The following is a 144,179-nucleotide window of genomic DNA, read 5'->3' as shown; positions in this document are numbered from 1 at the left end:
TTTGGGTAGCTTTATTCCCAGGTATCTTATGGTTTGGGGTGCAATTATAAATGGGATGGAGTCCTTAATTTCTCTTTCTTCCATCTTGTTGTTGGTGTATAGAAATGCAGCTGATTTCTGTGCATTGATTTTATATCCTGACACTTTACCGAATTCCTGTATGAGTTCTAGCAGTTTTGGAGTGGAGTCTTTTGGGTTTTCTGTAGAAAGTATCATATCTGCAAAGAGTGATTGTTTGATTTCTTCTTTGCTGATTTGTATACATTTTATTTCTTTTTGCTGTCTGATTGATGAGGCTAATACTTCTAGTACTATGTTGAATAACAGTGGTGATAGTGGACATCCCTGCCGTGTTCTGACCTTAGGGGAAAAGTTCTCAGTTTTTCTCTTTTGAGAATGATATTCGGTGTGGGTTTTTCATAGATGACTTTGATGATATTGAGGTATGTTCCCTCTATCCCTACACTTTGAAGAGTTTTGATCAAGAAAGTATGCTGTACTTTGTCAGATACTTTTCCAGCATCTATTGAGAGTGTCATATGGTTCTTGTTCTTTCTTTCATTAATGTATTGTATCACATTGATTGATTTGCAGATGGTGAACCTACCTTGGCTCTCAGGAATAAATCCCACTTGGTCGTGGTGAATAATCCTTTTAATGTACGGTTGGATCCTATTGGCTAGTATTTTGGTGAGAATTTTTGCATCTGTGTTCCTCAAGGATATTGGTCTGTAATTCTCTTTTTTGATGGGGTCTTTGTCTGGTTTGGGGATCAGGGTAATGCTGGCCTCATAAAATGAGTTTGGAAGCTTTCCTTCCATTTCTATTTTTTGGAACAGTTTCAGGAGAATAGGAATTAATTCTTCTTTAAACGTTTGGTGGAATTCCCCTGGGACGCTGTCTGGTCCTGGGCTCTTGTTTGTTTGGAGAATTTAATGACTGTTTCAATCTCCTTACTGGTTATGGGTCTGTTCAGGTTTTCTATTTCTTCTTGGTTCAGTTGTGGCAGTTTATATGTCTCTAGGAATGCCTCCTTTTCTTCCAGATTGTCAAATTTGCTTGTGTACAGTTGCTCATAAAATGTTCTTATAATTGTTTGTATTTCTTTGGTGTTGGTTGTGACCTCTCCTCCTTCATTCATGATTTTTTTTATTTGGGTCCTTTCTCTTTTCTTTTTGATAAGTCTGGCCAGGCGTTTATCAATCTTATTAATTCTTTCAAAGAACCAGCTCCTAGTTTCATTGATTTGTTCTGTTGTTTTTTTGGTTTCTGTTTCATTGATTTCTACTCTGGTCTTTGTTACTTCTCTTCTCCTGCTGGGGTTAGGCTTTCTTTGTTGATCTTTCTCTAACTCCTTTAGGTGTAGGATTAGGTTGTATATTTGAGACCTTTCTTGTTTCTTGAGAAAGGCCTGTATCACTATATACTTTCCTCTCAGGACTGCCTTTGCTGTGTCCCACAGATTTTGAACTGTTGTGTTTTCATTATCATTTGTTTCCATGAATTTTTCCAATTCTTCTTTAATTTCCTGGTTGACCCATTCATTGTTTAGAAGGATGCTGTTTAGTCTCCATGTATTTGGGTTCTTTCCATCGTTCCTCTTATGATTGAGTTCTAGCTTCAGAGCATTGTGGTCTGAAAATATGCAGGGAATGATCCCAATCTTTTGGTACTGGTTGAGACCTGATTTGTGACCCAGGATGTGATCTATTCTGGAGAATGTTCCATGTGCACTAGAGAACAATGTGTATTCTGTTGCTTTGGGATGGAATATTCTGAATATATCTGTGATGTCCATCTGGTCCAGTGTGTCATTTAAGGCCTTTATTTCCTTGTTGATCTTTTGCTTGGATGAGCTGTCCATTTCAGTGGGGTGTTAGCGTCCCCTTCTATTATTGTATTATTGTCGATGTGTTTCTTTGATTTTGTTATTAAGTGGTCTATATAGTTGGCTGCTCCAGTTTTAGGGGCATAGATATTTAAAATTGCCAGATCCTCTTGTTGGACAGAACCTTTGAGTATGATATAGTGTCCTTTCTCATCTCTTATTATAGTCTTTGGTTTAAAATCTAATTAATCTGATAAAAGGATTGCCATCCCAGTTTTCTTTTGATGTCCATTGGCATGGTAAATTGTTTTCCAACCCCTCACTTTCAATCTGGAGGTGTCTTTGGGTCTAAAATGAATTTCTTGTAGACAGCATATTGATGGGTTTTGTTTTTTTATCCATTCTGATACTGTGTGTCTTTTGATTGGGGCATTTATCCCTTTTACATTCAGAGTAACTATTGAGAGATAGGAATTCAGTGCCATTGTATTGCCTGCAAGGTGACTATCACTGTATATTGTCTCTGTTCCTTTATGGTCTACTACTTTTAGGCTCTTCTTTGCTTAGAGGACCCACTTTCAATATTTCCTGTAGAGGTGGTTTGGTGTTTACAAATTCTTTCAGGTTTTGTTTGTCCTGGAAGCTTTTTATCTCTCCTTCTATTTTCTTTTCATTTTTTTTTTAAATTAATTTTTTATTTTTTATAAACATATATTTTTATCCCCAGGGGTACAGGTCTGTGAATCACCAGGTTTACACACTTCACAGCACTCACCAAAGCACATACCCTCCCCAATGTCCATAATCCCACCCCCTTCTCCCAGACCCTCTCCCCCCAGCAACCCTCAGTTTGTTTTGTGAGATTAAGAGTCACTTATGGTTTGTCTCCCTCCCAATCCCATCTTGTTTCATTTATTCTTCTCCTACCCACTTAAGCCCCCATGTTGCATCACCACTTCCTCATATCAGGGAGATCATATGATAGTTGTCTTTCTCTGCTTGACTTATTTCGCTAAGCATGATACACTCTAGTTCCATCCATGTTGTCGCAAATGGCAAGATTTCATTTCTTTTGATGGCTGCATAGTATTCCATTGTGTATATATACCACATCTTCTTGATCCATTCATCTGTTGATGGACATCTAGGTTCTTTCCATAGTTTGGCTATTGTGGACATTACTGCTATAAACATTCGAGTACATATGCCCCTTTGGATCACTACGTTTGTATCTTTAGGGTAAATACCCAATAGTGCAATTGCTGGGTCATAGGGCAGTTCTATTTTCAACATTTTGAGGAACCTCCATGCTGTTTTCCAGAGAGGTTGCACCAGCTTGCATTCCCACCAACAGTGTAGGAGGGTTCCCCTTTCTCCGCATCCTCGCCAGCATCTGTCATTTCCTGACTTGTTGATTTTAGCCATTCTGACTGGTGTGAGGTGATATCGCATTGTGGTTTTGATTTGTATTTCCTTGATGCGGAGTGATATGGAGCACTTTTTCATGTGTCTGTTGGCCATCTGGATGTCTTCTTTGCAGAAATGTCTGTTCATGTCCTCTGCCCATTTCTTGATTGGATTATTTGTTCTTTGGGTGTTGAGTTTGCTAAGTTCTTTATAGATTCTGGACACTAGTCCTTTATCTGATATGTCGTTTGCAAATATCTTCTCCCATTCTGTCAGTTGTCTTTTGATTTTGTTAACTGTTTCCTTTGCTGTGCAAAAGCTTTTGATCTTGATGAAACCCCAATAGTTCATTTTTGCCCATGCTTCCCTTGCCTTTGGCATTGTTCCTAGGAAGATGTTGCTGCGGCTGAGGTCGAAGAGGTTGCTGCCTGTGTTCTCCTCAAGGATTTTGATGGATTCCTTTTGCACATTGAGGTCCTTCATCCATTTTGAGTCTATTTTTGTGTGTGGTGTAAGGAAATGGTCCAATTTCATTTTTCTGCATGTGGCTGTCCAATTTTCCCAGCACCATTTATTGAAGAGGCTGTCTTTTTTCCATTGGACATTCTTTCCTGCTTTGTCGAAGATTAGTTGGCCATAGAGTTGAGGGTCTATTTCTGGGCTCTCTATTCTGTTCCATTGATCTATATGTCCGTTTTTGTGCCAGTACTATGCTGTCTTGATGATGACAGCTTTGTAATAGAGCTTGAAGTCCGGAATTGTGATGCCACCAAAGTTGGCTTTCTTTTTCAATATCCCTTTGGCTATTCGAGGTCTTTTCTGGTTCCATATAAATTTTAGCATTATTTGTTCCATTTCTTTGAAAAAGATGGATGGTACTTTGATAGGAATTGCATTAAATGTGTAGATTGCTTTAGGTAGCATAGACATTTTCACAATATTTATTCTTCCAATCCAGGAGCATGGAACATTTTTCCATTTCTTTGTGTCTTCCTCAATTTCTTTCATGAGTACTTTATAGTTTTCTGAGTATAGATTCTGTGTCTCTTTGGTTAGGTTTATTCCTACGTATCTTATGGTTTTGGGTGCAATTGTAAATGGGATTGACTCCTTAATTTCTCTTTCTTCTGTCTTGCTGTTGGTGTAGAGAAATGCAACTGATTTCTGTGCATTGATTTTTATATCCTGACACTTTACTGAATTCCTGTATAAGTTCTAGCAGTTTTGGAGTGGAGTCTTTTGGGTTTTCCACATATAGTATCATATCATGTGCGAAGAGTGATAATTTGACTTCTTCTTTGCCGATTTGGATGCCTTTAATTTCCTTTTGTTGTCTGATTGCTGAGGCTAGGACCTCTAGTACTATGTTGAATAGCAGTGGTGATAATGGACATCCCTGCCGTGTTCCTGACCTTAGCGGAAAAGCTTTCAGTTTTTCTCCATTGAGAATGATATTTGCGGTGGGTTTTTCATAGATGGCTTTGATGATATTGAGGTATGTGCCCTCTATCCCTACACTTTGAAGAGTTTTGATCAGGAAGGGATGCTGTACTCTGTCAAATGCTTTTTCAGCATCTATTGAGAGTATCATATGGTTCTTGTTTTTTCTTTTATTGATGTGTTGTATCACATTGACTGATTTGAGGATGTTGAACCAACCTTGCAGCCCTGGAATAAATCCCACTTGGTCGTGGTGAATAATCTTTTTAATGTACTGTTGAATCCTATTGGCTAGTATTTTGTTGAGTATTTTCGCATCTGTGTTCATCAAGGATATTGGTCTATAGCTCTCTTTCTTGGTGGGATCCTTGTCTGGTTTTGGGATCAAGGTGATGCTGGCCTCATAAAATGAGTTTGGAAGTTTTCCTTCCATTTCTATTTTTTGGAACAGTTTCAGGAGAATAGGAATTAGTTCTTCTTTAAATGTTTGGTAGAATTCCCCCGGGAAGCCGTCGGGCCCTGGGCTTTTGTTTGTTTGGAGATTTTTAATGACTGTTTCAATCTCCTTACTGGTTATGGGTCTGTTCAGGCTTTCTATTTCTTCCAGGTTCAGTTGTGGTAGTTTATATGTTTCTAGGAATGCATCCATTTCTTCCAGATTGTCAAATTTATTGGCGTAGATTTGCTCATAGTATGTTCTTATAATAGTTTGTATTTCTTTGGTGTTAGTTGTGACCTCTCCTCTTTCATTCATGATTTTATTTATTTGGGTCCTTTCTCTTTTCCTTTTGATAAGTCGGGCCTGGGGTTTATCAATTTTATTAATTCTTTCAAAGAACCAGCTCCTAGTTTTGTTGATTTGTTCTATTGTTTTTTTGGTTTCTATTTCATTGATTTCTGCTCTGATCTTTATGACTTCTCTTCTCCTGCTGGGTTTAGGGTTTCTTTCTTGTTCTTTCTCCAGCTCCTTTAGGTGTAGGGTTAGGTTGTATACCTGAGACCTTTCTTGTTTCTTGAGAAAGGCCTGTACCGCTATATATTTTCCTCTCAGGACTGCCTTTGTTGTGTCCCACAGATTTTGAACCGTTGTATTTTCATTATCATTTGTTTCCATGATTTTTTTCAATTCTTCTTTAATTTTCCGGTTGACCCATTCATTCTTTAGAAGGATGCTGTTTAGTCTCCATGTATTTGGGTTCTTTCCATCGTTCCTCTTATGATTGAGTTCTAGCTTCAGAGCATTGTGGTCTGAAAATATGCAGGGAATGATCCCAATCTTTTGGTACTGGTTGAGACCTGATTTGTGACCCAGGATGTGATCTATTCTGGAGAATGTTCCATGTGCACTAGAGAACAATGTGTATTCTGTTGCTTTGGGATGGAATATTCTGAATATATCTGTGATGTCCATCTGGTCCAGTGTGTCGTTTAAGGCCTTTATTTCCTTGCTGATCTTTTGCTTGGATGATCTGTCCATTTCAGTGAGGGGAGTGTTAAAGTCCCCTACTATTATTGTATTATTGTTGATGTGTTTCTTTGATTTTGTTACTAATTGGTTTATATAGTTGGCTGCTCCCACGTTGGGGGCATAGATATTTAAAATTGTTAAATCTTCTTGTTGGACAGACCCTTTGAGTATGATATAGGGTCCTTCCTCATCTCTTATTATAGTCTTTGGCTTAAAATCTAATTGATCTGATATAAGGATTGCCACTCCTGCTTTCTTCTGATGTCCATTAGCATGGTAAATTCTTTTCCACCCCTTCACTTTAAATCTGGAGGTGTCTTCGGGCTTAAAATGAGTTTCTTGGAGGCAACATATAGATGGGTTTTGTTTATCCATTCTGATACCCTGTGTCTTTTGACAGGGGCATTTAGCCCATTAACATTCAGGGTAACTATTGAGAGATATGAATTTAGTGCCATTGTATTGTCTGTAAGGTGACTGTTACTGTATATGGTCTCTGTTCCTTTCTGATTTACCACTTGTAGGCTCTCTCTTTGCTTAGAGGACCCCTTTCAATATTTCCTGTAGAGCTGGTTTGGTATTTGCAATTTATTTCAGTTTTTGTTTGTCCTGGAAGCTTTTAATCTCTCCTTCTATTTTCAATGATAGCCTAGCTGGATATAGTATTCTTGGCTGCATGTTTTTCTCGTTTAGTGCTCTGAAAATATCATGCCAGCTCTTTCTGGCCTGCCAGGTCTCTGTGGATAAGTCAGCTGCCAATCTATATTTTTATCATTGTATGTTACAGACTTCTTTTCCCGGGCTGCTTTCAGGATTTTCTCTTTGTCACTGAGACTTGTGAATTTTACTATTAGGTGACGGGGTGTGGGCCTATTCTTCTTGATTTTGAGGGGCGTTCTCTGAACCTCCTGAATTTTGATGCTTGTTCCCTTTGCCATATTAGGGAAATTCTCCCCAATAATTCTCTCCAGTATACCTTCTGCTCCCCTCTCTCTTTCTTCTTCTTCTGGAATCCCAATTATTCTAATGTTGTTTCGTCTTATGGTGTCACTTATCTCTCGAATTCTCCCCTCGTGGTCCAGTAGTTGTTTGTCCCTCTTTTGCTCAGCTTCTTTATTCTCTGTCATTTGGTCTTCTATATCACTAATTCTTTCTTCTGCCTCATTTATCCTAGCAGTGAGAGCCTCCATTTTTGATTGCACCTCATTAATAGCTTTTTTTATTTCAACTTGGTTCGATTTTAGTTCTTTTATTTCTCCAGAAAGGGCTTTTATATCTCTCAAGAGGGTTTCTCTAATATCTTCCATGCCTTTTTCGAGCCCAGCTAGAACCTTTAGAATTGTCATTCTGAACTCTAGATCTGACATATTACCAATGTCTGTATTGATTAGGTCCCTAGCCTTCGGTATTGCCTCTTGTTCTTTTTTTTGTGTTGAATTTTTCCGTCCTGTCATTTTGTCCAGATAAGAGTATATGAAGGGGCAAGTAAAGTACTAAAAGGGTGGCAACAACCCCAGGAAAATGTGCTTTAACCAAATTAGAAGAGATCCAAAATCGTGAGTGGGGAGAAAGGGGATAAAAAGAGGTTCAAAAAGGAAGAAAGAAAGAAAAAAAAAAGAAAAAAGAAAAAAAAAGAAAAGAAAAGAATTAAAAAAAAGAAAACACCTAAGAAAAATGTAAAAAAGAAAAAATATATATATTAGATAAACTAGTAAAAAATCATTAAAAAAGAAAAAGGTAACAGTTAAAAAAATTTTTTTTACCCAAAGGCGAGAAAAAAAAAACAAAAAATGAAAAAGAAAAAAATTAAATTAACTGCAAGACTAAAAAAAATCACAGGGAAAAAGCCATGAGTTCCGTGCTTGGCTTTCTCCTCCTCTGGAATTCTGCTGCTCTCCTTGGTATTGAAACCGCACTCCTTGGTAGGTGAACTTGGTCTTGGCTGGATTTCTTGTTGATCTTCTGGGGGAGGGGCCTGTTGTAGTGATTGTCAAATGTCTTTGCCCCAGGCGGAATTACACCGCCATTACCCGGGGCCGGGGTGAGTAATCCGCTCGGGTTTGCTTTCAGGAGCTTTTGTTCCCTGAGCGCTTTCCGTAGATTTCCGGAGGACGGGAATACAAATGGTGGCCTCCTGGTCTCCGGCCCGGAGGAGCCGAGAGCCCAGGGCCGCACTCCTCAGTGTGCCCTCAGAGAACAGCGCCCAGTTACTCCCGTCTGCCTGACCTCCGGCCGCGCTCCGAGCTCACCGAGCCTGTGACCAGTTCAAGGTAACCCCGAGCTGCGAGCTTACTGTCGGCTCTGTCTCTGTAGCCAGCTTTCCCGTTCCAATACCTGCAAGCTCTGTGACACTCAGACACCCCCGATCCTTCTGTGACCCTGCGGGACCTGAGGCCACGCTGACCCCACGTGGGCTTCGCCCCTGTTTAGCCTCTGGAGCGATGTCCCTCAGCGGAACAGACTTTTAAAAGTCCTGATTTTGTGCGCGGTTGCTCCTCCGCTTGCCGGGAGCCGGCCCCACCCCCCGGGGTCTAGCTTCCCGTCGCTTTGGATTCACTTCTCCGCCGGTCCTACCTTTCAGAAAGTGGTTGTTTTTCTGTTTCCAGAATTGCTGTTCTTCTTCTCTTCGATCTGCCGATGGATTTTCAGGTGTTTGCAATCTTTAGATAAGCTATCTAGCTAATCTCCAGCTAGCTGAAGTAGTCTCAGCCTGCTACTTCTCCGCCATCTTGACTCCTCTCTCTCCTTCTATTTTCAATGATAGCCTAGCTGGATGTAGTATTCTTGGCTGCATGTTTTTCTCATTTAGTGCTCTGAATATATCATGCCAGTTCTTTCTGGCCTGCCAGGTATCTGTGGATAAATCTGCTGCCAATCTAATATTTCTACCATTGTATGTTACACACTTCTTGTCCCAAGCTTCTTTCAGGATTTTTCTCTTTGTCACTAAGACTTATAAATTTTACTACTAGATGACGGGGTGTGGACCTATTCTTATTGATTTTGAGGGGGGTTCTCTACACCTCCTGGATTTTGATGCTTGTTCTATTTGCCATATTAGGGAAATTCTCTACAATAACTCGCTCCAATATACTTTCTTCTCCCTTCTCTCTCTCTTCTTCTCGAATCCCAATGACTCTAATGTTGTTTTATCTTGTGGTATCACTTCTCTCTCGAATTCTTCCCTCATGGTCCAGTAGTTGTTTGTCTCTCTTTGCTCAGCTTCTTTATTCTCCATCATTTGGTGTCCAGTATCACTAATTCTCTCTTCTGCCTCATTTATCCAACAGTCAAAACCTCCATTTTTGATTCCACCTCGTTAATAGCTTTTTGATTTCAACTTGGCTAGATTTTAGTTCTTTTATTTCTTCAGAAAAGGCTTTTATTTCTTAATACAGGGTTTCTCTAATATCTTCCATGCCTTTTTCAAGCCCAGCTAGCACCTTGAGAATCATCAGTCTGAACTCTAGGTCTGACATATTTCCCATGTCCATATTGATTAGGTCCCTAGCCTTCGGTACTGCCTCTTATTCTTTTTTTTTTTTTTTTTTTTTTTTTTGTGATGAGTTTTTCTGCCTTGTCATTTTATCCAGATAAGAATATATGAAAGAGAGAATAAAATACTAAAAGTGTGGCAAGGACCCCAGAAAAATGTGCGTGAACCAAATCAGAAAGAGACCCCAAAATCATGGGAAGAAAAGGGGTAAAAAGAAGTGCAGAAAAAAAATTTTAAAAAGATAAAGAAAAAAATGTTAAAAAAATATATAAAATATATATATTAGACTGGTGAATAGAACAGAGCCACTCACTTAATTTTGGGAGTATTTTGGTCTCTTAGAAGAAACTACCAACCAAAATTTTAAAAAAAGAAAGAAAGAAAGAAAAAAATATATATATATACATACACACACACAGACACACACACACAAAATAAGGATAAACACGATGAAGGGATGGAATATGATTATAAAGATGAAAATTTAAAAAAAATTCTAAAAAAGGAGTTGATAAGGTGGTTGGGAAAAGAAAGAAAAAGAAAGTGGAGAGAATTTGCTCAGTCTGGAGACTAGAAGAAAGCCCTGTGCTAGATTTAGGGTATATTTTGATCTATTAAAAGAAGTTTTATCCCAAATTTTTTAGAAGAAGTAACTCTATGTGTATATAATAAATAAAGTTAGATACAATGAAGGACAAAATATGACTATAATAATTAATGTTCGGGGCACCTGGTGGCTCAGTGCGTTAAAGCTTCTGCCTTTGGCTCAGGTCATCATCTCAGGGTCTTGGGATCAAGCCCCACATCTGGCTCTCTGCTCAGCAGGGAGCCTGCTTCCTCCTCTCTCCCTGACTGCCTCTCTGACTACTTGTAATCTCTATCTATCATATAAATAAATAAAATCTTTAAAAAAATAATGAAGGTTCAAAAAGATTTTTTTAATGAAAGGTATTGTTAAGATAAACTAGTTAAAAAATGTTAAAAGAGGAAAGAAAAGGGGAAAAAAGTTAGAATAAGAAAAAATATATAATTAACTTTGCAAGAGTAAAGAATCAATGGGAGAAACCATGAATTTCATGCTTTGCTTTCTTCTTCTCTGGAATTTGCTGTTCTCCTTAATAAGTGAACTTGGTCTTGGCTGGATTTTTTGCTGATCGTCTCGGGGAGTGGCCTGGTGTAGTGATTCTCAAGTGTCTTTGCCCGAGGCAGAATTGCACTGCCCTTGCCAGGTGCCAGGCTAAGTAATCTGCTCGGGGTTCGCTTTCTGGAGCTTTTGTTCCCTGAATGCTTTCTGTAGAATTCTGGTGGATGGGAATGAAAATGACGGCCTCCCAGTCTCCAGCCCAGAGGAGCGGAGAACTTGGGGCCCCACTCCCTTGGAGAAAAACTCTCAAACACTCCCATCTCCCTGGCCTTCGGCTGCGCTCCAAACTCACCCAGCCTGTGACCAAGAGTCTCTGTCTCTGGCACACAGCCCTGCCTGGAGTCTCCAAATCCAGCAGATCCCTGCTGCTCTTCCATGGAGGTGTCCTCGGATCTGCCACTTATAGAGTCCTTGCTCAAAGAGCAGTGGTCTGACTGTGCCTCAGATCACAGTTTGAGATAACCCTGAATTGAGAACTCACTCCTTGGCTTCATCTCTGTAGCCGGCTTCCCCGCTCTAAAGCCTCTGTGACACTCAGACACCCCTGCTCCTTTTGTGACCCCGCGGGACCTGAGACCACACTGTCCCTGCATGAGCTCCCCCTGGCTTAGCCTCTGGAGCAATGTCCCTCAGTGGAGCAGACTTTTAATTAAAAAGTTCTGATTTTGTGCTACATTGCTCTGCCGCTTGCTGGGAGCCAGCCCCTCCCACCGCGGTCTATCTTGCCATCACTTTGGATTCACTTCTCCGCAGGTCCTATCTTTCAGAAAGTGGTTGATTTTCTGTTTCTAGAATTGCTGCTCTTCTCTTCGATCCCCTTTTGGATTTGTAGGTGTTCAGAATGGTTTGATAAACTATCTAGCTGATCTCCTACTACCTGATGTCATCTCAGCCTGCTACTCTTCTGCCATCTGGACCCCTCTCTCCTTGAATAACTCTATTTTTAACTTTTTGAGGAGCCACCACACTGTTTCCCAAAGTGGCTCTACCAACTTGCTATCCATCAACAGTGTACCAGAGTTACCCTATCCCCACAACCTCTCCCACATTTGTTGTTTCTTGTCTTGTCAATTTTTGCCATTCTAACTGATGTAAGGCAGTATCACAGTGTGGTTTTTGTAACTTTTTTGTTGAAAACTGGACATGGTGTATTGGTTAAAAGGAACTGAGGTAAATAGGCTTTTAGGGTCAGGTTTTACGTTTATCTCATTAGAAGCTAGGTTGTGTTTAATGTTTACTGTAGATGTAGGTATTAGGCTTCAATTTTGTTTCCTGTCCTTGTTTCTGTCTTCTCTGTTGCCTTTGAGTATCCCTAGAAATTCCATTTTAAATAGAGTTGGTGTCTTGCTGCTCTCAGTTATAATCTATCGTCGTTATACTGGAGCCTTGTTGATAGGATGATAAGTATTGGGGAGGGGAGGCAATCTATAACATGATTAAATTTCAGAGTGTTTTGTTTTGTTTGCTTGATTCCCCTCAGAATTGTTTCTTAGCCTTGTTTTCCCTTCCCCTGATGTAAAGCAGAAAGGGTAGAGGGGGCTCAAGTTGTCTGGTAAAGGAATTTCTCTTGAGGGCAGGCCTTTGTTATGAAGAACAGATGTTTTGGTTGTATTTCATAATGGTTATTTTCCCTTCTCCCTGCTGAAGATTTCTTGTGCTATTAGTATCAAAAAGAGTAGGGGAAGACTACAGGGAAGATGCTGAATAGGAGGATTTTAAGCCCACTCCTTTCCATGGATTTACCTAGGTATCAGCCATATCAGTGCACCCAGCCCAGAAAATGACCCAAGGACTGGCAGAACAGATTTTCTACATTTAATTATAGAGAAGAGGCCACATCAAAAAGGGATGGGAGGGAGAGAGATGCGGTCAGTCAGAAACCAAGCTCCCAGGAGACTAACCACAAATAGGAAGAACACCATAAGCACCAAGAAGGGAGAGGAGCAGACCCCACACCAGACACCCCACACACAGGGACCTGTGGTGGAAAGACAGGTCCTCATAACTTTGGCTTTGAAAAACAGTGGGGCTTAACTTTGTGATTTTTTACAATCAGTGGGGCTTAACTCTGGGTACTTTAAAAATCAGCAGGCTTAGCTTTGGAAGAACTGGAGGGTGGTAGAAAACTGAGTCCCTGCACTGAAAAAACTAGTGTAACAAACAATCCTGCTGAGATATAGCATAGAAGCAGCAATTTGAAAAGCCCTGGGGCATACATGAAGGAGATTTATTTACTAATCTCAGAATGTGTGGTGAGGAGCAGAGATCTTCAGGAGATTTCTCTGAGAACAGAAAGGTCAGTGGGCACCATTTTTCTCCACACTCACCCACCCCAGTCTAGAGAGAAGGACAATTGTGGGAACCAGCAAACTTCTTCCACCTACCTTGCTAACATCATACTTCCCACATCCATGCTCTCCTGCAGATCTGTCCCATCCAACCTGCCCTGTTAAGCAGGTATCCCTTCAGAGCAGTTCCTCCCACATATCATTCTATAAGTAACACTAGTAGAGGCTGGTGCTTCTCCAAAGTGATTCCAGCCCTGTTTGAGAGGGGAACATAACCACATGCACATTCATCTATAGCCCTAACTCCTGAACCCTATAACTGGCCATACAGAGAGAGGACCTGTCAATTAGTGCATCTACAGCCCCTGCAAACAGACTGAGGTCAGGCATCTGGTTTGACAGCTGACACCACCCAGCTACAAGCCCATACCAGCTCCAGACTGACCCTTTAACAGCATAGGGACCAAACCCTGCCCACAACAGGCAAAATGGGCCATTGCAGCCAACTGGACTGAAGACAAATGTGGCTCAGACACAATAGTAAGGTGCATGCAACCCACATAAGAGACACTTCTGAAGTATCTAGTTTTGATGAATAGGGGACATTGTGCTACAGAGCACCACAGGACTTCTGTTTTATAAGACCACTACTTTCAGGATCAGGAGATGTAGCTAATGTTCCTAATATATGGAAATAAACATAGACCAACTGAGGAGTTAGAGGAATATGTCCTAAATCAAAGAACAGGACAAAACCACAGCAAGAGCGCTAAATGAAATGTAGATAAGCAGTATGTCTGATAGAAAATTGAAAGTAAGGGGGCGCCTGGGTGGCTCAGTAGGTTAAAGCCTCTGCCTTCAGCTCAGGTCCTGATCCCAGGGTCCTGGGATCGAGCCCCACATTGGGAACTCTGCTCAGCAGGAGCCTGCTTCCCCCCTACCCACACTGTCTGCCTTTCTGCCTACTTATGATCTCTGTCTGTCAAATAAAATCTAAAAATATTTTAAAAAAAAAGAAAAAAAAGAAAATTGAAAGTAAGGGTCTTAAAGATATTTACTAGACTTGAGAAAGAGTAGAGGATCTCAGACTTTCAACAAAGAGATAGAAAATATAAAAAACGAACCAACTAGCGATGAAGAACTTAGTAATGGAAATTAAAAACACACTAGAGGGAATCAATAGCAGATCAAAGGAGGCAGAAGAATGGATCAGTTACCTGGAAGACAGAGTACAGAAAACAATCAAGCTGAACAGCAAAAAGAAAGAAGAACAACAAAAAATGAGAATAGGTTAAGGGAACTCAATGACATTGTAAGCATAGTAACATTTGCCTTAAAAGGATCCCAGAAGGAGGAGAGAGAGAAAGGGGAGCAGAAAACTTAATTGAAGAAGTAATAGCTGAAAAATTCTCAAATCTGGGGAAGGAGATACAGGAGGCACAGAGAGCCCCTGACAATCAATCCAAGGAGGTCCATATGAAGTCATATAATAATTAAAGTGGAAAAAATTAGTGACAGAGAATTTTAGAAGCAGCAAGAGAAAAGAAAACAATGATATACAAGGGAAATTCCATAAGACTGTCAACTGATTTTTCAGCAGAAACTTTATAGGCCAGAAAGGAGTGGCATGATATATTCAAAGGGCTTAAAGGAAAAGAACCTTCAACCAAGAATACTCTATCCAGCAAGGATATATCATTCAGAATAGAAGGAGAGATAGTTTCCCCCCCAAAAGTTAAAGGAGTTCACCACCAAACCAGGTTTATGAGAAATGAAAAGGAAGGTAAGACTATAAACAAGAGGAAGAAAATTAGGAAGCACAAAAGCAGTAAAACTAAGTGTATCTATAAAAATTAGTCAGGGATTCACAAAATGAAAAGGTATAAATTATGACACCATATATTTAATATGTGGGGGCAGGGAGAGGAGTAAAAATTTAGTGCTATTAGAATTGGTCCAAACTTAAATGACCATCAACTTAACATAGACTGCTATATGCATAAGATGTTATATATGAACCTAATGAGTTATCATTAGTCAAAAATTTCTAACATGCACACACAAAAAAATAAATAGAAAGGAATGTTAAGCACGTCACTAAAGAAAGCCATCAAACCACAAGGGAAGAGAGCAAGAAAAGAGAAGAACTACAAAAGCAACTATAAAACAAGTAACAAAAAGGCAACAAATACATACCTACCAATAATTACTTTGTGTGTAAATGGACTAAATGTTCCAGTCAAAAGACATAGAATAACTGGATAGATTAAAAACTCAAGAGCTATCTATATGCTGCCTACAAGAGACTCACTTCAGACTAAAGATATTTGAGGACTAAAAGTGAAGGTATGCAAAAAACATACACCATGCAAATGAAAGCAAAAAGAAAGCTTGGTACCAATACTTAATATCAGAGAAAATGGATTTTAATAGAGCACAAGATACAAAGATGGACACTACATAATGGCAAAGGGAATAATCCAACAAGAGGTTATAACAATTGTAAATACTTATGTACCCAGCATGGGAGCACCTAAATAAATAAAACAACTAGTAACATGCATAGGAAGATGTTGTCAATAACACAATAATAGTAGGGGACTTAACCATCCCATTACATCAATGGGTAGATTATCTAGACAGAAAATCAATAAGGAAAGTGGCTTTGAGTGACATATTGGACCACATGGACCTAACAAACGTACTCAGAACATTCCATCCCCAAACAGTGGAATATACATTCTTTTCAAGAGCACATAGAGCATTCTCCAGAATAGATCACATAGTAGACCACAAAACAAAGCTCAATAAATTCAAACCAATCAAATCACATTATGCATCTTTTCTGACCACAATGATATAAGACTAAAAATCAGTCACAAGAAAAAATCTGAAAAGAACATAAATACATGGAGGCTAAATAACACGCTACTAAACAATGAATGATCAGCCATTAAAAAAAAAAAAAGAATCTTGCCATTTGCAACAATTTGGATGGAACTATAGAGCATTATGCTATGTGAAATAAGTCAGAGAAGGACAAATACCATATGATTTCACTTCTATATGGAATTTAAGAAACAAAACAAACAAAGGCAAAATAAAGAGATAAACCCAAAACCAGACTCTTAACTCTGGAGAACAAACAGATGGTTACCAAAGGGGAAGTGGGGGAGGGAGAGAAATGGAAGAAATAGGTGACAGGGATTAAGAGTACACTTATCTTTTTTTTTTTTTTTTTTCAGATTTATTTGTTTGAGAGAGAGAGAGAGAGAGTAGGGGGACTGGTCAGAGAGAGAAAGGGAAAGAGAAACTCAAGCAGACTCCCTACAGAGTGTGGAGCCCCGTGCCAGGGTTGATCTTGCAACCCTGAGATCGGACCTGAGCTGAAACCGAGAGTTTAACTGACTATGCCACCCATGTGCCCCAAGAGTATACTTACCTTGATGAGTGCTGAATAATATATAGAATTGTTGAATTACTATATTGTATACCTCAAACTAATATAAAACAATATTGTTAACTATAGTGGATTTAAGATAAAAAAAAAATCATTTGTGGGCATGTGAGTTAAGATGACAAAGGAGTAGGGTGATCCTAAGCTTACCTTTTCCCTGGAACACAGCTAGATAAATATAAAATCATTCTGAACACCCAAGAAATGAGTCTGAGGACTGAGAGAACAAACTGCATAACTAAAGGTAGAAAAATGCCCACATTGTGAAAGGTGGGAGCTGCAGAGAGTTGATTTGGGGGCGAAAAGAATTGCAGGTGCTGTGGAGGGAGGGAGCCCTGATAACTGAGAGAGGAGAGAGTGAAGCAGTATTCAGCAGACTGCATAAGAAAAACTCTTCCCCAAAACCATTGATTGAGAGAAGGGGAGGGGCTGAATACCACACATATTTATAAGCAGTGGAGCTCAAAGTCTGAAGTTTTAAAAGTCCACTCTAATTTCCAGGGTCATGTCTGGTGGGCGTAACAGTGCTCCTGTAAGAAATGGGGGCAGAGGCCCGGGAGTGGGCATTGTGGTCTGAGGATCCCCTGGGTCACACTGGAAGTAACATTTGCCCTTCTTGGAGTGCGTTTGGGACAGGCAGCATGGCCTCTCCGTGGATAAAAGGCCCAGAAGACCCGATTGAGTTGCCCCCTTCACTAGCATAGGAATAGAGACTTTTCCTGAGGGCAGCAAACCATGGTACCAGCTTTTTGCTGCTTCACCATAAACTCTGAACCACTATGACGTCATATAGCTGCTTTCCTGGGACAGACTGGCACTGATCACAGCATGGGGAGACCCTGCCCCAGAGGATCAGCACAAGTCTGCACCATGTGGATCTCTAAAATTTGGAGTTTTGAAACCCAGCTTCAAAACACAGGATAAAACACAGGAGTGCTGTGCTGCCTGGAAGAAAGATAGCTTGGACATGGACAGGTAAAGTAGGGATCTGACAGAAGCTGGGGACGCAGGAAGGGAGATTGTTCTTCTATGAGGGCTTCTTGAAGAGAAGAACAGCAGGTGCAAACTTCTTGTTCTGGGGATAAGAGAGTGGAATACCGCCATTTCTTCCCTATCCATCAGTGAGGTCAGACTTCAGTGAGCAATATAGCATCTTCCAATGGAGGCTGGAGCTGCTTACACCAAGCTCCACCCCCTGTGCCCTGCAGGAACATCTCCACTAGGACAAGTTTACCTGAGAATCAGTGGAGCAGGCTCCTCCCCCAGAAGACCATCACAAACCCCTTGCACACACAACATCTGCTGATCATAGAGTGCTGCAAAGATTGAGCTCCAGGGGAAACAGGATCTAGCTTCTTTTAACAACCAGACCAAACATACCTACTTAAAACTTGCCACACAGTGGTCAAGGTCCAAATACCCCCACTCAAGGCAAGAAGAAACTCTGCAGAGGACTGAAATGAAGGAAGGAACAGCCAAAACACCACAGCAGAGTGCATACTCTGTAACACCTCCTAAAGTACCAGACCCAATACAATATAGGACCTCTTCTTAATATGGCTATTTCTCTCAGAAGCAGGACTATAACCAGCTTTACCAACAATCACACAAAAAAACAGTGACCTAGACAAAATGCCAAAATGGAGGAATTTGCTGTAAAAGATAGAACAGGAAGAAGTAATAGCCAGGGGGTTAATCAAAACACATGTAAGTAAAATGTCTGGACCAGAATTTAAAACAAGTCATAAAAAAACAACCATAGAAGACTAGAGAATCCTTTACTGCAGAGATAAAAGAACTAAAAATAGGTCAAAATTTAAAATTGAGATGCAAAAGTGGATGCAATGACAATGAGGATGGATGAGGCAGAGAAATGAATCAGTGATGTAGAAGACAAAATATGGAAAATAATGATGCTAAAAAGAAGAGGGAAAGGTATTGGATCACAGTTGTAGACTTAGGGAACTCAGCAACTCCTTGAAGTATATTAACATTCATATCATAGGAGTCCGAGAAGAAGAGAGAGAAAAAGGGATAGAAGGTTTGAGAAATTATAGCTGAAAACTTCCCTAGTCTGGGGAAGGAAACAGACATCAGAATTGAAGCACAGAGAAGTCCCATTAAATTTAACAAAAAGCCAGCCATCACCAAGACATATCATAGTCAAATTCACAAAATACACAGACAAAGAATTCTGAAAGCAGCAAGGGAAAAAAAAAGTCCTTAACCTATAATGGAAGAAAAATCAGCTTCACAGTAGGTCTATCTATAGAAACTTGGTAAACTGGAAGAGATTGGCATGATATATTAACCATGATGAATGGGAAACATATGAAGCCAATAATACTTTATCCAGCAAGGCTGTCATTCAGAATAGAAGGAGAGATACAGGCTTCCCAGACAAAGAAAAACTAAAGGAGTTCATAACCAATAAACCAGCCCTGCAAGAAATATTAAAAGGGGACTCTGAGTGGGGGAATAAAAGACCAAAAGCAACAAAGACTAGAAAGGAACAGTGAACATCACCAGAAACATCAACTTTATAGGTAACACAGTGGTGCTAAATTTATATCTATCAATAATCACTCTGAAAGTAAATGGACTAAATGCTCTGGCCAAAAGATGTAGGCTATCAGAATGGATAAAGAAAACAAGACTCATCTATATGCTACTGATAAGAGACTCATTTTAGACCTAAAGACACCTGCAGATTGAAAGTGAGGGCATAGAGAACCATCTATCATGCTAAGATATCAAAAGAAAGCAAGAGTAGCCTTCCTTATATCACACAAACTTGCTTTTAAACCAAAAACTGTAACAAGATGAAGAAGAGCTCTATATCATAATTAAGGGGTTTATCCATCAAGAAGATCTAATAATTATAAATATTTATGCTCCCAACTTGGGAGCACCAAAATATATAAATCAATTAATAACAAACATAAACTCATTGATAACAGTAAAATAATAGAGGACTTTAACATCCCACTTAGAACAATAGACAGATCATCTAAGCAGAAAATTAACAAGGAGACAATGGCTTTGAATACCACACTGGACCAGATGGTTGTAACAGATTATTTCAGAACTTTGAGGACATTTCATTCTAAAGCAGCAGAATACACATTCTTTTCGAGGGCACATGGAACATCCTCCAGAAGAGATCACATATTGAGTCACAAATCAGTCCTCAGCAAGTACAAAAAGTATTAGACATGTTGCCAAAGACAAGGGGAAGCAAAAATGAACTTTGGGACTTGGTAAAGATGATAGCTTCTGCACAGTGAAGGAAACAATAAAGCTAAAAGGCAGCCTAGAGAATAGAAGATATTTGCAAATGACATGTCTGTTAAAGAGTTAGTATCCAAAATCTATAAAGAACTTATCAAACTTAGCACCCAAAACCAAATAATCCAGTTAAGAAATGGGCAGAAGACATGAACAAACATTTTTCCAAAGAAGACATCCAGATGGCTAATAGACACATGAAAAGATGCTCAGCGTTACTCATTAGGGAAATACAAATTAAAGCAATGATGAGATTCCACCTGATACCGGTCAGACTGGCTAAAATTAACACAGGAAACAACAGGTGTTGTCAAGGATGTGGAGAAAAGGGAGCCCTCTTACACTGTTGGTGGGAATGAAGACTGGTGCAGTCACTGGAAAACAGTTTGGAGATTCTTCAAAAAGTTAAAAATAAGGGAGCCTGGGTGGCTCAGTGGGTTAAAGCCTCTGTCTTCGGCTCAGTTAATGATCTCAGGGTCCTGGGATCGAGCCCCGCATTGGACTCTCTGCTCAGCAGGGAGCCTGCTTCCCCCCTCTCTCTGCCTGCCTCTCTGCCTACTTGTGATCTCTGTCTGTCAAGTAAATAAATAAAATCTTAAAAAAAAAAAGTTAAAAATAGAACTACCTTACAACCCCACAATTGCAGTACTAGTGTTTACCCAAAGGATCTAAAAATACAGATTCAAAGGGGTACATGCACCTCTTGTTTTTAGGAGCATTCTCAACAATAGCCAAACTGTGGAAAGGGCTGAAATATCCATTGAAAGATGAATGGATAAGGATCAGGTGGTGTATATATATAATGGAATATTATTTAGCCACCAGAATGAATGAAATCTTGGCATTTGCAATGACGTAGATGGAGCTAGAGTGTCAGAGAAAGACAAATACCATATGATCTCACTCATATGTGGAATTTAAGAAAGAAAACAGATGAACATATGGGAAAGGGGAAAAGAGAAAAAAGGGAAGGAAGCAAACTATAGGAGACTCTTAATGGCAAGAGAGCAAGTTGAGGGTTGATGGAGGGCCATGGGTGAGAGATGGGCTAAATGGGTGCTGGGTATTATTAGAAAGGGCACTTGTTACGATGAGCACTGGATATTATATGTAAGTGATGAATCACTAAATTCTACTCTGAAGCTAGTATTAAACAATATCTTAACTAGACTGAAATAAAAATGTGAAAATAAATTCATTTGTGGACAAGTCATATGTTTTTCTTTAAAAACAGGAAGAATCACATAAAATGGGAAAAGTAAAAATTTGCTTACATACTGTAATTATGAGAAGTATATATAGTACACACTAAAATGCAATATTTAATAAAATAAGTAAGCTATAAATGGGTCAATCAGTAAATAAAAGAAGAAATTAAAAATATACATGAAGACCAATGAAAATGAAAACCTAATGATCCACCATCTTTTCAATGGAACTAAACCTGTTCTAAGAGGGAACACTATAACAATACAGGCCTACCTCAAGAAGCAAGAAAAATCTCAAACAATCTAACCTCACACATAAAAGGGCTAGAAAAAGAACAGCAAAGCCCCAAGCCACTAAAAGGAAGGAAATAATAAAGATTAGAGCAGAAATAAATGAAATAGAGACTAAAAAAATAATAGAACAGATCAAAGAAACCAGGAGCTGGTTTTTAAAAAAGATTAATAAAATCAATAAATCTTTAGCCAGATAATTTTAAAAAGAAGCAAGAGGACTCAGATTAAAAAAAAAAAACCAAAAAAATAAGAAATGAGAATATATATAAATTTAAAAAATTATGAAAAATGTTATACCAACAAATTGGGCAGCCTAGAAGAAATGTATACATTCCTAGAAATATATACTCTTCCAAAACTGAAACAGGAAGGAATAGAAGATTTGAAGAGACTGATTACTAGCAATGAAATTGAATCAATAATCAAAAAACTCCTAACAGGGGGACCTGGGTGGCTCAGTAGGTTAAGTGTCTGACTCTTGATTTCAGCTCAGATCATGAACTCAGCCCTGCATTGGGCTCCATGGTTAGAGGGGGGAATCTGCTTGAGATTCTCTCTCCCTCTGCGCCTTTCTCCTACATGCGCTTTTTCTCTCTCTCAAATAAATAAATAATAAATATAAATTTATACACAGAACTCTGTATGAAAGAAATTGAAGATTAAACAAATAAATGGAAGAATATCCCATTCTCAGGGATAAGAAGAACCAATAGTGTTAAACTGTCCATCATCCAAAGCAATCTATAGATTCAATACAATCTGTATCAAAATGCCAGTAGAATTTTCCATAAAACCAGAATAATCCTAATATCTGCATGGAACCACAAAAGACCCTGAATACTCAGAGCAATCTTAAAAAAGAACAAAGCTGGACGTATCATAATCCCAGATTTCAAGATATACTACCAAAGCAGTAGTAATCAAAACTGTATGGTACTGGCACAAAAATTGGCACATACATAATGAAACAGAACAGAGTGTCCAGAAATAAACCCATGCTTTTATGGTAAATTAATCTGTGATAAAGGAGGCAAGAATATACAATGGGAAGAAGACAGTATCTTCAACAAATAGTTTTGGGAAAACTGGATAGCTACATGCAAAAGAATGAAATTGGACCTCTTTCTTATACCCCCCACACAAAAAAACTTCAAAATGGATTAAAGACCTGAATGTGAGACCTGAAACTATAAAGTTCCTAGTAGAAAACATAAGCAATAATTTCTTTGACATTAGCTGTAAAAACATTTTTCCAGATATGTCTCCTCTGGCAAGGGAAACAAAAGCAAACTTAAATTATTAGGACTATATCCAAATAAAAAGCTTTTGGACCATCAACCAAAGGCAACCTACTGAACGGGAGAAGATATTTGCAAATGATATATCAGATAAAGTGTTAATATTCAAAATATATAAAGAACTTGTGCAACTAAACACCAGAATACCCACAAATAATCCAATTAGAAAATGGACAAAGGACCTAAATAGACATTTTGCCAGAGATGACATACAGATGGCCAACAGACATGAAAAGATGCTCAACATCACTAATCATAAGAGAGTACAAATTCACATCACAATTAGCTATCGCTTCAGTGTTGGAATGGCTAAAATAAAACAATAAATATCAAGTCTTTGTGAGGATGTGGGCAAAAGGGAACACTTGTACATTCTTTGTTGGAATGCAAATTGGTGCAGCCACTGTGGAAAATAGTATGGAGGTTCTTCAAAAAATTAAAAATAGAATTACCATGTGATCCAGTGAATTCCATTACTGGATACTTATTCAAAGAAAATGAAAACACTGCTTTGAAAAGATATATGCATCCCTATGCCTATTGCAGCATTATTTACAATAGCCAGAATATGGAAGCAACCCAAGTGTCCATCAGTAGATGAATGGATGAAGAAGACATATATGGAATAAAATATTACTCAGCTTTAAAAGGAATGAAATGTTTCCATTTACAACAACATGGATGGACCTAAATGGTATAATGCTAAGTGAAGTAAGTCAGTCAGAGATAGACAGATACCATATGATTTAACTCATATGAGGAATTTAAGAAACAAAACAAACTAACAAAGAAGGAAAAAAACTCTTAAATACAGAGAATAAACTGGTGGTTGCCAGAGAGGAAGTGGGGGTGATGGGTGAAATATATAAAGGGGATTAAGAATACACTTACCTCAGTGAGCACTGAGGAATGTATGGAATTGTTTAATTATTGTACACCTGATACTAATATAACACTGTATATTAATCAAACTTGAATTTAAAGATAAATAAATTTAAAAAACAGAGGAATTGTTTCTACAAAGAGCAATGAGGGGATCCCTGGGTGGCTCAGTTGCTTAAGCATCTGCCTTCGGCTCTGGTCATGATCCTAGGGTCCTGGGATTGAGCCTTGCATCAGGCTCCCTGCTCAGTGAGCAGCCTGCTTTTCCCTCTGCCTCTGCCTCATCCCTCTGCTTGTGCTCTCTCTCTCAAATAAATAAATAAAAATCTTAAAAAAAAAATCAATAAGTCTGCTTGAGTGTACACATACCTTCTTGTAAAAATCATATATCCTATAAATTGTAGTATGACTAGCTCATCATGATCTCCCTCAAAAAATTCTTTTGCATTTTATAGCACTCTAACATTTTCAAAGAACTTTCACCCACTTCATAATATTTTATGCTGACAGCAACCTTATAGACATTTGGGTGGAATTATGCCTGCTTTATAGATGAATGAGGGTCAGGAAATCTGTATTGCCTAAGATACAGGGCACTTCTACAGTGCTACAAAGTAGTTAATCGGTACATCTAGGCCTAGAATTTTAGCTGGAAGTCATAGCCCCTAGCACAGTGCTCCTTAGTATTACTTATGTCATGTTGCCAAATTTGGGAAAATTTATAAGATAACTTCAATAGTAAAAGATATAGCAACTTCAAATACAGGTTTTCCCAATGTTTGGTAGAAAACTTGGTCCTGGGTGAATAGGAAGTAGGGCATTTAATGTCATAGTTCACTTTTGGTCCTGTGCCCTTACATTCCATGTACTCTAGGCCCTCTTCATATCCCCCATACCTCTTTTAAAACATTCTCTTAGAGCCCAAACAGTGACAGTTGGCAGTGGGACCATTTAATAACCACTGCATCCATAAACCAGAGCCTGAGGCTTTGGAATTTGCAAAAGCTTAATAAAATGTTGGAATTCTGCAAGAAATTACTGAATAAAAAATCTAGAACTATAAAATTGATATTAATAAATGTTTAAGATTTTACAAAATGAAACATTTTAACCATCAACTGCAATGCATTTCAATTCATACAATTTTATGCAAATCTTAAATGTGGAATGCTGGGTATTTGATAGAATGTGAGAGAGGCAGGACTTCCAAGAAAGCAAGAGTACATGGAGCCAAAAAGAGGCCTTAGAGCAGCCCTTGCTACTAGCTAGAACTTTTCTCTTTAGTTTTAGAAGCAGTTCTGAAATGATGCTACACAGCCTCTTCTGCTTGCAAATGATGGTGATCCTGGTGGTTTCATATATCTCTTCTAGATCAGCTTGTGCTGTGACGAGGACTGAGGGTGAAAGGTGTTCTTCAGTCCCAAGGTGAAAACTATCCAACAAAAGAGCAATTTCAAGGAAGGAAGTCAATACTCCTTAGAGGCAATGGCTGGTCTGAGAGAAGAGGAAAATATATGCTTAATCTTTTGATCTGTCAAATAAAAGGCATGTTCTCAAGTGAATATATGCAATACACAGGGGCTTAATTACTGAGCTTGGGGAGGGAAAATAAAACACACAAATAATATGTTTATTCTGTGTGGGAGTATATAATATATGCAAGACATAATCATGGAAATTTGAAGTAGATAATGCGTAAGGTTATCCTGGCCATTCCCTGGAGCCACACTGGGGTCAGTACCACTTTGTATTCCAGACTTCTCTGTCTCATCTAATTGGCAGCATGGGTAAGGGCTTTTTTTGCCCTGCTTCTTTAAAATCAAAGATTCTCTATAGAGGGGTAGGGTGTCATTTAAAGCTTTTTGGTGTGTATGCATTATCTTCTGACTTTTCTGTAAGTAAGGAGTCCCTCCAGCCCCTGCAGGTCCGTGTAGTTCAGGGATGAAGTGAAGAAAAAGACGGAACTTCCTCTCTTTTTCTGGAAAAACCCACTTGTCCAAATTCTTAAGAGTAGCTGAGCTGATGGCAGGAGTGGTGGGAGAATGATTACTCTAACTCCAACCACCTCTGGCTGTGACAACAATCTCCTACAGTGGTACAGGGCTTCCAAAAGTTACCAAATGCTTTATTTATTAACCACGTTTGCCTGTGCAGTTCATGAAAGCTCCAAGAGAATGTGAAATGAGGTATAAGCCCCTTCTACAGATAAGAAAACAGAGTCTGAGATAGTGTGTGACTGGTCTGAGATTATGTTAGTAAGTGGTAAGGGCAGAACCCAAATCCCAGCCATCCCAAATCCCAGCAATTCTTTCCACATTATTAGGAGTAGGGTTTTTTGGTCCCATTTCTCTTCCTTTGGAATGGTGAGTAGCTAGATCCAAAACAGTCCAAAACTCAAGAATTCTTGAGTGGTGTGTATGCCTTCTACAGTGGTATAAGAGAAAGCCCAGATGACTCCCTCAGGATAGGCCTACTAGGAGAATGGGCTACCACTGGGGAGAGTCACTAAGTAACAGGGTTCCATCTTTAATTTTTTCCATTTAAAACCTTCTTACCTTTTAGAGATAGTAGTAAGAAGGTCTGGATATGAAATGAGGTGAGCTGAGTTCAAGCCTGCTCTGTGCTACTTGGGCAGTTCTAAGGAAGCTATTTAATGTAGAGCCCTTACATTTTTGTTTTCAGGAGGATTCAGTAACTTTCAAGAATAATTATTATGGTACAAGATGAAACACTTAATATAAGTTAAAAAGTTAGTGTGTAAACCTGGTGATTCACAGACCTGTACCCCTGGGGATAAAATATATGTTTATAAAAAATAAAAAAATTAATTAAAAAAAAAGTTAGTAAAAGAAAATAGGTAGGACATTTTGAAGCACCCCTAAGCCTGAATCATGTGAAAGAGGAAAGGCTGAAGGATGCACTGGGGTAAGAGACAAGCTGATGATGTCTGCTACAAGTATTATTTGGTAGAAAAGGAACTGAGTGTAGTGGACTGTGTTTTAGAGACATCAGTGGTGGTTTCTTAAGCATCAAAAAAGTTACATCAAATATTTCCTTTGGGAGCAAAATGGAGCTCAGAATGAGATTCCTAAAATACATTGCATAAAATTCTATTCATTTGCTGGGAAAGGGCCACAGATTGGGCTCTTACATTTTTAGGCTGCCAAAGCAGGAGAAAACCGCAATCTGATTCAGGGACCAGCAAATTTTTTCTTTAATGGGTCAGATAATAATTATTTTTAGCTTTGCAGGCCATATACATCTCTGGTACACTTTCTTGTTTGTTTGTTTTGGTTTTCATACCCCTTTAAAATTCTTAGCTTGCAGACCATATCAAAAGAAGCTGTGGGCCAGATTTTTTTTAAAAAAGATTTTATTTATTTGAGAGAGTGAGAGAGAAAGCATGAGTGGGGGTGGTGGGGTAGAGGAGAGGGAGAAGCAGACTCCCTGCTGAGCAGGGATTCTGACTCTGGGCTGGATCATGACCTGAGCAGAAGGCAGATGTTTAACTGACTGAGCCACCCAGGTGCCCCTGTGGGCCAGATTTGACAAGGGTTTGCTTACCTCTGTGAAGGAAATGCTTTCTGTCAATGGTGTAAAAAGCTGCTATGAGGAGACAGTAGTTACAAATGCTAAAATCATAGAGAAATATGTTTAGAAACTCTTTATTGAGTGGACACTGCATGGCAACCGTTGATAAGAGTAGGCAGTTAGCTAGATATGAGCTGGAGGCAAGAGTGGTGGTAGACAGTGGTTTCGTGGCTTTCTACTTCCCAAGGCTATCAGATTGAGAATAGCAGGTGCAGAGCATGCACTGTTCTTTACAGTCTGTGTCCTACAGTAATCTATAGCTTCATTATAAGTATTTACTTGTGGTTTTGACAACAAACCACACCCACTGGGGGAGGACAGCTATGACAGTTCCATCAAGAACCTTGTAGAACCACAAACTACCCCTACTGAGCAGTAGTAGGAAGAGCCCTTTAGATGATAGGAAACAAACTCAGTTGGAGACCACCCTAGCGATGACTCATAACTTAGGTGAACATAAAAAGAAAAGACACTCCCAACACCAGGGCAGTTGCTGCCTCTGGGCCTGCCTGCTCTCCCATCTAGAGCTACTGTCCTTAATAAACTGCTTTGTGCTTGCTATTTTCCTTCTGGCTATCTTTATTCGAGCATAGACCCTCATGTAAATCTTTCATGGGGAATCTAAGAACTGAGACCTCCAATCTTTACACAACCCAGAATCTCCCACTGGGAACACAGTCATATTTTTAAAGGTCACCTAGGGGAAGGATTAATATCCTCTACTGAAAACTGAGCCAGACAAGAGTGCTTCTAATTCCAAAACTGTATCAGCACCACTCAAGGTGAAAGGCAAGTTATTCTCCTTGTCCAAGCCTGTGTTTTCACCTCTTCTCTAAGATGAGGATAACAGTAAGAGTCCTGGTCGCTTTCTAAGGTAATTGTAAGATCAAATGAGTTTCTGTATGTGAAAGTGCCTTGTAAACAATCATTAGAGTGTTACTATTTATCAGCTCAGGCATGGTCACCTGCTGGTAGTTGGTTTGTGCCCCCCATACCCACAAGAAAGTCCAGTCTAGTGATGGAAAAGAGGAAGAAGAGGGAATTACCTCAACCCACATGCAAAGACATATGCACAGATGAGCGCTGGTCTTCAGGGAGCTCATGGTGGGCGAGACCAAAATAACACCAAGGTAACAAAGTTAATATAACATCATTTATGTTGAAGTGACCCACGTACAGGCAACCAGCAACTTAATTGTAGAGACACATTTACTACTGCAGTGTACTAACACCAACCTCTAACTGAGCACATATTATTTCTATTTATTTATTTTTTTGTCAGGTGTTGTTCTAGGTCCTTCATATATTATCTCATTGAATTTCACAGTCCTACGAAGTAGGTCATAGTATCTCCATTTATTTTTTTTTCAGATAGGGAAATAGAAAGTTTCAGTCATCAGGCAAATATCTCAAGGCTAGTCAGAGGAGGACGTGGGTATGCTTCCTGGATGCTACAAATCTCAAACATAGTTTTAGAGAAACAGAAGGGTAGGAGCAATTGTGTGAAGGTTTGTTGTAGGATCTAGCAAGTGAAATGAGTTCAGCTTCCTCTTATTATTCATACTGCCCAGTTCTTCAGATCTTTCCTGCCACCTGACTTGGCTCTTTCTGATTTCTTCAGAAGGATGAGCTAGGCAGGGAGTCAGCTTTCAAGGGCCAAATATGTTGCTGTCCTTTTGCATTGGACTTAATTTCATAGAAACTGCTAGAGCCTTGGTCCAGGAGTCCTTGGTTCCACTCACCTCTGTACCCAAGTTATTTTGGAACCTTGGGTTGTCCCTCTCTGGGCTTATCCTCTGCAAATTGAGAATGTTTATCTCATAGGGTCCTTTCAAGTGTGAAATATCCTGGATTGCAGTATTTTCAAAGGCAGGAGCTAGCATCTAATGGTGAGGGAGTAATGCTTTCTCAAGAATGTCAGAACACGAAACATTAGATCCTGGGTCTACAGGAAAATCATTTACAAATGTCTTGTAAATGAATTTTCCAAATAGCTGAGGCTGGCATTTTTAAACACATAAACTTTGTTGTACATACATAACTGCAGACAGAAGTCTTTTCTAAGTTTTTTTTGTGTGTGTGTGTGCTTTTTATTTCTTATCAAACAGAGCGCATCAAATATCAGTGATCTTTTCATTTATAATGTAGCCCATTTTTTTTTAAAGATTTTATTTATTTATTTGACAGAGAGAAATCACAAGTAGGCAGAGAGGCAGGCAGAGAGAGAGAGAGAGAGAGGAGGAAGCAGGCTCCCTGCCGAGCAGAGAGCCCGATGCGGGACTCGATCCCAGGACCCTGAGATCATGAGCTGAGCCAAAGGCAGCGGCTTAACCACTGAGCCACCCAGGCGCCCAATGTAGCCCATTTTTATACTATAAAGTTCATAAGATATATATATTGAGTTATGTTAAGTTGCCTTCCCTTGCACTAGAAAGCTCCTGGATATCATTTTCAAGAAATCTTATATCTGATTTCTGGGTTTTTTCAGCCTCTATCATATCATATATTACCTCTTGCTGTTGTGTTTGTGGTGTTGTTATTAACTTTTTGCCTGTCTGAGTTTCTGGCTTCAAATATGCTCTGAGGTAGGAAATCAGATTACCTTCTTTGTTTGGATATAAGAATAAGTAGTATTAGAAGGTGAGCACAGTGGTTATCCTGTAAAGTGAGCTTCGGAGAGGAACTTTTGGATGTCCACTTCAGTTCTTTTTAGCTTGTTTTGCGATTCTCAGCTGTGTTACAGGTAATCAAGAAACTGACTTGACTAAAAAGCAAACTTGAGATTAGGGACATTTTTTCAGTTTGTCATATAAATGCCAAATAGTCCTGTAGTTTATTCCTTTTCCCATGGGGCAATGTCCCTGTCAGCTAAGGAAGTGTAATTCTTTTAATCTTTTTTCACATTCTCTATTCTTTTTGTCAGACCTCTTGTGATTTTAAAGTTGTTCCCCGAATTTCCACTCTCAACATCTCTCAGCTTCTAGGTTACATTAAAAATAAACATGCTACACTGTGGACAAATGTCCATGAAGAAAAGAAGAGTGTCCTGCTTTGTAACAGTGCCTGAAACTGCAAGTGCTGAATTCTGTGGGTTCATCGTCTTCTTGCCTTGTTAATTGCTAACTGATTTCATTGTCCTCAGCTTCTATAACCTTTGGGTCATCTTCAAGCCCAAGAACACAGCATACATGTCATTTCCAAACTCAGTTCTTCCCTGAATGACATGGGGAGACTCTGTAAACAGTTTGAGTTGTGAGTATCATTTATATTCATTAGCACTAATTATTATGTACATGCAGCCAGAGGCTGAAATACATCTTTTATAAATGGAAAGAACACATAAATAAATGGCTCCTTCTGCATATTATACTGACTATGGTTTCTCTTCCCTTTATTTCCAGTCTGCTGTGCTACCATGTACAACCTTCCCCAATAAGAGAACTTGTTCAGTATTTCTCGTGTCTGACTTCTTTTTGATAGGAGGGTGAGGAAGAATAGGACGTAATCACTGATCCTCTTATATGTGGTCAGTTAGCCTTTCCCCATTTTCTTTTGGTCTCATTATCATGCCATCAGACTTATGTTGAAAGGGACCTAATGAAATCTACTTCCTTGATAACAGTTCTTAATGTTGATGAGGGTGAATCTGGCCCATCACTGCCTGAGTGGCACTCAAGTCAGATTTTTTTCAACATGCACATGGTGGCTGGGCCACCTGTAGCCACAAGGGTCAGCAGCCCTTTCCTCCCGATTGGCAGATGCCAGTTCAGTCTTTTCTACTTTGCAAAGATGTGGTCAGCAAAGAAACAGCGTGCCAGAAAGAAAGAGGTCAGCTTTTCGGTCCACTCCTTTAAAAGGCTGCCAGCCTATAATCTAATTGAGTGGTTTATTTGCTGCTCCTGTCACCTTTCCAAAGTGCTGTGAACTCAAAGGGTTTATGTCTGCATCTCAGAGGGCTTCTCTTTACCTTGGGAGTTGGTCTCTTATTTCCACTTTCATTTCTGCTCAAATTGAATATTTGAGAACAAAAGTCTGATGTCCTACTTTCATTATGCAGAGATCACTATGGCTAAATATGAAATGTGGTGAAAAAAAGTGTTAAAATATATGAATCCCCTCCCCATTCCTTGAAAAGTCATTGACTGGTAATAGCATCAAATTCTTATATGCTAGCTTGCTTTCAGTTTCTTGGTCCAATTGTAATTTCAAAATTAAAAGTTCCATTTCTCCCCACAGTGAATCAGTTATTAGAACTGTGTATCTTAAACTGTGGAACCACTAAATTTTTATGATAATCTATATTAGAGGCAGTTCTATCATGCAAACTGAGGCCCAAACAGAAAATGGGAGATTCTCAGCTTAGTCCTCAGAGTAAATTGAAAGATGCATCTGTATTTATTTATTTATTAAAAGATTTTATTTATTTATTTGACAGACAGAGATCACAAGTAGGCAGAGAGGCAGGCAGGGAGAGAGAGGAAAAAGCAGGCTCCCTGCAGAGCAGAGAGCCCGATGTGGGGCTTGATCCCAGGACCCTGGGATCATGACCTGAGCTGAAGGCAGGGGCTTTAACCCACTGAGCCACCCAGCCGCCCCAATGCATCTGTATTTAAAATGGCAAAATCAGCTGAACAAAAATACATATAAAGGTCATCTAAAGCAGTGGTGAGTTTTTAAGAAGCTATTTAAAAGTACTTAATTGTGTCTTTTTAGGTTTATCTGTATTTATAAAGAGTGATTTTTCAATTAACATACATTGGTGTAATTCATTGAAACTGTCAGTGGAGGTTAGGGATGATTTATCCTCCTACTTTCTTTCAATGCGTATCTTTGCACATGCAAGCATTAGTTCAAGAAGTTTATGATTTGGAGAAGATAGATAAGTCAATCGGGGTGGAGTGCCAAGCACAGGTTATATGGATTATGCTGGGAGCCAAGATTGAGGGAGAGCCTAGATAAAAGATTATACCAGAGCAAGGATGACCCAAACTTGGGCTGGCAGTTCAGGAATTTAGAACAGGTTATGACATGCAAGAACCTAAAAATCCATACTTGGTTCTAGCTTTGTTGTTGACAATCTATGGGTTCTTGAATTTGGACATCAGGTCCATTCTAGGCCTAAGTTTTTCACTTGGTAACATGGGAATAACATAATCTGCCTTATGTTGATTGTGAAAAGGCAACGAGACCCAGAAATAGAATTGTTTTTAGAACCAACAGTGCCTACTGGTCAGGTAGTATAGCATATTGGCTTGGACTTCTTGGCAAACCAATTTCCTAGTCATTTTTTAGATATTATAATGTGAAATATAAAAGTACAAAACTATGGGTAACACTGTGTTATATCACCATTCAAATTTAAGTCTCATAATGGTAAGTGCAAATTACAGCATGGATAGGGTTAGGGGTGGAAGGGTTGGATAGGGATAAAAGTCATTGTCCAGTATCTACTCTGTCATGGAAACAAAAGCAAACTAACAAATTTCCAAAATCCTGCATTTTTACTGTTTGCCATTTTCTTCAATACTCCCGAACACTATGTCATAGAGATCAGTAGCTTGAGCTAACTACAGGTCAAATATATATTTGTTCAAATACAACAGGCTGCGTCTTGATTTTTTAGAGAATGAAAGAGTTTTGCAGAGCACACTGAGGAGGTAACAATGTTACATTCTACTGTCTTCTCTGGTGGTTTGCAAGTTCTTGTTGGTGTTGCTTAAGAGTCTCTAAATTTTGAGACCTTTGTGCTTCCTTTTCCCAGAAACCATTTTTATTTCCCTCTTCAACCAAATTCCATTGAAAATCTAGCAAATTTTCCTAGCAACCTCTTTGCTGGGAGTATAGCTATTTATGTGGCTGTATTAAAGTGACCGTTTCAAGTTGGCTAACATGAGCACTGAATAAACACATATTGATATTATAGAACAAAATAATATATTAGTGCATTGCTCATTTGTGCTCCAATAGTCACCCTGATACTATTTGTCATGTGGGGAGTGACAAACACAATTACACCCGAGTGCTAATAGAGTGGAAGGGCAAAACTGCCTGACCTCGGCATCCTGGGTCGATTTAAATGTTTGATGTCTCATTGAATTAGTATCACAGTGTGAAAGACAAAGCTCAAACTAATGGAAATGAGCCTGGACATGCAATACTGCTGATTGGGCTGACATAATTAGAATAATATTCCACGCAGAGCTAATAACAAGCCGAAGAAATAAATAACCAAGAGATAACCTAATTGCTGCATGCTAAAACGTTCTTTCGAATATGCTAAGGTTAGCATTTTCTATTTACTTATAAAGCACACTGATGAGCTTAAAAGAAAAACGTAGTGAGCATGGTGGAAGGGATGGACACTAAAATACACTGCCCTCTGGAGGGCCCAGCCCCTCCCTTACACCTGGTGACTAGCCACCAGTAAAACTTTTTGCAGGCCTATTCTGTGTCAAAGCACGTGTCTGGGGAAGGGAGATGGTGACAGTGTGAACCAAACACATACCTTGTCGCCAGGAGCTTATGGCCCCAGGGAAGTGATGAGACATGTATAGAAACAGAGTGGGAGGAGGTCAGTGTGAGAAGACAGATCAAGGAGGGTTAAGGAAATCCCACTGAGGGAGACTTCACTTTCAACAAATTTACACATTCTCTAGCCTGAAGACTTGAAGAAAAAGTATGGTAATTTACTGGGCTTGCACTCTGGTTTCTTAATCTAATACCTGAGGAAGATTCTAATTCATCATAGATTCCAGTATCCCAAAGAGGAAAGGCAATATTGGGATTGGTTTGTTAAATCTTTGCTTATGCTAGAGGAGTACTAATAAAAATTCCTTCCATTTGTGTTGATTTTTATAGTTTTCAGTAGTTTCATCTACACTATTGTGCTCAGCTCCTACAAGTTCTAAGGCAAAGAGGCATGCTCTGTTTACCTTATTGTAAGTGTCCAAAGGGGAATGACAAGGTGCAGGAAAACTCTCAAAAGTAGACTTCTCTGGCCTCATGGAAATGAGAGCTCCCATTTATTTGGTTCATTGTTGTATCCCCAGTGATGAGAATGCTGTCTGGTACATAGGAGGTACTGAATAAATCTTTGCTGAATGAGTTCTTATGTACTTTACCTTGGTTGTCTCATTTAAACCTCCCAGAAATTTGGAGGTGGAGTTATCAATAGCTCCATTTGACACAGGAGGAAATCAAGGCTCAGATAGGTCAAGTGACTTGCCCCAAGTCACACAGCTAAGAATTGGTGTGGCCACTTCTGTCCCAGAGCATGTGGTAGCTTTGAGTGTAGATTCTTCTGAGGAACTTGGTTATGAAAGGAAAGAGGGAAAACATTGTAAGTTGAGCTGGAGACTGAGACTTGAGATAGGGACACCATGAATAGATTTCTAAGTAGGGGGAAAGCAACTGTGGCCAAGAAACTATTGAGTCTCATAGTGAGAAGTAGACTGGTGAATATTGTCTTTAACAAGCAGGAAACCTGAGACAAAAAAATCAAGTGACCACACAACTAGCACATGGCAAAATAGTAGTTGACTTTAGGATTTCTGAGGCTTGTTTACCATTTCAGCATTATTTGCATATCCCTGGCTTATCCTTACCATCAAGTTTCAATTTATATTTTCACACAAAGTGAGTGAGCAGCATGGAATAATGAGTAAAAGACAGGTCCAAGAATAAAGAATTATGTGCATCCTGGTGTCAGCTTTGCCACTGATTGGCTGTGTGACCTTGGGTAAATCTCTTCAGCTTTCAGGGTCAATCTCTTCCAAAATCCTAATGGCCTATGGAATATTTTTGAGTTATTGACTGTTTTAAATGATCCCAGTCCAACTCCTTGTGATTATAAAGTTTATCAGGAGTGGTTCCCTTGAAACCTCCCAAGTTCCTAAGCAGTATTTCTCATACTCTTTTGGTCTGTGGTTCATCATAACTGAATCACCTAAACCACTGTGTTTATAGTTAAGATATTTCTTAAGACACCTTGCCAAAGAAAAGAGGTCAAATGGCATAGACTTTTGTGAGAGCATGATAGGATAATATGTAGGTTTGTGAAATATTAGATGAAAAATTTTCATGCCCAATTATAGGTGTCAGCCACTCATTGATTTTTTTTTTCACTAAACCTTTGAGTATCTAGTATGAGCCACACGTGGTGTCACTTATCTGCACAGATGTTGTAAGAGGTGAGCCAGCCTGTGACTTCCTGGTAGGTTCTGGACATTATTTTAAGAACTATGGCCCAAGGTGAGACATGATAGAGATGTTCTTAGCCAACTTTTGTGTCTACTTGGATGGGACTGGAGAAGATTATGCCAAGTGAAATAAGTCAAACGGAAAAAGTTAATTATCATATGGTTTCACTTATTCGTGGAACATAAGGAATAGCATGAAGGACAGTAGGAGAAGGGAAAAATAGAGGGGGAGACATCAGAAGGGGAGATGAACCTGAGAGACTATGGACTCCAGAAAACAGAGTTTTAGAAGGGATGGAGTTGAGTATTTAGAAGGAATAGAGAAGGGGGAGGATGGTGAGCCTGGAGATAGGTATTAAGGAGGTCAGGGATTGCATGGTGCACTGGGTGTTATATGCAAACAATGTGTCGTGGAACACTGCTTCAGAACTAATGATGTACTGTACGGTGACTAACATAACACAATAAAAATAAATAAATACTAGTGGTAAAAGTTGCTTCATGTAAAAGAGGATGATGTGGAAAAGGAGGAGAAGGATGATAAAGACTTTTTTTTTATAAGATTGACATGGGGAGGTGAATGATGAGAGACTATGGACTCTGAAAAACAATCTGAGGGTTTTGAAGGGGCGGGGGGTGGGAGGTTGGGGGAACCAGGTGGTGGGTCTTAGGGAGGGCACGGATTGCATGGAACACTGGGTGTGGTGCAAAAACAATGAATACTATTACGCTGAAAAGAAATAAAAAATTAGAAAAAAAAGATTGACGTGGGCTGTTAATATTTCAGTTAATTAAATCTTTTATTAAATAATGGAAACAGCTAAGCAGTTGAGTTCTAGTTGAGTTTTAGTGTAATGGAAACAGTTGAGTTCTAGTATAATGGAACTTGAAATAGTGAGCTCATTTATGTGTGATTTCAAAATATAACAGTATACTTATGAGGTCCATGTAGACTTAACTATAGTCTAGTCCTCGAAGGGAAAAGAACTTTGGAGATTCCATGTCTACACAGGCGTTTTAAAAAAATTATTATTAAAGCAATATCAAACTGTTCAAGACTGGATGTTTTCTCCTGTGTTTGTAGTTATTGACATTGTGTTAGTTCAAACTTCATCATTTCTCACCAGGATTATGCAGATAATGTCTCGATTAGTTTCTCTGTCTTGTCTATGTGATTGCCAAGGGATATTCCTGAAAAGGAAGCCCATGTGTGTGACAGTCCCTTGGCTTCATATCCTTTAGAGGCTACCATTGTTCTTAGGATCTGTCTAACTTTAGACGAGCACCGGTGCTGGTGTGGAGGTGGACTAAGTTCAGCACCCTTCACTATTATCTCTTAATTCTTCCCCACTGCATCCTTTGCTCTAACTTTATAGAATTTCCAAGAGCGTTTCCAAAACTCTTCTCTCCTCCTCATCCCAGGTTTGTGTCTGCACCGTTCCCCCTGTCAAGAAAGCTCTTCCTTTTCTTTCCTCCCTGACTTACTTCTCCTGGTCATTCAAGACTCGCCCAAGAGTCACTTTCTCCAAGAAGATGCATCAGGTCTCAGAAGGTCTTTCAGAGTTCCTCTCTAAAGGAACCAGGACTTTTGATTTGTCGTTATAGGTCTGTCTTTCTTGTGAGATTCGAGGGCATGTGCAGACAGCAGGCTCTAGAGCTAGGTAGCCTATGTTAGAAAGTCAGCTCTTCCATTTGCTAGATGTATCCTCAGGTAAGTTCCTTAACCACTTTGTGCTGCAGTTTCCTCATCTCTGAAACAAGGACAATAATAGTACCTATTTCTTAGGGATATTGTGAGGATTACATATATACAATTCTTCTTTTTTAAAGATTTTATTTATTTATTTGACAGAGGGAGAGCACAAGCAGGGGGAGTGGGAGAGGGAGAAGCAGGTTCCCCGCTGAGTAGCGAGCCCGATGAGTGGCTCGATCCCAGGACGTTTAACTGACTGTACCACCCAGGTGCCCTGACACATATACAATTCTTGAGGCAGTGCCTGACAAATAATACATGTTATCTAAGTATTAGCTATTACAATTAGTGGTAGTAGTGATAGTAATGGATGTAAACTTATTTAGAACAGTGCCTGGCATGTAGTAACTATTTAGTTAATTGTTAGTGATGATGATGATTAGCTTCACAAGGCAAGTTGGAACTTTGTAGTGAGAGGTAAGGACTTAGAATGTAGGGGTTTGAGGTGTCATTGAGATATGTCACTAGGAGGTTGAATACTGACACCTACATTGAAAGAAGCAATTGTTCCCTGCATTCCTGGCTTAGATGCCTAGAATCTCAGCTCAGGATAGTTACTGCAGCTTTGCTATTGCCCTGGAGATGCTTCTTGGCAAGCAGCATAATTTGAGATCTGCATAAAATGGCAGCAACAGATGTGGTTCACGGCTGACTGGTTGACCTTGGAAGTGACTGAAAAAGTCACTATTTAAAACAGTTCCCCCCCCCCCCCCTCTGGTAAGAAGTGATACTGGTGTTGGCAGGTGAGGGAGGGGGAGGCAAGATACGCTAGATGAAACCTGCTCCTTCTGATATGGAAGGTCTTCTCAATGTAAAATCCCTCAATGAATTAAACCTCAGGACTGCCTATTTCCCATGTTGTTCTGGGGTTCACTGAACAGTTCTGGAAGCTGGGATATCTAAATACATGGCCTTCAAAATAAGAAAGGCTTGTCTGGAGTTCCTCTGTCTCTTTACAGATGAAGTTGTTTTTGTTTTTGTTTTCTTGCCGTCGTTTTCATGATCTCTCATTAAAAGGATGATGATAAATGTCACTTTTGTGTGTGTGATTATGTGTACATTCCTTGGAAGGAGAGGTGGGCCTATACAGGAAAGTATATTATTTTATTTCATTAACGGTTAAAGGCTTTAGTTTAGTTTTTTTTACCAGTTGATCCTGAGATAGAGCAATGCTGAGCCAACAATGGCCACATGTGTTTTGTTAGCAAAGGTATTTCTTTGCATTTGGGTTGCTGATCAGTTACTTAAAAGGGGGTATTGAAAAGAAGGAGCAGAGCGCCAGTTGTGGGAAATGCAAAAGCCAGTTGCCACTCACAGTAGAATCCAACCAGTAACAAAAAGCAGTACTACTTACTGTATTAGTCCTTCATCCAAGTTGGTCATGTACTTATTGTACTTGTGGGATCAGCCATTTGGGGCAGCCAAGGCTACCATTTGCAAGTTAAGCCTCTGAGTGGCCTGAAGAGTTCTTCCCAGAGTTATTACAAAGAAATTTTCAGAACTCATAGCATGCCCACACATGAAGTAAACCAAATACTAAAACAGTTCTCTAATTGCTTCTGGCTAAGGTCATCAGACTAAATAAGACAGTGAGTTTATTAGACTCTTCGTATGACATGTGTGTTTAGAAACTTTATTGTGGAGGCTGGAAGTATATCTGGGAAGGGATCATTTGACCTTTGAGTCACTGAGGTATTGAAAAGATGTTAAGCCAATAGAAGGGAATGGGGGGCAGAAAAAGATGAAAAAATAACTAATTCTAATATTCTGACTTAACATTCATCCATACAGGACTTCCAACAGCCACAAAGGAAGCCCTGCCTCTTTTTTATTCAGTATGACAATTATAATTTTAGTGCTTTCTGTTTTTTCTGTACAACCCATTATTTTTATTGTTCAACTGCTTTTATGGACGCTTCTTGTGTGCAGAGCTCTATCCACTGTGTGTAAGAGAAGACAGTGTGCCCAAACATATATGCAGTGTATAAGGTGACTCTTTATTGTGTAGCCCAACATTTCTTTTTTTCATATTGTTTCATAATTGAAACAGACTTGGGAGGGGTAATAGAATCCTTAGTTATTACATTTTACTATAGTTGTGAAATTATAGAAGAAATGTTAAAAGGTTAATGTGGAAGGATGAGAAATTTAAAATCACTTGGTAAACTAATTTCCATTGACTATTCTTAAGAAGGAATGGGTAGGCAACCAACTCTTAGTTTGAAGCTCAGAGATATATTTTGGGAATGGGCCATCTGAAATAGCATCATCACCACAAATTAAACAAAGCTATTTTATATATTCAAGCTTGGTTTCCCATCTTCCTCAGAATTTTCTGGCTGACAGAAATCAGAGCCAGTGAATAACTAAGTCATGTTAAACTAATATCAACTGATGCTGAAAATATGAGCCATCCATAATTGTCTCCTTCATATGATGGAGATTTCTGGAATGATCAGGAGATGGGATCCTTATTATTTTGCTACCAAAATATATTACTGAGTCACAAAGATTAGTGAGATTGCAGTGAAGGACACTAGGAAATTATGTTCAGGATCAGGTACATCAGAATTTTCTAGGGCTTGAGTCTATCATTACAGACAATGATTCTGGTAAATTTGGAAATTTTGTAGGCTAGAGATTTCTACCGTTAAAATGCAGAATACACCACCTTTTACTATTATGGGATCGAAATTCTATTGACCAAATTGTATAGAGGGCATGAATAAAATAATGAGTAACCACCCCAGTGTTTTTACCATTTATGTTTTGCATGAAACTAAAGCACATCCCATTGTGTGCTGGCCCCTCTGCCTTGAGTTGTCACTCATCTCTTAGTAACAGCTCTTTACATTATTGGACACTTCTTATGTGTCAGTCATTGTTACGAATTTCACAACCTCGTTGAATCTTCTTAATAGACTTAAATGGCAGGTACCATTATCATCCCCATTTTACTGAGGAGAACCCTAAGACCCACAAGGTCAGTCAGATAGTAAGTGGCAGAGCTGATTTTAAACCTAGTTCCATCTGAGTTTCAAGCGACTGCTTTTAGTTTGAACAGAGAACACATATGTCAGGAACCTATGCAAGTCCAGAGACGTACTACCATTCCCATGGAATTCCATGGTTAATCTGAGTATACATATTGTTGGCGAGTGGCCCTTCTTGCATATCAGCTGTTTACTCTTAAAGCCTACAAAATGTATATGTTGGGATCTGCTTTGCCTTGACCCTGTATGTCTTCTCTCCCCATGCTTGGAGTCCTTTGTCATTCCCTGCTCCTTCTTCTGGGGATAGTCCTGAACAGAGGAGGTGAGCATGGACTCCTGCTTCCACCCAGCATCAGCCAGCACTAGGTTAATCTATCCCACCCTGGTGCTTGGACCACTCTTATTGCCAAGGCCTTACATTGTCCTATGGTTTGGGTAAATGGGTGCCTGCTCTGTAATGGGGCCCTTGTACTTACTCAGGGACCTTTTGTAGGCCATCACTGGTACACAGTGGTGTGCTCTGCCCGCCTTTCAGGGCATACTCCTTCTTCCTTTCTATTCCTAAGGCTTACCTGTACTCCCCTCTCTTTCCTAGGATTATCCTTTCATTCTAGTTTCTGCCTTTCTGATGGTGCCATTCCCATGGTGTGTCTTTTACTCCTTACTACATGCCCATGGACACAGCAGGCTTTCAGCTTCAGGTCTTTTAGTGTCCACTTTCTGTTGGTAGGTTACCATTTGGTGTCCAGCCACCCTACTAAACAGTAAGAGTTATGGATACCACATAAATGATAGTAATGATTAACCACCATGCTATTTCTATCCCCAACCACAGAGTTTAGCATTTGGTGGGCATTGTTATTGAATAGTTACTGAACGTCTGAAATAAATAGTGCCATGCATTGTCTGCTTGAAATTTGCTAATTTTACATATTTTATCTCTTTAAATTGATGTGTAGTTTATATATATTAAAATGCATAAATCTAAAGTATGCAATTTGATAAATTTTGACATCTGTGTAACCAGCACTTGAATTAAGATACACAGAACTTTAATCACCCCCAAATTCTCTTGTGTCCTTCCCAGTGAATCCCTGAGCTCTTCCCCAAAGCAAACACAGTTCTGATTTCTTTAGGTGTGGTTTAGTTTTTCCTGTTATTGAATATCATGTGACTAAATGTGTGTATGTATGTTCCTGGTTGATGAGGAATGGAATGCGACTATTAGTCAATGAAGTCTTCCTAGAGGGAGGAAACAGGAACTATAATTATCTACGAAGATTTAGAGTATAGTCTGGAGAGAGGCACCTTAGGTTAAAATCTCGGTCACTAACTAGCTGTTTAATTTAGAGAAGTTACATGATCACTCTAAGCCTCAATCTAAAAAAGAGATTCTGGGAGTGACCTCATAGGATTGTTTGGACGGTTAGTCCAGAGAATGTATGTGAATGTTTTAGCTCATGCCTGGCAGGTAAAACAGTAAATGTTATAAAAGTTTTTTCTCTTTCTGGTTAAATGAGATGGTTTGTATGTCAGACATAGTGCTAGGAGCTCTCTATGATCACATTTAAAACTTACACTAGCACTGAGCATTTAGTGATGTCATACCTATTTTACATTTGATAAAGCCAAGGACTAGAGAGGTCAATGGTTTGTCCAACATCACAAGATGATAAATGGCAAACCAAAATCCAGGTGACATCTGTGGAATCCTAAGCCCATTCTTTCCCTGCTTTGACAATTGACCTCAGAAGAGGCCTCTGAAGCGGTGCTTCCGAGGAATTATAAGGCATAATATGACAGAAAGGAATAACGGTAACAAAAGAAATTGCTAGTAAGGCCCATTGGATGGTAGGTACTGTGCCAGACCCTTTCCATGTAGATTCATTGATCCTGACCAGAAGCCTCCAAGGTGAGCACATCATAACCTCCCTTTTGTAGAATAGGAAACTGGGACACAAGTTGGGTAAGAGAATTCTCCCAGTGTTATCGAGCTGATAGGGGGGCAGATCCAGGAACCTTGAAATAGGTATTGATCTTATGATATGATAGATTTAGATGGATACTAGAGATGAAAAACTTGACTAAGGGCAGATTCCAGTATTCAGAGAAGTGATTGGTATGTATAATTGTGAGGATGCATACAATGAAATGATACAACAGGCCACCAATTGCAAAGGAAACCCCCTCCTTTTTTTTTTTTTTTTTTTTTTACAGATTTGCTATGATAGTCAGCAGTCATGAATTCCATTCTGCCACTAATTCGTTGTATAGCCTTGTACAAATTACATTATTTCTCAGAGTTCCATCACTGGTTAGAACATGGACAAAATATGTCTAGTCCTCAGAATTGTTAGGTAATTAAATTAACCACTATATGTAACCATTTATGTCATGCTGCAGAACAGCTGGCAGGCCCTCTTGGGGATGGCTGTGATTATGACATCACCCTCATCTTAGCAGAGAGGAGAAAAAGAGTTAGGATAAATTACAACTTATCAACAGAGAGCTATGCCCACCTCTGGAAATAGGGGAATGTTGGAGAGGAGGAATGTTTTATGGGGGTTCAGATTGGGTAAGGGTGGGAAGAAGATCATGTGTTCATTTTGGTTACAGAAGAGTGTTAGAACTAATGGTTGGAAGTAGAGATTAGAGAAATTTATTTGCGTACATGTAGCAATCAAATCCCTGTGAATAGATAGGTCATTTGCAGGAATAAGTTTAAAAAAAGTGAGAAAGAATGCACAGAGCTGAGTAGCATCTGGTCAGTAGTAAGGAGTGGATTACGTGTTGCAGTGTGTGTGCATGTGTGTGTGTGCGCATAAGGGCAAAGTAGGGAGTTGTGTGTTTCTTATAATAACTACTGTGGAACAAGCACTGGCACTTCAGATCAAGGACATTTCCCCCTTTCTAATAGTTTTAAATAATTGCTACCGAACAGGAGAACAAAGTAAGATAAATTTTGCATTTAGCATATGTGGAAATATTATGAATAGTTGCAGACTCAATTCACTTTGATACCCTTTGACAATCTGATAATTTTTGCAAAGACGTACTTAAAATGCTGTTTCATGAAAAGTTCAGATATTTTTCCCTTGTTTAAAAAATACACGACATCATTAATTTGCAGGCCTGTATATTAATTTTGCTGAGAGCACCGTTTATTTCTCTTTCCTTCCACTTTGTTTAAAGTCAGTTGTTGACAACTCTCAAGCGTGTCAAACTCTCATCGCCAATAATTGCTTAAGGACCCCTAACTTCTACAAATGTTGGTTCCAGCTCCAAACCCCATGCTAGCCCTGGAAGAAAAAAAAGAGGGGGAAGAAAGAACTTCTTCTGATGAATTTTTGATTTTCCTTCTTAACAAAGAAATGTCTGAGATTCAAAGCAATAGCTTAAAGTGATATTATAAAATAGAATATGGAGTGCACTGTTCTGAATGACTCTTTGCTTTTAATGTGGGGCTGAAAAATTGTCAGTGCCTTTTTTGATTAGATGGGATTTTTTTTTGTTCTTGATCTAAGAATTGAGGAGAAAAACATGCTACTTGCATTTGAATATGGCATGAGCAGAGCTGTAATGTATTGGAGATAAAGTAATAGCAGCAATGCCTTAAGGCAGCACCTGTATCTCCGGGTCAGTGCCATCTCTCTTTAGATCGCCGCTGCGCCACTCTTTCTGCAGCTGCTTTATTAGGCCTAATTAGGCGGGCTGTCACTTTTATTGGTGATGGGAAAGGAAGATAAGTAGATCACTTGTGTCGTCTATCTCTATCTGGACGTGTCTAAAAAGTCTAAAGTGATTGCTGTAGGCCACAAATATATACCACAAGAGGGAGAGGGAGCAGGAAAAAAAAAAAAAAAAAACACCCAGAACTGTAATAAAGAAAAAAAATCTCTAGAAATGTCTTACCTTTGGCACTGCTGTGTATAATTTCCAACCCACAGAGAAGAGCTTGTGAAACATCTTGGAAGCCCTTTTGTTCTGAGGGAGAAGGTTGTCCAACAGATTTTCTGATAGCAGAGTGGGTGGGGTAGGGAAAACTGTGTCCTGCTTAGGAATATAGAAATGGCTTCTCAAGAAAAAGTGGGTTGTAACAAGAATCCCACATACGGTATAGCTGAACCATAGAGTCACAGTAAAGAAGAATTCTGGAGCTGTGATCTGAGTGTGTCATGTGTGTGTTATGTGTGTGTTATGGTTGTGATAGTGGAAGGGAAGGGTTTTCTGAAAGTTTTAGTAATTGGATTCTATATGGGAACAAATAATTCCTCTCGTTTGCCTGTAAAAATAGGGACAATGATAAATAACCCAGAGGACATTGGTTAATGTTCTCTTCAGCTATGGTCAACTGCCTGAGGCTTTCAGGATATGGCTTCATTTCTTCTCAAAAGGACTCCTTACTTAACTGGGCATTTCTGATAAGGACTGGAAAACCCAGTTTTTTCCAAATATTAGCTCTATGCTGTCTCACCCATCTGGTTGTGGGGTAAGCTCTGGTTACTGGACCTTGATTATGGTCTGGTGATTATGGTTTTGAATGGAATCCGTTTGTCCAATCACATCTCCTTAGTGAGGTGATAAATTATACATTGGAGCCATATTTTACACTTTTCTTATATCCCCTCCATGCCTAGAACTGTGCTAGGTATGTACCAAGAGCTTGAAAAATAGTGGTTTCATTGGTTTCTTAATTCCTGTGACTGACAGGATTTTACAGTGTCAAGGAGAACTTTAATTTGTTCTTTTATATGGAAAATGATGACCCTCATAAAATAATTTTTAAAATATTATAAAGTAACTCTCAGTGATACTTATACAATACCAAGATGTTTGGGCCAAATCAGTCTGAATTTTTTTTTTTTTTAAAGATTTTATTTATCAGAGAGAGAGAGAGCAAGAGCGAGCACAGGCAGACAGAATGGCAGGCAGAGGCAGAGGGAGAAGCAGACTCCCTGCTGAGCAAAGAACCTGATGTGGGACTCGATCCCAGGACGCTGGGATCATGACCTGAGCCGAAGGCAGCTGCTTAACCAACTGAGCCACCCAGGCGTCCCTACTCAGTCTGAATTTTTGTTCATCCCTTTGATGTTTATTATGTACATTATCAAGAATATAGATTGATGGGTAGAATTTATTCTTGAAAAGTCTATAGTTTACACTTGTAATTCTGGGAAGACAAAGTATTATATGGGAAACTGCATGGGAAAGGCAAGGTCATGTCGACTGATGCTAGTCAGTGTGTTGGTAGACTTCATCATTTTTTTATATTGTTTTAATCCATCTACATAAAATAACTACAATTTGTAGTATCTACTACACATCACTTTGCCAAAAGTGCTTTACATACATTGCTTCATTCTAGTTTGATCAAACCCTCTAAAGTAGTCATTACCTATTTAATGGATGAGAAAACTGAGGCTGTGAGCAATGGAGTAACTTTCCCAAGTCCATATAGCGAGTGAATAAAAAAACTGGAATTCAAACTCATATCTGTTTGATTGCACAGTCTGCTCTCTTAACTCCTTTTAGGCTCAGTCTCTTGCTTCTGCATGTTGCTCATGAGAATGTTTTACCTTCTTGAGAAAAAAAAATTACCTACTCATGGAATTTTAGGTTGGAAGGAGCTTTTATCACTGATTTTGTTGAGCTGCTTGAGTAGCCTTTGAGTATAACAGTTGGATTTAGGAAAATTTTTATTTCGATCTTTGACTTTGAACATTAAGCACCACTTATAAATAATTTGGATTCATTTTGTCTCAAATAAATGGAGCAGCCATTAGATTATGGAAACATTTTTCACCTGAGACTGAAAGACTATCCCTAGGCAGAGATAGGACTTTAAGGGCACCCAAAGCTTGTTTGACCAAAGTACTCCTTCCCTGCATCCCATCAGTTTATTGTATAATTAAGAATTTTAAAGCTTTTATAGAATGATTGCTATATGCCATGCAGGTCTATATAGTCTTAATCCTTTCAATACCTCTGATATTGGGGTATTAATACTCTCTCTTTTTTAAACAGAATACAGAACTTCTCAAATCCAATCTCTGTTCTTTATACTCTTCTTTATTGCTTCTTAGGAAAAGGTCTTCTGATGGGCATAAAGAAGATGTTGCATTGCCTGAAACTTCAGGGAAGATTTGGCAATAGAAATGTTGGAACAGGATTGTGGTTGTCTGGAAAAAGGGAGCCTCCCATTTGAGTGTGATGAGATGAGGATGGGAGTGGAAGGACTTAGGCATGTTTGGGACACCTTACAATCTTGCTGGTATCAGTTTTTGTCAGTTGGTACAATGTATGATCTGTACCCAGTAAGGTCTTATTTTAGCAACTCTTTGCTAGATCCCAGCCGATCTGTCTTCTTGTTCTGTCCATTTCTAATGAGTCAGCAAATTCTGATGCAGGGCTGGTAAACACCTGACATACCACCCTTTCCTGGTGTCATGACATGTGTTGCCAATTTGTCACAATATCTAGCTTTCCAAGGCCAGTCTCAATATCAGAATCTAAACGTAGTGCTTCACATAGTTATTACCAATTGACATACAATTTGAGGCTTATTTGTCAGCCCTGAATTAATGGGGCTAATGCTAATTCTTCTATCTTCTACCTGTCTGCAGGAATTAAGGCAAGCATTTGTCTTTCTGAGGCTCAGCCACCATCCATAAAGAAGAGATGTATTATCTTATCCATGAACTCCAAATTCATGGAAGTATCAAATGAGATTTATAATAAAAATAAGAAATCTTGTTTTCAATATAAGGAGATACTATTTTTACTGAAATTGACTATTTTGAGAAAACTATAGTCCATTAATCCAATCACCCAAAGGAGTATCTGTTTATTGTGCTTCTTGCTTCACTCTCCTACAACCAACCAGTCTCCAAATCGTGTTGATGTTGTCTTTTAAATAGCTCTTGAATCTTCCCCTTCCTAGCCAGGCACACTGGTATAGAGTCTGTGCTCCCATTATGAACCTTTTAACTAAGTGGCCTTGCCGCCACTAGTCACCTAACTTCTACTCTGTTCTCTACTGCTCGATGGCCAGAGTGACTTCTTCAGACAAGTCGTGTTCCTCTCTTAATAATATGTCCCATGGGTCTTCCACACTCACCATAATAAAACCTAAACTCCTTCATCTGGCACATGTGGCCCTTCACTTCAATACTCGTTCCATCTCCTTTGTATGCCTTGCTCTGCTCATCATTCTCTCTATCCCCAGACTTGTTATGACACTGTGTCTTTCCCCAGGTTTTGCCATCTACAGGTGTCATTCACTGTCCTTCTCTACTTGGCAAACTCAGACTTCACCTGTTATGGCTCAATTCAGTGTGGCTTGGCTGGGCCTCTGGAAGAATTGTAGTGAAGAGAAACATTTCTGCAGATGCCTTGGGATGGGCAACCCATCAGTGTCTACCTACCTAGGTCCAGTAGTAGAATTCTCTGCAACTAGGAATTGAGCCATGGGACAAAAGGGGTCCCAAGATGGAGGCAGGTTGCAGTATCTAGTTCCAAATACTCACAATCCAGTAGTGTGGTTTCCCCAAGTAAAGATGGTCAGATCTCAGAAGAGTACTTAGGGCCTGAAGTAAGTAGAAAGGGAAGGAACTAACTAGTTGTGTAGATTTAAAATTCTGGCAAAATCTTTGCCTGCCCTAATCAATTAAAAACATCATCTTTTGTGCACACCTCAGACTTTGGGAGCATGACAGGACTTCTGCTCTTTGTGGCTACCCAGATACCACAGCAAGTGCTTGAGCTTTACTCCCTCCCCTTCTTCCTCATTTTCCTCCACTTCTGTATCTTCCTCATTCCCTATAATTAGCAATAATTATAGTGACATTTTAAAATTTATAAAACACTTTCACATACATCAAATCATCTACATAACAGTGTTGTGAAGTACATTGTTATTATATATCAATTTTAGGGATGAATAAATTGAGGTCCAGAGAAGTTCAATTGTTTGTTTAAAATCACATAGTTTGTAGATTATAGAATTGGGATTTACACCAAGTCTTCAATTCTAAATCTCAGAGTTGTTTGTTTTCATGAAGTATTGTGACATTGATATTTAATTTGGAGCTGTGTTTCAATTTGTAGCATCATTCTTGGTATTAAAAATTGCTATTTTACAAACTCTCTTCAAGCATCTTGCTGTGGTTGCTTTAAATAAAAAGCCATTTTATGTGCCTGCATGATATCCTGTATCATAACTTACCATTGTACTTCTTCCTTATCCTACAGATCTCTCTTTGTGTTGGTCTCCCAAGGAATGTGAGAAACTGCAGAGCAGGGTTTATCACATATCATACATGTTTATTACATATCATCAGGCCCAAGCACACAGGCCTGGTTGGTGCAGAATAACCATGTGAGAAAAGTTTATTAAATGGATGATTAATGACAAAAACTAAGACTTATTGAATGCTTAGTATTGCTAGCCACTTTGCTTTCTCTTTCTTTACATTAACTCCTTCAATTTCAGTTAATTATCATAAAAATCTTATGAGGCAGGTACTATTATGGTTCCCATTTTATAGCTTGGAAAACAGAGTCTTAGGGAGGTTAAGTAACTTGCGAAGGGTCATCCAGCAGCTAGTCAATGGTAGAGCCAAGATGTGAGCCCAGGGTATATCCTACACACTGTTCTGGGGCTCTACTACCCATCTAGTGAATGAGTAACATCTGCATCAAGGGGTGTGCTGAGAGGAAGTTGCTCTCACATCATATCTGAGTCCCAACTCTGCCTTTAAGCAGCTGAGAAGCTTTGAGTACGGCACTTAATAACTTCTGTGTGTCTCCATTTCCTCATCAGTAAACCAGGTGAACAAGTTGGTTGTGAGGATCCAATACTATGATGGCTGGGATGTTTTATAATTCTAAACAACTCTCTAGATATTTTGTCAGTGATATTATTGCTGTAGTTGTCATAAGGCTGACAACAGTCCCTGCTGCTGAGCCACAGGTCTCCTGTGTGTTTTGCTCAAGGCTGGCCCTCCAGGAGGCTCCCCAGCACTGCATTGAGTCCAGCAGGGAGCTAGCGCCCCTGGACTCATCAATTAGCTGTGGAGGGGTGTTTCTAATTATTCTTTAGCCCCAGGGTGATCCAACACATTTCATCTTTATCTTCTCAAAAGAAAAAAAAAATTCTCTTTTGACCTTTGGGTGAAGTAATCAGAATTCTTTACATTTTTTGCCTTTTGCAAGAAAAGTAGCTTAGCCATACCCCTTCCTCCAATTCCTCAACTCCATTCTTTATTTATGTCTTTTTCTTTTCTTTTGTTGCTCACTGACAACATAGAACAGAGATGAGAAGCTCATATAGCAGCTTGAGAATAGTTCTTTTGTAAACTACCTTTTTAGTATCCTTCTGGACAGTAGGATTTTTCTGGCTTCTTGCCTAGTATAAAGGTTAAGCTTGTGAGCTGTGGGGTCAGATTTGCCTGGGTTCAAATCCCAGCTCTACACCTTCGCTATTGTATAGAGCTCAATAAGCTACTTAGCTTCACTAAGCCTCAGTTTTCACATCCATAAAAAGGGGGTAGTAGCAACAATAGCCAATGTCATGGGTTTCTAAATGAGCTAATGCTTGTAAAACATTCACAGCCATGTCTGGTGAATCATAAATACTCAAAAACTTCTTTAAGAAGTATTTCATTGTTTTAAATTCTACCACATAGATAAACTTAACCTGCTGATCACAGTATTGAATATTTTGAAATAATTTCAAAGGAGGGACAATAAAATTTCATTAGGTGACTTTTTGGATGAGGCCTACATAAAATCCTAAGCATTTGGGTATTTCAAAACAGTTGTGTAAGCTAATAAAAACATTCACTTTATTTTAGCATTATCTAGCGTGTAGAATTAGCTCTGGTGCTTTGGTTGGGTAAGGGTACCACTTCAGTCATCCAGGTTCTTAAGCTCAGGGTTACAATGCTCTGATGTACTGTGGTCTGATGCTCAGGGTTACAATGCTCTGATGTATAGTTGTGAGGTATGACCTAAGGAATTGGTCATTATTGATAAGGTACTTAAAGATGTGAATATTTTTAAAAAAATTTATTAGTTTTACAAATTATAGAGTAGAGTCAAGGCTATCTTAGTAACAATATTGTATTTCGAACTCTCTTGTGTTTTGGGAGGTGTCTTGAGTGGGTGAGGCAGGCTAAGTTACAGCTCGCTCCCTGAGACCTGTTAAGTACTATTAGCATATGTGAAGCCTGGGAATTCTTGGGGTGCATTACTTCCCCATGACATTTTTTGGGATATTTGAATCTGCATATATATTCAAGTTCTACATGTTAATTATCACTTGCCATGTGTTTCCCGGTATAGAAAGCTTGGGTCAGTATGATCTCCCACATAATTTTGGAGTATTTTTTATAGCAGTTGTTTTTAAACTGCATTCCTTAGAGTCCTGTGGTGTTGCCTGCAGAGCCTTGGGGGGTAAAAACAAGGTGAGTAAATGGAGTTCTAGGTTCTCCATCTTTTACTTCAATCAGAGCAGTGCTGTTTTCATTTGCGTTACATTTTGAGATTTCATGTGAGGTTTTGAGAAAAAATACACTACATTTTTTCTTGACAATGCTGTTAAAGCATCCATGAAAGAGTCTTTCAGCCTCTATTTGAGTGCCTCTACCTTATAAGTTACCCTGTTCATTTCATCACTGTATGCCTCTGCTGGGATGTTCTCACAAAGGCCCTGAATTTGCCTCGCTGTAGTATTTACCCGGGTCCTGGTTTTGTCTCCTGACAAAACAGAATAGTTTTGCTCCTTTTACTGCTCAGCAGCACGTAACTGTAAATACTTTTAGAATTAGTGCTTCTGAAAAGTAGCCCAAAGGGCCATTTTTAGTTTTCCTGGGGATGTGGATTAGGGTACTGTTGGAGGATGGTTATAAGAGCCAGTTATCTGCTAGGAAGCCACCTATCATCCACATCTTTATCTTCTACCTCTTTCCCATTTCCCCCCATTATTATGCATGCAACAATTTTCCTGAATGATGAAGAAAAAAAAAAATCTCATATCCTCATGGAAAGTGGTCCTAAAAACACAGTAACTCCTATTGCTGTTGATGAAGAAGAAAAAGCAATCATGTCTTAGGAAGTGATGGTTAAGAGTTGTAGTAGGCCTACTCAAGAATTTTAAGACTCTGTAGCTTAATGTGATTGTGGGAGTATTTGTGTTAACCTGAAATTATAGTTACAGTCAAACATTTTCTCTTAATGGTCAGTAAGAGAGCAAGGAGAACTCATTATATTTGCTTTAACGTTATTCACAAAATGATCTAATTGTATTAATGATTTTCTGAATTTCCATATAATCATAAAGACACTAGTTTTACTCCCTGAATTAAAAAAGCCACTTTGAAAAAGTTTGAATACTATTGTTCTAAATTAATGGCTTCTTTGTCTAATTAGTGAGCATTATTGTTACAATATAGTTATACTCACATAGCACACCAGAGGCAGCACAAACCACTTCTGTGTACAAGCAAGCATGAAAAAAATCCCAAAAAACAGAGTTCCAGAACAGTTCCATTCTTTTATGATTAAAAAAAAACAACAAAAAAAACCATGGCTAATTTCCTAATTTCTATTTGCTTGGTGGTTCTCTTCCTAAAACACTGCAAAAAGTAGGGCTGTTGATGGGCTCCTACCCCCTTTTAAAAGCCCTGCCACAAATAGGATTGTTTTGTAGCCCCTGTTTGAATATTGAGCAGGCTAACTTTGCTTTGGCTCCTGCCAGATCTCTTCAGGCAGGGAGAATAGGCCACCTCCCGGCAGAGGACAGCTCTCACTGCCCACCGCAGGTGATATAACCTATTTGTGAAGCACATTTTAGAGAGAGATTCTGTATTTTAATGGTCAGTTAGTAGCTGGCTACCAACTGTCTGTGCTCTCGCCTGGGGACAGGAATGCCAGGCTTATTAAATATTGAGAAGTTGTTCATTACTATGGGGATCTGTGACAACAGCCTATCTGCATATGGAGAAAACAGCAAATTTACATTCTTCAGAATAGCAGCTCCAGTTCTGGGGAAGGACTAATGTTTGTCTGGCTAAAGATGCATAAAAATGCAAACTCTATCTTGGAGATCTGCTTTGTTGCTTTTTTTTTCCTTAAAAGAGAAAATTTCAAAAACCAAACTTGCTTATGGAGAGAGAATTAAAAACAAACAAACCAACATTTTGAAAAATCTAGTTATCTAATATTGGCTTTTTTTTTTTTTTTTTTTTGGAGAAAGTGCCAGATGTTTGAAATACTAACTTACATGTTAGGACATTATAAGAAAATGCATTTAATTAAATTTGGATTCTAAGGAACTGAGAAATTTGGTAGGGTATAGGTAAGTTGTAGGAGACAAAGTAATGAGATATTAAGTCTTTCCTTGAAGTCTTAATAATTGGAAAATTGTAATCACCGGGGCTCAGTCAGTGCCAGCTGCAAATTAGTAACCTAGGAACATATAACCCATTTTGTCTTCAATGAGAGACTGTGCACATGAATGTAGTTGCTGTTTACCAATTAAATGCCAAAATCTCATGAAGACTATTACATAGGTTTAGGCTGGAGGTCCGGCCAGCCCATTATTCAATTTCAGACCATAATCTGAATATAATTGCCCAAAAAGGAAGTCCCTGAAAATGTCTGGGGTGAAACACAGGTGAGTATGACTTTCTTTTGTGATCAACTATGGCTCTATCACTAATAACTTTCCATAAACCCTTTCCAACTCTATTTACAGTTTAAAACAGTGATTCAGTGGTTCAGTATGAGAGAGGACTAGTGCCATCTTCTGTTGACTCTCATCAGTCTGCACTGTGACCAGACACATCTATTGCACTGTTCAGCACAGTGTGTGTGTACATATGTTTATAAATGAGAACAGTGAGGTTTTTGATTACTGGGATAATCCCTGGTGCATCGTGTACCATGTCCTTGTGTTTACTCCTTCCTCCCCACTCTTTCTGATTCTTCTCTTCCTTTGGCTGCTGCTTATTTGAGAGTTTCTCTTTTGGATATATTGAATCAGAGACATAGCATCCACAACTTCATTCTTAGATATTAGAAATGTCCTCTAATCATCCCTAACCTCTGCTTGTTAGAGCAGTCATTGAGGACAGAACTCTTTCTGGAATTTGCATTTCATGTTTTTCAGTGGATACATGGTATGTTTCACACGCTTTTCCATCTGTGACATTTGTCTTATTCCCTAGCTAATAACTCTCAGTTTGTTATCGCATTTTGCTGCTTTTGAAGTGTATATTGATTAAGAGCTTGGTTTGACGATCTCAATGTGAATCTTTTCTCCACAACTTATTAATTCTGGAAACCTAGACAAGCAAATCACTTTTTTGTGTCTCAGGTTTTCAGGTGTGCGTTGAAGACAATATCAGTCATACAGGGTTGTTATGAGGATTAAAAAGCAAATGCTTAGTGTCAATGCCTAACACATAATAAATGCTTCATATAGATTAGACATTATTACTGTCATTGCAAATTCAATAACACCATCTAATGCTAATTGAACATCTTTTCTGGATAGTCAGTGAGGATAAAGAGATAGTAAAACATAGGCATTCTCTTGGAATAAGAGAATCTTAGTGGCAGAAATAGACAAGGAAGCAATTGCAATGCAATGTGATAAAGTACTTATGTAATGGTATATTTATCGATTATTATTTGGCTCTTGAAGCAATTCTGTGAGATATTAAACCCATTTTCAGATGAGGAATCTAGAGCCCAGGGAAGTAAAAGGAAGAGCCTATAGTTATAGGCTAGAGACAGGTTTCTCTCTTAAGCCTCTTATTTCCCACCTCACATCTTGCTTTGTGCACCAGGCCAACCTGCCTCAGGGCCCTGCATTCTTTTATTGTTGCTGGTAATTTTGCATGAACACTCCTGCCTCTGTTTGACATTGTAACTTTCCATGCATTAATTATAGTATGTTGTTTCCATTTGGGACCATGGTACTGGGGAAAGAGCACTGGGCAAATGGGTCAAGGTTTTGTTAGGCAAATTTTAGGTCTCTCATATTGCATAAGGCTTTAACTGGTGGCCTCACCTCTCTGGACCCCAGTTCCTCCAGCTGTTTGATGAAGGATTTGATAAACACACTGGTTTTTAGAAGGCAGGTTCTGGGGTGGTGCCTCAGTTGCCAGCTTGGGGAATGAGATCAACCCCTCTGTTAAAGGGTTCTGCTTTTACCTGTGTCGGTACATTTGTGTTTCGTGAAAGATTATGTTTGAAAAAAGGATTCTGTTGCTACAAATAGTTTGAAACCCTGTGGACAAAATTGCTTCTAAGGTCTTAGCCTGAAATTTCTGGATTTTAGTTGTTGAAACATGGTGAGAAATGCTAAAGGGAAGAAAAGTTGTTTAATACATCCTCACTGGCCAGTCCCTTCCAAGAAAACTAAACTACAAATGATTTTTAATAGTTAACTGGGTAGTAATTTAATTCTTAAAATGATATCTCTCATGTAAACAAAATTAATGACTGTTCAAAACCAGTGTGGTATGTAGTAGAATGATTTGGGGGTTGAAGCACATGGGTTTAAGTTCTGGCTCAGCATGTACTCTGCATGACCTACCCCAAGTCACTTTACTGCCCTCAGCTTTGATTTCCCTTGCTCAGCCTTGTTTGTCCAATAACACAGGAATAAGACAGACATAACTAGAGTGAACATGGTTATAAACCAGAGCAGCTATGAAAATGTTAATTTTATTTTTATGATTGTTTTTAACATACTGGTAAAGTTACAGTTAATATTTGTGAGGTTTTCAAATCTTCACCTTCTCAGAGTTTCAGACATTTCTCTCCAACATGCTCCCAAGGCAGGGAGGAATTCGTTCTGACAGTCGGGTTTAGTTAACAAAGAGAAAAGGGGTGTGTGTGTGTGTGTGTGTGTGTGTGTGTGTGTGTGTGTTGTTATTGTCATTGCTGTCCAGGCTGACAAATGGGTTTAGGTCCAGACTCCCCCTTGCATTATTAATGAAAAATTGCATATCACCTGAGGCTAACCTAGCTCCTTTCACAAGTCTTTGGCGACTAACAATCTTGCTGCCATCTGAAGAGAAGTCTGCCAAGCAAAGAACTCCTCCCTGCTCTTTCCCTTAAGAAACACTTTAGCATGTCTAGCACACAACTACTTCAAATTACGTTTGAATAAAACACTGTGATAAATAAGTGTCTCCTCTACACAGATTGCCACTTGTTTAGAAATAAAGTATCGATTTTTGAATGTTGCTGAGATTTAGACATGGGTTAATTAAACATTTACATATATGTGCTGAACAATATATTGCATGGTACAATAATGTGCACTTTAATCAGAAACCGTGGGTGTTTGTGTTTGCTTTTTCCATGTTAATTGGCACCATGCTGGCTCAAGCTTAGGTATTTGGCTAGATGGAAGAAAATAGACATGGTGTTTTAAATATTTTAATTAGGACCAGCAGTTCTCAGCTCCCTCATTTCTCATTGGATTGTTTTTCATGCATGAATAAATTAGCTAGCATGGAAGTACTCTGTAGAAAGTGGTTGCCCTCTGGCCATAAAAAGAGTCCTGTTCATTAATACTTTAATGAAATTAGCTGTGAGCAAAATATTATTCCTTTTAACTGTGTTCTAATTTCTTAATTTTAATTAGGCACATAATTGTAGGGTGCTGAAATTATCTTCGTGTTCAGCAACTAAAGTTCCATCATCAGGAGCCTGTGGCTGAAACACCACACACTCCCAACACGTTCCAGCAGGAAATTTTCTGTCCAACTTTTTCCCCATTTGCTTCACCAAAGATTCCCCTCGCCCCTCCATTTGTGGCCACGGTGTGATATTTCAGAGTTCCTGCTCCTGACTCAAGCCATTGATAATGAAGCTATTAGACTATGGGTCATTTTAGAAGTGAGACAGTGTGGAAGGCTACAAAGAAGCTGGTCTGGTGGGATTTTTTCCATCAGTTTTTGTCTCCTCAGGCTCCCACCTACATGTCTGTCCCCCTGGTCTTACGTTAGAGTTCTCTCTGTTTCTCTTTATTATTTATTACTTTATTGGCTTGTTCACTTTGGATCTGTAAGCTCTGTGAGGGCAGGAAGTTTTTTCTCTTTCAAACCCCAACTTATGGTATATAATTCCTACATTACACAAATATAGTTGTTGAATGTTTAACATTGTGGATTCCAATGTTGAAATTTTCTGATACAAGTTATGGCATTTTACAATGCTTTAGGTAAATAAGATAGTCCACACATAAATACCAAAATGAAACTTCTGAATTTGATAAAACAGTACTCTCAGTTTGCTGAATTTTCACTTTAGAAGGAATAGTGTGAAATCTGGATTAAAATTTAAGGGAGAAACTAAAAGCCTATATACATTACTTTGTATTATGCCCTAAAGTTCAACCTGAAATATATCATGGCATGTATTCAATATATATGATGCAATAACTACTGAAAAATGAAAATTTATTCAGTAATTGTTTGTATCATTCTTGCCCACCACCTCTACCACACTTAACATAACCTCATACACCTACACTGATGATTTTTGTGTGAAGCACATGACTCACTTATTTAAATATTTTAAAGGTATTAGTAAATGCAGGTAAATGTTTCATAGGTCCATCAAGAAGTTTCATGTTTGATCTGATATGTAAAATAGTTATAATAATAATACCTCCCTCATAGGCTTCTTGGGATTATTAAGTGAGATAATTACATATCAGACACATAGTGTCAGATAATATAATTGACATTTTTTTTATTATTGTTTTATTTTTTATAAACATATATTTTTATCCTCAGGGGTACAGGTCTGTGAATCACCAGGTTTACACACCTCACAGCACTCACCAGAGCACATACCCTCTCCAATGTCCATAACCCCACCCCCCTTCTCCCAACCCCATCCCCCCAGCAACCCTCAGTTTGTTTTGTGAGATTAAGAGTCACTTATGGTTTGTCTCCCTCCCAATCCCATCTTCTTTCATTGATTCTTCTCCTACCCATTTAAGCCCCCATGTTGCATCAAACTTCCTCATATCAGGGAGATCATATGATAGTTGTCTTTCTCTGCTTGACTTATTTCGCTAAGCATGATACGCTCTAGTTCCATCCATGTTGTCGCAAATGGCAAGATTTCATTTCTTTTGATGGCTACATAGTATTCCATTGTGTATATATACCACATCTTCTTGATCCATTCATCTGTTGATGGACATCTAGGTTCTTTCTATAGTTTGGCTATTGTAGTCATTGCTGCTATAAACATTCGGGTGCACGTGCCCCTTCGGATCACTACGTTTGTATCTTTAGGGTAAATACCCAGTAGTGCAATTGCTGGGTCATAGGGCAGTTCTATTTTCAACATTTTGAGGAACCTCCATGCTGTTTTCCAGAGTGGTTGCACCAGCTTGCATTCCCACCAACAGTTTAGGAGGGTTCCCCTTTCTCCGCATCCTCGCCAGCATCTGTCATTTCCTGACTTGTTAATTTTAGCCATTCTGACTGGTATGAGGTGGTATCTCATTGTGGTTTTGATTTGTATTTCCCTGATACCGAGTGATATGGAGCACTTTTTCATGTGTCTGTTGGCCATTTGGATGTCTTCTTTGCAGAAATGTCTGATCGTGTCCTCTGCCCATTTCTTGATTGGATTATTTGTTCTTTGGGTGTTGAGTTTGCTAAGTTCTTTAAAGATTTTGGACACTAGTCCTTTATCTGATATGTCGTTTGCAAATATCTTCTCCCATTCTGTCAGTTGTATTTTGGTTTTGTTAACTCTTTCCTTTGCTGTGCAAAAGCTTTTGATCTTGATGAAATCCCAATAGTTCATTTTTGCCCTTGCTTCCCTTGCCTTTGGCGATGTTCCTAGGAAGATGTTGCTGCGGCTGAGGTCGAAGAGATTGCTGCCTGTGTTCTCCTCAAGGATTTTGATGGATTCCTTTCTCACATTGAGGTCCTTCATCCATTTTGAGTCTATTTTCGTGTGGTGTAAGGAAATGGTCCAATTTCATTTTTCTGCATGTGGCTGTCCAATTTTCCCAGCACCATTTATTGAAGAGGCTGTCTTTTTTCCATTGGACATTCTTTCCTGCTTTGTCGAAGATTAGTTGACCATAGAGTTGAGGGTCTATTTCTGGGCTCTCTATTCTGTTCCATTGATCTATGTGTCTGTTTTTGTGCCAGTACCATGCTGTCTTGATGATGACAGCTTTTTAATAGAGCTTGAAGTCCAGAATTGTGATGCCACCAACTTTGGCTTTCTTTTTCAATATTCCTTTGACTATTCGAGGTCTTTTCTGATTCCATATAAATTTTAGGATTATTTGTTCCATTTCTTTGAAAAAAATGGATGGTATTTTGATAGGAATTGCAGTAAATGTGTAGATTGCTTTAGGTAACATAGACATTTTCACAATATTGATTCTTCCAATCCAGGAGCATGGAACATTTTTCCATTTCTTTGTGTCTTCCTCAATTTATTTCATGAGTACTTTATAGTCTTCTGATTATAGATTCTTAGCCTCTTTGGTTAGGTTTATTCCTAGGTATCTTACGGTTTTGGGTGCAATGGTAAATGGGATTGACTCCTTAATTTCTCTTTCTTCTGTCTTGTTGTTGGTGTAGAGAAAAGCAACTGATTTCTGTGCATTGATTTTATATCCTGACACTTTACTGAATTCCTGTACAAGTTCTAGCAGTTTTGGAGTGGAGTCTTTTGGGTTTTCCACATATAGTATCATCTCATCTGTGAAGAGTGATAGTTTGACTTCTTCTTTGCTGATTTGGATGCCTTTAATTTCCTTTTGTTGTCTGATTGCTGAGGCTAGGACTTCCACTACTATGTTGAATAGCAGTGGTGATAATGGACATCCCTGCCGTGTTCCTGACCTTAGCGGAAAAGCTTTCAGTTTTTCTCCATTGAGAATGATATTTGTGGTGGGTTTTTCATAGATGGCTTTGATGATATTGAGGTATGTGCCCTCTATCCCTACACTTTGAAGAGTTTTGATCAGGAAGGGATGCTGTACTCTGTCAAATGCTTTTTCAGCATCTATTGAGAGTATCATGTGGTTCTTGTTCTTTCTTTTATTGATGTGTTGTATCACATTAATTGATTTGCGGATGTTGAACCAACCTTGCAGCCCTGGAATAAATCCCTCTTGGTCGTGGTGAATAATCCTTTTAATGTACTGTTGAATCCTATTGGCTAGTATTTTGGTGAGAATTTTTGCATCTGTGTTCATCAAGGATATTGGTCTATAGCTCTCTTTTTTGATGGGATCCTTGTCTGGTTTTGGGATCAAGGTGATGCTGGCCTCATAAAATGAGTTTGGAAGTTTTCCTTCCATTTCTATTTTTTGGAACAGTTTCAGAAGAATAGGAATTAGTTCTTCTTTAAATGTTTGGTAGAATTCCCCCGGCAAGCCGTCTGGCCCTGGGCTTTTGTTTGTTTGGAGATTTTTAATGACTGTTTCAATCTCCTTACTGGTTATGGGTCTGTTCAGGCTTTCGATTTCTTCTTGGTTTAGTTGTGGTAGTTTATATGTTTCTAGGAATGCATCCGTTTCTTCCAGATTGTCAAATTTGTTGGCGTAGAGTTGTTCATAGTATGTTCTTATAATAGTTTGTATTTCTTCAGTGTTAGTTGTGATTTTCCTCTTTCATTCATAATTTTATTTATCTGGGTCCTTTCTCTTTTCTTTTTGATAAGTCTGGCCAGGGGTTTATCAATTTTATTAATTCTTTCAAAGAACCAGCTCCTAGTTTTGTTGATTTGTTCTATTGTTTTTTTGGTTTCTATTTCATTGATTTCTGCTCTGATCTTTATGACTTCTCTTCTCCTGCTGGGCTTAGGGTTTCTTTCTTGTTCTTTCTCTAGCTCCTTTAGGTGTAGGGTTAGGTTGTATACCTGAGACCTTTCTTGTTTCTTGAGAAAGGCTTGTACCGCTATATATTTTCCTCTCTGGACTGCCTTTGTTGTGTCTCACAGATTTTGAACCGTTGTATTTTCATTATCATTTGTTTCCATGATTTTTTTCAATTCTTCTTTAATTTCCCGGTTGACCAATTCATTCTTTAGAAGGATGCTGCTTAGTCTCCATATATTTGGGTTCTTTCCAAACTTCCTCTTGTGGTTGAGTTCTAGCTTCAGAGCATTGTGGTCTGAAAATATGCAGGGAATGATCCCAATCTTTTGATACCGGTTGAGTCCTGATTTAGGACTGAGGATGTGATCTATTCTGGAGAATGTTCCATGTGCACTAGAGAAGAATGCGTCTTTTGCTTTGGGATGGAATATTCTGAATATATCTGTGATGTCCATCTGGTCCAGTGTGTCATTTAAGGCCTTTATTTCCTTGTTGATCTTTTGCTTGGATGATATGTCCATTTCAATGAGGGGAGTGTTAAAGTCCCCTACTATTATTGTATTATTGTTGATGTGTTTCTTTGATTTTGTTATTAATTGGTTTATATAGTTGGCTGCTCCTACATTGGGGGCATAGATATTTAAAATCGTTAGATCTTCTTGTTGGACAGACCCTTTGAGTATGATATAGTGTCCTTCTTCATCTCTTATTATAGTCTTTGGCTTAAAATCTAATTGATCTGATATAAGGATTGCCACTCCTGCTTTCTTCTGATGTCCATTAGCATGGTAAATTTTTTCCACCCCCTCACTTTAAATCTGGAGGTGTCTTCGGGCTTAAAATGAGTTTCTTGGAGGCAACATATAGATGGGTTTTGTTTTTTTATCCACTCTGATACCCTGTGTCTTTTGATTGGGCATTTAGCCCATTAACATTCAGGGTAACTATTGAGAGATATGAATTTAGTGCCATTGTATTGCCTGTAAGGTGACTGTTACTGTATATTGTCTCTGTTCCTTTCTGATCTACCACTTGTAGGCTCTCTCTTTGCTTAGAGGACCCCTTTCAGTATTTCTTGTAGAGCTGGTTTGGTGTTTGCAAATTCTTTCAGTTTTTGTTTGTCCTGGAAGCTTTTAATCTCTCCTTCTATTTTCAGTGATAGCCTAGCCGGATATAGTATTCTTGGCTGCATGTTTTTTTCGTTTAGTGCTCTGAATATATCATGCCAGCTCTTTGTGGCCTGCCAGGTCTCTGTGAATAAGTCTGCTGCTAGTATAATATTTTTACCATTGTATGTTACAGACTTCTTTTCCTGGGCTGCTTTCAGGATTTTCTCTTTGTCACTAAGACTTGTAAATTTTACTATTAGGTGACGGATGTGTGGGCGTATTCTTTTTGATTTTGAGGGGCGTTCTCTGAACCTCCTGAATTTTTTTTTAAATATTTATTTGTTTGACAGAGACAGAGATAACAAGTAGCAGACAGGCAGGCAGAGAGAGAGGAGGAAACAGGCTCCTCGCTGAGCAGAGAGCTAGATGTGGGGCTTGATTCCAGGACCCCGGGATCATGACGCGAGCTGAAAGCAGAGGCTTTAAACCACTGAGCCACCCAGGCACCCCTGAACCTCCTGAATTTTGATGCTTGTTCCCTTTGCCATATTGGGGAAATTCTCCCCAATAATTCTCTCCAGTATACTCTCTGCTCCCCTCTCTCTTTCTTCTTCTTCTGGAATCCCAATTATTCTAATGTTGTTTCGTCTTATGGTGTCACTTATCTCTCGAATTCTCCCCTTGTGGTCCAGTAGCTGTTTGTCCCTCTTTTGCTCAGCTTCTTTATTCTCTGACATTTGCTCTTCTATATCACTAATTCTTTCTTCTGCCTCATTTATCCTAGCAGTGAGAGCCTCCATTTTTGATTGCACCTCATTAATAGCTTTTTGATTTCAACTTGGTTCGATTTTAGTTCTTTTATTTCTCCAGAAAGGGCTTTTATATCTCCCGAGAGGGTTTCTCTAATATCTTCCATGCCTTTTTCGAGCCCGGCTAGAACCTTGAGAATTGTCATTCTGAACTCTAGATCTGACATACTACAAATGTCTGTATTGATTAGGTCCCTAGCCTTCGGTACTGCCTCTTGTTCTTTTTTTTGTGGTGAATTTTTCTGCCTTGTCATTTTGTCCAGATAAGAGTATATGAAGGAGCAAGTAAAATACTAAAAGGGTGGCAACAACCCCAGGAAAATATGCTTTAACCAAATCAGAAGAGATCCCAAATCGTGAGGGGGGAGAAAAGGGATAAAAAGTGGTTCAGTAAGAAAGAAAGAAAAAGAAAAAAAAGAAAAGAATTTAAAAAAAGAAAACGAATAAAGAAAAGTATAAAAAAGAAAAAATATATATATTAGATAAACTAATTAAAAAAGAAAAGGGTAAAAGTTAAACAAAATTTTAACAGAAGGAGAGAAAAAAATGAAAAAGAAAAGAAATTAAATTAACTGCAAGACTAAAAAATCACAGGGAGAAAGCCATGAGTTCCGTGCTTTGCTTTTTCCTCCTCTGGAATTCTGCTGCTCTCCTTGGTATTGAAACCTCACACCTTGGTAGGTGAACTTGGTCTTGGCTGGATTTCTTGTTGATCTTCTGGGGGAGGGGCCTGGTGTAGTGATTCTCAAGTGTTTTTGCCCCAGGCGGAATTGCACTGCCCTTACCATGGGCTGGGCTGAGTAATCCGCTCGGGTTTTCTTTCAGGAGTTTTGTTCCCTGAGCGCTTTCCGTAGAGTTCCAGAGGACGGGAATACAAATGGTGGCCTCCTGTTCTCCAGCCTGGACAAGCCGAGAGCCCGGGGCCCCACTCCTCAGTGTGCCCTCAGAGAACAGCGCCCAGTAACTTCCGTCTGCCTGACCTCCGGCCGCGCTCCGAGCTCACCGAGCCTGTGACCAGTTCAAGGTAACCCCGAACTATGAGCTTACTGTCGGCTCTGTCTCTGTAGCTGGCTTCCCGTTCCAATACCCATATGCTCTGCAACACTCAGACACCCCCAATGCTTCTGTGACCCTGCGGGACCTGAGGCCACGCTCACCCCGCATGGGCTTCGCCCCGGTTTAGCTTCTGGAGGGATGTCCCTCAGTGGAACAGACTTTTAAAAGTCCTGATTTTGTGCTCCGTTGCTTCGCCGCTTGCCAGGTGCCGGCCCCTCCTCCCGGGATCTATCTTCCTGTCGCTTTGGATTCACTTCTCCGCCAGTCCTACCTTTCAGAAAGTGGTTGTTTTCTGTTTCTAGAATTGCTGTTCTTCTTCTCTTCGATCTGCCAATGGATTTGTAGGTGTTTGCAATCTTTAGATAAGCTATCTAGCTGATCTCCTGCTAGCTGAAGTAGTCTCAGCGTGCTACTTCTCCGCCATCTTGACTCCTCCCCTCTATAATTGACATTCTTAAGTTGCATATAGATTGTCATTTTGCCAACTAATGTTTGAGAGCATTTTATAATGTACAAACCCCTCTTACCTGTGTTCAAATTTAAGTGCATCTATTTAATAAAAATAGAGATAAAATATTCTGCTTTATAGAATGAGGCAAATTTTATCCCTCCTATTTTCATAAAAGATAATACCATTAATGAGACCATGTTTCAGATATAGCTTGATGCTTGCTCACACTAGAATTCAGAAATTCCGGTTACTGGGTTTGTAAATGCTACAAACACAGAGGAAGGACCATACCCGTCACCCATACCACTCTTCCCATTCCTAAAGTAAATAAGATCCCAAAGTTGTTTTGTATTGTTCCCATGTGTGTTTTTAGCTTTTACTCTACGTAAATCATGAATAAAATGCAGGCATCAGGAGGAGAAATTCATAAAATTTTGGTAGTGTTTTAAAGTGATCATTTATGTATAATGAAAAAAATTATAACAAATTATAAATTTTTAAAAACCTCAGTGAAGGGGTGCCTGGGTGGCTCAGTGGGTTGAGCTTCTGCCTTTGGGTCAGGTCATGATCCCAGTATCCCGTGATCGAGACCCGTATCAGGCTCTCTGCTTGGCAGGAAGCCTGCTTCTCCCTCTCTATCTTCCTACTTCTGCCTGCTTGTGACTTCTCTCTCTGCCAAATAAATAAATCTTAAAAAAAAAAACCAACCTCAGTGAATATAATAAAAATGTTTGTAAAATTATTTTAAAAATTAAAAATTAAAATATTAAGAAAAATATTTTTGATAATTAAGTGACTTTTTTGCTAATTTTTTGGGCTACATACACTATTTCATATGAAATGATTTAATAATATTGTCTATATAATTTTCTAATTTAGCTTTTTCTAAGTATATTTTTTTCCTAAGCTTTTAGAGAAATAATCATTAACTAAATAATAGTCTAAATACAAAGACAATTTTTTCCTTTAGCATGGTTGATCAAATTTTTTTTTATTCCTGATAGTCAAAACTCATAAAGCATGAAACTTTGCAGACAGAATGACTCATACTACTGCTGTGGATTTTTCCCTTGTATGCACAAGACTTATGATAAATTCTCTTTATAAGATTTTCCTGCAAAGAAAAACGATGTGTTTGTAATTACATATGCTACATTATGAGTCTATTGCTGACAAGAGAGAACTTTGTTTTCACAAGGCATCAATGAAAACCAAATTTCTCATTTATAGTTTTATATATCTGACTAGAGAATTTTCCACTGACCAACTTCTGCTACCATACATTTCAAACCTTGTTTTTTTTTAATCTTGCCTTTCCTCTTGTGCCTGGTGCTATATGGTATATTTATGTTTTGATCTGATCTTGGGCAAGACACCTTTGAGTCATGATACCACACCAAAGTGTGCATATGGTAGGCAGGAGTAGTTCCTGCACTGCATGCATAGTAAAGTTCATGAACACATCTCACAAACCCTAACGTAACTGTATCCCCAAAATAAGTTCTTCTGAATCAGATCCCAAAATGTCCATGGTCATACAATGCTACCTGACATAAAGGGAAGGGAAATAGATGGTGAAGCTGGCATGGGAAGGGACAACTGTCTTAACCAATTCTGATTAAAATATTACTTACTCAAATTTTATAAAATATATGATCATGTGAACACATTGCCAGAACCTTTCTTGGGTCTTTGAAAGGGGCCCAGAAAAGTAAGGGACCCTGGAGCTAAAGTTTCATTAGTACCAGAACAGTTGACCTCTGATGGGATAATTACATATGGTGACAGATTCTAGATCAATGTTATTATGCTGTTTATCTTTTTCATCACTCAACATTAAGGTTTTCAGGTTTATCTTTATTTATACATATAAATCCAGTTTATTCACTTTAAGTTCTCTGCAATATTCCGTTTAATGAAAATAGCACATTTTATTTTCATTTCCCCTGGTGTATATTCAGGTTGTTTCCAACAATAAATGTCTTCATAAGATCTTTCATTTTGTAGATCTTCTTTTTCATCTTTTAATAGTTTTATCATTTTACCCATAAAATTCTTGGAGATAGTATTTTTCTGTATTTTCCATCTTTATTTTTTTATTTTTATTTTTTTAAAGATTTTATTTATTTATTTGACAGAGAGAGATCACAAGTAGGCAGAGAGGCAGGCAGAGAGAGAGAGAGGAGGAAGCAGACTCCCTGCTGAGCAGAGAGCCCGATGCGGGACTCGATCCCAGGACCCTGAGATCACGACCTGAGCTGAAGGCAGCGGCTTAACCCACTGATCCACCCAGGCGCCCTCCATCTTTATTTTTTAATGTGTACTTTAGTCTGGTGTGTGTGTGTGCATGCATGCGCAGTTTTCCAGTTCCCAGTTCTCCCCTTTAGCTATATCTAATCTGCCATTAAACTAATTTGTTAAATTATAAATTTCATTTATCGTGTTTTGGATTTGGTAATTTCTATTTGATTATTTTAAAATAATACTTTGTAGTTCCATACTGAAATTCTGTCATACCATCTACTTTAAGATGTTAGTCCTTTTAAAGTTTTTCTCTGATAATACCAATGCCTGAATGTCTAGTGAAGCTGAAACTCTTTTTTTCCTCTTAATTGTCAAGGTATAAGTGTTTCTTTAATGTTTTTATTAAATCTCAAACAATACATACAAAAATTTTAGAGCTAACGGGGAGCCTGGGTGGCTCAGTCAGTTGAGTGTCTGACTCTTGATTTCAGCTCAGGTTGTGATCTCAGGATTGTGAGATCAAGCCTGCATCAGGCTTCATGGTGGGTGTAGAGCCTTCTTGGGATTCTCTCTCTCTCCCTCTCCCTCTACTCCCCCCCCCCTTTAAAAAAAAAAAGAAAGAAAGAAAAGAAAAAAGAAAAGAAATTTAGAGCTAATCTGAAACTCTGGATAATATTATAGTCCTTGAGAGATGATTTATTTTTATACTAGAAGGCATTAAGTTAGAGGCTCTATTAGTCATCTATTGCTGAGTAACAAATTACCTCAATACTCAGTGGCTTCAGATAGCAAAACATTTATTATCTTAGTGTTTCTGTGTATCCAGAACCCAGGTGTGGCCTTGTTGGGTGCCTTTGTCTCTCAGTCTCTCAGGAGCTTGAAATTCAGGTGTTAGCAGAGTCTGTGGTTTCATCTGAAAAGGATTCCCTGGGGTTGGGCATGCTTCCAAGCTCACTCACATGACTTTTGGCTGGCCTCATGTCTTCATTGGCTATTTGCTGGAGTTATTGATTTTTTGCCATATAAAACTCCTTTATAGGTCAGCTCACAATAAATTGTCTGGCTATTCTCAGAACAAGTAAGAGAATTAGAAGGGGCAAGATAGAAGGACAGTTTCTTTGTAACATAATCTTGGAACTGATACCCATAATATTTGCCAGTTCTGTTCATTAGAATGCATTAGGTCTAGCCTATGCTCAAGGGATTACCCAAGGACATGAGTACTAGGAGAGGGGTATCATTGGGGGCCTTCTCAGAGCTGCCTACTCTAGGAACACATCAATTTGATCCAGCCTGGGATATAGCATGTTCATTCTTCCCCAAAGAACTCTAAATTCCTATTCTTCTTCCTATAGTTCTGTAAACTACTTAAGGTTCTGCTCATTTTCTAAGCTCCTCAGCCATCAGCCATCACTTTAGAATCTGCATCTGTCTAAAGGGCAATAAGTGTGTGTTGGAACTTTTTTTTTTTTTAAAGATTTTATTTATTTATTTGTCAGAGAGAGAGAGAGCGAGAGCGAGCACAGGCAGGCAGAGTGGAAGGCAGAGCCAGAGGGAGAAGCAGGCTCCCTGCGGAGCAAGGAGCCTGATGTGGGACTCGATCCCAGGATGCTGAGTTCATGACCTGAGCCGAAGGCAGCTGCTTAACCAACTGAGCCACCCAGGTGTCCCTGTGTTGGAACTTTTTGAGCCTTTTATGTTTCTGGGATCTTATTTCCCCAAGTCTTGATGATGGGTTTCAATGTTTTTCTGCCTTCAAACAGATTTTTTTTTTTCTTTTTTATCCATCCTCTCTAGGTGTTTTTAGTGAGAGATTTGTTCTGATCCAAGTGTGTCCATTATAGCCAGAAGAAGAAGAACTGAATCTGGTCGGAACCAGCTTGAGTCCAGTGTTTATTCCTGGTTGATTTAGTTGTGATCAAAAATGTCAGGTTTTATAGCCCAAGCTTAATTTGGGGGCTGTGTTCTGTCTCTCTCTATAGAAAAAGAGAATGTGAGCTAAGCAGACACTCCTGAAAGTATCTATTAGGCAGACACAGTTGACTTTTATCTCTAATCATCAGAGAGAACAGATATTAGGCTAATGAGAAAGACCATAACATTGGGGGAGAAAAGACCCTTGTATTTATAGGTCAAAATTCTAGGAAACATTCACATTTTAAAATAAAGCATTTTTAAAATTATGTTATTTTATTCCACTAGGGTTTATGAGTTATCTACTAAACTGGGAGATTTATGAGAACGGGTTATGTCTCTTTATTTTGGAATCCCTAATGCCTAGAGTAGTGTCTGGAATTAGATGTCCCATAAAAATTTCAAATTGAGCTCAGTTAATATTACAAAAAAGTTACCTTTCTGAGCACATCCTGACTAATAGGGGTAGGTAATTAGAAGATGATTTGGTGGTGAGTCTAGAATGTAAGCATTTTTCCATATAACCAGTGCTCTATTAAATTATTTAATTTAAACAATATCCATTTCAATAGTAAATCCTCAGAATGTTGGGTCTATAACAATAAATAAAGATAAGAAGACAGGGAAAGAGAAAGAGAGGAAGGAAGAAGAATTCAGGTGGTGGAGCCCAAGAAGAGCACTTTGTCCTTCAAGGTAATGTGTTAGAAACTCATCAATATACTCTTCTGCTCTGATGTTGAGTCTAGCACAGTGGCCACAGATTTCTGTGGGTTTCAGTGCAAAACAGCCACATAAATGTGGTCAAATGAAACCAGATGGACTAAATATGCTATTATATATTTGTATTTTTAAACAGTCTCAACTGGTTATCAGGGGAGGAGTTGGACAAGGTTGAGTATTGGTTAAAGAACAAGTTAGTCATGGATTTTTACTGCATGAGTTTCAAGTGACATCTGTTCTAGGTGTTATTTCTACAGCCTCCCTCAGGTGGTACAGATGATTGTAGTTCTCGATTATGCCTTTCCTCTGGGAACTGAATTCAGATTGCTTTGCAATTAAAAACAAAACAAAATGAGTCTTATAACTTGGGAGCAATTTTCTGCCTTTCCACAGAATGCTACCAGAATCAAGGAAGCTAGGAGATTTGTCATTTCCACTGGCAATCTAGTTTTGCTATATAAACAATTTAAAATGTAATGTGCTGTATGGTCTGGTAGCATGTGACATGACCGTGGGGAGTGTTTACTTGTTAACCTTTGGTCAGTCTTCCATCAGCCTGAATACTCTAAGGACTCAAGATGGAAAGACTGGAATCATATAACCTCTAAGTCATCATTCATCACTTGGCCAAACAATTGCTTCTGATTGAGCAAGCAAGAGCATTATTTATTGATAGAAGTAGTTGTAAAGAAACAATTTTAACATTGTCAAAGAAGCAGCCTAAGATTTAAATCATCTAGTACTCAGAATGTAGCAGAAATTATCTGTCTCTATATCTATATATCTCTGTCCATATCTTCATCATTCTATCCATTTCTCTCATTTTTCCAAAATGGATTTAAAAGACTTACACAGATACAAATGCATACATATACACACATATATTCTTTTCTGTGGAAAAGATTGGAAGATGATAGATATACAGATAGATATAGAATAAGATTGGAAGACTGTATCCCAAAATGTTACCTCTGCATGGTAGAATCATAGATTATTTTTATTTACTTCTTGAGCTTTGCTCTATTTCATAATATTTCTGCAATGAATATATATCATATTGTAACACTCTGATATAATAAGAAATATATATTTGGTTTTCATCCCTGATTCCTGACAGAGAACTCTTAAAACCGTTGTAATTTCCAGAATAGTAGGGGTAATAGGAAGATCTTCTGTTCCAATACTTGTTCTTAGTACTTCCAATTCCCAACGGAAGAGCTTCTAAGACCTTTGGAATCTCTGGACTGATTAAGATTGTCTTTTTGTGGGCACCTGGGTGGCTCAGTGGGTTAAGCCACTGCCTTGGGCTCAGGTCATGATCTCAGGGTCCTGGGATTGAGTCCCGCATCAGGCTCTCTGCTCAGCAGGGAGCTTGCTTCCCTCTCTCTCTGCCTGCCTCTCTGTCTACTTATGATCTCTGTCAAATAAATAAATAAAATCTTTAAAAAAAAAAAAGATTGCCTTTTTGTATGCTAGTGAGATGACAAATGGCTGGGGACTCCAGAATAGCTTCAGGATGGGGAGTGGTCATCAGAAAGACCAAGCATGACTGGAGGGTTGGAACTTTCAGACTCATTCCCCATCCTCTGGGGAATACGGAGTGACTAGATTGAGTTAATAACTGATCATGATTACATGATGAAGCCTCCATGAACATCCCTAAACTATATAGTTTGGGGAGTTTGTGGGTTGGTCCCTGTGCTGGGAAGACAGCATACTCAACTCCAGTGGAACAGAATGTCCTATGCTTGGGACACTTCTGGACTTCATGCTATGTACCTCTTCATCTGGTTTTTCATTGGTATTCTTTATAATTAACCATTAAATGTAAATAAAGTGTTTCACTGGTTGTGTGAGCCATTACAGCAAATTATCAAACTGGAAGAGGGTAGGAGTTTGTAGAATTTAATTCGTAGTCAAGTTAAACAAGAATTTGGGTTTCCTTGGCACCTAATTCTTATAACTGAATCTGACTTGGAGCAATTTTATGGGACTGAGCCCTGAACCTGTGGGGTCTGCACCAATTCTGGTTAGTGTCAGAATTGAATTAAATTATGGAACACCCATTTGGTGTCCACAGAGAACTGGGGAATTGCTAGGTGTGGAAAACTCACTTATTTGGTGACAGAAGTATTGTGAGAAGAGAAACAGCTTTTCCTTTCATATACTTTAAATAAGAAAATAAGTGTTAAATAATAAGTAACTCATTTTAAAAAATAATTTCTGACAGAATCTTGCTAAATAATACATAGCAATATATTAAAAATTATATATACTCAGTAAAAGAAAAAAATTTAAAGAAGGAAGTAAGAATAGGAAGAGGAAGCTGAAAGAAAGACTGAGTTTAGCCACAAAGAGGCAGGCTGCACAAATATGGTATGCTTGATAAAAGGGGGACTCATTTGTTATTGAGTTCATCTTCCACCAAAAAACCTAGGACACCATAATGGGTAATAGTCTAGTGCGTGGGGCTAAAATAAGTCATTTGCTCAGGAGAAGCAAGAGGATTTTTGGTCTCTTTGGAGTCTTTTTAACGAGGAGCTTCTTCAGTGTCCATATAGATGTTTTAGAGGGCAGTCCTTTTAGGACCCAAGCAGTGCCCAGGCATGGGGAGAGTAGGAGTGAACCAGCTCATGTGTCACCATGGCAGTTCTTCTGGCATATCTTTCCTGACCCAGACTATTAGCACCTCTCACCTGGGTGGCTGCACCCGCCAATGAACTCTTATGCCCATGTGCTCTCTGGCTTCTTTCCAGCTCATTCTATACATGGTAGTCAATGGCCTTAAAAATTACATGTCAAATCATGCCATTACTGGCTTTCCACTTCTGTTCTTTGTCTCACTTGAATATATTTCAACATGACAATCAGAGTAATCTGAGAACTTAATTAGCTAATGAATGTTACTAGTTACAACTTTTCAGCTGCTTTCAACTTCTTCAAAGACCAAAAATTTTTTTAAATTTATTATTTATTTGAGAGAGAATAAGAGAAAGCGGGTGAGCATAAGCAGATTCCCCTCTAAGCAAGGAGCATGGGGCTCCATCCCAGGACCCTGAGATCATGACCTGAACTAAAGGCAAACACTGAACTGACAGCCACCCAGACACCCCAAAGACCAAAATCTTTACAATGGCCTCCAAGGCCCTTGGTGATTTGACCTGACCTTCTACCTTTCAGCTTAATTTCTGTCTCTTTCTTCTTGAATCCTTCTTGACATAATAGGTGTGCTGTCCTACATACCTTCCTACTCCAGGGCCTATACACTTGCTATTTCCTGTACTAAGGAGGTGCACTCTCTCAACTTTTTCTACCTATTCATCTTTTTTTTTTTTTTAATTTATAATTCTCAAAAATCCGGACAAAATCTGCTCTCCCTTTTATAATTTCTTATAGAAGCATATACTTTTCCTTCCAAGCACTCACCACAGTTTGTAGATTTATATTCATTTGTGCAATTGTTTGATCTGTGTTAATCTTCCATCCCTAAATGGGTTTCATGAAGGTGGGAACCTTTTGCTCATCATTGTATCCCTTGTGATCAGAGTGCTTGAACTCAGGATGAGAACTCAACAAATGATTGTTGAATGAATAAATGCATAAATCAGCCTTAATGTTTTCACTGGAGGATCCTTCACTCCCTTCTCTCATCCTTTTACTTTTAATCACTGGTTTAGAAGCAATAGTAAGGAAATTGGAAGCTTGGTCATTCCTTGCTCTGGAGTATCTCTCTGAACAGGGTGGGAATTGTGGGTTTCTGGGCAACTGAAGAAAGGTCCCAGAAGAACATAGCTACTAGCACTATCCTCCAGTCAAAATTTTGGATTTTGGATTCAACACTGTGTTTTCTGTTTGTAGCTTTAGCTGCTTTGGGGGTAAGAACAGTTTGTCTCTGCTCTATCTCCTTCTCAGCACAATTATTCCAATTTTGAGAATATCTCAGGGTGTTTTTTAAGATTTTATTTATTTGTCAGAGAGAGTAAAAGCAGTGGGAGTGGCAGGCAGAGGAGATCAGGTTCCTTGCCGGGCAAGGAGCTCAATATGGGACTCCATCCCAGGACCCCGGGATCATGACCTGAGCTGAAGGCAGACACTTAACTGACTGAGCCACCCAGGAGTCCCTGAGACTATCTGTTTTGAAGAAAGAGAGACATGAGTTCTAATGTTGCACTAAAGTCCTATCCAGAGCTCTTGCAGAAAAAGGAAACGTGGTTTAATTTGGTGGGATTCCTTGAGGTAAACAGTGGAGGTTGAAAAATGCATGTAAAAACATTGATCACTTTTCGAAAAACATTGTTTTTCAGAGTATTGACTTATTTAATTTTAAGCATGGAATTTGGTGAGTTTGCTGCTTCTGTTTCTTTTTTTTTTCAAACTAGGACTGGAGAAATTTTTATATCAGGAATCAGAATCCAATTTTAAACCTCCAAATGCATCTCTGAATATTACATGACAAGATGGTGTATCATACTTGTAAGAACTTCCTGTGGGAACGTGACTGTTCAGCTGCAGTTAATGATCCTTGCAGTTCTGTTCAAAACCACTTTTTTTTAGTTGTTGTTGGACTGGCATTATCTTCAAGCCTATAGTTGAGTGTTACTGGCTCATTCCATACTGACAAAATAGCTACTTGTTTTATTAGTTTGACCGTTTTGCTTATTAAAGTCATCTTGAACCCAGGGGGGTGTTCTTAAGGTATCTTCAAAGGAGATTCTTCTAAAATTTGAAATAAATCTTTCATTGCATGTATGCCATGTAATAGGGACAATTTATTTTGCAGAACTTAGTAGAAATAGACTAGAATTAATATCATCAATATAAGACATACTTTGTTATTACGAACCCTTAATTTATTATTTCTCTAAGTGGGAGAAAGATTTGGGGTGGGGTGTGTGGGAAAGAAGTAGAGGTGAAAAGTAAAGATGTGGGGCACCTGGGTGGCTCAGTGGGTTGGGCCTCTGCCTTCAGCTCAGGTCATGAACACAGGGTCATGGGATCGAGCCCCACATTGGGCTCTCTGCTCAGTGGGGAGCCTGCTTCCCCCTCTCTCTCTGCCTGCCTCTCTGCCTGCTTGACATCTCCGTCTGTCAGATAAATAAATAAAATCTTAAAAAAAAAGAGTAAAGAGGAGATACATGTAAATTGGTAGAGAAAGAGAGAGAAAGATTAGGGCAATTACACAGTTTGGGGAAAGAAAGCCTTAAATACTGAGGTCTGGAATAGGAAATCTCCACCTATTTATTCAATAAATAATTACTGATTATATCATAGATAGGCACAATGCTGGTAAATTTAGAAATAGAGAAAAATGGGCTCTTTGCTCAGTGGAGAGCCTGTTTCTCCCTCTCCTTCTGCCTGGCTCTCTGCCTACTTGTGTTCTGTTTGTCAAATAAATAAATAAAATAAAATAAAGATTTTTTTAAAAAGTACAGAAAAAAAAAATCAAGGTCCCCATCTTCATGAAGCTTGCAGGGTAATAAGAGAAACAGGCATTAAACAAATACAAATAAGTATGTGAATGCAAATTATGATTTTAAAAACCCAAGAGATTTAATAAGATTATAAGATGTCCGAGGAGAAGCCAGGGAAAATTTTTCTGTTAAAGAACTTCTAACCTGGGAACTAAAAGATGACTCAGAGCTGGCTAACTACAGAGGAGAAAGAGCATTTCAAGTGAAAGAAATAAGTGAAGGGCAGGGTGACTTTAAGAAATTACAAGAATATTAAGGTAGCTAGTGCAGAGGACAAGCGGCAAACTGAGGTGTCCTTGTTGGCCATGTGGTGTAAAGGGCTTGGAGTTTCTCTTTAATGTGATGGAAAGGTACCCAGGAGTTCAAAGTTGGGAGTGGCATGATCAGATTTGGTTTTTAAGCACTCTGACGAAAGAATAGGGAATGGGTAAGGAGGATTAGAGAGGTAATGGGAGTATTTTAAAAATACCAAATATGTGAGATACAAAAGGGAACTTGTCTTAATCTTCCATATCTGCCTATCACTGATGCCTAATGCTTAACTTCTTTAGTGTTGAGATATAAAGACTCTCTAATGTATTATGGGAGGGGGTGACAAATCATTATGCATCCTAAGATGAAGAAATCAGTCATCTTACAAACTGTTGATGACAGAGCATACAGGTACACCATTTTAAAGAGGACCTGTTGTGACTTTAGCTCTGTTAGAGTTGATAATCAATGTTTTGTTGTTGCTGTTATTTTTGAAAGAGGGCAATGAAATAGATTGGGATACTTGAGGGGTGTCAACTATGTATTTGTAATGTTTTATTTCCGTAAGAAAAAAGGTCTGAAACAAATATGGCAAAAGGTTAAGCCTTGACAAAGTGAATGGTCAGTTACATTTGTGATTGTTAAATGATTTTCTATCCTTGTTTCCATTAAATATTTAGTAACTAAGATAATCTTTGAGATTTCTTTGAAGGAAATGTAAAAAGGGATGCTCATTTTATATGACTAGAGCTATAAAGGAAGTATATATATGAATGCCTGCAAATGCCATATAAAGCCCCCAGTTTTATAAAATATTGCAAATATTTTAATACTAAGATTTTAGTCTTTTTGTTTCTTATATGTGTTATCTTCAACCTGGATGGAATATATTATTATTGGTAGACAGTAATATGGGCAAGCTAGAAGATACACACTTACCTAGCTACCTGTAAGAAATTAGAAATTACTTCCATGTTTCCCTATCTCTGGATTAGAGAAAAGGCATCCAAGTCCTTTTGTCTTTCATTGTTAATTCCTTTCAGTTGCTTTAAGCTTCTGAAGTTATTCTCATTTATTTCTTGAACACAAAACAGATGGAAAATGTGATTAAAATAAAGTACACTTAAAAAAGTATTTTTTTAGGTTTTCATATTTTCATAACCCTATACCAAAGAGACTTTAAATCCTTGATTTAAGGACAACTTCTGCATATACTCCACTTGGTCTTGAAAATCAGCAGATGAGGGGTGCCTGGGTGGCTCAGTGGGTTAAAGCCTCTGCCTTCGGCTCGGGTCATGATTCCAGGGTCCTGGGATCGAGCCCCACATCGGGCTCTCTGCTCGGCAGGAGCCTGCTTCCCCCTCTTTCTCTCTGCCTGCCTCTCTGCCTCCTTGTGATCTCTATCTGTCAAATAAATAAATAAAATCTTTAAAAAAAAAAAAAAGAATGTTTAAAAAAAAAAAAAGAAAGAAAATCAGCAGATGACATCAGAGGTTTGTTCAGATTGCCCAAACTTGAAGTTTATCTTAATATTAGTAGTACTAGAAATAGAAATGCCAAACGTGGAAGCTTCCAGAAGAGCTTCTCATCTCTGCAGCAGCTAGTAACCTCATTCCTCTCACCTTTGGTTTTACTCTAAAAATCCAAGTGTTAGCTTTTTAAACAATGACACCAAGCTACCTGAAGCTAACATCCCTTGTGGTTAGGGGCGATTTGACATTAATGCAAACATAATCAATTTTTTAAGAAATGGAAATGACTTACAGTTGTGGAGAACTGTAAAGGCCCATGTGTGCTAGGCTTCAGTCTGTATAAAACTGGGGACATTCTCAATGAAAATTAGTTTAAAAATAAAGTTCCCCTGGCAAGAGGAAAGCTTGACTATTTGGTAACATGCTCCCCCTTCCTAACCTTTACCTTGCATATCTTGTTGATATGAAGACAATATCAGCTTCACTAATGACATGATGAGCAGAGACTTGTTAAAGGGAATCCAGAGTTCTTAGGTAAGAACTGCATTTATCTGTTTAAACTAAAACCTATATTTACTTCTGTTGGGACTCAGGACATGCTACTTCAAAATATGGCACCTTTGCATATTGCATATTTTAAGCTGAAGGAGTTTGAGAAAAGAGCAGAAGAAGGAAGGTCTCTCTGATCTTCTCTTTGGCCTTCTTCCCTCAAACAGGTCATAAATCCTCCTGTGAGAGGTACCCTCCCTAAACCTGGAGAAAAGGAGTATCCTTATCTCCAAAGATGAAGAGAAGCTGAGAAGAATCTGAACAAACAGGCTTTGCTGTTCTCCCCAGTTTACTATACTTACACGTTATATTCTCTGATCTATTTTACTGCTACACGACTGCCCGCTCTTCATCAAACCTAGCATTGAAATACTCACATCTGTTTCCTTGGGTCTTCATTTCCTTCTGAAGGCTCCAGAGTCACTTAGAAACTTATGTTAAATAAACGTGTTCACTTTTCTCCTGTTAATCTGTCTGTCAGTGTAATTCTCAGATCTAACAAGGAACCCTAAGAAGGTTGAGGAAAACTTTTCTGTCCCTACACTTCTCTTTTACTATGAGAAACTTTAGAATTTTTAAAAATTTGATTCATAGTAAACTGAACACTTAAAATATCTCCCTCCCCTTTCATTTTTCTTAAATTTTCATTTGATACTTGACAGAATCCCTATTTTACAATTTTTTTTAAGGAACCATAATTTTCCTATGCTCTATATAGTCACAGAGAACAGTGTTGCTATTTCATTTGTTATCAGAATTGTTAATTATTAGTGGATTAAGAACTTAACTGCCAATTGGCATATTGAGTCACTTTCCCAATATTGTTTTAAACATGCCAGTATATCAAGCTGAATTGTTTTCTAAGTAGAATTTTGTGGTAGATAATTTCCTAACAGGAATAATACTCATTAATTTTATCTTTTTTAAAGTACTCATATAAAAAGAAATATCTAGATTTGTGTAACAAGTCCTCAGAAGCAGGCAGGACTGTGTTTTGATGCCATTAATTGCTTTTGATTATTAAACTGTTCTATTCATGCTAATTACTAAATCCCATGGGATCTCACTAAGATGAGATATGGCCCAGAATAGACAATAAAACCCCAAATCAGCAGAGGTGGTGATTTTAACATCTTGAAGGCCATATTTAAAGGTATGTTATAGTCATGATATTAAGTTAGTAGAGGCAGAAACCAGTCATTAATGAATAACTAATCTGGGGAGCACCCAGCCTTGATGATGATGGAAGTTAACTTGTTGTTTCCCCATGTGGTCCCTTCCAACCCTAGAATATCACAGATTCCACGTCTAGATCTCTATGGGAAGAATTAAGCTGAAAACTGAGTAATTACGATTTTAAATTTTTCTTTCTTTCAATTTACTTACATAATGGAGACAAAACTGTTTATCTTCATTTGGCCCCCATGTTTCTCAGACTGCACTGATGAAGAAAGGCATTATGAGAGAAGAAGACTGAAAGGCACAAAGGGAGTGATAGCCGAACAAAGAGAGTCAAACCAAAGGCAGAGAGGGGTGTGGTGAGAAAGAGAAAGAGACAGCTCAAGGGAGAGAATGAGGAAGAGGGAGAAATGTGAGAATGCCTGTGATCATTTTTCAAGTAGAAACATACTGTTTGAAAACGATCTAAAGCTCAATCTGTGCCATTAAATTGGTGCCCAAATAGGCAAAGTTCACTTACGCCCATGTCTTTTTGTGAAAGAGAACAGCAGAACGTGAGTTGTGACTCTGCACAGAACTGGCCAAATCTCCCACTGGACATGAGAGAAAGTTGGCTTGTGATCAATAGATGATCAGAATAAATTCCTTGAAATCACCTGCAAAGGCACCAAACAGAAATCCTGGTGATGCTTCCTCTAACACTCAGCCATCGTAAGAACCTTTCCAAAGTGGCATCATTTTAGAAAACGCATTAATGAAATTGGGCATGATTAAATGGAAGCAAGTCTCTTGTTTGGTTTTATTAAAATGAGTTTACCTCTTGAAACGGATCCATTTCCCGTTTCTCACCATCTTATCAGAGGATGCCATTGCAGTGGGAACCAAGTGCTCCCTTTCCAATTTAATGGGAAATCAAAAGTGCAGAGCCACCTGCACAGACATAAACCAACAACTCTGAAGGATGACCCTTCAGTGGAAATACATTATGGGGCATGCCATGTGTTTTCCTGAGACTCACATTTTAACCCCAGCATGGTTCCTGGTACTTTATCTTAGTAAGATCCCAGCCTATGTTGTACCTTACATGGTGTCAGTGGTGGACAAACAGTAATTGTCAGAGCTCAGTTTTCTCTAAGACCTCATTTTCTCAAAGTGGATATTATAGGTGTAAAGACCAGTGAAGTTGATAATGAAATAGCAAGTATTCCTTTAGGATTTTGATGTCAGAGAAAGGAACTCATCGTCTCTGTTGCCAAGAAGCTGTCAGATATGCCTTAATTATGATTAATAACATACACATACCTAAGAAGATTTTTTTTTCTCCCTCATGCTGACTTTCTTAAAATACGTCTTTGCTAAATATTATCTCAGGGTTCAGTGCAGCTGTAGCTTTAGGAACAGACTTAGGATGGTGTCTCTGTATGCTGTGCCATTTATAAAATATTAGATCTTGGCTAAACAAGGCAGGTTCCAACATCTCTTCATGTAAATTTCTTTCTTTCGTTCTTTCTTTTTTTTTTTTTTTGCAATTGCTAGTTTTACAGTGGAAAAAAAGAGTGGGATAGATAATTTTAATCTTTCATAAGTGAACTGGTTTGACTTTAAAGCAAATCAGTAAATATTCTCTACCATTTGTTCTTGAAAATGATGAAAATCATTATGCTTTAGAATTGGGCAGTAATAGAGCTGTCTTCATAGTTGTTGTGCTATAAACAACACAGGTCAGTGATAATTGCAAAAAAACCCAAAAATATGGAAACCATTTGTGGTAGAGTTTTATGTGTAATGTATGTTTAGTGTTATTTAGACAGAAAGTAAATTTAGAACTATGTATGTTGAAAGAGGATTTTAGAATGAATTATGCATAGGGCGCCTGGGTGGTTCAGTCAGTTGGGTGACTGCCTTTGGCTTGGGTCATGGTCCCAGGGTTCTGGAATCTAGCCCCGTGTGGGACTTCTTGCTCGCCGGGGTGCCTGCTTCTCCCTCTCCCTCTGCTGCTCCCCAGCCTGTGCTCTCTCTCACTCTCTCTCTTTGTCAAATAAATAAATAAAAATCTTGAAAGAAAGAAAGAAAAAGAGAAAGAAAAGAAGGAAGGAAAAGAATTATGCATGAATTTTATGCAGATTTTAACTTTTTCTTTAGTCTCAGTGTATCTTTTGCTTAGCCTTGTTAATATTCCTGGTGTGTTTTATATTTGCAAAGTGCTTTATTCTGGTTTTACTAGTTATTCCCAGTGCTGATACGTACCTGACATCATTTTATTGTTTAGGTAAGTTAACAGGGCTCCACATTCAGCAAGTTGATGGCTCCATCTCTAGCTTAATTAGACATTTTAAGCTCTAATTGGCTGATGTTAAGTCAATCAATCAGTGAGAGAGTTGCACATTCACTCACTGGGAATTGTGGGAGCAGTTGATGTTGTTGGTGCCAGATACTTCAGGAGAAATCGCTTATTCAGAGCAGAACTGCATGTTGTAAAGGGCCCTAGTAGTGGGTGTCCATGAATGCCTGGTCAAGGGTGGCATGGATCTCAACCTTTTCTCTGTGCAGATTTTCAGGAGAAGCATGTCCTAGAGCATCATGCTAGAGAAGGAAGCATGTTGGAATTGTGTTTGTGCACCAGGGTAGAGACCGAGGTGACTGTCAGCTGTGATAAAAGCTGCCTTGGAAAGGGGATTAAAGACAAGTCAGAATACCTAGATAAGTTGATGAGACTGCTGTGTGATCAAACATAGAAAAATGTAGACACCAGAGCCAGCAAAACCACTCAAATTCTCATTTGTTGGGCCATGAGCTCCTTAAGGAAAGACCTGTGCATCTGTGTATCCCTTGTAGTGTCTTTTCCTGGGCCTCATGTGCAGTTATTTACTTAAAAATTACTGAATAAAACATAAAAACATTCTAATAGTAGATAAGCCACTGCTCAAAACATGTATGTATTTTCAAAGCCAGCTTTACCCAGTTGTTAAAAAAAAAGAAGCTATTTCCTTTCTTAACTTACTTGTTTTCAATATGGAAGCTCATTGCATACTATTTAATGTTTAATATTTATTATCTGAATGGTCATCTATCTTACTTTACCTTATTCTCTGGCCTTGGTTCTAAGCTGTGTCCCAATCAACCCTCCCCTGCTGAGAATATTGTGCATGAATGTACTGTATCACCCCATACAGTCTCCAGAATCAGCTTTCAGGCCATCCACTTTGATATTTGGTTCCACAAATAGTGATGTGTATGAAAAAAAAGCCAGCCATGACAATGCTCATAAGATTTTTGTTTTTTTTTTTTAATATTTTATTTTATTTATTTGACAGAGAGAGATCACAAGGAGGCAGAGGGACAGGCGGAGAGAGGAGGAAGCAGGGTCTCCGCTGAGCAGAGAGCCCGATGCGGGGTTTGATCCCAGGACCCTGAGATCATGACCTGAGCTGAAGGCAGAGGCCTTAACCCACTAAGCCACCCAGGCGCCCCAATGCTCCTAAGTTTTAAAAAATTTTGTTTAAATTCAATTTAATTAACATATACTGCATTATTAGTTTCAGAGGTAGAATTCAGTGATTCATCAGTTGCATACAATATCCAGTGCTCGTACTTCAGGGGCCCTCCTTAATGCCCATCACCCACATCCCCTCCAGCAACCCTAAGTTTGTTACCTATAGTTTAAAGTCTCTTATGGTTTTCTTTCCTCTCTGTTTTCCTCTTATTTTATTTTTCCTTCCTTTTCTCTGTGTTCATCTGTTTTGTTTCTTAAATTCTACATATGAGTGAAATCATATGGTATTTGTCTTTCTGTGACTGACTTATTTTCACTTAGCATAATACTCTCTAGTTCCATCCATGTCATTGCAAATGGCAAGATTTCATTCTTCTTGATGGCTAATATTCCATTTATGTATGTATGTGTATATATATATATATATGTATACATATATATATATACACACCACATTTTCTTTATCCATTCATCTGTTGATTCTTTCCATAGTTTGGCTATTGGGATGTGTATACTCTTTCCAGTCACTATGTTTGTATTCTTTCGTTGCAAAGGATAATAGTAGTACAGTTGCTAGGTCATAGGGTAGCTCTATTTTGAACTTTTTGAGGAGCCTCCATACTGTTTTCCAGAGTGGCTGCACCAGCTTGCATTCCCACCAACAGTGTAAGAGGGTTCCCCCTTTCTCCACCAATATCTATTGTTTCCTGAGTTGTTAATTTTAGCCATTCTGACCTTGTGAGGTGGTAACTCATTGTGGTTTTGATTTGTATTTTCCTGATGCCCAGTGATGATAATGCTCATAAGTTTTATAGACAGATAATGGCTTCATGCAGCTTTATTGTGTTATTTTCTCCACCTTTGTGAATGTTTTAAAATTTTATTAGGAAAAATAAAGGAATCAGTCACATAACTATGTACAATGCATAGACTTGTAGGCTGTCAGTCCGTATTCTTTTAATTTGCTGAAAAGGAAACTAAGGACATGATGGTAAAGGACTTACAAAAGTCACATGTAACAGAGCTGATGCAAGAAACCAGTCACTGTAAGGGATTTATTTTTTCTTGCCTTGACTGTTTCTAAGATGATACTTTGGGTGTTACCTGGAATGTGTAAGTAAACAAGTCGTTGAGAAAGCATTTGAATCAGTATTGCAGACCTGTGGTTGTACCAGACAAATTGAGGCAGAGGCAGTATCATGATAAATAAATCCAGAAGTCACCGTTAGCTTAAATATCCAGACAATTGAGGAAGATAGTTTTAATGTGATTTTGAATTTTCTTCTGCTTGATTTTGAGATTTTAAATTACTTTAGCTTTTAACAACAAACATCCCTGTATGATCTGGCCCCTGGCAATCCCTCTGAGCTCTTCTGACATTTTCTTCCTCTTTCACTACAGTCAGTGCAGCTCTCCTGGTTTTTCTGACCCTTCAGTATGCCATGATTGTTCCCACCTGCAAGCCTTTGAACTTATTTCTTCTGCCTGGAACTCTTCCATATCTCCACAAGTCTTGGTCCTTCTTGTTACTATTATTATTTTAAGTAAATTTTATTTTTTGGAACAGTTTTAGGTTCACAGCAAAACTGAGTGGAAGGTACAGAGATTTTCCACATACCTCCTACCTCACAAGTAGAGCATCACCATCATCAACATCCCCACCAGAGTGGTACATTTGCTATAATTAATGAACTTATACTGACACATCATTACAATCCAAAGTAGATAGTTTACATTAGGGTTCACTTGGTGTCATATATTTTGTGGGTCTGGACAAAGGTAGAATGATATGAAATGATATAATGATACCCACTATTACGGTATCATACAGAGTAGCTTCACTGCCCCAGAACCCTCTGTATTTTGCCTACTGATCTCTTACCTATTCCCCACAACTCTTGTTCATTATTTTTTTAAATCTTTGTTCATATATTACCATCTCAGAGACTTTCCTGAGCAGCGTAGTCAAAAATAGCAACCTCTCCTTACTCTAGTCTTTTTCTACCACTTACTCTCTTCTGTTTTCTTTTTAACATTTGCTAACACCTAAAATTACCATATGAATTTGGCCCCATTTTTTTTCTACCTCTGTCCATTATAAGACCCCTGAGTGGAATATATTGTTCACTCCCAAGTCCTAGAATAGTGTCTGACATTAGGTAGGTCCTCAGTAAATATATGTGGGATGTGTGGATCTACTGAGTTTCTTCATTGTGTCAGGAATTGTACTGGTGATACAAACATGAGTTAGGCACAACCCCCTTTCCAGAGGAGCTTATAACTTAGAGGGGAACACTGTCACATTTATAACATGATCTGATAACTACCATGATTAGACATCATGCTATGAGAATCAAGTGAAGGACTATTTAACTCTGACTAGGAGAATCAAAGAAGCTTTCCTAGAGAAAATAATACTTTGACTAAGATCTGAACAATAAGAGAACTTACCCTGAGAAACAGATGCTGTCATTGTCTTACTCTCATCCCCTTAGCATTCACCGTAAGTATTCTCCCTGACCCCAACACTTCTGACTTTTCTAAGAGCTTTCTCTTGCTTTCAAGAGAGCAGGCTGGAAGTGCTGTAGAGTTAAGTACCTTCTAGGAGAAGCCCACTAGTAGGAAAATTTGATAAATACTCTAGCTTCCTTGCCTTTTGGGAAACTGGGCCATCCAGATCACCGGGGGAACTGAGCCTCAGTTGCTTGTAGTTTGTACTCACTGTTGGGTTCCTTCTCTTCCCTTGTCTCACATCCCCACTCTCCTGCCTGTGCTTCCTGGGGTCACCTCCAAAATAAGTTACCTTACCTCAAAAGCTTGTTTCAGGTACTGATTCTAAGAGCATCTAACTTAGGACATACAACAAAGAAAAAAGAACCAGGACATTCTGGACAAAGACAGTGGCCTATATTAAAGCCCAGACTTGGAAAAGAACCTGATATATTTAGAGAATAATAAGAAACTACTTTGGATTAATTGTGAGGTCAGTAGCAGGCAATAGCAGGATATGGGGTTAGAAAAATATTGGACTGGCTCATTTGTTTCTTGTCTGGAGTTTTCTAAAAAATAGTGGTAGCTGATTTGCTCTAATCTACCAATAGTTCTCCCTATGTGAACAGGAAAAAAATATTTATTTGTATACAAAATTATATAGATTTTTTTTAACATAGGCTTTTTATAAGTGCTGAGGTCTATAGTTTTGAAATAGAGCAAAAGTACCTGGCTTATGCTGGGAATTATAATCTTATTCTCCTTCAGACTCATCTTCTCATCAAATGCACTAATTAGACACAGAGCAGTAATACAGGTGAATCATAGTTTTGTATGTGGAGTCAAAATGAGAATAAAAATCAATCAATATAAAATAATTTGTGCCTTGATCTGGAGTTTTCAAATAAAGACCTGCACAGTCTGTCAGGAATAAAATGACTTGTGCCTGGGTCTTCCCCTGCTGCCCAGCAGGTCTGGTGAGAAGAAACTATCTGTGACTTCCAAAGTGTTTTTGGTCCCCACATCCCTGACCTCATGCATTTTTCGAAGGGGAATCTTCAGAGAAACCCATGCTACATTTAACTTTGGGATCTCTCTTGTGGGCTTGTGTCTAACCAGACACAGCCGATCTGAATATTTCCTGCATGCTAAGCAGACCATTGTCAGCCGCTTCCTCTAGGCTAGATTGTTATAAATGCTGTTTATGATCCTGCTATGACAACTGTGAAGGACATGGCAAAGAATTTATCACAGGATTATTCATCCACCAGCAGAATACCTAATAAGATTCTAAATGACCCAAGATGATAATAAGATCTAGCTTGTAGCAATAAGGTATTAATAAACTGCTTTTTTCAATAAGGGAGAGTCCTGGCATCATTACCCTGACATATTTGTTTTGCTTATATTTTGCGAACAAAGTAGGGCTGCTGGTTTGAATAGTAAATTTATAAAAACCCCTGATGTATGAAAAATACAACCCACATGAAGTGGAACCCATAGGTTAAAGTCAAGAGCACGGCGTTTGCCTATGACATCCGAGAGCCAGACTCCCAAGCCATCGATTCTAATTGTTCCATGCCATTTGCCTTTGTATTTAAAAATTATATAAGAATAATATATCGCCCGCTGTTGACCACAAGGCCATAATTCAAATGAAGAAATTTAGTAAAATCATAAACCAAGAAAATGCAGTGTAGATGAATAATGGATGAAACGGGAACAAGAACACTGAATTCAAAATGAAATCTGGGATTCTGCTGCTTGTTCCTGTTTTGAAAATAAAACTAGTATTAAGTTAATAAAAAAAAAATGAATCCTGTTCGTTGTCACTCAATTATTCCTAGGGAAGAAAGTGGCAGAGATGCAAAAACTGTCATTAGGGAATTTTTGAATAGCAGAAGCTGGAAAAGTGAGATGTAACTCTACATTGGCCTGGTTCTACCTTTCTGCCTTATAGCTTTTTTCTTTGACAACACTGTGCAAGGACAAGGCCCAAAAAGCTGAAAATACCTTTAGTTCTCATTTCCAGGAAAGTAGCCTTGTGCCTTAGAAGGTGTTCTCTAGTGGATTAAATTGAAATCAACAATATTCTTTTTATATTGAGTTATAAGGTATATACAATAAAATACGCAATGCCTGGGAATATATAGTTTGAAGATTTCGACAGATAAATTCCTGTGTGACTATCACTCGAAACAAGTTATGTAATGTTTTCATCTCCCTAGAAAGTTCCCTTGTGCTTCATTCCAGTCAGCATCTTCCCCTTGTTTAGTCCTGGTGACCATTTTTCTGACTTCAGCCCCATGGGTTAGATTTGCTTATTATTGAACTTCAAATAAATGGAAACATATAGTATACTCTTTTGTGTCTTTTTTCACTCAGATAATGTTTCTGAGATTAATTTATGTCATGCATATCAATTTTTCATTCCTTTTTGTTGCTGTATGGATATAACATTGTATTTATTCATTCTCTTGTTAATGGACATTTGGTAGTTCCCCAGTTTGGGACCATTATCAGTAAAACAGCTATTAACATTTATGTACCAGTCTTTCTGTTAACTCAGAATGGATTGTGACCTAAATATGAAAATTAAAACTATATAACTTCTAGAAGAAAATAAGTAAAAATCTTCACAACCCTAGACATAGACAAAATTTTCTTAGATTAAATACTGAAAGCACGAACAGTAAAATAAACAGCGAATGAATTGGACGCCATCAAAATTTAAAACTTCTGCTCTTCATGTAAAAACATCTTTTTGTGGATTTACGTTTTCATTTATCTTAATTAAGTACCTAGAAGTGAGCTTACTAGGTCATAAAGGAGAATGTAGGTTTTATTTTGTAAGAAACTGCCAAATCATTCTCCAACTTCGTCCATTTTACATTCCCACCAAGAGTTTGGAACTGAGTTTCAGATACTCCATGCCCTTGTCAGCACTCAGTATTTTACATCTTATTTTAGTGATTCTGGTGGGTTTGAAATGGCAACTCACCTGTGGTTTTCACTATCAGTAAACTTAAACATGACCAAATAGATAGACTGGCAACTGATTACATTTGTATTTAGCTTGGAATCACAATTTGCCACACTCCCTGTTGTGTGAAGTCCACACTTTAAACATTCTAAAGCTGGACGTTTTGATTATTGCATTTTAGACTGCCGGGTCATCTCCAAATTGCCTTTTATCACATTCCTTCCATGTTTGTCTTCAACTCCAGGTCTTTTGCCCACTGATTAGTCATAACTCATGAGACAGATTTAATGTTGTTAGTTAAATGTTTCACCTCACTGGTCTAAAAGGCACATAACAAAACAAGCTAAAGCCTAGAGGGAATTCCTCAAGTTACAAAGAATATTATTTCATGGGTAGGACAAGATATGCAGAATCCTAAAACTCCTTTTCTATTAAAGAGTTAGATTGTGCAAAGCCTGCACTGGCGCATTGGGTTTAGATGAAAGCCTAATGGAAACTACATGATAGACCTTCTCAATAAATTTGATTCTGGACCCTCATTAAAGTAAGAAATGGTGGAATCGCTGCTTGCTACCTATAATTTATGACATTTACTGTAAGAGAATCTCTTGACAAATAAGGTAGGAAATTTAACCTATTTTAAAACATGAAGTGGTGCACTTTCAATCCAGCATGTGGGACATGCACAGAGATGGGACCTGTTGAGTTTGTAAGTGAAATGCCTGTCTTCTTTTTTTATTTTTTTAATTGAGGGCCATATGATAATGGCATTCTCTTCCATTATGGGATACCTTTAGTATTCTTTAGCATAGAACTTTGTATCACTGATCTTCAAAGAGCTGCTTTTTTTCATGATGTGCTGGAAAGACCAGGAAGCTTCCAAATGTCTGATGGTTACATTGTCCTCTTCTGAGAAAAGTAGCCAAAGGCTAGTCTCTGATTATAAATTTTCCTCTCTATGTGATATGACCTTGCAGCCCTGGCCACAGCTGATGGCCTGGAAATTGCCACCTGTCACAAAAGCACTTATCTATAGGCTGAGCATGATGAAAATGATGATGATAATGATGAAATTATAACAACAGACGTTAATCTAATTGAACACCTATCACTCTCAACTTTATGTCTCTAGTTTAGTATTTTTGTTAGGAAAATGACTCAGAAGATAGAAGAATTTTTGGGTTGCTGTTCTCTGCCACTAGGGGGTAGCATCATTGTTATTGTCTTGAGTCCATTGAAGGTAAACTCTGTTTACAGTTCTTTAACCTTTCCAAGTGTGTTTTTTTTCCCATTTAGAGTGAATATAAGTGGTCCTCTGCCTAGTGCAGTAATTTTATAATTTAAGAAATGACCCTTGTGTCTTGTAAATGGTATAAAAGATATACAGTAAGATAGAACAGTTTTTTCTTTTCAATCAATTATCTATCAATCTAATTAAATCCATTAATTATATTAATTATTCTACTTATAATAGTTTTGCTTATTAAAAAATGCCTAGGGGGTGTCTGGGTGGCTCAGTAGGTTAAACCTCTGCCTTTGGCTCAGGTCATGATCTCCGGGTCCTGGGATGGAGTCCCGCATCGGGCTCTCTGCTCGGTAGGGAGCCTGCTTCCCCCTCTCTCTGCCTGCCTCTCTGCCTACTTGTGATCTCTCTCTCTCTCTGTCAAATAAATAGTTAAAATCTTCTTAAAAATATAAAAAAATAATAAAAATAAAAAATGTCTAGTACTGGTGTGCCAGGGTGCCTCAGTTGGTTGAGCATCTGCCTTTGGCTCAGGTCATGATCTCAAAGTCCTTGGCTAGAATCCCATATCAGGCTCACTTCTTAGTGGGAAGCCTGCTTCTCCCTTTTCTTACCCACTCGTGCCCTCTCGATCTCTATCATTATATCTGTCTCTCAAATAAATAAATAAAATCTTAAAAAAAAACCCTAGTATTAGTAATAAATTATTAGTACTAACTTTTTGTGCTTTGCATTTTTTTTTAGTACTTAACCTTCCATCCGTTATATGAGAAAAGGTTACGTGCACTTAGGTTTGGGTAGAGGGGAGATGCATCACATATGCTGGAGAACATGGCAGAAGACATGCACTTTTACCTCAAGGATCATATAATTTAGTTATAGAAATGAAATGTATGCATATCAACCGGACTTATCAGAACTTAAAAATTTTTTTAGAATTTACCAATTTCCTCTTCTAATTTGGTAATTTTTTCTTTAGAGGCAATGCTGTCTGATTCATGATTCATTCATTCATAATTGTTAGATCGTCTTGGAGAATTAATTCGTTCTTTTATTTCTTGCAAATTAATGTCAACTTCTTAAGCCCTAATAAAGTTTTTCCTCTCTTAAATTATTTTTTTTGTGATATTAGTAATTTTAAACTTTCTTTGACTTAGTATTTGATGGCTTATCTTTTTTCTCATTTCTTATCTTTCAACTCCTATGTGCTATATTTCATGCATTTATCTATCAAATAGCATATAACTGAATTACTAAAAATTTAAGAATATCTCTCTTTGGTTAGCCAGTTTAATCCATTTAAATTTCACGATTTTAATCGCTATTTCTTTGGATTTTTTTCCCCACTATCTTGTTTGTGGTTTCCGTATAACGTACCTTTTCTTGGCTTAGTATTTTTCTCCCTTGCTGACTTCTCTTGAATAGACTGAATTTTCTTTATTCCTTTTCCTCTCTTTATAGCTTTGAATTGTATATATTCTATTTCTTATTTTTTAGTGGTAATCATTAGTTTTTTAGGATGCATGCTTAAAGCCAAAATTTAATATTTCTTCCCTTTCCCTAAATTATACAAGAACCTTTGTATAATATATTATATATTATACAAAGATCCCTCTCATCATCCATGATGTTTTCCTCCCTCAGGATTTTAATTCTTCCTAGGTTAAACACTAGTCACCTTTACCATTGCTTTTTCAGCAAGTGCTTAGATTTATCTCACATGTTTACTAATTCCTTGCTTCACTGTTGCTCCTTGCAATGCCATTCCTTCATTATGGGTTCAGTTTTATTCCTACCACAGTATGTCCTTCAGTGGCTCTTTCAGCATGGTTGTGAATAGTTAGTCTCACCACCTTCGTTTGTTAAAGAACATTTTCATTTTACCATGCTACTTGAGCAACGGTTTTGCTGACCTTTTTCACTTTAAAGATATTGCTGATCTTTTTAAAACTTTTTGTTGAAATTTAATATACAAGTAGAAAAACATGCATATTGTGAGTGTGTAGCTCCATGGACCCATGTAATGAAAACCTAGTTCAAGGTACAGAAGACACCCGGCACCCCAGAAGCCCTCCTGATGGCCACAGCCAGCCACTAGCCACCTCTAAATAGTTAAACACTGTCTGGACTTCTACCAGCATAGATATGTTTTCTTTTAGTTTCTGTTTTTGCTGATGAGAAATCTGCTATCAATCTAGTCTTTATTTACTTATAGCTGATCTTTTTTTCTCCTGTCTTTTAAGATATTATTTTTGGTGATTTGCTGTTTCATTATGTGGTATATATGGCTGTGGATTTATTTCTATTTGTGCTACTTTGCTCCATATTTTCTGGATCTAAGAAGGTGTTTTTTCATAAATTCTGGAAAAATCTCATCCACTATCTTTCTGAATATTTCTTCCTTCTCATTCTTTCTATTCCTGCTTTCTGAAACTCCTAAGAATATATAGTGGATCTTACCTTGTCCTTTATAACTTTGAACTTGTCTTTGATATTTTTGATCTCTTAATTTTTCTACATTGCATTCTAGATAATTTCCTGATTTATCTTTTTTTCCCCTTTGATTTTATTCATTTGTATATGATCTACTGCTAAATTTATTTGTTATGGGTGGAATTGTATGCTCCAAGAGACACATTGAAGTCATAACTCCCAGTACTTTAAATATGCCCTTATTTAGACATAGGGTCTTCACGGAGATAATCAAGTTAAAATGAAGTCATTAGGATGGACCTTAACCAAACCTGACTGGTATCCATAAGAAGGTGGCAGGGCAGGCGACAGGTATTGAATTTGGACACAGACACAAGCCCAGAGGGAGGTCTGTGTGATGAGGCCTGAGGAAAACACCATGTGAAGATTGGACTTGTACTGCCACAAGCCAAAGAACATTGGGGCTACAAAAAGCTGGAAGAAGCAAAGAAGGGTCTTCCCTCTTTGGGTGTCAGAGGGAGCATGGCCCTGCCAACACCTCAATTTCATACTTGTAGCCTCTAGAACTATGAGATAATACATTTATTTTGTTCTAAGTTACCCAGTGTGTGACACTCTGTTGGGCAGCCATGGAAAATTAGTATACCATTTATTTAGTTTTAAATTTCAGTGATTCTGGGGTGCCTAGGTGGCTCAGTTGGTTAAGCGTCTGCCTTCAGCTCAGGTCATGATCCTGGAGTCTCAGAATCAAGCCCCACGTTGGGCTCCTTGCTTAGCAGGGAGTCTCCTCTCCCTCCCCCACTGCCCCTCCCCACCTCTCTCTCTTAAACAAATAAAATTTTTTAAAAATTAAAAAAAATTAAATTCCAGTGATTCTTTTTCTTTAATTTCTAAAAAGTTCTTTTTATTATATGGTATCTCATTCTTATATCATGGCTTCTAATCTTTTATGTCTGTAATGATTTTGAAAATGCTTATTTATATTGCCTGTTTCAGATTGTTCTATTATCTTAAATTCTTAGAGTGTTATTCTTCCTGTTTATTTTGTTTGCTTACTGTCTCTTTTGGAGGATGATTTCCTCTTGTGATTTGTAGTTTTTTTTTCTTTTAAGTGTGAACTTACTTTCACCAAAGGGATTTCCCTATCTTGGGAACATCCCATGCTCTTTGGGTTGTGAAAATGTTTCTACAGAGTAGCTTTGTATTTCTTTCTTTTTTTTTTTTTAATTTTTTATTTTTTATAAACATATATTTTTATCCCCAGGGGTACAGGTCTGTGAATCACCAGGTTTACACACTTCACAGCACTCACCAAATCACATACCCTCCCCAATGTCCATAATCCCACCAATGGGTATCTCAGTGGTTTCATTGGTTTGTAGCCAATTTTTTCTTTGATTTCTTCACTGAGGTTTCTTTTTGGGTTGATATCATGAGTTCAGACTCTGCACCCTGCATGCTCAAACAGACTTGGTATTTTGATTTTCCATAACTGACTTTTTTTTAACCACTTGGAGCTGGGAAAAGACAAAGTTCCTTGACTTCTCCCTGTGCCTTCTAGGATCTTGACTTTATACAGGTTTGTTAATTCTAGCTCCCTGCCTTGCCCAGCTCCTGTTCTATCTCTCCTGCTGCTAAGTGGGCATTTAAACCCCAGCCTCTGACCATTTGGTCTTATATCTAGATCCACACCCTGCTGCGTCCCCAAAACATTGGTTCACAAATGGCAAAATGGCAGCTCCATCTTTGTTTTCCTCTTTATTTCTAATATCTAAGAATTTCTTTCTTCTTTACTCTCCCTGACATTCTTCCAAGTTTGGTTCTTTCTCAAAATAGTTTTTGCTACATTTCCTTGAGCATTTCTCTGTATTTTTAGAAAAAGGAGACTGGGGGCTATGTTAGTGTAACCTACCATTTCATTGAAATGAGAAGCTGGGACCAATGTCTGGTATTGAATGATTGTGAAGAAGGCAGTACATACTAATAAGGGTTTTTAAGGAGGGAGAGATTCACTGAAGAGCGGAAACAAGAAATAACAAGTATTGGTGAGGATGTGAAGAAAAATTAATACTGTGCACCATTGTTGGAAATGCAAACTGGTGCAGTCAGTTTAGAAAACAATATGGAGGTTCCTCAAAAAACTGAAAATGGAATTACCATCTGATCCAGTAATCCCAATATTGGATATTTATATGAAGAAAACAAAAACTCTAATTTGAAAAGATATATGCACCTGTGTTTATTGCAACATTATTAACCAGCATATGGAAGCAACCCAAGTGTCCATCAAAAGATGAATGAATAAAAATGTATATGTACAATGGAATAGTAAACAGCCATGAAAAATAGTAAAATCTTGCCTTTTGCAACAATATGGATAGATCTAGAGAGTGTAATACTGAATGAAATGTTAGAGAAAGACAAATATGATTTTACCTATATGTGGAATTTAAAAAACAAAACAAATGAACAAAGGAAAAGGAGAAAGAGAAAACTTTGACTCTTAAATGTAGAGAACTGGTGGTTACCAGAGAGGACATAGATGGGGAGGGATGGGAAGGGGGTGAAATAGATAACTGTGATTGAGATGAGTACACTTATTATGGTTTGCACTCTGTATAAAATTGTTGAATCATTATATTGTATATCTGAAGCTAATATAACACTCTGGGTTAATCCTACTTCAATTTTTAAAATCTACCAAAAAGAGAAGAAGAAGGAGAAGGAGAAGAAGAATGCCAGTTGGGGTTCAGATAAAGGAGGGTTAAATACTTTAAAAATATTTATTAATAATTATGTAATTAATTTATTAATTAAATAATAATTTAATTTAATAAATTTAATTTATTAATAATACTTTAAAAGTATTATCACATATCAGTTAGAATTAGAACTAGGACAATGATATGCATCTAATGTTTAGCACAATCATAAACACACAGCATTGTTATTTTTCAGGAAGATTGACAACTTGACTCTTCTTCCCTCTCTTCCCCGTGCCTTTTCCTTTGTAGAGACAAAACTGCTCTGTGAACTGCAGGAAGCCAGATTTTTGCAGGAAACACCACATGGCTTCAAAACCTTACCATGCTGACTTAGTCCTCAAGGCAGTGGATGGTTGTGAAGAAAGGAATTAGAAATGTTCCTAGGGCATTTCAATCTGTAGTTAATGGAGGTAGGAGGCTCAAGTCAGAATTTTGGTTTTTAATTTTTAATTTCATCAACTATGACTTCATTGTCTGAAAAAGAGAGTAGAAAACAAATCTTCTGCTCCACTTTGAAATGTCCTTAACACCCACTGAATTGGAAATATCTTCCTAATCTAACCGCTGGAGGAGACTACAAAAATTAAATGAGAAAGCAGAAGTGAATATGCCTTAAAATAAAAATGTTTCATGTAAGAGAGGCAGCATCACCTGGTAGTTCAGTGCATGGACTTTAGAGCCACAATGAGTTTGAAGCCCTAATTCTAACACTAGCTGTTTGGGAATGTTACTTTAATCATCCGTGCCTCAGTTTCCCCATCTGTTAGATAGGGTTAGTGATATATATATATCATTAGGATTGCTGTAGGGTTTAAGTGAGATGTAGTAGTGCCTGACATATAGTAAGTTCCTAATAAGCATTACTTTACATCTCCTATCATAATCTATATAAGATCTTAGTCCAGGGGCCCAAGCAGGTTGAGAAATAAGATCAGAGTGTTTGAGAACCCTCTAAAATTTACCCCAAATTGTGTATGTGTGCCTGCATATGCATTTATGAGAGGGTGGTGCATTTTTCTTAGGAGCCAGTTCATAGTTTCCATCAGATTCTGAAGATACGCAACCTCTGGGGCACCTGGATGGCACAGTCGGTTAAGTATCCAACTCTTGGATTTGGCTCAGGTCATGATCTTGTTGATCATGGGATCGGGCCCCTGTGGGGCTTCAGGCTGAGTGGGGAGTCTGCTTGGAGATTCTCTCCCTTTGACTCTTCCCCTTACTTGTGTGCACTTTAAAAAAAAAAAAAAAAAGATGTGCCACACCCTAAAAGTTAAGAACTGTTTTTGTTTGAATCTAAACACCATAGAGCTAAATACTCTTATGCATTCCATGTAGGTTTTATGGCTCTTGTTTGGTTCAATAAACATGGACTGAGAATTGGGCACTGGTCCTGGGCAGTCACTCAGCCACCCAGGGGCAACACCTTACTCAGGTAACTCTGTATTTAGGGAAGACCCAAACGAGAACTCAGGAAATCACTCAGATGATTTCTGCTGAAGTTTATCAATGTCATGATTTCCTTTATGGGCAATTTCAGTGCCAGGCGAGTCAAATTTATTATTAAGATGTTCTAAGGAAGGACTGAAGCTTCACTTAAGGCTTTTCTTGGAGAGCAATGCAGGATTTCATCCCTTCCCATCAAGTGCCATGAGAGCCTTCTAGTCTGAGTTTTCAGTGAAAACCCAAGGTCATGAGATTAGGGGACCTTGGTGAAGCACCATAAAATACATGATGGAAGGCTCCCCAAACCTGATGAATTCTAAGAATTATTAGACTGTTTTCTTCTATCCTTTGAACCTTCTCTTGCTTTGACTTAGCCCAAACAGATTTGGCCAGGCTTACAGGTATAAATGTCAAAACTATTATTTCTTTTTAATGATGTGTGTCATCTAAATAGTGATGCCATCAATAAAGGATGTTGTTTTTATTATTTTTTCCCTTCTGCTCTCTGATGCCTTTTAACATATGTAAAAATATTTATATAGTGTTTCAAGTCTGCAGCATTCAGCACAGACTTGCTCTTTTGAGTTCTCCCTTTTGGTAATATATTTAACTCGAAAGAAGTCGTGGGCATATTGGGGGCAGATAGTAGGAACAAATCTGACAAAAAGCTAATGAGCTCTCCTGTGATTATCAGGGAGGCTGGTGACTCATTAAATCTCATTTCCTGGGCAAGTCCACATAGGGAGAAGAAATGATCTGAACTAAAGGCCTGAGAACCTAATGCAGTCAGATTTATGGGCATCCATATAAGTAGCCACATGATAATCAGTGCAGATAGTGAAATGTTTTAATGAGGTTCTCTGAAATATTTAATTGGTTACTTTATTAAATTTTTTAATAGTTTTGTTGTTTTCTGTTAGGAATTAGCCCCACAGCAGGGAGGGTCCTGAAACCAGTAGGGTTATCTTTTGCTTGGATTCAGTCCAAGCTGTTGTTCCCCTTCATAGTACTCTTTATGTGTATTAACATTGTCATTGATACTCAAGGCTATGCTGAAAAGAGGATCAGGTTGGTTAGAATCTATAAAAACTTCTTCTGGTTCCAAAGTATACGAGTATCTGCTTAGCATTAATCCTCTTCCAGGTTCATTAGAGTGATCATTGTTCATTCTAAGGATTACCTATTGCTAAGATGAAATTTTTCCAAAATTGAACAAGCCATAATGAAGATGAAGAAGAGACTGTGATTTGTTTTTGACACCTTAACTTCCTTTTTTTTTTTTAAGATTTTATTTATTTATTTGACACAGAGAGAGAGATCACAAGTAGGCAGAGAGGCAGGCAGAGAGAGGGGAAGGGAAGCAGGCTCCCCGCCGAGCAGAGAGCCCGATGTGGGACTCGATCCCAGGACCCCGGGATCATGACCTGAGCTGAAGGCAGAGGCTTTAACCCACTGAACCACCCAGGCACCCCCCTTAACTTCCTTTTAAATGTCCATCTTCACCTTCTAGTTGTTTCCTTTATATCTTGTTCCTCACCCTGGGGTCCTGGTAGCTTTCTAATCATGAATTAGTTAAATGACAAGAACTTAAGATATTGTTCTTCTCAGGATGCATAGGCACAAATAAATTAATTTCTACTGGTAGATTTTAGATATTATAACAGGTTGGGTGGGTTGTGATATTTTGCATAGTCTAGATCCCACCTCTTCATCAAGACTTCCTTGTGGCTTGATCATCCCATGTGTATAGGTACTTAAAACTATCTGTTAGAAAAATTGCCAGTTGACTAGTAAGGGGAGACCATGAAGTGGGGTGTGGTATCTGTTGCTATGTGACCAGTTACTATTTGTGATTAAGACCCATGCTTTTTGCCACAACCGTGGAGAGAAGCATCACCTATAGGTATGATTTATTTTTAAAGGCTATGGGCAGGATTCCAAACAGAGCAAACATTCTAGACAGCCTTTTCATAGCAAAGATGGGTTTGCCAGTGTAAAATGTCAAAATGATTTAGATAAATTCAGGTTCTAACTCATGTCCACATTAAATCCAGTATTTGAAACCATCCATCTTTTAAGGTCATAGATATCTAAGATAACATATTGGGGTAGATTACGCCAAAAGAAAGGTCCGGGTATGTGAGGTCTTCACATCATGAAAGATGAGTGAGTGTAAGTACAATATTTTCTTGATTCAAAAATGCATGTAAAAAAATGAAAAAAATTTCTGTAATTAAGAGCTCATAGAATCATCTTATAGTTCATAAATATGCTTAATATAGTATTTTTTTCCCAAAAATATGTTACTAAATCTTGTAAGCAGTGTTTCCTTAGAATTTAGGAAATACTGTTCATTCCCTGTAGGCTAAGTCTTCTTCACAACTTACTGTTTGGACTTTGGTTTATAAAAACACCATGGCCAAGTTTTATATTGTTGACCAGAGGAAGGGCAGGCAACTCTTTAGAACTAATAAAAGCCGAGGGACGCCTGGGTGACTCAGTTGGTTAAGCATCTGGCTTCAGCTCTGGTCCTAGGATCAAGCCCTGCATGGTCAGACTTCATACTCAGTGGGGAGTCTGCTTCTCCTTCTTTCTCTGCCCTTCCAGGTGCTCATGTGTGCTCTCTCTATCAAATAAATAAAACTTAAAAAAAAAAAAAGGCATTCAAGTTGTAGAAAACACAGTTTAAACATGATAAATGGCTGAACTGATTTGGAGCTGGAGCAAGCTGTCTTGTCAGGCTGGTGTGGTTGAGAACCCAACTCATGGTCCTGTGGCAGACGGTGTGGTTGAGAACCCAACTCATGGTCCTGTGGCAGACATGAAGTTGAGGGTGCATCTGACCTTGAAGACTAGGATGGTAAAAGAGAATGGGCAGATTCAGAGCAACACAGATTTGAGAGGCAGAATCTGTAGGAAATGCTGGAAGCACAAACTTACAATAATATATCTGGCAGATGTAGTTAGAAAAAGTTTAGAAGGTTATGCCCCAAGTAATTAACAGTGTTAAAGAATAGGATGGTGGGGCTGGGGAATAGACCTAAGCACTCTCTCTTTTCATTTGTACATGTCTGCTGTTAAAATATCTTATAATGAACATGTGACTTTTTTTTAAATTAAGAAATTATAAAAATCACTAAAGAAAACAATATATCCCAGAAATGAAAATAGTTCGCAGCTGCCAGTATACTGGCCTGCCAAATTGAAAATTATTTATTTAGACAACTGTTGGCATGGCTCAACTTCCCATATCTGTGCATGGGAAGTAGAGCCACGCCTCTGTCTGTTGGGCCTGCCCCGGGCAACATAAGGGCCAAAACCATCTCCCTCCCCACAGTCAGGCCAGGACACCTCCTCCAGTGAATTTTCAGACAACATTTAAAGAGGAAGCTTAGCTGTAGGCTGCAGAGGCTATCCAGTCAAGAACTACCTGGGGGCCAGTGGCTGAGGTTCCCCTCCTCTAAACCTGGGAGTATGTGTGCCTTGTTCCACATTGAGGACAGTGGGAAAATTCAAGTGCTCTGTTTTATGAAAGTGAATATGAAGTTAGTTTCTCATGCTTTAGGTCCTTTGGTCAGTACCCACCTAAAAAGAAGCCTTGCTTTCCCCCAAAGGCCAGGAGCTGGGAAAACTTAAATCACTAATGCCGTTGTTTTTCTGGTGCCATTTAAAGGCAAGCCAAATTTTGGGGGAAAAAACCTTTATCTTTCCTTCTCTTTCATGTTCATTAAACAAGAAAACGAAGGTATGTGGTGCCCCATCTACGACTACGAGTGGAAAATGCCTCCTATAAATCTTTATTTATGATTTAAGTAAAAGGGGAAAGGGGAGGCCGTTAAAACCATCAACGTCATTTACTTCTTTTCTAGGAAGATAATCACCCACAGGCTGTACCTTTAGTACACTTGAATTCTTGGTTTCCCAGAGTCATCCACGTCCTAGCTGCATTTCCCTTTTTGTATTGTCACCTACTGCTTATTCCTACGCATTATTTTTACTAGAGATACTTCAGCAGCTTTGAAAACCTGGGAACCAGTGTGCCTGTCTGGATGTATGCATGTTTGGAAGTTAAAACTGAATTGGCAAAGAATGCATTGATTTAAACAAGGGCTAGTAATTTTATTTGTACTTTTGCAGTAAAAATTCTTAAAAACATTATCCTTCTAAATATAGCTAGAATGGTTTGATGGTGGTGTTTTCCATCTGTCTGACCTCATTGTCTTACTGGGGAGTTGGAGCCACATGGGCATGGGGTGAAGGGTGAACCCTAATGAAACATTGCAAGTCCCAGGCAGCAACAAGAATAATCACAGAGTTGCTCCGCTATCTGCTGCTACTCACCTTATGTGCCATTTTTTCCCTTCAAACTTCAATGGTTTTTTTCCCCAATATTCCCCTTTGAAAGAGATTGATGTGGCTGGCAATGGTGAGGGGATTAACATGAATAACAAATTATTCTTACACGTTTGAAGTTATAGGCCTATTATACTTGCCCTTTAGGGAAACAGTGGGCTTTACTGAGCTATTGCTATTCTCAACAAATTTCAGTAATTATTAGTGCTAGGAGTTGGGTTGCTTGGTTTCAGCTTAGTTTATACAAATTGTCTGTGCCTTTTGGGAACCTTCTCTGACACCTGATTCACAGTGAAGGAGGCTGAATGGGGTATGACAATATTTTCCAACCTTAAAATTTGCAACTAAGTTTTAAATTGTCTAAATATATATATATTTTTAAATTTTGGGCCCCAGGCATGACAGAGAGGAAAAAATAAAGAGAACCCAGAGTAACTATATTTATTCAGGAGAAGGTAGAGGAGAGGTGTTTGCTCCAGATAGGAATAGTTTGCCCGGAATAGAAACCCCACAGAATGGTGGCTGGGAACTGGAGAAGGATTAGAAATAGCAAGGTTCATATTTGATCGGGTCTAAATCAGTTGTGTGACTATGACAACTATATAATCTTTTGAACCCATCCTTTGCTCATCTACAATTAAGATAAAATACTGATTTCAGGCCATTTGGAAAAATAAATAAAATAATGAAAATTCCTCACTGTGTACATGGTTTTTACAACTACTATTTTTAGTACTAATACTAGCTTACCTATCTCCTGTATCTGAAGTTCAGATAGTAGTCTTGAAAAAGAGAGCCCTCCAGTGGGTTGCATAAAGCACCTACATGAAAAATATGGATCAAATCAATATAATAAATTTTATCAAACACCTGTGCAGCCAGACCAGATCCAAGTACCACCAGTTACTAGCTGTGTGACCCTGGGAAAGTTGGCACCATTTCCATGACTCTGTGGTTGGCTCTAAATCAACATTACCAGTTTCACAAGGTTGTCATGAAAATTAAATAAGGTAATTATCTGTAAGGCCCTTAGGAGAGTGCTCTGGAGTTATTTCAGCATAACAGGTCACCAAACCTTCTGTGCAGCCTCATACCTTCCTTGGTGATAGAATGAGAACATATTAATTTCATAACTTCTTAGGAGGTACTACTATTTTCTTCCCAGGAAAAAGTCCTTCTGGTATTAGTATTTTGTCATACCTCAGGAATGGGTCCACCTTCTCCCAGGGTAGCAATATTGGCATTTCCAGAATGGACGAGTGGGTGGTTTGGTTTCTTTCTGGATGGATGTTTATGTGGCATAGATACCTGTGAGCAGTATCTCTACCCTAGGCTGCCAGTTTCTTTAGGACAGTGACCATGTGGACTAGGTGCCCAAGTTAGAACAGTGTTGCAGATTTTGCTATTAACAAGAAATTCACAATCCCCAAATCCCAGGTATCCTTGTCTCCTTCCATGGGAAAAAAACAAGACTTACTCGCCATCACCAAATGGAATTATTCTATGTAGTTGAAATATCAGATGGGAAGTAAGCGGATAAATGATAACATGTGGAATTAAGGCCAGATATTAAGATTATTCAGGCAGAGGACTGAATGAAATAACCACAAAAATCCTTTCTTCAGACATTCAAAATGCTTCTTTTTGATAAATAAGGACAATTACTACCACACAACTTCCCAACTGAGATTAACGTGGAAGGCAACAAGGGATCTAAGATTAGTGGGATATAGATGAAATTTAAACAAAACTCTTTTTATACAAAACTTGGTGTGCAAGCTTGGATTTAAAAAAAAAGAATATTATTGCTAAAAGATAAACTGAGGCATATTAAAACTTTTAAAAGCTTAAGCAAAAATCTATTAAAACCAGCATCCATTCGAGAGGATAGAAAGAAGCTCTGAGCAACTATACCGAATGAAAGACTTTTATAGGCAGAAGGGAGCTGGATGAGAAAATAATGGTAGATTAGGTATCGCAAAATTACTTCCTTTAGGCGCTGGCACAGGCCTATTAGGCAGATTATGTCACTAGTGCTGATGAGGTCATTTCTGCCTGACTGGTTTAAGATTCCATTTCTAGAGAGTTGCAACTGTAAGTCTCAGTAAGTAAGTAAGTCTGTAGTGATGTGGACTTAGCATAAACAAAGTCCTCTTGAACCTGTTGTCTTCTTTCTAACACTAATAACTAATAGCTTAAACATAGCACTTAAAGGTTTTTAAAATCTTTCAAATCATTTTAATTTTATTTTTTTAAAAGATTTTATTTATTTATTTGACAGACAGAGATCACAAGTAGGCAGAGAGTCAGGCAGAGAGAGGAGGAAGCAGATTCCCCACGGAGCAGAGACCCCAATGCAGGGCTCGATCCCAGGACCCTGGGATCATGACCTGAGCCGAAGGCAGAGGCTTTAACCCACTGAGCCACCCAGGTGCCCCCATTTTAATTTTATAGACAAAGAAATAGAATTCACTAAACACAGTCTGCTTGTCCATCTAATGTCTTCTAGGATGTTTAAAACATGATTATGCATACCAAAATCCTACTTTCTCCTATTTTTTTCAGAAATTCACTTATAATATAAAACAGTATATAGAAAGCAAATGAAAAAATTGTGACATATATTGTGTTTACATTTAATAAATTGCCAGTTCTTGATGCAAAATTATGAATCAATATAGTTGTATGATTTATAATATAAATGAGGGATTAAATTAAAAATATTAGTTCATAGAGTACCATACAGAGTGCTCACCATGAATGGGGCCCACTTTAAGGTTTGTAGTTGAACATCTTTTGATCCTGTGAGTGTGCCTCGGTGATATATGGGTATCACTTCATTTAAGGCTGAACCAAAGTCTAAAATTTGTGGCTTTAATAAAGGATGAGAGGCTCAGGTAACAACAACCCCAATTCTGCCTGTGATCAGCAAGTACTTGAAAAAAAAAATATATATATAGGATTAGGATGTGAATTAGGATGTGTGACTTAGGATGTGTGCTTTCTTCACCAACTTGAGGATATGCTCTAGATCTCTGGACCTCCTAGACCTCCACCTTCTTAGGCCCTCTCACCAACATTTTGGGGAAGTAGCATCCCCTTTTGTGTGACTCCCTTTCACTCCACTACCGTGTAAAGAAGCAAGCTGCAGATCATCCAGCTGGTGGTATAAGCTAGAGCAGTGCTCCTAACATGTGCGGCAGGACCCATTTTAGTCTGCAAACTGTTACTAGTCTGAAATGACATAAGCATAGACATTGAGGGTAAGTCTCTCTCCTTAGGGGCTAATGTAGCTGGTCACTTGCAGTTGAAGCCAGGGCTAATTTATCATTATGAAAATCCTAGGGTCCTTAAAAATCACGCTAATCTACTCTACTGTGTTCTATCAGTGGAACAACAAAGCTGGAATGACAGCACATTTGTTTACAACATGGTTTACTGTATATTTTAAGCCTACTGTTGAGACCCACTGCTCAGAAAAAAACTTTTCAAAATATTACTCCTCCTTTATAGTTTGCCTGGTTACTCAAGAGCTCTGAGGGAGCTGTACAATGAGATAAATGTTGTTTTCATGCCTGCTCACACAACATCTGTTCTGCAGCCCATGGATTAAGGAGAACTTTCGTTTTTCCACTCTTATTATTCAAGAAATACATTTTGTAAAGCTATAGCTGCCACAGATAATGATTTCTTTGATGGATCTGGGCAAAGTCAATTGAGAAACTTCTGGAAAGGATTCATATTTCTGGATGCCATTAGTAATGTTTGTGTTTATGTGAAGAGGTCAGAATATCAACATTAGCAGGAGTTTGGAAGAAGTTGATTGCAAACCTCATGGATGACTTTGAGGGGTTCAAGACTTCAGGGGAGGAAGTAACTGCAGATGTGGTAGAAACAGCAAGAAAACTGGAATTAGAAGTGGAACCTGCAGATGGGACTGAATTGCTGCTGTCTCTTGATGAAATGAAGAGCTGCTTCTTATGGAAGTACAAAGAAAGTGGTTTCTTGAGATAGCATCTACTCTTAATAAAGATGCTGTGAAGACTGTTGAAATGACAATAAAGGATTTAGAATATTACATACATTTAGTTGATAAAGCAGTGGGAGGGTTTGAGAGGATTGATTCCCAAGTTTAAAGAAAGTTCTCTGGGTAAAGTGTTACCAAGCAGTGTCACATATTTCAGAGAAATTGTTTGTGAAAGGAAGAGTCAATTGATGTAGCAAACTTCATCATTGTCTTATCTTGAGAACTTGCCATAGCCACACCAGTGTTTAGCCACCCTGATCAGTGAGCAGCCATCCACACTGAGGCAGGTTCTACCATCAATGAAAAGATTACAACTTGCTGAAAGCTCAAATGATGGATAGCATTTTTTAGCAATGAAGTTTTGTTTTGTTTTAGATTTTTAAAATTTATTTGCCAGAGAGAGAGAGAGAGAGCGCGCAAGTACACACAAGCAGGCAGAGAGGCAGGCAGAGGCAGCAAGAGAAGCAGGTTTTCTGCTGAGCAAGGAGCCCTATGCGGGACTCAATCCCAGGACTCTGGGATCATGACTTGAGCCAAAAGCAGCGGCTTAACCAACTGAGCCACCCAGGCATTCCAGCAATTAAGTATTTTTTTAATTAAAGTATGTACATTATATTTTTAGACCTTATTTATACACACTTAATGGACTATAGTATAGTGTAAACATAACTTCTATATGCACTGGGAAACCCCAAAATTCATTTGCTTTCTTTTTTTTTTTTTAAGATTTTAAAAATTTATTTCAGACAGAGAGAGAGTGAAAGAGAGAGAGCACAAGTCTGGGAGGGGAGAGGGTCAGAGGGAGAAGCAGACTCCCCATTGAGCAGAGAGCCCAAAATGGGCTCGATCCTAGGACCCTGGAATCATGACCTGAGCCGAAGGTTGGTGCTAACCTGACTGAGCCACCTAGATGCCCCTCATTTTATTTTCTTTATTGTGATATTATCTTTATTGTGGTAGTCTGAAACCAAACCTTCATTATCTCTAAGATACACCAGTAAATAATTTGGGGCGAGTCAGCATAGAGCTTGAGTGTGTGGACTCTGGGGTAATAGTGCCTAAATAAGTGACCTGGTTATCTGGATGACTGTGTGAGTGTATTATCTGTATGACTTTGAGAAACTTATTTTCTTCTGCCTTGATTTCCTTATCTGTAAAATGGGGGTGGTGGTAATTGTACCTACCTCATAGGATTGTGAGGAGTAAAGGATACTTGCTCTTAGAAAAAGTACCGTACAGAGTAAGGGCTCACTGTGTTTTAGGTATTGTTACTTGCGTTTCCAGACCTTATTGCTCACCTGTATTTTTGCATAAGCCAGTGCTTATGACTTAGACATTATGGCTTTTGAGTGCCCTAGGCACTTTTACCATTATGGGCCTCTTGTCCTATTAAAAAAAATTAAGTATTATATTTTATGACTGCATCAATATAAAGATGAATTTAACAGGCTAGATTCATTATCCTATATTTATTATCATTGTATTTATTTTTCCTTCTTTTTTAAAAATTATCTTTATTAACATATAATGTATTATTTGCCCCAGGAGTACAGGCCTGTGAATCATCAGGTTTACACATTTCACAGTGCTCACCATAGCACACACATCCCTTTCCTTCTGTTTCTAAGATAAATTAGAACAAAAACATTTCTGTGGTCCCCTAAAAGTATCTTGAACCCTGGTCACTATGCCCACTGTGACAGGGTTAGACAAGTTAGAGCCTGTTGAGTAAGTTGGCTCTGGTGTAAGCCCCTCTTTCCATTACTGGAATACTCTTTTCAAACATCTGCTCTTGAGCATTATTCCTTCTCTTCTTGAGCATCTCCTCTTCGTTTGAAACTCCACCCAAGTTTCTTCCTCAGGCTGTCCTGTGGATACTATATAGTATTAGAATTGTCTGCTTCCTCGTCTGTTTCCCAGGCTAGACTCTAAGTTCTTTGAGCTCAAGAAACAGCTGTTTTCCCAGTGCTGGTAAGCACATTATAGTTGGTTAATTATTAGGTAAGTTTGGGTAAAATGTGTCATGATGTAGGAATCAGCATGGATTGGGGACCCAGGTGGTCCTGAAAGAAGATTTATGCAGAAAACAGGCGAAGTTTAAAGACAGTCTTTATAGTCCTATTTCCAGATAGTGCCTGACCACCAGTGGATTTCAAAACCCAGGAAGAAAAGTTGAGCATCATGGAGCAAGAGCTTCACAAGAAAGTTGCCCAAACAGTGGTAACTCCCCACTGATTAACATTAACAGAAGCTCCATTCATATATCACACTGCGAACGGTCCCCTAAAAGCTGATCTGCTGCCTCATTAGAAACCAATCAAATGCTTTCAGTGTTGAGTAATGGGTTTGACTGGGCAGGCTCCAGGGGCAGAACTGCATTGAGGTTCTTTGCTAATTTCACATGTTGTAGCAAGGCTGGTACAGAAAGGAACCCTGGCAAGAGGATGTTGCGGTGGTTGAATCACCAGGCAAAAACCTCTAACAAGAAGATGATCCAGTCCAGTGACATTTCCTGCTATAATATTTTCCCCACAAATCAGAAACACGTTTCTGTTTCACAGGATTATCCTGTCCCACCAGCCATTGACCACAGCAGAGGTGTTTTTAAGTTCAGGTGCATACAAAGCACTTGGGAATCTTGTTAAGCATGCAGACCCCGGGCTCACTCTCAAAGTATCTGAGTCAGTGGAACTGGGACTGAGCCCAGAACTTGTACATTTAACAAGTAGCCTGGGTAAAAAATGTTGCAGATGTATTAGATCAGACTAAGAATATGGATCTTGCCAGACAGGTAAACTTAGAACAAGTAAGAATCCTTCTATGTTCTGGCCCCTATGCTGTATGCCCATATCTTCTTAGCTCTTATTTCTTGGATGTCTGGAACATAGAATAATCCTTAAGCATAGAAGGAAGCCAGAAATATTCCTTCTATGTCCCAAGCCATCTCCCTTGCAGGTCCTGAGGCCCTCATTTTCTTTGGTGCTGGGGGTTGGGATGTGGGCATCTGCATGACAGAGTGATGTGTCTTTTTTCCAACTCAGAGCTGAATCTTGTGAAATCGGCTTGCTGGAACTCTGCACTAGGGTTCCATTTACTATTAAAGGCTCTAATGAGGAGGGACAGGCAATTATTATTATTTATTTCACTAATTAGCCAGATAATCATTCATTTTGAAACTGTTCAGGGTTGGAATCTGTTCATTTTGTACCCTTTGTGTAATGTGGATTCATTCTATTTTTCCTCTTTAGAAAAATGGCTGCTTTGTTAAATGAGGGGCAAAGGTAGAGGGTAAGAAGGGGGTACTCAAAAAAGAGAGAGATCATTTCTGAGCTGTGAAGATAATGCAACAAGGAGCCAGAGTCCATAAAAACATCACCTTTCAGTCTCTGAAGACATAATGCTTGATGATAACCATAAAACATGTTAGTGCAAAATAAATTGCTGTTCTATTCAGATCCTTAAACGTACTACTGTGGATGTCACTGGAGATATGCAACTCTTTTTTCTGATCCCGAGGTGTATTTTATCATAATTTGTGGGGTGGGTGACAGCCTTGTACACATGATTGCCTTTTCCTGCTCAGTTAGCTTGTCAAGGTCAGAGTCCTTTGGCCTTTTATGAATGTAGGACTATTAAGAAATGAGCAGGATAACTGAAAAGCATGGAGAGGAAACTTTATTTTTCTCCAGTAATCAGTACATTATATTTGCATGGTGTTTGCTATAATAAGCTATCGTTGTATTCTCAGGTATTTTGAGGGGTAGGAGGGGATGATGTTGCTGCTTTGATGCTGTGCATCTAGTTTTTATTGTGAGATGGAAAGAACCTCTGGGAGGTTGAGATTCATCTTTAGTGCAACAATATATAGTGTTCAGGAGCACTTCCACTTTCAGATAGAATTTTTTTAAGGTAGATGATTATAGTGGAATGTTCGTGCTTCTCTAGGTTGGTGCTTCTATAGAGTGGAGATGCAGTATGACTCTTTTTAAGACAAATGTCCTAGATAATACCAACCTGGTAGATCTGGCTAAGAGTGTTTTCTTTTTGTTTTTGTTTCCGTTTCTTTATGGCTTCCATTTTGAGAGCTAAAAGCAGAACTGAGGATAACAGGAGTTGTAGCCAGGGATCTCATTCTAAGGAAATGTGAAATGATGGTCATTTCTCATAGAAATGGAAACCCTCGGTAAGTATTAGTGTCAGGCAAGTGATCCTAACAAGAAGTAGAGAAGGCTTCACCTCCTTATAGGATGACTTTGCTAGCACCCATAACTTCCAATATATTCTTTACCTTTGCATACTAGGAGTACGGGATTCAGTCGAGGGAACTTATAACCTGAATGTCTCTTTCTCCTCAGTGGGCTCCTTTGTGTCAGTAACACTGGAAATTGTTCAGGAGTCTTGGTAAAAAGTTAAAATGTCATAAACAAGTTCTTACGTAGGAAGTTCAAGGAACCATGGTTCCCAGGTCTTCAGTGGCTCTTACTAAATTTTCAGAAGCTCTGCTAGAATTTTTTATGCCTGGTATTGAGAAGATTATCAGGATTCTTTCTGGTAGAAGGAGCCACAAGAAAAATGTCCGAGCATCTATTATACCTACCACAGCAGTGATAAAATATTTACTGAAAAGAAAAAGAACTTTAAGAAACCTTTTATAGCATTGATAATATAGATCCTAACATGTTAATTTACTGGAATTGATTTCTATACTTTATATAGAACAAAGTAAAATGAATGAAAGAAATGTTTACACTACTTAAGAGTGAGATACAATTACTGCATCCAAGAACCACTTTAATATAGTGCAGGCATATTAAAAATAAATTTGATTATTTTAAATAATCCTTTTCTGTTCTTGAAAGCACTTTCGAGGGCTCTAGGGGAAGAAGATATGAAGGTACTGAAAAACTAAAGAGATTTTAAATAATCTAGACTTCTTCTGAAGGTCATCTTACCAAGTTACATACACTCTCTGATGACTAAGAAATAGAGATAATGGACAAATCCCAGAGGTCAAGTTGTATATTAGCCACCTGAAGGGACAGAATTTTGTATCAATTACTTAATATGGTAAAGGATAGAAATTAAAAGCTAAGAAAGAAAAATGGCTAACAAAGAAAGCAAAGATGGATTGGATGAGGTCAGTTGGGAGCTCTCTTCCCATTGTAAGTTCCTACCTATATCTAGTACAACTTTTAGGTGGCTATGGGAGCATTACCTTGTAGTGTCATTGAGGCTAGGCAAAGGCAGGAGCAGCAGCTAGAAAAGGGTTTGCTTCCTTTAAGAATAGTTTTCTAGGGGCGCCTGAGTGACTCAGTGGGGTAAGCCTCTGCCTTCAGCCCAGGTCATGATCTCAGGGTCCTGGGATCCAGTCCCGCCTTAGGCTCTCTGCTCAGCAGGGGGCCTGCTTCCCCCCCTCTCCCCTCTCTGCCTGGCTTTCCGCCTACTTGTGTTCTCTCTCTCTTACTCTCTGTCAAATAAATAAAATCTTTAAAAAAAAAAGAATAGTCTTCTAAAATGACACTTTCTCAGACCTTGGGACACATGCAGGGGGGTTGTCAATGTAAACTTGGTAAGCAGAGGTTGCAGCTGGGGTGGAAATGAGGTCCTGAGTTCTGTGAGGCCAGTATTTCCAGGTAAACTGGATTATGGAAATCAAAATATGTTTTCCTGATCAGTCTCATCAGTAATGGCCTTCCTGTGGCATGGCAAGCACTTACCTGCATCAGGGATTTGTATTTGCTGTTCTGTCCTCCTAGAATGCTCTTCTCCCCCAGATATTCTTGGGGCTTGCTCCCTAAGTTCATTTAAGGATTCTGCTCAACTGTCACTCATCAGGGCTGCCTTTCTTCCTCAGTCACCCAATTGAGAATAACAACTCTCTGCCACTCTATAATCCCACCCTTCTTCTTTTTCTACGGTAGCACTTATCATCATCTGACACAATATTTTTGTTTGTTTGTTGCCCCCAATGGAAGGTAAGTTTAATGAGTGTAGGGTCTGGGGCATATGGGACCTCTGAGCAAGCTGAGAGTTGGTCATGGCTATATACTCAGTGCCTCAAACTGTGCCTGCCCTGCCACAGGAACTCGGTGAGTTTTTGTTGAATGAATTAGTGAAAAATAACAGTAATAGTTTTTTTCTGCACTTTCCACACTCCACACTGAGTTCCCCACTCTGATAAAGGCCATTGCACTGTACTGTAAGCTAGATCACCATTATTTGGCACCCCATTTTACAGTTAAGAAGGCACTTCTATTGGCCCTACATACAGGGGTCTTCTCTAAGGAATATAGAGCTGTCCCAAGGATGTTAGCATTCTGCACTTTTACTCTAATAAAGAATTTGCTGACACACGTTAACTTAAAAGGGAAATGAAATTAAGAAAATGTCAACATTACAGAAAAAATAGTAGGAAAGAGGAATGGGACTCAGAAGGATTTTACTTTTGACAGACTTTCTGGAAAGGACCTTTTATTTAAGGTTTTATATATATATATATATATATATATATATTTAAAGATTTTATTTATTTATTTGACAGAGCGAGATCACAAGTAGGCAGAGAGAGAGAGGAGGAAGCAGGCTCCCTGCTGAGCAGAGAGCCCAATGCGGGGCTCGATCCCAGGACCCTGGGACCATGACCCGAGCCGAAGACAGAGGCTTAACCCACTGAGCCATCCAGGCACCCCTATGTAAACACTTTTTAAGAAATGGCTTCTGTTCTCCAGAAACTGTGTCCACTTTGCATCCATCATCTCTGGTTCTCACAAAGACTGTGCATGGTAGGTATTATCTCCCAGTGTGCAGATAAGGAAATTGAAACTCAGAGAGGATAAGTAATTTGCCTAATGATACACAGCCAAAAAGCCCATTTTCCTTTTATAACACTTGTCATCATCTGGTATAAAAATACTTTAATTTTTTTGTTTGTTTGTCTCCTCTACAAGAAAATAAGTTCTATGAGCATAGGTTCTATGCCCCCGGAGAGTGTCCTATTGTTCAGGTATCTCTATTTCCCACAACCCCCTCAGTTTTTAGAGGCACTAGGCTAGAGCCAGTCCACCAGAAAGAAGAGCCATTCCTTGCTAAACCCCAGAAGGAGCTTTTGGGATCTGAGCTCTCATCTTTGCCTTAGTTTTCACATCCCGAGTGACTTGTGCCAAGTCTGGTAAATATCCTGTGGGATCACTAAGAGATAAGACTTCCTTTTTACTACTTTTTTTTTCTTGCTTTACTTGAAAATAACTAAGGATAAATAGAAAAAACAACAGTGTGTGCTGTTTCTGTTCCAGAGTCATATGCATTTTATTCTAAATGACAATATTTAACAACAAAATTGCTTCATTTCAACCTCATTGCATTCCTTCAAGTGGGAGTACTATAATTTAAAAATAATTAATGCAACAGAGTGAATATATTGCTTTCATTAATCCCCAATACTGCTTATTTTCAGCACTTTTAAATTATTTGGGTGTGCTCAATAGATTTAGTTGAAGTGGAAAAAAATCATTCAAATTTCATACCATTTGCAATTATCAATTTATCTGCTGTTTTCCAGTCTAGCAACTGAACTTCAGAGTAGCATTTAGTTTGAATGATTTCCTCCCCACCCCCTGCCTGGTATGAAACAGTGAATTAGTCAAGTAAAAATGTCTGTGGAATTGAAGATGCTATAAACAAGGGCATCATATACTCTGAATTATCAGCTAGCACAGGTGATGTTGATTGCATGTCATGGTGTCCCAAGGACATCCAGAGTGACAGTGGAAACTTTCTGTCTCTGTGTCCAAAGTGAAGTGAAGAATCAAGGCAGTAATCTTAACATTTCCCTTCTAACCTGCCCTTTGCTTGATTCCCAAGTATTTAAAGGAAAATATGAAATTTTAAGGCCTTTAAACACCAGAACATAAGCACTAAATTGCCATATAAAATATAGGATGCTCCCATTAGATTTGAATTTCAGATAAATAGTGAATGCTTTTTTAGTGTAAGTATGCCCCAAATATTACACCCTGTATTTTTTTTCCTGCTATATCTGGCAACCCTTTTGAGTATCAGGACCCTGCATCATATTAATTTAGCTGGTGGGTTGTTTTTTTTTTTTTTTTTTAATATGGCATGGTAGTAGTTGTAGTGGTTGGAATTTACTGAGTGATTACTATGTACCAAGAATTATCCTACATGCTTTACATTTATGATCATCCAGTCCTCACAAGAATTCTGTCATTCAGGTGTATCATTATCCCATTTTAGAAATACAGGAAGATGAGGCTTGGAAAGGTGAAGTTCCTTCCCTAAGATCGCAGGGGGGTAGCTGGAGTCAGTACAAAGACTTCCCTGATTTCACTATGCCATTATACTTTCTAATTAAATGAAAACAAATGACCAGTGGCGGATAAGATCATGTGTCTCTCTAACTTTTCTTTAAGGATATAAATACAGTCTTAAATTCATATGGACATATTCAAGGTTGAGTTTGCAGTGTATATATTAAGGCATACAGGCAGAACTCATCTTACTGGCAAATGGACTGGCCCATCCCCTATTATTAAAAGGCAACTCGTATGGCAAGATATAAATTGAAGATATGAAATGCAATGGCAGTAATTGGATAGAACTTCAAATGAGTGAAAGCAGCTTCCAACAATTAGTTGTTTTGAACTCAGTAAAATTCCTGTTATTTCACTTAATTTTAAACTCATTATGGGTTGCCCTGAGGTATTTAAATTTAATTTGGGGGTTTTTGAATTGTGGATTTGCTTAAATGTAGGCTTCATCTCCTAATTGGTTAATGAGCAACTGCACTTGCAGATGGGCCAGGTTCCACGCTGAGGGTCTCACCATAACATTTCCTCTTAAATATCTACTGCATGTAATTATTGAAAAGATGATGAAACACATTTTGAAAAAATTCAAAAGAAAACAGCACCCACGGCAGAGCACAATCATTTTCATTTTTGCATATTCCTTTCCTGTTACTGATTTCTGAAGTGGCCAGAACTGATAGAGATTCCACGGTGCTTGTTAGAAATGAATTCATGGTTTCTGTCAAGAACCATGCCTACATAGAAGAAAAGGCATACGAGGAAAGAAAATCCATCTTGCAATTCAAAACAATTCTGTTTTTATTCTTTTTTTAAAATTCCATGAACAGGACATGCAATGAGCAGTATTTTCCTTTCTCACCACAATTATTCCCTTTATTTTAGAGGCACTGTGGAGGCGAGAATTGATTTCTGGATTCTGAGATCAAGAGGTCCAAGCACTTACCATAGAATTAACTGAAAGACACTGAGAGGTGGGATTCCTAAGTTCTTCCGGGGCCCATTTATTGAGCACCCACCAGGCATGTGGCACTAGGTTAAGTACTAGAAATGAACACACACACACACACACACACACACACACACACTGAACTAGAATTTGCCATGCTGTGACGGAAGTCTGAATTATTGTAGATAGATAGCAGCCAATGTTTTGCTGATGGGCTAACATGACTGATATGACAAGATGATCAAGGGTTCATGATTCTTCCAAGAGAGACTGTCTCAATCTAGGAGTGTTCACACGTGCAGGGAAGGACTGTGGATCATTTGGCCATAGCTTTTGTCCTCAACTAGTTAATAGTACTCTCTGAAATGAAGAGACTGGTAAAACATTTAAAGGAAACAATGATTTGACAGAAAATTAAAGGAATTCAACAGCAACCCTAATAGAGCTGCCTTGTTATGTAATACAGACTGTTCAACCATAGGATCAATGCAAGGGCCACAGAGGACTTAGCTACACTAGCAAAAAGTGAAATGATTTACATTTGGAAGCCCCAGCTGGTATGAAAATAAACATTGAATCAGTTTCTTCCTCTAAGTCCATGTTCCATTAGAATAACTACGGTAGGTGACATTTTTCACATTTTAATTGGTGTTTTGCTGATTTTATCAGAATTTCTGCTGATCAAAGCAAATTAGCTATTTATTTATTTTGCAATGAAGCTAACTGTTCACTGCAAGTTTAATGTACTGTAATGAATTTTAAATATCCTCCTAGTCAGATTACAAAGTGTTTGAATCAAGATGTCCTTGTTACACTTAAATTATTAATTACTCAAATGGACAAAAGGCAACTTTCAGATATAATGTCACATTTTAAATGGATCTGAGTCCATGAAAATGTTGGGCCTGCATTAAAAGATGTCAGAAAAATAAAAATGTTTTCCCCCGAAGTCTGCTTAACCCACTCGTACCTGCTTGGTTTTTAGACATATGATAAATACTTTCATTATTAGTTTATTTTCAGTAGCTTACAGAACAATAAGTTTTTATGTTATTTACACTTCAGTGACTTCGGTTTAATTGGCTTCCTTTATGTTATTTATATAAATATAAATCATACTGGATTTTAAAGTATTAATGATGCATTTTATGTTATAATGCTGTTTTCATCCAGACTAGCACTCCATAAATTCATACGATCCATGGGTAACAGCTAAGGATCCTTACAAAATCTATGTCAAAAGTTGAAGCAAATGCACTTGAACCTCAGCAGAATTCAGGTTTGGGATTAAAAGACCCAATAAATTACACTTCATTTGCATTTGATTCAGCAAATTAATTTATTCAAATATTTCTGGAGGGCAATTCTCAGGTCTGTATGGTTGGGAAACTACATAGATTTGTATGTCAAGGCACTATAACAAAGTAAAGCAAAAAAACCCATTTAAATAGAACTGAGTTTTAAGTACTGCTTCTACCAGTTGAAGGAGTACAGGTGACCCTACTCCAGAAGCCCTCAGAGATGGCTTCTGTCAAGAGGCTGGTTGAAAGTTCTGTTGGCTCTATTTAAATGTTTGCAGTTGTAGGCTCTTCTAAACACCCATTTGGTGATCTTTGGACATTTGCTCTTAAATCCTAAGATGATATTATGAGTAAATGGAATTCTCTTATATAGCTTACGTGTCTAAATAAACTTTAAGATTTTGTGGGTATTTAGGCTTTTCTGAGTGTGCATACTGACTTCTTTTATTGATGAAAAGCATATAAAAGATAAAAGAAAGTAAAAGATGGTTTTGAATAGATGAGTGACATCATTTCAATTGTTCATTAAAAATGATGTGCACTAGGGTTCAGGGTGGGGAACAGATAAACCAGTGTGGTAAGTTTAAACAGAACAACAGTAACTGTGTGATGGGATAGGAGTGGTAATTTGATTTTGGTCTTAGGGAAAGTTGGGTGCCCTTCTGAAGCACAGTCCTGATCTTTGTGGTGACTAAGATAGTAGAGAAAAATGAAATGCTTCTTGAGCATTCATTTTTAAAATGTCACTTGAACCCCACGCATACACAGCTTTTCTTATTGAGACACAGTGAGATGAGCTGGTTCATTTGTCTCTGTCCTTATCTTAGTATATTCAGTTTTCAAAGTGCCAGAAAAGTTCCGGGACAGGATGATTTTGTTCTAGAGGGTGAGTCTGTTGAAAAAAACTCTGAGAATCAAAGGGATCTTTCTAGATGAAAAACTTTGGTAAAGTTATTTAATGTTTTCTAACGTTGTTTTTCTCATTTATAAAATAAGGGTAGTCACAGTACTTGCTTCATGGAGTTGTTTTAAGAAATGAATGAAAGGAAGTATGTGCAGCCTTAGCACAGTACCTAATTCCTAATAGTTGCTCAGTGGATGGTTGTTTTTGTAATGTTTCTTCAGTATAGTTACTCTGTATATAAAGTTGGAAGGATATCAACAAATAAGTCATGCTGCTAACTATGGCATATTTCCAACTCAGATGGAAACCACTGGGGGAATAACAAACATTTATTTAGCAAGAATGATGTCACTAAAGAGAAAGATGTCTGGTATCTAAAGAAGTACTACAGAAGACACTAGAAAAGTACCTTGTAGACTGTGACAGCTGTTCTCAGTATGAATTGAGTGCTCTCTAAAAAGTGGGTAGAATGATCAGTTGGTGGAGAGAAACTGAGACAGTTTATTGGATTTATACTGCACCTAATGGGGAATGAGGGGAAAATCACTATCAAATTGGTGAATGTGGCATATGTTTGCTAACTTGTCTTAAATAGCTATTTCAGTTTACAAAGGCTTACACATTTTCTCATTTTGTCTTCACATCAGCCCAGTGATACGAGTGGTTCAGATATAATTGTTCCTTTTACAGGTGACATTGTGTCTCACAGAAGTAATGGAGTTTGACAAAGGCAGAACTTGAGCCAAATCATCTTTTCTTGTTTAACTTCATGAAATTAGCTGACAATTATTAGAACAATGCATTTAGGGGTACCCAGGTGGCTCATTTGGTTAAGTATCTAACTCTGGATTTCGGCTCAGGTCATGATCTCAGGGTCCTGAGATCTAGCCCCCCATTCTGGGCTGTCAGCTTAGTGTAGAGTCTGCTTGAGATTCTGTCTCCCTCTCCTTCTGCCCACCTGCCCACCCTCTTCCCTGCACACACCCTCTCTCTCTCTCTCTCTCAAATAAATAATCATTTTAAAAAATCCAATTAATTGGGGCACCTGGGTGGCTCAAATAGTTAAGCATCTGCCTTCAGCTCAGGTCATGATCCTGGGGTCCTGGGATTGAGTATTGCATTGGTGGGTCCCTGCTCAGTGGGGAGCCTGCTTCTCCCTCTGCCTCTCTCTTTCTCATGAATAAATAAATAAAATCTTTTTTAAAAATCCATTTAATTCTTACAACCATCCTATGATTAGATATACTACTGTTAACCTCATTCTATGGATAAGAAACCGAGGCACAGAAAGGTGAAGCAATTTGTGCAGTAGCATATAGTGGGAGACCTAGAATTTGAAGTCAGAAAGTCTGCCTCCAGAATTCACATTCTTCATATTATACCACCTCTGATGGACCAAAATTGAGAATAATCTATGATTCTCAAACTCTAGCAAAAATCAGAATCATCTGGAAGGTTTGTTAAAACACAGATTGCTGGTACTCACCCTGAGTTTGTGATTCATCACGGCTGGAGTGAAGCTTGAGAATTTGCATTTCTAACAAGTTTCCAGATGATGCTGATACTGATACTGATGGTGTGAAACCACACTTTCAGAACTATTGATCTAGACTAAAGACACAACATCTTGATGGTCCAGACCTCAGGATTTTTTGGCCTATGAAAGAGTAAATATTTGACTTGAGGGGGAGGGGAGTATAACTGGGGCTGCAACATAGGCTCATACCTCATGGTCTCTCTAGCATCCACAACATACCAAAGCAAAGCTGCTTGTCTGAATGCTTATAAAGGACTTCTCTAGAAAAGGTAGTTTGTACATTTATAATCATTCCCAGAGATAGTAGTTAGGGGTGCAGAGCGAGGAAAATCACACAGACCCACTTCCAATTACTATATATTTGCAGTCAGTTAAAGTGATTATCACAGGAAGTTTGGAAAGTTGATTGGAAAAGAGCAGATGGAAGGAGAAGTTGTAACCTCATCCCTTTGCCCTCATAACAGAAATTGGGGAGTTATAGGAGCATTTGATGCATCCAGATCTCTAGAACTATGGCTGTTTTTCTGGAATTGTTAGCATTATTACTATTTTAATGCCAAGGTGGAAGTTAAAATGCCCAATACCAGTGAACTTGTTTATTAATCTACTGATGTGTTAAAATGAAAATAACACAATAATTAAGAATACAATAAAGATGTGCTATTACATTCTGCTCTTTAATGTTTACTATAATTATCCAAACTTCTCTTGTTTTATGCATTTATTAAACTTCATACAAAAATATACTAATATAACAGTTATGATTGATTAAATCATTCATTTGAAAAAAGAAATTAAATAAAAATGATAGTGATATGATTCTTCATAGAAATCTGGTGTTTTTTCCACAACCCACCTGGACTCCAGGCAAGCTCTGCCCACAGATACCAACAGTACTATTTGCCATGGGGGGCCTTATATCCAGGCACTTTTGCTTATCAGACTTCACAACCCTCTGTGGAGGACATCTGTTCAATTCAAACTTGGCATGTGTCAAGGCATGAAACTTAACAGAAGAAATAAGTACTTGGCAGGGAATAAAACTCTGAACCTACCACTGTCTGTTGCTTAGGAAGAAACACATTATGGAGAATTTTCTAGAGAGGAAGTTCATTCCCTTACCTAACTTGGTACTTTCCATTGCTGGGGTTGGCCAGAGCACCAAATAGTCATTTATCCCATTGGCAGGATTTTAACCACTTCCCCATCTTACCAGGTGGCTTAGACTGAATTGGCATTTCTTTCAACCATTTACCATTAGTTTTCATCAAGCAGTATTAAAAAGAAAATGCTGTAGGGGCGCCTGGTGGCTCAGTGGGTTAAGCTTCTGCCTTCGGCTCAGGTCATGATCCCAGGGTCCTGGGATCTAGCCCCTCATGGGGCTATCTGCTCAGTGGAGAACCTGCTTCCCCTCTGTCTCCCCCTGCCTCTCTGCCTACTTGTGATCTCTCTCTCTCTCTCTGTCAAATAAATAAAATCTTTAAAAGAAAGAAAGAAAGAAAGAAAATGCTGTAAGACCTTGTACTGATTGTATTTACTTTGAGGTTGTTGAAATACATTGCTCATAATATTTCTTTAAATATTTTTCTTTATGATTATATGTTTCAAACCTACAGAAAATAATAGACCCAAGAGTATCATGAGAAGTTTACTTTTTGTTTTATCTGTCTCATTTTTGAAAAAGAAACAGAATGTTATACACATAGCTTATCAATTCTCCCACCCAACTTTAGAAGTAACCACTATCCTAGAGTTGGTATGTATCTTTCCTTTTCACATTTTGTGTGCTATTAATACATATAAACAATATGTGATATTAGTTTTAAAGATTTTCAGACGTTTCTGTAAATAACATGTAACACATCTCCATTTGCACACAGTGGGCTTTTCATGAAGACATAGACTAAAGACACAACATCTTGATGGTCCAGACCTCAGGATTTTTTGGCCTATGAAACAATATGTGATATTAGTTTTAATAATTAGTTCCCTCTGTCTCCATGTCTTTGTTTAATTTCTTGAAGGTTGTCCACTTTCACTTTGTTTATTTACTTGATTTGAATACTTCCTTACCTTATGTTCCCTCTGTCTCCATGTCTTTGTTTAATTTCTTGAAGGTTGTTGCATTTATATTCTTGTCTTATTTTTTGAGCCTCACCCCTTCCTTCCCCATTCAGTGTCACCTCCATTACATACTTAGTTACCAACAGGCAGCATTTGCAACCAACACATCTCCTCCCCAACACTGAAACCATGACAATTGGCAGGATTTACTATATAATAAACATGATATTGTATTTAGCAAAATAGATTTTATAAGCCTAAAAGCCAGATGTGTTATCTGTCAGTATTCAAGAAAACAGGTACAAAATGTACAATGGATTTCCATTTTAAAATACTTCTTGCTCAGAAGTGGACCCCTGTAGTTTAATCCCTAGTCCAAAAGTTGTTTTCAGTAGTAAAAAGGGATTTAGGATTATAGGCTGATGAGCATACATCACAATATTTTCATAATGTGGAACCAGAATGCACTGTGAAGGAGCAAAAGCCTAGGGAAGCTATTAACAATTTAAGAATTGGCCATTTCCAGTTAGTGTAAGAATGTTAATTCCATTCTCAAAGAGAAGTCCTAGAAATGGCATGTGTTATGACTCTTATAGACATGTAAAATATTAAAATGTCAGAGTTCAGAGTTTTACCCTTTGAGCCTTTGCTAAAGGCCTTTGCTAAGGCCTTACATCTTAAAGTTAAGCACAACTCTGGGATTTTTCCTAAAGGGAATCATTCGAAGTATGAGTTCATCTTCTTGGGGTGAAAATAGCCATCTTGAATGGTTGTGTTAGCCTCAAATATAACCAGGTGATCCTCCAACTTTAGGCAATGAACAAGAGTAGTTATTTATTAATTTTAGTATGAGAGAATATTTACAACAAGTATTTGCACAAGTAGAGGTAAATCTTTCTGTAAGACATACATAAAAATAAGTATGTACAGTGCATTATTTAAAATATGAATTTTAATATTTTATTGATATTCATCCATGTGTTTAATTAAGGCTATCTTTTTTCATGTTAACCAAGTTATTGCTCTAATATCTGCACAAATTATTGTGTTGATGAATAATATAGCTTTACTAATACAATAGTTGTAATAATGTCATATATTAACTCATTCATCCATCCATACATGCATACACTTATTTAAAAAGTTTGCTGAGGTTTGTTGTATTGTGGACAGTGTTGGATCCTAGAAATAGAGAGATGAGGAAGAAAAAAAAGAAGAGGAAGATTTGTACCATGCTTTCAAGAAACTTACAATTTCATGTGAATGAACTGTAGTGGTTGCCTGGGTGGCTCAGTTGGTTAAGCATCTGCCTTTGACTCAGGTCATGATCCCAGGGTCCTGGATTTGAGTCCCACATCAACAGGGAGCCTGCTTCTCCCTCTGCCTGCTGCTCCCTGTGCTTATGCTCTCTGTCTTTCTCTGACAAGTACATAAATAAAATCTTAAAAAAAATAAACTATGATAGCTGATACAGTTGATAAATATAAAAGTGTTGTGGAACAAAGAAATAACATGGAGGACCATAAGGGAAGAGAAGGAAAACTGAAGGGGAAGAAATTAGTGAAGGAGACAAACCATGAGAGACTCTGGACTCCACAGAGAAACAAACTGAGGGTTTCAGAAGGGAGAGGGTGGAGGGATGGGGTAGACAGGTGATGGGTATTAAGGAAGGCACATGTTGTGATGAGCACTGGCTGTTACATGCAACTAACTATGCTATAGCTATGTTATATATTGGCTAACTGAACATAATAAAAAAAAGTACTTGAATAAAAAAAGGAAGAGTCAATACATGAATGAAAAAAATTTAAAAAAATTTTAAAAAGTGTTGTGGTAGTATTGATGTAAATTAACTAAAGATGTAAATTAATCCTGAATGAAACCATCAAAGAAAATAAGGAACAAGGTTACATTTGAGTAAAAGAAGCTTAAGAAAGCATTTTCTGACTCCCTAGGGCAGGTTTAATTTTCCTTCTTCTCTCTCCCCAGAATAATATGTACTTATCCCAATTATGTATTTATTATCATATTTCATTATAGTTAATGGTTCCCATATCCTTCTACTCTACTAGAAAGAACTTCTGAAGGAAAGATGTTTTATTCAACTTTGTATCCTTAGTACCGAGTACAGGACAGAAGCTCAATAAAATATTTGTTGATTGAATAAACATATGAGTCAAAAAGAAATCTCAAGTGAAATGTATTGAAAAATATTTTTGAACTAAATGAAAATTTAAAAAATCAAAATTTATGTAGTGGAGTGAAGGGCAATAATGAGAGAAAAACTGGTAGCATTAAATGCATATATTAAAAAAGAAGAAATATCTGAAATTAATTATCGAAACTTTCACCTTTGAAAACTAGAAAAAACAATTTAAATCCAAAGTCAGGAGAAGAAAAGAAGTAATAAGATCTAGAACAGGAATCAGTGAAATCCATAATAGGAAATTAATGGAATTCATGAACCAGAATGCTGGCACCTTTAAAAGATTAGTAAAATTGATAAACTCCTACCCAGGCTGGCTAGGAAAAAAAGAGATGACACAAATTACTATCAGAAATAAGAGATGGGACATCACTACAGATCCTATGAACATCAAAATGATAATAAAGGAATACTACAAACAACTCTGTGCTCACAAATTGGATAAACGAAGTGAAATGAACAAATTCCTTGAAAGACACAACTTGCCAAATATCACACAAGAATAAATAAACAATCTCAAGAGGTTCATATCTATGAAAGAAATTAAATCAATAATTAATAATGTTCCAAAACAGAAGACAGCAGACCCAGGTGGCTTCACTGGTGAATACTGCCAAACATGTAAGGAAGAAATCATACCAGTTCTGTAAAATATCTTTTAGAAGATAGAAACAGAGGGAATACTTCTTAACTTGTTCTTTGAGGACAGCATTACCCTAATAACACCAGAGAAAATGTTACAGTAAAAGATTAAATTGAGTCCAAAAATGCATGAAAAGGATTTTACATAATGATCATGTGAGATTTATTCCAGGTAGGAAATGCTGGTTCAGTATTTGAAAATCCATTAATGTAGTACATCATATCAGCAGGTTAAAAAAATCATATGATTATATCAATAAATGCAGAAAAAGCATTTGACAAAATCTAACATTCATGGTAAAAACTTAGTAAACAAGGTACATAAGGGAACTTTCTCACCTTGATAAAGACTATGACAAAAAACTGGCAGCTGACATCATACTTAAATGGTGAGAAACTCAAAACTTTCCAAGATCATATATAAGATACAAATGTCTCCCCTCATCACTCATTTTCAGCATCACACTGAAAACTCTAGCTAATGCATAAGGCAAGAAAAGGAAATAAAAGGTACACATATTGAGAAGGAAAAAGTAAAATAGTCTTTTAGACAATCAGATGAACTGATTGTCTACAGAAAACCAAAAGAATTGACAGAAAACCTAGAACTAAAAAGCAATTATAGCAAGGGAGTGAGATATAAGGTTAGTATACAGATATCAATCATTTTGCTATATACCAGCAATGAATAAGTGGAATTTGAAATAGAAAACACAATGCCATTTATGTTACCACCCCTAAAATGAAATACATACAAATCTGACAAAATATGTATAAGATCTATATGAGGAAAACTACAAAACTGATGAGTGAAATCAAAGACAAACTAAATAAATGGAGTGATATTCCATGGTCATGGATAGGAAGATTCAATATTGTCAAGTTGTCAGTTTTTCCCAACTCAGTCAATAGATCCAGTGCAATCCCATTCAGAATATCAGCAAGTTATTTTGTGGATATTAACTATCTGATTCTAAAGTTTACATAGAGAGGCAAAAGACCCAAAACAGCCCAACACAATATTAAAGGAGTACAGCAAAGTTGGAGGACTGATACACTTGACTCCACAACTTAATATAAACCAACAGTAATCAAAGTAATGTGGTACTGATGAAAGAACAGACAAATAGATCAATGGAGCTTAATAACCCAGAAATAGACCCCCATAAATACAGTTAACTGATCTTTGACAAAGGAGCAAAAGCAGTAACACAGAGCAAAGTTAGTTTCGTCAATAAATGGTACTGGATCAACTATATTTCCACACATAAAAAAAAAATAAATCTAGACGCAGACCTTACACCCTTTGCAAAAATTAACTCAAAACGAGTCATAGATGTGGACGTAAAATGCAAAACTATAAAATTCCTAGCAGATAATATAGGAAAAAAACCTAGGTGACCTTGGATGTAACAATGACTTTTTATGTATACATAGTACTGAATACACCACCTATAGGAAAAAATTGACATAAGCTAGACTTCATTAAAATTAAAAATTCCTGCTCTGTGAGTGACAGTGTCAAGAGTATTAAAAGACAGGCCTCAAACCGGAAGAATACATTTACAAAAGACATTTGGTTAAGGACTGTTACCCAAAATAAAAACAATAGGAAAATAACCTGATTAAAAACTGGGCCAAAGACCTTAATAAACACCTCACCAAAGAAGATATACAGATGGCAAATAAACATATCAAAAGATGCTCTACATCATATGTCATCAGAGAAATAATAGAATAATGTATCTAAGTATGCTAATGTTGTTAGAAACCCAGATTTTTAGTGTAAGAGAAAAGGAATAATTGTAAAACATCAAAAAAGTTAAGCAAAAATCATTTTTCCCAGTTTTATTGATATATAATTGAGAAATAATTGATACATAACATTGTATTAATTTAAGGTATACAAAATTGTTATTCACACACACACATACTTACCACAATAAGGTTAGTTAATGTTCATCACATCACACAATTACAAGGTTTTTTCTTGTGAAGAGAACTTTTAAGATCTATTCTCTAAGCCTCTTTTTTTTTTTTTTTAAGATTTTATTTATTTCTTTGACAGAGAGACACAGTGAGAAAGGAAACACAAGCAGGGAGAGTGGGAGAGGGAGAAGCAGGCTTCCCACTGAGCAGAGAGTTTGATGCGGGGCTCAATCCCAGGACCCTGGGATCATGACCTGAGCCAAAGGCAGAGGCTTAATGACTGAGCCATTCAAGCACACATCTTAGCCTCTTTCAAATATACAACACAGTATTCATATTTAACAATGGTCAACATGCTGTGGATTACATCTCCAGAATTTATTTATCTTTCAAGTGGAAGTTTTTACCACTTTTACCCTTTTCCCCCACCCTCTCCCCATCTCTGGCAGCCACCAGTCTCCTCTCTGTATGAATTAGTTCAATTTTTTTAGATTCTACTTGTAAGACAGCATTTGTTTTTCCTCTGGCTTATTTCATTTAGTAAACTACTCACCCTCAAAGTCCATCCATGTTGTTGACAAATGGTAGTATTTTTTATTCTTTATGGTTGAATAATATTCCATTATATATACTACCTCATTTCCTTTATCCATTCATCTGTCAGTGGACACTTAGGTTTTTTGCATGTCTTGGTTCTTGTAAATAATGCTGCAGAAAACAAGAGGGTTCAAATATCTCTGAGATACTGATTTCCTTTCCTTTGGATATATACCTATAAATGGAATTTTGGGGTCACCTGGTAATTCTTTTTAATTTTTTGAAGAACCTTCCTACTATTTTTCATAGTGACTGCACCAATTAATGTTTCCATTGGTAGTGCAGAAGCCTTCCCTTTTTTCCACATCCTGGTCAACACTTGTTATTTCTAGTCTTTTTAATGATAGCCATACATAAAATCTTGTAACATTACATTTAAAATATCAGTATAAATTCAATATTTTGTTTCCTTTTTTAAAAATGAAATTTTCCTAGTTTTGTTAAGTAAAAAAATTATGAAAAAAGCTGCAAAGCCTAATCACAACACACCTCTTATTTTCAAATTGTGGTTTCTAAATACCATAAGGAATCAAGACTCCTTGGAGGAATGATTAATTCCAGGTATGGGATAGGAAATTTATAGCACATCTCTCAAATGCTTTGTGCCTTATCAACTGACTCTTGTTCAGCTTAGGTCAAGATCTCAGGGTTGTGAGACTGATCCAAGTCAGGTTCTGGGCTCAGGGTGGAGTCTGCTGGAGATTCTCTCCCTCTGCCCCACCTGTCCATGCTGTGTGTGTGTGTGTGTGTGTGTGTGTGTGTGTGTGTGTATGAAATACATAAATTAAAAAAATAAATCTTTTCTTTAAAAAAAGATTAGTGGGTCCTGTCAGAGGGATACAGGGGCAAACATGAAGGAGCTTCCTTGGGTAAGGTTGGGAAGATTTGGGCATCAAAAAATAGTAATGCTTGGGGTGTTTGGGTGGCTCAGTGGGTTAAGCCTCTGCCTTTGGCTCAGGTCATGATCTCAGGGTCCTGGGATCAAGCCCCCGTGTTGGGCTCTCTGCTTGGTGGGAAGCCTGCTTCCCCCTGTCTCTCTGCCTGTCTCTTGCCTACTTTTGATCCATCAAATAAATAATAAAAATAAAATCTTTAAAAAAGTAATGCTTTTTACTAAATGAAAAACATTGTTTACATAGATTCCATAATGATACTTAACAACAAAAAGAGAAAGCCAACAAACAAAAACACCCTAGGAGGCATCATTGAAAGTAATTTAGGACAGTAGCTTCTTACTCTAAAAGGTGTCAATCATATGGGAAGATTAAACATTTATCTTGTCTTTTATGTATGAACAGTATATTGGGGTAATCAAATAGCCTTAGGGGATGAGTGAAAGGTTTTCATTATAGAAAAATTCCACATAATGAAAGTATAAGAAATAATGGAATTTCAGCATTTTTAATCTTTAATGAATAATAGATTGGAGCAATAGTCATCAATGGATAAAACCATTGGATAAAAAACCAAGCAAATCATTAGGTAAAATTTTGTTGGAAACTTTACAGTAAAGTAAAGTAAAATGCCCCAACCCATTGATTAGTCTTAGCATCAGGCTGTTCATGCCTTCTTATATGATGCAGTTATAAAGTACAGATTATGACTATAAATTATTCTTGCCAAAGAATTGACCTGTATCTAATCAAACCTTTATTTTTTTTCTTCTTTTAAAGATTTCATCTATTTATTTAACAGACAGAGATGACAAGTAGGCATAGAGGCAGGCAGAGAGAGAGGAGGAAGCAGGCTCCCCACCAAGCAGAGAGCCCAACGCAGGGCTTGATTCCAAGACCCCAAGATCACGACCTGAGCAGAAGGCAGAGGCTCCAACCCACTGAACCACCCGGGGGCCCCCTAATCAAACCTCTGAAGTTAACTTTCCTTTGGAGGGAATATGAGGGGTGAATTGAATTGAGCAATCAACTTGCATTACAGGGAAATAAACAGGTAAGTCCAAAATGTTGAATCTTCTCTAGCACAATACACTTGGTTTCTTTACAAGTCAGTTTACCTGAGAAAGAATAAAGGCAAGGGAGGAGAGACAATCAATTTTAGATTGAGACTTTATTTTTTTTTAAAGATTTTATTTATTTATTTGACAGACAGAGACCACAAGTAGGCAGAGAGGCAGGCAGAGAGAGAGGAGAAAGCAGGCTCCCTGCTGAGCAGAGAACCCAATGTGGGGCTCGATCCCAGGACCCTGGGATCCTGACCTGAGCCGCAGGCAGAGGCTTTAACCCACTGAGCCACCCAGGCACCCTGAGACTTTATCTTTTTAAAAATGGTTTTGTGTATCCCATAAAACCAAATGCAAAAATATTTTTAAAAACTGGAGAAATCTGCACATACCTAAGTCTTAGATGATATCTGGAAAATTTTACATTTACTCACATGTATTAAAATAGTAGTATGTTTATGTAGGAGGATGTCATATTTTCTAGAGATGCATATTAAAGTAAGTAGAGCTGAAATGATATGATGTCTGGGATTTGCTTCTAAAAATTTACTGAGGGGCATCTGGTGGTTCAGTCAGTAAAGCATCCAACTCTTGATTGCTGCTTGGGTCATCATCTCAGGGTCATGAGATTGAGCCCTGCATTGGGCTGGGTGTGGACCCTGCTTTAGATTCCCTCTCTCTCCTTCTACCCTTTCCCCCTTAAAAAAAAAGTAATAATTTACTGAGAGAGAAAAAAGAAGAGAGAAAAGAGGGAAGGAGGAAGGAAAGGAGGAGGAAGAACAATAATTACAACAGAGATGAAGAAGACAGAGTGAGAAAAAAGGGGGAATTAATCACAGCTGTAATAAAATGAACTGAAGGAGTGCCTGGGTGGCTCAGTCAGTTTAGTGTCTGTCTTCAGCCTGGGTCATGATCACAGAGTCCTGTGATCGAGCTCCATGTCTGGCTAACAGCTCAGTGGAGAGCCTGCTTCTCCCTCTGCCTGCTGTTCTTGCTCTATTTCAAATAAATAAACTCTTAAAAATAAATAAATAAATAAATAAAACGACTTAAGTGTGTTTTAAAAATAAGTAAGTATACCGAAGAAAGACTCAAATGCTCATATCCTTAGGAATCAACATACAATGTAGATTCAAGAATGTATTTTTTTTTTCATGAAATAACAAAAGTGACCATGAATAAATGTGGGTTTTTTTTTCTGAAGGGGGAGGGCCAAAGGGGAAGGGAGGGAGACTCTCAAGAGGCTTGACACTCAGGGCAGAGCCTGAACTGAGGCTGTCTCCCAAACCTGAGATCCTGACCTGAGCTGAAATCCAGAGCCAGACACTTAACCCACTGAGCCATCCAGGCGCCACCCATATGTGTTCTTTTTTAGCCAACAGAGAACCTGTGTTCTTTTCAAAAACTGCTAATTTGACTGTAATTGGCAATTAGTCTCAAAGAATATATTGACTTTACTGGTCATTTTTTTTAGTGGTAGTGTTCTGGAAATTTGATTTGCGAATTTATCTTAAATTGTATTTTGATACATTTTCTCCCCCCACCCCGTTTCTCTCTCTCTCTCTCTCTCCCCCTCCTCTTTCCCTCTCTTACTCTCTCTCTTGATCTCTTGGACCTCCAGTTCAAACACATGGTTATTGTGCTGGCACTGGGCAAAACGTGGTATTAGAGTTAAAACAAATCTACTCACCAAAGTTGAAGGAGTTTGAACTGTGTGTTTTTCTACTCCTCCCCCAATTTACTTGGCTCACACTTACTGTCCCAAAATAATTTTACGACCAGTTTGTCGAGTTGTATAAACTATCCCACTGCCATTTATTTGGGATTGCATTGATTTTTGTAAAGATAATTGTTGAGATAATTGATATGTTTACAACATTGTATCTTCTAATCTAAAAACAAAGTATATGTCTCTACTCTTCTGGGTTTTTATACCTCTCAAAACATTTTATAGATTTTTTTCATTTTGCCCTTGCACACTTCTTTTCTATTACTGTGAATGGGCTTTTTAATAATTATATATTCCAATTACTTATTGATAATCTATAGAAAGCTCTTGATTTTCACATATTGCTCTTATATCTGATTATTTGGAAAATTTGTTAGAATTGTTTAAAAACTCATTGGAACTAAACTAAATCTTCATCAGTAGAGGAATGATTAAATTAATCAGGATAAATCTAGTTTATGGAACATTATGCAACTCTTTAGAAATTATATGTATATTAAAAAAAGAAAAGAAATTGTATGTATGTAATATATGGTGAGAAAGAGAACCAACTCCAAAATAAAGTGGAAAAAAAAGCAAGTAAGCAAAAAAAAAAAAAGTTGCATAATAATATAGTATGGTCCAAGTATGTAAAACTACTACATGTGGATATATGCATATGCAATGTAAATTTGAATAAGGTCTGAAAAAATGTGTTTCAGTGTTAACAGTAATTACTCTTGGGTAGGAGAGTAAAAGAGTTTTCACTTTTTTACTATAATATTTTTGTACTGAAAATTTTTAAACATGAATTTATACAATTCTTTCATAATTAAAAACTAAAAGAAAAATATTAAAGTAAGATGCTGGGAAAGAGACAAGTTGATAAAGATTGACATGGAGGAAGCTCCAGGGAGAGTAGATTTAAGTCCATAGAAAACTCTCATGGGTCATTAATTTCTACAATATCTTTAAAGTCACTTCCATTTGGCTTTGGAAAATCTGTGTCTCTACACAACCTGTCAAGAAGTATTACCAGCATCTATTAGAGCAGAAAATGAAGATAAAATGTAACACTACTATCCAATGAAATCAGTGGAGACATCTCTCCCTGATGTTTATCTAGCTCATGTGATTTCTCCCATGCAAGGGCTATGGACTAGTGAAAGACCTAAATAAATTAGCTGACTAAATGAATTGGATAATTTTCCTTCTAGCCCTTTCTCATTACAGCTGGAAACCAGATGAGACCAGCCTCTATTTCGTAGGTCTTCCTAGAACTCTAGTGTCTAGAGTTTCTATATGGGAAACTCTTCCAACCTGAATGTAGAAATGGGAGCCTTGTTTGGTCTACCTGTATCAGGTGGGTTGAGGCATCCTTATTTGCCTTGAAGTGAGGCTCTTTCCTGGCTTGCATGTAAGATCTTTATAAAAAGCCCTTGCCTACTTCATATCACTGTAAATACTTACGCCATGCTCCTAGCACAGTGAGTTGGAAGATAAGCAAGTTTTGGCAGATTGTGTGACCTGGACTTTTATTTTTGTAACATGTTAAATGGACATCAGTGGTAGAGAGTAGTAGTTCACCTAACATGGTGTTTAGCAGCATTTCTCAAACTAATATGAGTCACCTTGGGATACTGATTCAGTAGGTCTGGGTTAGACCCTTTAACTTGCATTTCTAAGAAGCTCCCAAGTTATGTGGATGTGGTTTGTACAGGAACCACACTTAAGTAGCAAGAGAGTACAGCACATGCTTGTTACTCAGTAAATATTTGTTGAATGAGTCCTCTTCTGTGGTAATACCCAGAAATATGAAACTTTTTATAGAGACACACCCCCTCTCTTGTACTCTGTGTTAGATGGTGAGGAATTTTTACTTTCTCGGGCGCTAACTCTGTCAAGCTATTGTGATTTACATACTTTTCATCTCTATCCCGACATTCTGCCCACGTGGAGATACGACCCAGGGTTGTTTTCCATATAGGCAGCATTGCTGTATGCATTCTGAATCTAGTCACCCTTTCCTAGCCCAATCTGGTGTGATTGACAGTCTGCCCAGTGTGCTGCATTATGATGTCAACATCATAGACAAGGCCAGGAGGGAAACTAGAAGCCCCTTCTGTAAAACCCATTTCCCCCTAGAGCCACAGCCCCTCCCCTCCTCTGTGGTAGGGAGTTACTTGAGCAATAAATTGCTTTGCAAAGCTTAACAAACCAAAAAATAAAAATCAAGCTACAGAGAGGTACCTTAAACTGAGCAAGAATTAAAAGTTAACCAGACTTACTACAGGTACCCAAGACACCAAGATGGCATTAGTCATACCAGTGGAGGAGAAGCAGCTCATGGATATCAAACTGGGAGAGTTGCTAAACTGGGTACTGATGTGGGATTTCACCCTTAAAGGCACTGCTGGAGCTTTTCAAAAAGTCTACTACTAATATTACAACAAGTATGTCAGTGTGAAAAAGGGAGCATCGACGCAGTTTCTGTGTCTTTCAACTACTGCCTTTCTTACAAGGACCTGAAACATGAGCGGCTGTGCAAGTACTACTGAAGTGGGTCCTATGTGAAGGGCACACTCTGCATTCCAGAACATGACCTTTGCCTGATACCCTTGAATCCTGTTGTATTTGAACTGAGAATTACCACCCAATAATAGATGACAGGGAAAAGAAAAAAAAAAGTTAACCAGACAAGTGTCTTGAGAAATCTATTGCCTGGTTTTCCCCTTCACCAGAAAAAAAAAAGAAAGAAAGAAAGAAAGAAAACATTTGCCTGTTGAGCTAGTTGAGCTACAGCAAAAATACCTCATAAATTAAAATCTCAACCTTGGTCTTTTGGAGTAGATATTTTCCTTAAAATAGGATCCAAAGCCAAGTCAAAAAATGGTTGAAATATTTATGTTGAAATATTCTTTTGGAATGAACTAGGCATATTTTGGACAGATGACATTGTTAGTTTTATTGTATAAAACCATGTTTAGTATTTTAGGAATTGTCTTGTTTGAGATCACTGGATTGTGTAGACAGAAAAATTCTGTTGTCTTATGATCAATTTAACGCTTACTGTCAATTTAACAGTTATTCTCACTCATTGGCTACTCAGCTGGGGACTCTAAGAGTACAATGTTAGCAAAATTCACTTGGGGATTCTAGCATGTACACATTAGCTGAATACATTGGGCTGTGATTTGTAGTGAGAGCCTGGTTTTACAGGGAGCATTTTCTACCCACCCACAGCTTCATGATGATGTTGAAATCTGTCTAGTCGGTGGAGGATCAGTAGCTTAAGGAGCTAATGAATATTCATTTCTTTTCCCTGGGTACAAAGTAAAATAACCAGTAATTAGTATAATATTTAATACTTCTATTCAAAATAAATAAATCTTTTGTAAAAAAAAAAAACCTAATTATTATAATGTAGCAAATTCCACATATGTAACTGGAATTGGATGTGGTGTTTTGAAAATGCTTCTAAGCCCTCATTTACATGTTTTGAGATTAGTTAATTATTCCCCTTGTATGCATAAAACAGAACTGTAAATTTTTACCTGCATTTATTATTCATTTTTCTATCTCCCAAGTTTAGCTGATTCTAATATTTAAATTTTGCATTTTCTTGATACTGAAGATATTTGTATTTTGAAGTAATGTTTCAAATTTAGATTTGTTCTCCCTTTCTTTTTTTTTTTCATTCTCCCTTTCTTTTGTTGCATAGATATAGGATGCAATAGATATAAAAATTCCCAGATGGTGTTTCTTTTTTTTTTTTTTAGTATAATTTTTTATTTTTTATAAACATATATTTTTATCCCCAGGGGTACAGGTCTGTGAATCACCAGGTTTACACACTTCACAGCACTCACCAAAACACATACCCTCCCCAATGTCCATAATACCACCCCCTTCTCCCAAACCCCCTCCCCCCAACAACCCTCAGTTTGTTTTGTGAGATTAAGAGTCACTTATGGTTTGTCTCCCCCCCCCAGTCCCATCTTCTTTCATTTATTCTTCTCGTACCCACTTAAGCCCCCATGTTGCATCACCACTTCCTCATATCAGGGAGATCATATGATAGTTGTCTTTCTCCGCTTGACTTATTTCGCTAAGCATGATACGCTCTAGTTCCATCCATGTTGTCGCAAATGGCAAGATTTCATTTCTTTTGATGGCTGCATAGTATTCCATTGTGTATATATACCACATCTTCTTGATCCATTCATCTGTTGATGGACATCTAGGTTCTTTCCATAGTTTGGCTATTGTAGTCATTGCTGCTATAAACATTCGAGTACACGTGCCCCTTTGGATCACTACGTTTGTATCTTTAGGGTAAATGCCCAATAGTGCAATTGCTGGGTCATAGGGCAGTTCTATTTTCAACATTTTGAGGAACCTCCATGCTGTTTTCCAGAGAGGTTGCACCAGCTTGCATTCCCACCAACAGTGTAGGAGGGTTCCCCTTTCTCCGCATCCTCGCCAGCATCTGTCATTTCCTGACTTGTTGATTTTAGCCATTCTGACTGGTGTGAGGTGATATCACATTGTGGTTTTGATTTGTATTTCCCTGATGCCGAGTGATATGGAGCACTTTTTCATGTGTCTGTTGGCCATCTGGATGTCTTCTTTGCAGAAATGTCTGCTCATGTCCTCTGCCCATTTCTTGATTGGATTATTTGTTCTTTGGGTGTTGAGTTTGCTAAGTTCTTTATAGATTCTGGACACTAGTCCTTTATCTGATATGTCGTTTGCAAATATCTTCTCCCATTCTGTCAGTTGTCTTTTGATTTTGTTAACTGTTTCCTTTGCTGTGCAAAAGCTTTTGATCTTGATGAAATCCCAATAGTTCATTTTTGCCCTTGCTTCCCTTGCCTTTGGCATTGTTCCTAGGAAGATGTTGCTGCGGCTGAGGTCAAAGAGGTTGCTGCCTGTGTTCTCCTCAAGGATTTTGATGGATTCCTTTTGCACATTGAGGTCCTTCATCCATTTTGAGTCTATTTTTGTGTGTGGTGTAAGGAAATGGTCCAATTTCATTTTTCTGCATGTGGCTGTCCAATTTTCCCAGCACCATTTATTGAAGAGGCTGTCTTTTTTCCATTGGACATTCTTTCCTGCTTTGTCGAAGAGTAGTTGACCATAGAGTTGAGAGTCTATTTCTGGGCTCTCTATTCTGTTCCATTGATCTATGCGTCTGTTTTTGTGCCAGTACCATGCTGTCTTGATGATGACAGCTTTGTAATAGAGCTTGAAGTCCGGGATTGTGATGCCACCAACGTTGGCTTTCTTTTTCAATATCCCTTTGGCTATTCGAGGTCTTTTCTGGTTCCATATAAATTTTAGAATTATTTGTTCCATTTCTTTGAAAAAGATGGATGGTACTTTGATAGGAATTGCATTAAATGTGTAGATTGCTTTAGGTAGCATAGACATTTTCACAATATTTATTCTTCCAATCCAGGAGCATGGAACATTTTTCCATTAAGTACTCATGAAAGAAATTGAGGAAGACACAAAGAAACCAGATGGTGTTTCTTATCTGATCCTAGGTTTATGTGGCAAGGTTTAGCTGTTCCAATTTTTAAAAATAGACATCTTTGAGCATGTAATACATGGTAGACACTATGTAGGGTGCTTTTACAATTGTCATCATTGTTTTTTATTCTACAGCACTTGTGTGGAATTTGTTTTTCTACCACTGTTGTGTAGAAACTCTCCAAGAGTTTCTTTAACTCCCTTCATGCAAAGTGTAGAATTCTAATGTATCATCTATCTGAGTCCAAATCCAGTTTATACCGCAACTATGAGTTTCTGATATCTCTTTTGCTAAGGGGAGAAAGGTTTGGAGGAGGTGATAATATGCTTGTTTGCAAGTGAAAAATTCATAAGAGTGACATCATGGGTTTGGGTACTTGTGAGTGCCAACCACTGCCAGGGCACAGGGGCAGCCCAGGACAGTAGCTACGCAGGAAAATACTTTTTTGGCCTGCAGCAAAGAAGGAAACTTCTCATCTGCAGCCTGGATGTCTCTCAGTGATGCTGACTAGTACCTGCCGGAGAGAATTTACTTTCTTGTCCAGATGTGAGTAGATAGATCTATGTCAGATACAGTCACAATCCTTGAAGACCTAGGTAATTCATTGTGCTGCTCCTCCATTCTACAGGAAAATCAAATGCTGACTTGTAGGGAGTTTATATGACTTATCCGTAGTGGGGAGCAACTACAAGGCCTTTCTTTTGGTTCTTTTGAGAGATTCCCAGGACAACTAGAATGAAATCCAGTGGCCCCATGTGACCAGGCTACTGCCTGCCTCTTCTAGCTTCTGGTGTGTTTCCCTTCTCCCCTGTGCTCAGCACAGGCCAGCCACACTAGTCTCCCTCTTTCTGTTCCCCTAATTTGCAAGTTTGTTCCTGCCTCCAAACCTTTGCATTTATTGTTCTCTCTCTTGGAGTGCTCTTCCCTGCTGTTTCCACATGGCTGATTCTTTCTCATCTTCAGACCTTAGTTCAGATACCCCCTTCACAAAGAGCCTTCTTTGACCCCCCATCTAAAAGAGCCTCTCCCCATGACCCCCCACAGTCTCCCAGGAACTCATTATCATGTGACCCTGTTCACTTGACTTCAGAGCAGTTTTGCTTCCTGAAATTATTTTTCTTTATTTTCTTATTGATTGTTTTGTTTATTGCTTTGGAATCCAGAGCTGCTCTGGAACATAATAGGTAATAATATGTGTTTAATAATGGATATGAATGCATTGATAAATAGATGAAAGTAAGACCTATAGAACTACAAATTCTAGAGTTTGAGGGCACTGGCTAGTAATCTGTGCCAACTTTGCACCCATTCGTCTCTATTTGATGATTTCAAGTGAAAGAAAACTCATTACTTTATAAAACAGTGTCCCCAGGGCTTCTATTGAGAGACAGTGTGGGACTCTGGAAATCAAGTCAATCTCATCTTAATTCAAATCCAGATCTCCTACAGACTAGCTGTGAGCCATGATTAGGTTAGTTAATTTTGCTGTGTCCTGTTTTCCCATCTTAAAAGAGGGGTGATAATGTCTACCTGGACAAAGTGCTGTGACAAATAAATGAAGCCATGTATACACTTATATAGACATGGTATATAGGAGGTTAGCATGTCAAGAGGGTCAAATCAATGTTAATTTTCTTCTTTCTTTGTTCTTTCTGTCCATTTGTCCTGTATTGTGCATCTTTTGCATAGTCCTATCTGATCCCACCTTTGAATTAGGCACATTGCATCACTCTTGTTTTACAGGAGAGGAAACTGAAAGTCATGCTATTAAGTGATTTGCCCAAAGTTCTCCTTCTAAGAAATGGTTCAGTCACTGGCCAATTCTCTTTCCATCTCACCAAAGCTACCTCTTTCTTCTGTCTGCAAAACTGAACAGTAAACTGGTTGATGAAATGAAAGGAAGCAAATCCATTGGCCACTTTAACTCTCAGAATAGCAGGGAGCCTATGCTTCACCCCTAAGGGCAGCACAGCCTGCTAGAACCTGAGGGCCTATGCCAAGGAGATGTGTAAACATGGACAAAGGAGCAGACTTCACCTCTTGGTGCTAGGACTCTAGTCCCCCACCTTTAGTGACCACAGCCCCGCTACTAGTTAATCCGGGCTCTGGCCCTGAAATGAATGAAGTTATTATTATCGCTTGACACTTGCAGGTTGTTTCTGGGTACCGTGATGTTCCTGTTATAGTTGCTGGGTATTATGTGGGCCAATTAGGAATTGTGGACTTTTGGAAGGCAACAGGGCAATGAAGAACATGGGTTTAAAGCTGGGCTTGAGTTCAAATTCTTAGTCCATGATATATCAACTGTGTGAGTTTGTACAAGGTACTTTCTGGATTTTCTGTTTTTTCTCTTTTTGTATGAGAAGAATAATTCCATCTACCTCACAAGGTTTATTTGGAGATTAAAAATGTCTAGCACATGTCACTTTGTAGTGCATGATAACAACTGCCACCATCCCCTTTTCCCACAGATAATATTATCCTCTGGGTAGAAAATTAAGGGACATGGCTAGAAATAACTAAGTGCCCCTACCATGACCCATTTTAACAGGGCCAAAGCTTAGAAGTTGTCCTTGTTTCCCACTTGTATTTTCCGAGTGTGATAAGTGAAACCTGGAGAAATTAGTTTACTTCTAAACACTTATGGTGGAAGTAATGTGAGTAATAAATTATCTTCTACTCCCTAAGATCTTCCTGGTCATTATTCTCTAATCTAATTAGAATGCCAGATGCAGATCCATCCATCTTCATCAAGAAGCAATGGTAAACTTGGAGAAACACTTACTGAAAAGGAAGGATGGATTTTCCATAAAGTAGCCAAGGATGAAACTTAGAAACTCGAGCTAACATCCAGAATCACATGTGAGAACTGTGTGGTGCTTTCTTCTCACATATGCATATCTACATATTCGCTTTCCTTTTAATAGTCAATCAGATGTCTATGTTAGAAATATTTATAAGGTTACTAGAGTTTATGCTTGCTTATGTTGTTTTCCTCCTTCAGCATGATGGGAAATCATCCAGACATTTTTGGTTTCCCTCTCCCATAACCCGCAAAGTTTCCAGGGCCTAGAGTCCAGGCTATAAAGGGTCACTTGTGGTCATTCATGACGTCTTTGGCTTTCTGGGACATTTGTGTGGCTAATACGTCCAGATGATGTGGCAGTCAAATTATCTACCAAATGGAGCCAGATATTGCTAGGAGAAAATACACAGATAAGAAAATTTTATCTCTGTTGAAACTCCAAAGGAAACTAAGTAAAACCTAATGGTCTATGTGTTTTGCTCCATGGGAAATATAATTGGGTGGTGATTTGAAGACTTTATAGAGACAGCCAAGCTCAAAATCTTTATTTTTTTAGCCGTAATATTTGAACATACCTTCCTTCAAGATTGCTGTATTTGAATATACCTTCTTTCTCCTATCCATCCATTCATTTGTCCTCTTTCTATTCCTTTGTGTGAATGGCTGTGACTTGGTAAAATGGATGCTAGCTGTCTTGCTCACCATTGTTTCTCTAGCATTTAGGAGCAAAGGACCTGTGCATTTCAGATGGTCAGTGAGTACCATGAGAAGCATCTATATTTGTGGTTCTAGGCTTTTGTGATGTTAGTTGGGCAAATCATTTGCTGAGTCTCTTGTCCCTCAGATCTTGTATGAAAGCAACAAGCATAACCACTCCACCTTAACTTTTGAAAAGCACTGAAAAAAAAGGTGAAGAACCATTTATATCCAATAACTAGCAATACATATTTTTAATTTATATTATTATGAGTTTGGTAAGCGATTAATATGAAGTTGAATGCCAGAAAGTAAAAAGAGGTTATAGATAAAAGCTGGAAAAATATTTTGTTCATTTATTCACTCATTCATTTATTCATTCAGTGGTTCAAAAAATATGTGACTGTGTTCTAGCCATAGACCTAGGTGCTAAGGTTGTTGCCCCAAAAGATTTTGTCTTTTGGGAAAAACAGATAATTACACAAACAGTTACACATATAATTATTTGATTACAGCAGAGATAGATGCCACAATGATAAAAACAAAGTGCAGTGATAGGGTATGATGGGGGACTAACTAATCTGAGGAACTGGGAAGGCCATTCTTGCAGAAATAACATTTAAGCCAAAGCCTAAAACACCAGTAGAATTTTAAGCAAATTTATAAAGTACCATTGAAAACCTGCTTTCCAGGGGCATCTGGCTGGCTCAGTTGATAGAGCATGTGACTCTCGATCTTGGGGGTTAAGTGTTTGAGCCCCATGTCAGTGTAAAGATTACTTAAAAGAAATACAGTAAAATAAACAAAAATAAATAAAATAAAAACAAATGGTAGTTTAAAAAAAAAACAAACAAAAAAAGAAACCTACTTTCCAAGTTTTTGTGAGACTAGGTGCTCTCCCACTCTTCTAATTGCTTAGTCTTTTTCACTAACCAAGTAGAGCTTGACATTCTGGTGGGTTTCTCTTCTCACTCCTTTGCCAGTTGGTGGAGCACACTGGCTGCAACTGCCTTATAAAAGAATCTGAAAATGTGGCTCCAGGAAAGATCACACAACTCAGAGAATTTCACACAGCAAAGCACTAATGAGAATATATCTCTATTCCTAATTATAAAGAACTAACTGTTAAAAATTTAGCGTTTCTACTTCTTGTGGGAATTTCCTTTGCCAAAGAAAAGAGAAAATGTGGTAGGCATAGATTCAGAGTTTGTTAATGTAGGAGGGTGAGAATCTTAAATCTATCATATGGTAGACATGTTAGGTGAAATATATAAATATTGCTACTGAGCCCCTCAGGCCCCTGAGTCTAATGGAGTTTTCTTTGACAGGCCAGCCAAGAGGAGACATTAGCAGGCCATCAATGAAAGCAATAGTTATTCTGCTCATATTAGCCCAACTTCCCCCTGCATGTGACCCCCAGAATGTTTTATTTTGTTTATTTTTCTATAGTTGATTTGGTTCTTCTTTTTAAATAGTGACTACCATACGTATTTATTGTAGACAGAAAGAGCAAATACAGTTTTGTAAAAGAAGTGAAAAAAAATTAGCCATACCCAGAAAATACTAATAGCTGTATTTTGTGTTATATAAATGTGTATATATAGGGATATATATCATTAACTTGAGATCATACTGATACCACATTGTTGATTATCAGTCCTTTACAACTGTTTCTTTTTTCTAACATTCAACAATGAGTTACTTTTAGAATAAACCTTGGGCCTTCTGTGAAGCCAATCATTTGAGGAGATTACTCGCCCTAATAACCCGCAGTGCACAGTCCCTTTCAGGGGAGTTTGTTAACCTTAGGGACTAATAACTAATAACAGGCCTCTATGGCAGTGCTGTGCAAATAGCTGCTTATGTGGTACTTGGGAACTCCTGGGATTGAGGAGCATTTTTGCAAAGTTGCACAGGAAAGTGTCACTTGGGCTTTTCCCCTTCCTTTCTCTTTTTAGTTTTCAAAAGCAGAGAAATTGCAGTACCCTCAAGCAAAAAACCAACTTCAACTGTAGTTGATAGGAGCTCAGTATTTTGGAGGACAGCAAGAAAAAAAATACATTCTGCATGAATTTATAGGTTAATAAAGATGAATTCAAACTGTTAGTAACTTGGTAACTATATGCCAGAGTTAAAGCTGCAGGTGGGTTGTTTCACCTGTTTCATGTTTTGAAAGTAGTTCACAATGCTACCACACTGTAAACATGCTCAGATTAGATGGTTTTGCCCTCCTATTCAAACACCAAGTGCTTCCAGACTCCTCAACATCAGCTCCCCTCAATATTTGGGGACCATTATGCTCTAAACTTCCAGATATGGACCCATCAGAGGGGAGAGCTGCTGTAGAAGGGACTTCAGGGAAAAGGCTCATGCTGGTGAAGGAAGAGTTTGTTATGGAAATGAAGCAATTAGTATACCTGTTGGGGAGAGGGGTGATTGCTACATTTTTCTCACAGTACCCATGCTGGCTGATTAAAGCAGAGAAGGAATGCAACATTGGTAAGGAAATCCAGAACGGCATACTAGGGGGAGAACAGAATAACAACCTTGCCAAGGTGCCTACCTGGGGTTGAAATTGGTCTGAGGTCCCACTAAGATTAAAAAAAAAGATTTATGGTAGGAAATATGCTGTTTTCTTTATAATCTTTGTTCAAAACTTCTGTTGGAACTTCAATTTCTAAACCACTCATGAAAAGAGATTGCAGAATCTGATTTCCAAAATAAAAACAATAAAAAGCAGTCCAAGCACATAATACATTCATTTGCCCAGCTATAACTATGGTAACTACTGTCTTTTTGATACTTACTATGCCAGGCATTCTCTTATTATCTCATTTTATTCCAACAACAATAATCTGAAATAGGTGCTGTAAATTCAGTTGGTGTTTCAGAAGAAGAGACTGAGTCAAGAGAAAGGTTCAGCCAGGCCTGGGTTGGCTCTGAAGTCCATGTTCTTAACAATGACCTCTACTACCCAACCTGAGTTCCTTTGTTTTTTACTTGTGACATTCGTGCAAGAGCAGTTGCTCTTTTGTGACACTAGAGAGATGAACTTGGGGCTCTGAAGTGCTTCTTAGCAAACTAGAGAAACTTTGCGAAGTACATTGGTAATGGGCCTGCTCTTGGGGCTCATTTCTCTGGGCTCTTACCGCCAGGATAGAATGAGAGATTTCACTTAGATAATCAGCTTGGAGTGGAAACAGTATGTAAAAAGTTCGCGGTGTTCGGAGATGATAAAAACATGATTTAACAGAAGTTGCAGTTTCGCTTTTCACTTGAGGTGGAGGCATCTTAAAAGAGAAGAAAAACACAAGGGTTCAGTCTGATCAGGTTGGTTATTCTGGCTTGGGTCAACTCTTGACTTCTCTGAGGCTTGATTTCTTCATATATTAAATAAAATGCTTGAGCCCAATAATCCGCAGTGTGTCTCAGCAGTGAGTGTGAGTCCGGTGTACCTCTGTGGTGACTGGGAAGTTAAAGAAAGAGGGCAGCCTCTGCTTGTTTCCCTTTTTTCCCTTTTCCTCTAACCCCTTGCATTAGCTAACAACTTTTTTCTTTTTCCTTTTTTCTTTTTCTTTTTTTTTTGAGAGTCCAGGTACAGACAGAAAAACTTGTCCTTTAGTATAGAGTGAAGTATCACAGACTCAGTGGCTAGAGACATCAAATAGATATATATTTTTAAAAAACAAAAACAAAAACAGAGGTATATGTTTTGTGTATGCTCAGTACCATTTTCCTGAAAACATCTGTTGCTACTAATCCCCTCTATGATTTTCCACTTTTGGTAAAGACCGTGGCATAGAGTAATATTTCCCTATTATAAGAAGAACAACTGAACAGATGCCTTATGCAAGTACCACAGAGCACAGTGGTGAGCTTGACTGGCCATAGGCTACCTGTTTGCTTTCTTCTGCTCTGGAGGTGGTGCATCCTAGATCAACATATTGATGCAATGCCAGTTTTAAAATCTTGAGAGAACTGTTGTATTGTTTTTATGCTGATCATTTGTATACACCCAGAAGTTTCCTTATGGTTCATCTGAGATCCAGCATTCTTAAAAGTATCTATAGTTACTCTCAATTGCTTTTAAATTGCTTTTACAAAAGGAGGGGAAGGGGGTAGTGGAAACTGACAAATATCATTCATGAGTAATATACTGCTTTTGGAATTCTATCAGTGTCTGGAAACAGACATGTCTTCCTAGTGTAGTATTTGGGATATATTGGGAACTCAAAAAATATTTGTGGAATGAGAGGATGAATAGATAGATGTATATTTAATAGATGAGAAAATTCAAAATCTTGTGTTGGTGACATGTGCCAGTTGGAGGTAAAACAGACTAAAACCCAGGTCTACCAATTCTAAACACGTTGCTCATTCTGCAGTCTCCATGTTTTGTTTTGCTCTGCTCGTGTACAGTTTAGTGCCTTAAAATCATGACAACTATTGGGATGCCTGGGTGACTCGGTTAAGCGGGTGCCTTCGGCTCAGGTCATTAATCCAGCATCCTGGGATCGAGTCCCTCTCGGGCTCCTTGCTCGGCGGGGAGCCTGCTTCTCCCTCTGCTTCTCCCTGCCACTCTGTCTCTCTCTGAGAAATAAATAAATAAAATCTTAAAAAAAAAAATCATGCCAACTATGAACCAGTAGTCTCCTATATGCTTTCTCAGCTCAAAAGTGTGATTTCTTCTCACAGTTTAGGGAGATATTCCAGCACTAAGCAGGGGGGTGCCCCCACACCGACAAACACTTCCCCTTTTGAGGTAAATAGGAACATGTACAGGGGGTAGACAGGTTAGGAAGGAAAGAAGTGCTCTTTGGCCACCCCCAACCCATCATGTTGTAAAAGAGCTGAATTCTTTGGGGTCAGCAAAGTATTAAGCAGAAACCACGTTGCTAGCCCTCTCTGTGGCACCCTCTTAGAATTACCAGTCAAATATGATACAAAATGCTTTAACTAGGGCCACATGCCTCACAGATTTATCATCAGCAGAAAGTTAAATGCTCCTCTAGCCTAGGATTTACAAAACTTGCTTGTTCATGGTATCCTCCTTTTTTTTTTTTTTTTAACAGAACATCATGAGAAATAATATTTCCTGCACCCTGTTTGAGAAATGCATTCTAAATGTTTTGGGACACTTGAGTGGTTTCTGAGCTATTTATGCAAAACAACGGGCTGTGCAAATGCATTTGACTTGAAGATTTTAATGAATATTACCAAGAATTAAGTCAATACTAATGTTAAGTTTCTTAAAAATAGCTGTCTGAGAAAATGTTCTTTTATATTATGCTAACCTCAGTAAGAACATTGAGAAATGAAAGAATTATAGGTTTTTGCTGGCTGGGGTCTCTGTCTCTCTGTATATCTATGATGTCTTTCTTTCTTTCTGTATGCTATCTAGTTATCTATGTTATTATAATGAGCATTTTTTTAAAGTAAGCTTCATACAGAGTACCTGGGTTGCTCAGTTGTTTGAGCTTCGGACTCTTGGTTTTAGCTTGGGTGGTAATCTCAAGTTGTGGGAGCAAGCCCTGCATTGGCCTGCACACTGACCAGGGAGTCTGCTTGAGATTCTCTCTCTTCCCCTCTCCCTCCCCTCTGCCTTTCTGTACATCCGTACACACGTGCACACACACACACACACACACACACTTTCTCTCAAAATAAATAAACAAAATATATATATTTTTTAAAAAGGTAGAATCCATGCCCAGTGTGGAGCCCAAAGCAGGGCTTATACTCATGACCTGGATGAGATCAAGACTTGAGGCTGAGATCAAGAGTCAGAAGCTTAGCCACCCAGGTGCCCCTATTATGAACATTTTTTAAACAAAAAAAGAATAACCTAATAAATATACATGTACCCATTTCCCAGACTTAATAATTATCAACATGTTACCGTAAGGAGTACACCAAATTCTTTGTGCTGGAGTATTTTTTCTTAATTAAATTTTTTTTTTTTTTTAGTAATCTCTACACTCAAAGTGGGCTCAAACTCACAACCTGGAGTTGAAGAGTCTCATGCTCTACTGACTGAGTCAGCCAGGTGCCCCTGTGCTGAGTATTTTATTTTTAAAAATTTTTTAAAGATTTTATTTGTTTATTTGACCGAGAGAGAGAGAGAGCACAAGCAGGGGGAGTGGGAGGGAGAGGTAGAGGGAGAAGGAGACTCCCAGCTAGGCAAGGAGCTGGATGCGGGACTCTATCCCAGGACCCTGGGATCATGACCTGAACCCAAGGCAGATGCTTAACTCACTGAGCCATCCAGGTGCCTGTGCTAAGTTGTTGTTGTTGTTGTTGTTTTAAAGATTTTATTAATTTATTTGTCAGAGTAAGAGAGAGCACAAGTAGGAGAGGCAGCAGGCAGAGGGAGAGGAGAAGCAGTCTCCCCACCAAGCAGGGACCTCGATGCAGGGCTCCATCCCAGGACCCTAGGATTATGACCTGAGCCAAAGGCAGACACTTAATGACTGAGCCACCCAGGCGCCCCTGTGCTGAGTATTTTAAAGAAAATTACCAGTGTCATAACTTTTGCCTCTAAAATTTTAAGTTCTCTAGAAAATAAGGACCAACCACTTCCTGTGTAACCACAATCCTGTTCTCTCACTTGACAGAATTACCAGAGCTCCCTCAATGCCATCTATTAGTCAGTCCCTGTTCAGTTTCTCAGTCTTCAAAATGTCTTTTATAGCTGCTTTATTTGGTTGTTACTTTTGGTTATTATGTCTCTTAAGGCTTCTTAAATCTAGAACTTAATTATACAGGAAAAAGCAAAACTAGAGACTTCTGGAAGAAACACAAGGTTAGAAACCAATAGATCAAATAGCTTTACCACCAAACAGCTGCCTGCCATTGAGCACAGCACTTAGCCCTCTCAGTATCTTTGATCTCGTCTACTCATTCACTTACTGTTCATTCTTTCATTTAACAAATGTGTGTTGAGTGCTCAGTAAGGCCTAGTTCTTGCCCTGTTCTAGAAAGAAAGCTTCCAGAAAATGATAGAATTCCATAATTTCAATTCTTGGGGCTTATCTATGCTAAGATCCATCTGTGTTTCCTCTCCATTTTCATTACATTGATTTATTGAGGATACAAGACCAGTTGTCCTGTAGAATATATCACATTCTTAATTGCTTGATTTTTTTTTCTCTTGTGATGTCATTTGTCTTGTTTTTCTACCTTCTCTCTTTTTTGTGACTTGGAAATAGAAACTAAAGGCTTGACCAAATTTGGATGAAATATTTTTGATGAGAATATTCTATAGGTGGTGCTATGTACTTTATATGAATCTCATCAAGAGTGTTTAATGTCTGGCTGTCCTACTTTTGTAGTGCTAAGACTGATCTTGGGTTTATAACACATAGACTGATGCCCAACATGGTTTCCCCTTGTGACTGATGATATATCTGGTTGAGCAGAGGTCCTACTTTGATACCAAGTAAATCTAATTCCCTATCAAGCTTTCCCCTAATATCTTCAGATAATCCTTGCTTAAATCTTTTATTTTTTTATGGATTATAAAATGGTGACTTTCTAATTTTATCATTTCTTCTCTATTTATTAGTCAGTATTCATCCATAAAGATCTTACTTCATGAACTGGGGCTTAATGGTTATTCTGAAACAGTTCTTTTTTTTTTTAAGATTTTATTTATTTATTTGACAGACAGAGATCACAAGTAGGCAGAGAGGCAGGCAGAGAGAGAGAGGAAGGGAAGCAGACTCCCTGCTGAGCAGAGAGCCCGATGCGGGGCTCGAGCCCAGGACCCTGGGATCATGACCTGAGGCGAAGGCAGAGACTTTAACCCACTGAGCCACCCAGGTGCCCCCTGAAACAGTTCTTTACCAGAACTCTCTCCTCTCCTCTCCTTTCTCTTCTCTCCTCTCCTTTCTTTTCTCTTCTCTTCCCATCCCTTGCCTTGCCTTCTCTTCTCTTTTCTTCTCTTCCTTCTTAGATAGGGGATATACGGGCAGAGGGAGAAGTCAAAAGAGAGCCCCAAGCAGGCCCCACACCCAGCACAGGACCCAGTGTGGGGATTGATATCACGAGCCTGAGATCACAACCCTAGCCAAAATCAAGATTCCGACACTTAAATGATTGAGATACCCAGGTGCCCCAGTTCTTTACCAGTTTTCAGAGTAAGGAGTTGATATACTGGCCAACTCTACTTGTAATAAGTAAGGATTTATTTGTTTGTTTGCTTGCTCTTTTTTGAGTATCATGATGGACTCATGGATATTTAGGTATTCAGCGTGCTTCATTCCATTATAGTCAGCTGTTCATTTCGATGCTTAAGTTGTCCCAGCTTTGTGGGTGTCCCTTCAAGTTGGGTAAGTATTTGAAGATGAATGATGAAAAGAGATCCTCTGCAGAAAACCTATCTAAGAACTTGCCTGTATCCGGTTTGGGCTAACTGCTGGGCAAATCAGGTCATATTCACAGACTTGGGTTCTTCCATTAATACTTCATAGATAAGTCCTGAAAGTTTTAGTGAATAATCAAGAACAAACTGCAAAATGAGCTGGTTTACCTTTGAATGTGCCCTCTTTCACCAAGCAAATGGAGTGAATTGAGTCAGTTGTGGCTCCTGAGGATACAGTCAGGTAGCTAGTTCAGCAGATGGTAGCCAATGACTCAAATGTACAA

This window comes from Mustela putorius, unplaced genomic scaffold (assembly GCF_011764305.1).
Source record: "Mustela putorius furo isolate JIRA1106 unplaced genomic scaffold, ASM1176430v1.1 tig00003896_pilon_pilon_pilon, whole genome shotgun sequence".
NCBI lineage: Eukaryota > Metazoa > Chordata > Mammalia > Carnivora > Mustelidae > Mustela > Mustela putorius.
The sequence above is the reverse complement of the archived record's forward strand: the minus strand, read 5'-3'. Positions refer to the sequence as shown.